The sequence below is a fragment of the Vipera ursinii genome, assembly GCF_947247035.1.
Source record: "Vipera ursinii genome assembly, chromosome: 1".
Classification (NCBI taxonomy): domain Eukaryota; kingdom Metazoa; phylum Chordata; class Lepidosauria; order Squamata; family Viperidae; genus Vipera; species Vipera ursinii.
In genome coordinates, this window is record NC_139512.1 from 27,785,835 (window position 1) to 27,930,013 (window position 144,179).

At 40.5% G+C, this 144,179-nt stretch overlaps 1 protein-coding gene across 1 annotated transcript; it reads left to right on the top strand.

Annotated features, from left to right (window-relative positions):
- The first annotated feature begins 8,514 nt into the window (after positions 1-8,514).
- Positions 8,515-112,821, top strand: PRKCH (protein kinase C eta). The gene is made up of 14 exons (XM_083370223.1): positions 8,515-9,036; positions 34,029-34,092; positions 40,591-40,741; positions 43,599-43,633; positions 44,728-44,816; positions 52,914-53,043; positions 55,030-55,157; positions 58,911-59,054; positions 60,143-60,316; positions 67,014-67,168; positions 89,437-89,575; positions 90,502-90,690; positions 110,616-110,759; positions 112,091-112,821. Exons 1-14 carry the CDS (start codon positions 8,677-8,679, stop codon positions 112,235-112,237), a joined length of 2,049 nt encoding a protein of 682 aa, XP_083226349.1. The 5' UTR covers positions 8,515-8,676; the 3' UTR covers positions 112,238-112,821.
- The last annotated feature ends 31,358 nt before the right edge of the window (positions 112,822-144,179 follow it).

Sequence of the window (144,179 nt, forward strand, 5' to 3'; positions counted from 1 at the left end):
CCGTTCTCCCGCCGCGTGGTCAGACCCAAGTCCGGCCTGAACCATGGTTGATTGGCCACCCCCCAAGGCCAGACAACCCTTATCACCCACCCCCCTCCCTAACCCTATAAAAAATCTAGATAAAAAAGTGATCAGAGGCCTACTGTTAACTTTATATTGACGGCCCCTGCCCCTGCCCGGCCATCTCTCAGGGTCCCAAAACTCGGGCCCGTCATCGAGGTTGAAGGTGTCTAAAGAGGCGGGTCGCACCCAGGAGAGGGGGGCTCCCCTGAGGGCACACAAATCCGTGCTAGTATATTTCCGCATAAGTCTAGCAAGTCCAGGAAAGGCGTCCCATTAGTGGGAGGATCGAAGCATAAAGACAGGTATCTTGGTCCCCACCCAACTTCACTGCCACTCAGTTGGGTGCCCCCAGAGACAGGCCACCCCCCGCCCTCTCACGACGGGTTGCAACTCTGTTCCTGGAGGTGGGCCAGATATCCTCTGGGTAGGCAACCCCATAGAGCTCTCACCTCCATGGGGTCGCAGATGGAAAAAGTCAAGCCACTCTCCCACCGTGGCCGATACCCAGTTATGTCCGAAAATCCAAGGGGAGAGGGGGAAGGTAGGCAGATAAGATGATAAGTATATATGTCCATATGTCCGAGACAAAAAGGGCAAGCAGGCCAGGGTAGTGAAGATGGTCCAAATTGCGAACATCGCTGCAAAAGCAGTCCAAAGGCGGTGGGGGAACCACGTCATCCTAGTACCATTATGATGATCCGCAGTCATCTTCTCCGCCACTGAATGGACTGAAGACGCCGTCGCCGCCAAGATGACTAACAGTCGCCCTTTCCACCGTCGAAACGGCCTGAGGGCGACAGTGCCGCTAAAGAGCAGCCCAAGGCGAAATAGGGCAACGTGGAAATCCCACCGCTGGCGAGAGGGCCAAAAGCCGAGAAAGCTCGAAGTCAGTCGCCGGCAAACAGGCACACAGACCAAGAAACGCTGGTGTAGCCGTAAGCAGTCCAAAAGCAGGCCCCAGAAATGTCTCATCAGCTGTTGGGCCGCTAAAAACAGCCAGAACATACCATCTTCGCCGTCGCCGCCGAACACGTATTGCCGCCGCTGCTGCCGAGCGCAGGCCGCCGTCGGCGCCAGGCGCGTCCCAGACACCACCGCAACCAGCGCCGGGGACACCGCCCACGCCATTGCCGCCATTGCCGCCATCACCATCATTGCCGCCATTACCGCCTTCGTCATCACCCGAAATCGCCGCCGCCCGAGCAGATTCACCGGCGTCCACCCCGACAACCGGGGCCAGTCCGGGAACGCCTAGGCGGCCCAAAAGGCCCGAGGAGCAGGAAAAAAAACGCCGGCGTCAGCCCCGAGCAGCCGCAGACAAACCAATATATACCCTCGTCTTTGTTATTTGGCAAAAAACAGTTATCTCATTTCTTTAAGCTGACCGAGAACTGATTTAGACCGAAATCATTTACACCCCAGCTGTCTTCTGAGTGATGCCTTGCTAAACTGTTAGGTTTCACCTCCTATGATCTCCAGCCATCTGGATGGGGGTGGGGAAGTTGAAATCTACTTAGTAACACTGCCATATTTGAAGGGGCCCTGAGCAAGATGTCATGTTAGAATATCTGGCTGCTAATCATCAAAAGTGCCTGAGTGCTCCTTCTTCCCAGAGGACATTTTCTTCCCCACTCCTCCTGTTTCTGCCCAAACCACCCTACCTCACTGCCCATGCCTCCTTTCTCTCCCTCTTGCTATCACCAGCTGATAAACATGGAAAGAAATGCGACAGAAATGGCTTGTTGGCTGAAGCCATCATACCTAGTTTAAGGGCATTGCCAAAATTGTAATGGAATGTGTGGATGACCTTGGGGGATGAGGGAAAAAGATGCTGTCTAGAAAACAATCAGACAAGACAGGGAGGAGCTCCTGGTGGCTTAGTAGTCAGAGAAGGAAACTTAGAAAAGATCGGGATGTTAAAAGTGGCAGTTGGAGAATTGTGCCTTCAGACTTGCAAGATTCTCTTAATGTATCTTTACAATTAAGTAGGTTTCCTGTCTGGTTTACCTGGGAGAACTGACAATAATTTTGCAATGAGCTGGCCCATTTAGCCTCTTTATTGTCCTTAGAGCTGAAATGCATGCTATTTATTTCTTTAGTTTGAACAATTTCATGCCACTTCATTTTAAACATTCCATAACAGGGTACAATAAAATATATGATCAAAGCCCAATTAAAGCCCAGTAAAATAAAATAGGTATCCTAGGACCCAGATTGTTGGAGGCAATATGCTGATTCTGTAAACCGCTTAGAGAGGGATGTAAAGGACTGTGAACCGGCTTATAAGTCTAAGTGCTACTGATATTGCTATGGCTTAAAATGACAAGTGCACAGTTGCAGACTAGGAATCTCTCTGTTCACTGCCCCATTGTTTTACTGCCAGAACCATATTGGAGGGTACAAATGGTAACATTGCTCTGTACTCATAAATGCAACTCTGGACATGTTTTCCTGCCGTGGTTATAAAATCATATTTCCCACTTCTATTTTGGCTTGGGTGCTCCTGTTGTTTTGGCTGCTATGCTTACGTTCCTCCTTGCAGGCTAACTCTGGTGTTTATTGGTTACATCACCAAGTCAAGAATGCCTCCTGTTCTCCTCAATGGGGTCATTAATGACTATGGTCTCTACTGCCACTCCTTGCCCTCTTCTGATGGTTACTGATCAACCTGAGCATGGGCTCAGGGTTTCAATGTCAGCTGAAGTGAAGATGATGCAAGTCAGTTTGAAGCACTAAAAAGGAGCTTGGGAAATGGATAGCAGCATCCATGTGTGGTATCTGGGATGCGGGTGGGTGGGAAGGCCAGCACAACCTCAACCCCAACTCTGCGCCTTTTGTACTTGCTCCATTGTTGTATGCTTGTACAGAGGATTGGGTCTTGGATCATACTGCCCTGGACAGTGCTGGGAACAAAAATGCTCTTGTGGGAGCAGCCATAGATGAATCAGCTACTACTGATTTGAATGGATGTCGTCTAATAGACTTAAATCAGGTGTCCATAGTCTTGGTAGGTGATTTGGGTATACTCCACAAAATGGCTTCCATGGACAGCATAGCAAATTATTAAGCACTATTCTCAGAAGTCAAATTAGAGATGTTAGACTCTGCTGCTCCTTCTAATGCCTCCCACATGATCTCCAAAGTTTAATTTAATTAAATTATATTTGTTCTGGGCAGAGAGACACATTGTGATACTATTGCCATTTTTGTTTTCTAAGAATCTTCTAAGCCCTACTTGAAAGTTTGAAATATTCTTGGAAAGAAATATGATGCAAGAGACTGGCACTTTTTTCTCCAGGATGCTTCTATCTATCTATCTATCTATCTATCTATCTATCTATCTATCTATCTATCTATCTATCTATCTATCATCATTATTCACATTTGAAAAGATTAACAAATATTAGGCAAATAAAATCAAATGAGCAATAAAGCCTATTGAGCATTACATTAAGAATCCAATGTCTAGAATCTACCTCTCCAAAATATGCACACACTCATACATACACATTCTCTCTCTCCCTCCCTTCCCTCCCTCCCTCCCTCTCTCTCTCTCTCTCACACACACACACACAAGTTTTCATCAAATTGAAAAGGTAAGTTATCTCTATTTTTTTCTGAAAAAAACTTCAGCAAATTAAGAATAACTGAATGTAATTAACACAGTTCATTAAATATAACAGCTAGCATGTTTATTAATAGAAAAAAGCAAATGATAGCCTTTATAATGTGACTTTTTGTCTGTTATTTGCATAACTGATTAATACTGTAAGAAAGCTTCAGTGCTGTTGTAAAATGATAGATTGAACATTATAAAATCACATTTAATAATGAATTCCAATGCAATGTTTGTGGGAGTAAAAAGCTAGGTTTCATCTATCTCTTTTGAAGTGCTGGCTTTGTATGTGTAGGAAAGGTTTCCCTTTTTATTTTAAAGAGAGAAAAGATTCAGTTATGTCTACACTGCAAAATCCCACAGGCAGAGACTTGCTTAACGCTGCTTCAGCAAGAAGAGGTGGATTTGGTACTGTAGCTGTGTTGACTGAAGGATTATGGGAATTGAAGTTTGAAAGCCCCAGGCCTAGGAATTCCACTGTTGTTGTTTTTGGTAATGTGAAAACTCCTTCAGCATGATTGCTTTTAACTGTTTTCAACTGCTCAATGGATAAAATATATTGTTTAGTCTTGTTTTAATTATGTACATTACCTAGAGTCACATGCACATGAAATGGGCAGCTATATAAATCCAACAAACAAACAAACAAACAAACAAACAAACAAACAAACAAACAGTTTTCCCTATTGTTCGTTTTCATTTAAACTTCAGGACTGAGTCTATGACTTAGGCCCAAAGTAGTACCATTTGAGATTATCCACAGTCTTGGGAAAGGATTGGATACAGAAAGGATAATGGCAGAGCAACTTTCTTGCAAAACAATCCCATTGAGGGTTGAATATGTTCTGCTTGAGGATGGGGAAAGAATAAAAAATAAGAGTTTAGGGAAGAAAGAATAGATGGTCCTAAAAAAGTCACATCTGCTTATCTGAAACGCTGAACAGAAGACTTTGGCTGGAACTACCACTGCAGCTATTGAACATTTTGTGAAATTGAAGAAGTCAAGATTAAAAATAAAGTTACTGTACTGTAAAACCATAATTCGGTAAAACAGGAACTAACTTGACTGAGTTTTACTATAGCCATTGACTATTTATGTCTCATGTGCTTTCTGTTTCCTCCTACAGCTGTTTCTCTCATTATTGTATTCTTAGGAACTCACGATATCCTGGGAATTTCTATTTGTTCACAAGCTATGGTTTCTTCCAGGAAAAGATGGGAATTAGATCAGTTGCAGCATGTGCCTGAACCTGATTTTTAAAAACAAAATCCCACATTACATTTTAACGTTTAACCGTAATCTGTTATCCTCATTTTCCCCACCTATTTTTTCAAAGGCACACTCTAATTGATTGGCGGTCTTCTGCAAAACACTTTAAACCAAGCTCTGAAAGTTTCCTTGAACAGACTCATAGTGCAATGAAATTCTTTCCATCTTTTTCAGAAGCACTACAGGACATTGGTTGAGTAGAGGAATTATGAAAGATGGAACTGTTTACTTTGAATATTTATGTTTTATTTGTATTTCCCCTACTTGTTTACTAAAAGTTATGAATCTAGCCTATGAAAATTAAAAATTCCTGTATGTAATGGGTGGAATCCAAGAATGGTTTTCACCTTCCAGCAGGCAGGATTGGGCCAAGAGTCAGTCCTTTCCTCCTGTCTTCAGAATGTGCTCTGGAAGTTTGGGAGACCACCCACAGCAGGGTTTGAAGGCTCCTGAGGATTGCTGCAAGGCAGAGGAGAGGGGGAAAATGTCCTGTAAGCAGGAAACCTGCTTCTGCAATGTGATATTTCACCCATGTAGTAAGAAAGAAACTTAATGATTACAGCTGAAGGCTCATTAAAGTCAAATATTGTAATCATCACTACCTTTGTAAAACCAATAAAAAGGGTTGTCTGGGGATCTTTTTATGGAAAAGTTATTGCCACTAATGGAGAACATCCAGTGTTACTTTGGCTGATTGTCTTCATATACTAAAAGACATGATAAACTGTACAAATGGTCCATGGGCCTAGTATTTGCAGACAATTAGCTAATACACTATTGGTCAAATTGGGCCAATTGTCTAGCCTGAGAAGTAACTTGGAACCATAATATCAACCTAATATCTTCTATCCATATTATATGATAATTCCGTTTGCTTTTGGCATTATAGGAATTGTGGCCTAATTGTGGAAGGTTAATGTTGGAATGTGAAATTATACAATAAGGACATTCACTTTTGGAGCCAGCCAAAACTTTTGAACTGTCTTCATGGATAGTCACATGAACATTGTATTACAGCAATCCAGTCTTGAAAAGATTAGGTAATTCATTGGATATATTGGTTGGGTATATTGGGAGCGGTATTTCAGAAACAAATGGCTATAATTTTCCAATTCTATATTAGAAGAATATTCAGATTGTGGAACCGTAATACTTTGGTTAATTTTTCCTTTTTTTATTCACTAACTTAGTAATAACAAAGGAAAAACAGCTTGCTTCTTTTCACAGAGACATTTCATTACTAGACTATGAAGCATCATCAGTGGATGGGGGCGGAGTGATGGTGGAGCTTTTTTTACTAATTCATAACTGATAATTTTATTCTTGTTTTCTTCATAGCTTTTTGGGTGGGGCGTTGTTTCTTCTGTGATTGTTCTAATATCTGGTGATAATTTCTGCTTATCTGGTTGTAGGTTAATAGCTGTATGATGAGGAAGAATGTTTGTCTAAGCTCACATAACTCATCAAAGCTGGTAGGCCAAGCTACAATACATAAAAACAGCCAGCTGACTCTACTCCCCCATGCACTAACAATGCTATCTAGACTGGTAATAAATATCTTCAGGAAGAGAAACAAGCTAAGAGAATGCTAAGGACCCAACAACTCAGTCTTAAGCTATACATATTCTCACTATGGCAGGGGAAAAGGAAACTTCTAAAAATCCTAAAGAAATTGTTAAATTAGGTTAAATTATACTGATCATAACAGAGGATTTTCTCCTAATGCAAATAATAGATTCAAGGAATAGGGGTTTTTTCCCCTCAAAGTCCAATAATGGAGGAAAGGATGAAACCACCCTTTCCAATCTGTTGATCTTGTTAATTATCAGCCTTCCCCAGTAGTTTCTATTCCATTTTTTTTTTGGAAATGTACCTGTAGACTTTGTAAGTCAGCAGCTTATATGCTACAGCAAACTAGTTCTCAAAGTAGCTGTTTTACCCCCCAAATTTTGACTGTCTGATGGGAAAGGTGGTCTGGGAGGCAAATGAGTTAGCCATGTATTGGCTCGATTATGACGATTATCAAGTTTTGTTGACCATCAAGTTTTGTTGACTCTTGGCCACCACATAAGTAGATGGCTGCTGCTTGCAATACTTTTAGTTTTGGCTTGGATATTATGTGATCGCAACTTGATATGTGTGACCATAACTACCATGGCTTGTTCAGCAAACCATGGCTTAGCATAGTGTGAACTCTGTCAGTGAAGTAGACCTCATTCCAAAGCAGTAGTATCTCTGCTCATTAACTTGGAGTTAAAATTTTAAGAGACATGAATATGCTGTCCCTCCATATCGTACCAATAGTGTAAAAAATTGTCTAGAAAACAGTGAAAGATACAATTGAAATACTTTTCTTTGAAAGGTAGAACAAAAACAAGAGTCAACTCCACGTGGGTTGAGCTTCAAAATAGATCAGAGAAATCCTATCATCCTGTCTTTGTGGCCACTCCTGTCCTCTGACTAGATACTAATTTGTTTGGGCTGGACCTGAGGATGGTAAGAAGTGGATTTTCCAGCTGAGGTTCTCCAAAGAAGGAAATTGCCTGTAGAGATTAAAATGTGACTTTGGGAGTCGCCTTTTGGGGGAAATCTGAAGGTAAAACTCGGCGGATGGGGCTGCCCAGTGAAGATCTGAGACCAGAAAAAAACATTTAAAAATTGTGGAGTCCGAGTTTGGTGGTTTGCTTGCAGACCTTTCATTATCTGACTAGGTAAATGTCTGATGTTGTTACCTAGTCGGCTAATAAAACGTCGGCAAGTAGACCACCAAGTTCAGAGAGCACCAAGGACTCCTTATTTGCAATCTTGAGCTACAGATCTTCTCTTCTATTGGGGACATTTAAAAAAGGAGGGTTTGTGCTGCGGATTCAAGATTGAGGAGCGCCTTCAAAGAGGAGCGCTGGGCGGCGGCGGCCCACGGCTGTCTCCGCGGCTCGGAGCAAGTCTCTGCAGGACGGCTGGGAAGTCCCGCCTCTTGACCCTCCCCTTCTTCAGCCTCATCCCTCAGGTATCTCCCTCCTTTAATAACTATTTGCCTCTTTTTCTCAGCCGAAGCTGCTCTGAAACAGCCAGGAACGGAAGCAGGCAGGCAGGCAGGCAGGCAGAGCCAGAGGACCTGAACCGCAGGCGGCTGTGTGGGTGAACGGGCACTTCGGAGGAGCTGCGCCGACAGGAAAAGCCACCCTGCCGCTTTCTTTGAGGCAGTTTCTTCCTGGGCTGGAGGAGCGAGCGAGAGGAACGAGGCGGGAGGAAACCGAAGCCCCCGAGCCGGAGAGAAGGAGAGGCTTTTCGGTTGCTCGAGGGAGGGCCGGCAGCCACTTCGGGGCCTGGCGGGAGTTGAGGCGGTTCTGAAAGAATGGCTTGCTCCCCACCGTCTCTCCTTTGTGTTCTGGATCCCTGATCCCAGCAGCTCTCGCCAGAGGCGAAGAAAGCAGCGAGTGAAGTGATTCAGCAGCTTGGCCCGTTTCCTTCCCGGCTCCGAAGGCAGAAAGGAACTGAGTTGGGCTGTGTGTGTGTGTGTGTGTGTGTGTGTTTGTGTGTGTGTGTGTGTGTGTGTGTGTGTGTGTGTGAACGCACCAACATGGCCCGGAGACCGGGGGCCCTGGGCTGCCCCGACCCCTGAGGACTATAGTGTCCCAAGTCAGCTGGGACTCGGGAGTGCCCCAAGCTGAAGTTTCCTATTTGAGAGGGAAGAAGCCGCCTCGTCTCAGCTTAGCCGGGTCCTGCCATGTCCGGAGGGATGAAGTTTAATGGGTACATGAAGGTGCGCATTGGGGAGGCTGTGGGGCTCCAGCCCACCCGCTGGTCACTCCGGCATTCACTGTTCAAAAAGGGATACCAAGTGCTGGACCCTTACATCACAGTGAGTGTGGATCAGGTACGAGTGGGACAAACCAGCACCAAGCAGAAGACTAACAAACCTACTTACAATGAGGAGTTTTCTGCTCCTGTCACCGATGGGCGCCAGCTGGAGTTGGCAGTCTTCCATGGCACTCCGATTGGCTACGATGACTTTGTGGCCAATTGCACCGTGCCCTTCCACGATCTGCTTCATGGCACAGGGTCTTCTGACAGCTTTGAAGGATGGGTAAGTAGCTGACTCTCTTTGGGAACAGGAACTCCCATGGAGTGTTCACCTGGGCTGGTGTGCAGCATAAATATGGGTGTTGCATCCTCTTGGTCTGCCTGTGCAGATTGTGTGATTTGGGAGATGAATCAAAGTTATTCTGCAAGGCCGGAGGACATACCAAGCCCTCATCTTTGGGGAACCTAAAACTTTATTATTGGGATCCATGATTTATCATTCTATTTCTTCTTTTTAATAATATGAATGTTACCGGAAGTGCATCTAGTCCAGTATGCTTATCTGGATTTGGAGAAGTTCATAAGCATAGGATGATTAATAAGATAGCCCTTTCCTATTTATCATCTGGCATGTGATTTTCAAAGTGTATCTGGCTAATAACTGCAGATATACTTATTATTTACGTAATTGATTTATTTAATCCTGTTTGCCACCTGGAATCTCCATATGTGAGATGGGTGGCCATATAAATTTAATTAATTCTTATTGACAAAATAAATGAAAATGCATACATTTATGTAAAAAGGAAATATAGAAAAATATAAACATGACTCTATAAGAGGAAAAAATGTGAATCCTCTCAGAATGCATTATTCTAAAAATTATTAGATAATTATCATTTTCTGTAAAATTATTTTACAGAATCAAATTCTGTTGATCTCTAACAAATTTGATATCTATAAGTTTAGAAACTTCTTCTGTTTTCCAAGATTGCACTATAGGTAGTTGTGTTTATTTCTTATTTTTCAAGGCCATTTGGAAATTATAGCAATAAATTACATAATCTAATTATGTGTTCCAAGAAACATTTATTACTCTTGCTCTTAATCCTGCTAATTTCTTGAAGATAATATTTTGCTCAGCATTGGCCCACAGCATTAGTTCTTCAGTTTCTTCATAGGCCAGTGTATGGCTGATCTTGAAATATGAAATATAGTGTATTTTTATTTTCAACTTTTTTAGAGACAGGTGTCAAGTCTCTGCAAGACTGTTGAACTGGACTATGCTATCCACCATGAAATAAATCCAATATTTTTGACTTCTAAGCAGATTTCATGCTTTTCCCTCCTCTCCCTTGCCCATACCTCATTAAGCAAAATAGTTATTTAAAATGGTAAGTTGCATGTCCAAAGAGGTGAGGTAGTATGTTTGTGTATTACAACTACAGATGCTTATGTTTGTGTATTGCAACTACAGATGCATTGCCTACTGATTCTGCCACTAATAGGAAATGTAGGAAAGAGACTAGAAACCTCTTTCCTTGGGAAAGTTGTCTTTCCTTGGAAACCTTGGGAAGTTGTCTAGCAATTAAAATCTTGTGAGGGAAAAGACACTCATCAGCCATTCTCTAAAAACAAAGCATAGTGCAATTTGTCATGCAAGAACCATTGAGATCTATTAAGCAGTGGAACAGTCTGTTTCCTGAAATCATAGGTCCTTCATCACTGGAGGGTTTTGGGGCAGTATTTTGTCTGGGGTACTAGGAGGATTTTTTTTTCATAAGTCAGGGGGTTGGACTAGAAGTCCTGTAATTTTGACTTAGCCATGAAAGCCAGCTGGATGACTTTGGGCCAGTCACTCTCTCTCAGCCAAATCCACCTCACAGACTTGATGCTGTAGAGAAAATAGGAGAAGAAAGGTGTGTTGGATAGGTTCGCCACCTTTAGTTGTTTATAAAAGTAATAAATATGGAAAATAAATAATAAAATAAGATCACTTCTAATCTAGATTCCAGGATTGAGCCTACTATAGAAATTTCCTCTTCCGTCCCTCTTTCCTTTTGTCACATTGATTGTATGAGGCTTGTACACCCAGAGTTGGAAACCTACAACCCTCAGACCTATTTCATAAGTCCATGGCAAACCATTGTGATTCTGGCAAAAATGGGTCAGCTGGGCTAGGAGAATGAGAGAAAAACAATGGCCATGCCCATTTTTGGCATTGGGGAATGTGATCCTTCAAAATCAGTCTTCTGCTCCAACTTTAAATAAAGATGGTGCCTGTGATCTGATCACAGCCAAGTCAAGGGAGATTTGCTTCCTCCATTCAAAGGGAAATATTTCTAAATCAGAAATGGGCAACCACTCTGTGGACCCCAAAGGCCTATTATGGGTGCATAGTTTTCTCCTCTTTTTTGCTCCGTTGCTCAAATATGCGGCTGCTAAAGTCAGCTAAGCCTGAGAATGAACTATATATTACAGGAAGATTCTGAAATCGATCATAGATTCCCCCTTACAGAGGGAATCCATTACCATAATGGCTATGGAAAACTTTGCTAGTTGTCTGTAAATTCTAATAAGCAATAACATGTGTTATTTACACATGTGTAAATGTGTATTGTCTCTCTTATTTATTCCTATGTCATAGTTCCCAACTATGTGGCAGTACCCAGGTGACCAAGTTAAGCATCCACTCACTAGTTAGTACATGGATGGACACCATTAGAAAATCCTGGGGCTGTGAACTAGACTGGGGAAAAAATCCAAAAAGCTAAAAGGTAAGTCAGGTCCATTCAGGTTGCTAACTTGTTGGACCTGTTCATGAAGTCCCTTTTGTCTTCATGATTAGTAGAGGAAAGATTCAGGCTAAACATTAGGAGGAGTTGGATGAAGTTAAGTGGTGAAACTGTCCATATAGTGGTGAATTCCTTCTTGCTGGAGTTTTTCAAATAGGATCTGGATAGCCACCTGTCAGTTAGAGGTTAGTTAGAGTATTCCTGCATTGAATAGGGAATGGACTAGATGACCTAAAAGTCTCTTGCAACCTCTACATTCTATAATAATTATTTCAGGATTAATTACCTCTGTTCAGCATCCTTATGTTACTTACACTGTGGATAATTCTTTATTCCAGTTCATGAGTCCTTGCCATTTAATGTAACACTTGTCACAACTCTTGTGGAATCCGTTCTCCAGTCTCAGTGCTAATTCTGACTCTCCCATCTTTCTTCCAGTGCATGTACCCACATACATACACCTACAGACACACAAATTCCCCACCAATGGCAGAAGTGGTCTTAATTCAGCCTCAGATGAATGTACAAACTCTATATTTTACTGTTGAAATTAATACCCATGATATAAATGGGATAAATGAATCATACTGCAACTATGGCCATGAATGCCAAGGTGGGTAGGGAATAATAGGGAAATTATTGATCAGTTCAGGATTTATTTATTTATTTTATTTTAATCCCATTTATATCCCGCCCTTCTCCGAAGACTCAGGGCGGCTTACAAGCTTAGCAGTAGCCTTCATTCTATGTATATGCCTGCTTATTAGGGCTTTCACACACACCCCAAGCGGCATTATTACAAAGTCAGCTTAATTGCCCCCAACAATCTGGGTCCTCATTTTACCTACCTCGGGAGGATGGAAGGCTGAGTCAACCTTGAGCCTGGTGGGATGCGAACCTGCACTAATTGCAGGCAGCTGGTGTTACTTAAGGAGGCATTAGCCCACTGCTCCACCAAGGATGTACAAAATGGAGGGCTTCGTCACACAGCACACAGTTAATCCTTGCAATTTGCCACTATTAATAGTAATCTTAAATGCCTTTCCAAAGATAGGTATCCTGGTCTACAATGATCGTAGTTTCCAACCACCTGGCTTGAGGTCAAAGAATTTATAATCCAAGATGTCTACATAAAATCCTAACTTGGAAAAGGCTGGGTTAGTTGTTTTGTCAGATGAACAAGTTTATCAAACAGCATCAAACCTAAGGAGAATCCTTTATGTCTGCATGCTAAGGCAGGAATGCTAGACTTAAACATCAGAGGTAGGGTGCTGGAGAAGTTGATCTTCATACGTACAAATATATTTCTTGGTTCTGAGTTTAAGTAAAATAACAACCACAAATATTTTTTTACAAACTATAATAATTATGCTTAAAAGACCCCAAAATTAAAACAGAGTAGTTCTCATGTACATGTTATTTATTTGAAGTATTCCTCATATTGTAAATTTTGTTTTCTGATGAAAGAGTAAGATTTTGGGAATGATCCCACACTGTACACATTAAAAAAAAATAAGCTTGATGAAGGTCCCCCAGGACAAGCTTTCCACAATTCCAAATTCGAGCCCTTCTTTTTTTTGCTTTCCCTCCTACAAGTTGCCTGTTGGTTGTACAGTATCTATCTGGCAGTAAAACTTTGTTTAATTTATATGCCACCCATCTCACTATCCCAAGTGACTCTGTGTGGCGTAAAGACTAGCTCATATATTGCTCCCTCAGTTAGGTTGTCCTACAGACATTTATACTTCTGGTGCAAAGCAGGGAGATCAGGACTGTGTTTACACAGTGAAAAATATTCGAAGTCCTGTGAGATCAGGTAGAACGGTCAATCCAAAGCAGAGAGGAGAGAGAAGACGTTACTGTACCTGAGTGGGGAAAAGAAGTGGATGTATCATCTCTTCAATAGCTTTAGGTAAAGGTAAAGGTTCCCCCGCACATACGTGCTAGTCATTTCCGACTCTAGGGGCCGGTGCTCATCTCCGTTTCAAAGCCGAAGAGCCAGCGCTTGTCCGAGGACGTCTCCATGGTCATGTGGCCGGCATGACTAGACGCCAAAGGCGCATGGAACGCTGTTACCTTCCCACCGTAGTGGTCCCTATTTTTCTACTTGCATTTTTACGTGCTTTTGAACTGCTAGGTTGGCAGAAGCTGGGACGAGTAACAGGCGCTCACTCTGTTACGCGGCACTCGGGATTCGACCCGCCAAACTGCCGACCTTCTGATCGACAAGCTCAGCGTCCCAACCCACTGAGCCACCGCTTCAATAGCTTTTGTAAATAGCTAACATTACTGTCAGAAATTGAGGTGTTTGGGGAAAAGAAGAGAGCTTTGCTTGGGATTAGATTATCTCTTAAATCATTGGTAAATGCTTTAGGCAGAAATTGCATGAACATACAGTTTATTTTTTCTAAGCTCAAACTCATTATTCTTTATTATCTCTATAGGATAAAACTTCAACCTTTTATGATATAGCAGGTTGTACATGAAGCTACTTCTTTCTTTCAAATCACTTGGGATCATAATTTTTTCCTGATAAATTCTTTGAATATTGTAACAGATCAGTACTATCTTGCATCTTTTGGATTTTTTATTTAGTTTAACTAATTTGTGAACTGTCATATGTTGTCAATTGTACAGCTCTATCCTTTAGATCCTACAGCACCTCATTATTAAAAAGTGATTTTATATACTTATAAGATCTTGTGAGATGGGAGTATGCAGACAAAAAAGGTCTTTTTGAGGATCTTCGCAGCTCCATCCAATTAAGACATTCTTGGTCTTTCTCTTCTCTACTTACTTTGCCTTCATATATTTATTTTGCAGTTTCATCTTCATTTATTCTTTCTGTTTGACTAAACTATCTAGATGTAGTTCTTTCATACACATGTCTCTTTGGTATTCAATTCACATTAATTGAGCATTCACTAATTCTCTCTTGTTTTATCACACATCCTATCTCTTCTTTATTATACTACAACACAAAATCCTAATGTTTTATATTGTACTTTTATATTTCTTCTGACATACCCAACTCTTGCTTCCATATAACAAGGAGGGTGGAAGCTCCTTCTTGGATGGTTATTTTGGCTTCTTTCAACAAGCATTCATTTCTTACAGCAGATCACTTATTATCTTTCCACAAGTGTTTGCATATTATAAAATTTCTCCAGTTTTTAGTAAACTTTCTATCAAGGTATAGAAACTTTCTCTGTTTCTTTTTTACTTTTTATGTATAATTTTCAATTGTTGACTCCATTCTCTATATCAATTATAACCAACTAGGACAAGGGTGCTTACATTTTATTCAAATCATTTCTACTTTCAGCCAACATAAAAGTACATGTACATTCACATTCTGAATCAGCACATTTTCCGTATCACCAGAAGTGTTCTGTATAGATTCTTCCATAAAAACGTTAAAACAACCAACTGGACATCATATCTCCTTGACTTACTCCGTGCTTAGTGTTAAACAATTTGCTAAGCATTTTCCATTTCTTTCCAAGTATCCTTTTCTTTCCCTTTTATTGTATTCAACAATACTAATGGGTCATTAGGTTGTGCATATTTGGGCTAAAGAACACCGATAAACAATCGGTCATGAAAGACCTCAACTGGAATGGATATCAGGGGCTTCTCTTAGTTTCTTTTCCATTTCTTCACACAATCAGATGGCCTGAGGGTGAGATATTTAAAAGTTCACCTTCTGTAATTTACCTTGGTCACATTCAGGAAATTATTTTTTACCTATTTTGATACACAGCTTCCATTTGGTTAAGGTTCTAGGGGTAGATGTTCTTGAGATTCTCTTCAAATCTCAATTAGGCTTTTCCTAGTCTGGTGCCCTCCAGTTGGGCTGAGACCATATTTGCTAAAAATCCAGCTGGTATCACCAAGGCATGCCAAGTAGTAATAATTTGACCTTATTGTCAGAGAATAAGATAAATACACTTAATAAATTGTTAGGCCTTGTTTCCTTGTTTCCTCGTCCCAAAAGTACCTTTGGAACAGATTGAAGGTTTCTTCAGTCCTACTTCAGCAGTCCAATAATTTGTTCTATCTTCTTCAACCTTTAGGTATTCTAGACTGCAGGATTGGGGGTGGGCACCTAGTTTTCTGAGCTAAAGGCCATGTTTGGCCTTTGAATGCAATGGCAGAGGCTGCCTTCCAAAAATAGTAAATGTGGCCAACCAAAAAGATGTGGTTTAATTTAATTTAATTTAATTAAAGCTAGGTATAATCCACACAAAGAGCCTTGGTGGAGCAGTGGGCTAATGCCTCCTTAAGTAACACCAGCTGCCTGCAATTAGTGCAGGTTCGAGTCCCACCAGGCTCAAGGTTGACTCAGCCTTCCATCCTTCCAAGGTAGGTAAAATGAGGACCCAGATTGTTGGGGGCAATTAAGCTGACTTTGTAATAATGCCGCTTGGGGGGTGTATGAAAGCCCTAATAAGCAGGCATATACATAGAATGAAGGCTACTGCTAAGCTTGTAAGCCGCCCTGAGTCTTCGGAGAAGGGCGGGATATAAATGGGATTAAAATAATAAATAAATAAATAAATAACTTACCAGCCATATGCTTCCTCATTTTTCTCTTCTAATATAGAAACATCTTTTGGTGCTTTTGGAAGAGTCACAGCCAAAACTTTGAATTCTTATCATTTTGATCATTGTCTATACTGCCTATGGTTGATATAAATTGTAGCCTGAAAAGGTTGGGGGTACCAGATTGTAGGAATCCATAGCATTACACAGTTCACTTTTTTTTGTGTGTGCCACTATAATGCTTTAAATTTTATATCAGTATTGTCTGTTTGTTTCTTTGCCTTTTCTACCTATGTGATATTGTCAAGCTGCCCTGTAGATATCAGATTTTTAGGAAAGTGGAATATAGATCTTATATACAAACATACATGTCTATGGGCACAGCTAATGACTTATCTTATTTATCAAGATAATATATTTATCTTGCAGTTATGTTCTGTTAAACATAAGCATTAGCCATACTGAGATGATGTTGAAAACTTTTAGAATATTTCAAGACAACCATAACCAGCCCTTAAATCCCGTGGGGACTGAAAAGCACAGCATAAAATTTGAAGTTAATTAATTGAGAAAGAAGTTTGTTGAGGTTTGTTGATTCTAAGCAGCTTCAGAAGCTGGGGCCTTTCGTTTCTTGAACTGTGCAGTAACTGTTTCCACAGGAACTCAACCCAGCACCCATGTCGCTCACTGATAAAGCCACAATGTAGAGATGTGTGGTGTGGGTGTTTAGAATTTCACAAGTTTCTGAATTCTTTCCATCTCTCAGTTCTTTCATTTTCTGGTTTTCTCATTAGCTTATTACACTTATAATTGCTTGAATCAGAGGTAGCCTAAAGCCTTCCTTAACAATCTTTGTCTTAACCCTTGCCTTCCTACACAGTGGTATCTTGTTTATAATTTCCCTCAGTCCGGGCTGTGGAGAAGCAGCCTTAGAAAATATGAAATATATAAATAACTTATTGGTTTTAATTTTAATTTATTGACTGCCTAACTCCCAAACAACTTTGGGCAGCTTATAATAAAAACTAACAGCAAAAATGAAGAAGACTAGAAGAACAAAATACATAAACCCCCCTGGAGACATCAAACCCCCCAAAAAGCAAAACAAAACAGAAAGGGATCTCCCTAATCACCCTGCCTCCAAGGCCTGGGAAAACAACAAAAGGGTCGGAGAGATCATTCCAGAGGGCAGAAATTGGGACAGAATAGGCATACTTCCCGTGTTCCACTTTTTTCATTGATGGGACTGAAATGCCATAGAATTCTTCATTTATATTATTCTTGGAATCTTTGTAATAACTCTGTACAGTGCTTTTTTTGTAAAAGAAAAAGGTGCCGGAACTCACACATGTCATACAACCCGCCTTGCCTACCCTACAAGGTTCCATCCAAAAAAGGTGCCGGAACTCCGTTCTGAGCGTTCAATGAGAAAAAAAGCCCTGACTCTGTATGATATTCCAACTATTTATTTCAAAGGAAGAAAGGGATATGTCTACGTTGTGTAGCTTGTGCAAAATTATTTGTTTTAGTGAAATTAAAATTGGGACTGGGAATTTCTAGCTCATTATTGTTACCTGCTCCAACTCTGTGTAGTACTGTTCCAAGTTTATTTTTGTTGGACATATGAAATAAGGGGTGCATATCTAGACAAATCTCCTTGCTGTATACCATATGCATATTCAGTATACTGTATTTGCAGACACTTGTTCAATTGAAATAAGTATGATTCTATGGAAAAAAAAGATGGGTTGAACAAATGTGATGGATTAAGTAATATGAACCAGTTTCACATTCTTCCTTTTAAACTCAGTCCTCCCACACAGAGTTTACACACTGCACATAGTGTCTTTTGTTTGATTTTGGTTTAGAATGTTGCATGAACTCAATCACTATGATTTATATACTACAATTCATGACTTAGCATGTTGCATAAATCCAGTCACTAGTGTTTTATGAAAAGTTATGGGCAAACATGTACAGTAAATCTATTTAATAAATAAATAAGTAAATAAATAATCACAGTTAAATAACCTATGACTTAGTATGATGTGTTATCCCAATCACAAGCTTCCTCTTCTGGTTGTGGAAGCACCATTGGGGATGGTGAGTATCACCCGTGGGAATCAAAGGAAATAATATAAGGAACACTTTTTTGTTGTGAAGCAAGAGGTACCATGTGGCCTTGACACAGGATATACTTCTGATAGAAACTGGGCAACAGACAATTCTGATTTGTGGCAGAAAAAGTCAATTCTTAGTTGCATAAAATGTTAAAAGGCTGCCTTAGGACAGCAGATGTTGGAATGTAGCAGGAAAATATTAGAGATGATTTAAGTTATGTGGTTGTCCTGCAACCTTTAAGCTAGCCTATTGTTCTCAGGTGTGGGACAAGGTGTTGCCTTATCAGCAAGACTAAGATACTTTAATCTGCTAGCATCAGTGGAAGCAGGTGCCCTCCTGTCCTTGGCCTCAGGTTGCAAATAGTCTTGGGTTGGCCGGGGCACAAAGCTGCTTTTTCTCCTTGAGAGAGCAACCAGTTCAAGCATGTCTGCAGAGCCTGAAATGAGTTCTGTAACAACAGACAATATAAAGTGTTCCCTTGCTTCAAACCATTGAAAAACACAAATATTCCTACTCTCCATCTGGTGAAATATTGCTTGGGATTTCAAATAAGGGTAAAGGTTCCCCCGCACATGCGTGCTAGTCGTTTCCGACTCTAGGGGCCGGTGAGCTGAAGAGCCAGCACTAGTCCGAGGACGTCTCCGTGGTCATGTGGCCAGCATGACTAGACGCCAAAGGCGCACAAAACACTGTTACCTTCCCACCGGAGTGGTCCCTATTTTTCTACTTGCATTTTTTACGTGCTTTCGAACTGCTAGGTTGGCAGAAACTGGGACGAGTAACGTGCTCACTCTGTTATGCGGCACTCGGGATTTGACCCGCCAAACTGCTGACCTTCTGATCGACAAGCTCAGCGTCCTAACCCACTGAGCCACCGTGTCCCTTGGGATTTCAAATAAATAACCATAAATAACCAGCAAGTTTGTAGAAGAGTCTTGTAGAAGGGAACTTAGACAGCTCTCTGGAATTGTAAAATTCCATATTGTTTTTAGGCAAGTATGTGTAACATATTTTGCTGGATTATTGAGAAATTAATTAAAATTTTAATTTGATTACATCCCAGTCTTCTTAGGGCAGCATATGACCTTTTTTCCATTTCTCCTCAGAACAGTTTTATGAGCTAGGTCAGGCTCAGGAAGATTTAGTGGCCTAAGTTTACACTGGGAGCTACATAGCTGAATGAAGAATTGAATACTTCTCTTTTGTGATTATCTAACAGCCAACTATTAATAATATTGATGTTCTGTTCAAATATGAGGCATATAAATTGATGGTTTGCTCCATTCCAAAAAGTTATGGAAGAAGTTAAAAACTGTAATGGAAAATCATCTGAAATGAATACTGTATTATGGAGTCCCTAGTGTTCTCTGAGCTTGTTGGCTTGCAGATATTTCATTACCCAATAGCTAACATCATCGGTGCAATATTGTACTGCAATGATAATATGAAACAATTTTGTGTTACTAAAGTATTTTTACAACTTAAATAACTCCATTTTACAATCTCTTATAATGGGATGGATTACTGTGCCTAATGCCTGTAAATAATTTCAGGAAGAGAAATTATATATTTCTTATATTCTAGTTGGAGATATAATAACACTTGCCCACAACTTTTTTTTGATTTGTGTTTTGGCTGGATGAAATCTGCACTAAATAGAACTGTATTTTTTTTATAATGAGGAAGATATACCTGTATCTGCAATAGGTTGCAAAGTTCACATATGCAGGGAGGTTGCAAAATTTAGGACAGACAGAGCAAAATGTTTTACACTGTTCACACAGTGGGCCTTGGTTTTTTTCTGCAACTGAAGTTAAAAACAGATCTCTCATTTCTACAAATCAACAGAGCGCAATTTGATACAAAATTTGCTCTTTTTTCTTCATTAATGGCATTGCAGTGATGTGTCCAGGATCAATGTGTATTTTAGTGTATCTCAAAGAAGGGGCAGCAAATCCCCTGAGTATCTGCTTATCAAGAATGCAGTTTATGATCTGTACCTTCTCAGCTTGAAAGGATGGAAGCTAACCTATTTCTTCACCCTATTCTTTTGGCTCAAGAAGATTAAGTAGTCGATCTCTAAGAATTCCATGTTCTTCTCTTGCAAGTGCAGGGTCTGCTTTTTTCAGAATGACCAAGTGTCAATCTGTTGGCTGCAACAGGAATAGACCAACTGGCTTGTTGGTGGGCCAAAAGAGAGTGACTGGGATGGAGTCACCCAGCTGGCTTTCATTGGAGTAAGGTGGGACTAGAACTCAGTCTCCTGGTTTCTAGCCTGATAGCATTTTTTTCCTTCCTGACACATTTATCCTATTCTCTCTGACCAAATAAGTCTGTTTTGCCATTTCCACTGATTCTGATCATTTTACAGTCCATTTCTCCATTGTGGAAATTTCAATACTTTTCCTCTTGTGCATATAATAATCTTGCTGCTGTTATGGGTGACAAGTCAGGATCAAGGAGATTCCTAAAATGTGCTTGGAAGAGCTATAGGTGTAGGTCGAGATACTGGGCATTTGTCCATGTGATTGCTAGGGATTGGGCTTGATTCAATGGCATGTAATTAATTCTCTCCATGCAAAAAAATCAAAATGAACATGGATTGGAGTAGATGACCTTTAAGGTTAAGATACTCACCAACTATGATTTGAACAAGTACATTCCTCTCTCTTTTTCCTTATGAGGTGCTCTAAACTTATTAGCAGAAGAGCCCAAGATGTGTGATGTGGCACCAAGGAATGTGAACACACCCTACAATTACTCAGGTGTCATGTTGTGGTACGAACTGCATTTTAGAGACGGTGTAATTGTGCTACAGGACAATGAAATGATTACAAGGAAGGGTGCTTCCACTCTACTAATTAAGGCATTTTTACACTGGTTATTTTTTTCCTGTGTAAAAGAAAGAGGCAAACTCTCAAAAAACTTCTAAAAGTGCAAGGCATTTTTATTGTTTTTCATGTTTTTAATTTACGTGCAGTACTTGATTTTTTCACTTCTATTAATTCTTAATATTCATAGTATTCTCAGTGTGACTTACATTGCCAAAGGATTCTAGCTCATAGGTAAAATATTTGCATTTATGCTGAAGACTTTCTATTTCCTCCATGGCATCTCTTGGTAGAGATGGGAAAGATTCCAATCTGTACCTTCTGTAAGTATAGAGCTATGTTTTCCATCCTGGTGTATTTGAATGCAACTCCTACTGACTGTGCTGATTAGGAATCTGGGAGTTGTAGTTCAACACATTTGGAAAGGTATGAGAATGGGGAAGACTGCTTAATAGTAAATGAAAATGAAAACAAAAATGAAAAAGGAGACACTCTTGGGAAAATGCATTCAAACATTCAGTTTGAGGAAGTTAATTAAGGGCTTCTCAAGTCAAGACCTCCCCAGCAGTTCACAAAACTCACACCAGTTTTTGTTTCATGCTTTGACTGGGCAAACCTGAAGCAGGAAGGGTGGTACTGTAAGGTTGGAGAAAACCTGTGTTATACAGATTGAAATATTATTGGAAGCGTATATGTATTTCTTGCCCAGCCAAGCCCTGCTGAAACCATTAGTTTATTCAGGAGGTTATTGCAAAAATTCACTTATCATTCTATCTGATTGCAGTTCTCAATCCTGAATTAATCTGTACTGTGTTTGACCACTTCAGGAGAAGACTCACAGTATTTGATTCCCTTTTCTGTAGCAAAAGTTCTCTGCTCATACTAAAATATTTTTATATTTAAAGGGAGTTTTTAAGTAACACAAAGGTAGTAATCTCATTTCAATTTTGTTTCTGGAACTAAAACAACAACAATCCATTCTTTTCCAGGGTAGTCTTGCTATCAAATACTCATTCTGCAGGACATTCTTCTGACTTTATTACTGTGAAGCATTTATTACAAATCTTGTGGAGCAAAATAGATTTGCTACCTGAGGCCAGTATTCCTCTACCTTGACAACTTTAAGATGTGTGCACTTCAACTTCCAAGATGCTAGCAAGGGAATTCTTGCCAAAGTTGAGAAACACTTGGTTGGATATTTTCAGTTTCATGTTACCTTTTCATTTGATCTTCTCTAGGCTCAACAGATCCAGTTCTTTCCTAGTTACCTTGTAGAACATATTCTCCAAACCTCACAATATCTTCAGTGCTACTAGTATCTCTGGAGCTTTCCATTTTATTGATAACAAACTACTGTATTGTCCCTAGAAATGGGTAAGTCCTCCCAAGGAAAATTCACCAAAGCGTAATTAAATTTTCTTTATCATTTAGGGGTACCTGTATTAATGTAGAATTGCATTAAAGTTTCAACTACTGCATTACACTGTGAATGACACTCAGCTTACTTTCTCTCTCCCCCCCTCTATTCTTTTTATTTATGCTGCTATCAAGACAAAGTCTTCCATCTTGTTTTTGTTTCTGATATTTCCTAACTAAATGTACTGCTCTCTGTTCATTTCATTAAAATTATTGTTCCAAGATCCTCTTGAATTTCTTTCTGCCTAGTTTAATAGGGAAGTTCAGTTTTGCATAGAGTAGAACATTTAGCTAAAACTCTTACCCCTAACATGCTATACTTTTATTTGCATAGAATTTTATTTTTTGCCTAGAGGAGAACTAATTTATAACTCTTCTTCCTGATTTATTAAAGTTCTGTGTGTAGGGATTTAAAGGAAGGGGAGCATTCAGTCATAGAATACAACCATAGTTAGCTTCATAGATGATGGAGATACAGAGCATTTATTTATTTATCATATGTAAAATCCACTTGCTGTTGCATGGGAGAATATAAAAATATAAAAGGTGGAAGAAGTGTGGAAATTCACAGTACATTTGCCTCTAGTGCTGTCACTGAAGTCAGTGGCTGCTGAATTAGATCTCTTAATAAAAAGCTTTGTAACATTTTGCTCTGAGCTCCTTTGGAATAGGCTTCAAGGGGCTGATCAAACAGGTTTATCAAGTGGTGCAGGCAATTTATGTGAATACTGTAGATGTTGTTGTAGGGTGAAACTCTCCACAAAAGCTGGACAGATTTCTTGAGTAACAGTCTCAGAAAAAACAAAGTATGTGGGGAAGGACAGGGGGGAAGGCAGTGCGTGGCTTCATTATGTTCAGGGCTGGAAAAGAAATTTTGATTACTGATTGTAAGTACAGAAGCATTTTAAGTGATATGGATGTCAGCTGAATCTGTTTTTTTAAGCATTAAAGGCTTTTTTTCCTTATCTTTATAACATCAACAACATTCCCATTTGTCTTATTACTTACTAATTGGTTTTATTTTTCTAGATTTTGAATTTTAGTACAAATTTTGTATGTATGTATATCTATATATTTATACACATACACAATTATGTTCTTTCCATGGCCCTTGGAGCTGTGGGAATATGGTGCCATTAAAGAAGGCTACGTTCACTAATGAGTCTTGGCAGCTCGTTTTTCTACCACTTGCAAAATTCTTCTTTGAGAAGTTCTGATTTTGGTCACTGACATAAAACAGATTGAAAATTTATACTGTAGAAAATGGAATCTATGTTTGTTCCTGAAAATGAAATGGCATCTCCCTTTCTCTTAGAGAAAAGCTGATGAGGAAGTCCTCCTCCCTTATTTTATACCTGTTGGATAACTTCAATAAATCAATCAGACTTCCCAATTTCCACGTGAGATTTCATATCCTGTCATCACCAGCCAGCATGTTCATGATGGCTTACATAGCCTTGCTTCTTGAAGATGATGGAAGTTGTAGGTTGTAGTCAGTGGCGGGATTCAGCTGATTCGCACCTCTTCGGCAGAAACGGTAGCTAATTTTTTGTTGCCCAGGCCCAGAATGGACTTCCAGAAGTGGCATTCACACAGAGAACCATTTGTTCACATATTTGAATCCCACCACTGGTTGTAGTCCATCATATCTATAGGGTACCAGGTTGGGAAAGGACATATTTCATTCACTTAACATGGTAACTACACATATATTTTGGCTTAATCAGATATATTTCAGGCTTGTGTGCCTCTCTGTACACACAAATATAAACACCATAGTGGATCTTGTCCATCATTCTGTTCCCACAGTGGCCAATCAGATGCCTCTAGCAGCCTTGAAAATGATTACTAAGGAAATGGCACCCACTTCAGCACACTCAGATAGCAGATTACTAATTTTTGTAAAATTATCTTCTGTTTGATTTATTTTGTTTTGAAACAATATAACCATCTAATATAGAAACCTAGTGCAGAAGAGACAGTTTAAACCATTGGCCCTAACTGATTGCTCAGTGAGGGATCTAGTGCATTTCTAAAAAAAATATCTATCCAACCACTATTTGAACATATCTAGGTAAGGGTAGGGATCCCTTCATAATTGATCCTTTTGATTTTAACAAGTTTTTTTTTCTAACTTTCAGTTAACATCTGTCTTCCTGCTACTTGAATCTATTGTTTCATGTCCTGTATTTAACGATCACAGAGAAGAGGTCATGGGCTTCCATGAGACACTTCCGTGCTTTCCTTCTCAATCATCTATTCTCAAAACATTACGTTTTCTCTACTGCTCTGTGTAGGATTTAACTTCCAGGTCTTTGATCATTCCTGCTCTTGTTCTTCACACTGACTCCGGATGTCTGGACTTTCTTAAAACGTGTTCATGTCCAAGCTTGAGTGGAACTATTTCTTCCTGTTGTCTGGAAACAGTGCTACTCTTGATATATCCCAAATCTTACATTTGTCTTTTTAGCCACCACACCATGCTGCAAACTAAGAGCTTTGTCACAAAGATGCCTTAATAATCATTTTTCTGCTGTGTTCCTGCACCACTGTCTTGATTTTTATATTATATGGACTGCTTAAATACTCTTTAATAGTATTTCCATTAAGTATTTCCATTTCCAACAGCACCTTAACAAGTGCAAAGTGTATTAGGCTCTGTCATCCATTATCTCTGATGTGGAGAGCTAACTCATTGTAATTATTAAAGGTGCTAGGTTAGAAGCTGCGAGACCATGAGTTCCAATCCTAACAGAGGTTGGCTGGGTGACTTTGGGCTTGTTAGATTCTCTCAGCCCTAGAGAAAATATAACAGCAGATCACTACTGAAAACATTACTAAGAAAGTTGCATGAGCTTGTCCATGTAATCATGAGAGTCAAGGCTGACCTGAAGGCACAAGAAACAATGTAACAACAACAAAAAAACCATTTTTGACATGTCTAGGAATGACTGGGAAGAGAACATATACACAGAGTAGGAGTTGGCATTGGAGATATGGTAGTACCCCAGCTTCCCAAATATACAGAATGTGTGTGTGAGAGAGAAGTTCCTGGAGGATCCAGCACAACTCTGAGAGCTGGAGGAATAAACCTCTAGTCCTGGTGACTGACTCAGACTGGATCCTGCAACATTATCCTGAAACACGTATATTTGCTTTGATTGCAACGTATTTACTTGTTCATCTTTCTTTCTTTCTTTTTGTGTAAAGGAAGCTAGGGGATGGACCTTTGGGGGTATCAAGGGATGTGTCTGGGGACACATTATTATCTGTGAACACTCCACCACTACTCTTGTATTAGCAGATATGTCTGATATGATTAACTTTGACATTTGCATGTCAAATCTGTGGCCTTTTGTGCCTTTTTCCAGAATAGTAATTTCTTCAATGATTAAATACACCAGTTAAAAGCCAGTTAGCCCCCAAAGAACAGGTGTCTGACCAAATTGAAAGAACCTGTTAATCACGCATTTGACGTTGTACGTAATAGAAACTCTGAATTAGTCATCAGCAGCAGAGGATTTCCAATATACATAAATACATGCATGCAACACTTCTTGCTAAAAAGTGGACAGATACTGGTATTTGTACAAAGGATCCACTGAAGTGGAAGATCAAGTACAACCAGTTGGTGTGAGACAATTAAACTTGGCATTTTTCCATTAAAATATTTCTTATACTGATGAAGATGAGAGGAACAAATGAAATGCTAGCAGGTAAACCTTAATTAATGTGGAAAAAAGAAAAGAAAGAAAGAAAGAAAGAAAGAAAGAAAGAAAGAAAGAAAGAAAGAAAGAAAGAAAGAAAAAAGAAAGAGAAAAGAAAGAAAGAGAAAAGAAAGAAACAAAGAAAGAAAGAAAGAAAGAAAGAAAGAAAGAAAGAAAGAAAGAAAGAAAGAAAGAAAGAAAGAAAAGAAAAGATCCTGTAATATGATGTTTGGGTTGAGTCACATCTTACATTAGTCAGTGCACCTCATGTTTATGGGCTATGGTTATGTAGCTCCTTAGTTAATTGCCTAGTTAATTTCTATTTTATATCTGAACCATAAGTCAGATTGCTGTAGTACTTTTTCAGACCAGCTAATTTTTATTAAAAGGCATACATTTTCTTGAACTACATGAAAACCTATGCCTTTTAATGAAATTTGTCATATAGGAAACTATGATTATCAGAATCCAAAGGGTTCAGGAAATTAATCCTTTTTATATTTATATTTATTTATTTCAGTAGCATAACTCAGCTTTTGGAATCCAGTTGTCCCTATTAAAGCTCTCATTGAAAATAAAGAGGTATAATTTTAAAATGACTTGATTGATTATATGGAATATATGGCATTCCAGGAGCCTTGTCCAACACTAGTATTCAAAAGCATCAATACTTTTTCTGTGTTGCTTCTTCAAAGACCAGCAATCACTTCCATAGTGTCTCACAGGGAATATCATTTCTTGCATGACTCTGATCTCTATAGGTAGAGATATACCACAGTATCTGAATATCTTTTCTAAAAATGTTTAGAAATCTAAATTACTCTAGTTTAATTTAAACATATTTATTTAATGTAATCAATTTATAAAATGCCTCAATCACTGTAGCAGCTCTAGGCAGCCTTTTACAAATGACAGCAACAAAGAAAATATTCAGTACTAAGCTTAGCATCTTGCATTTGGGAAATAACCAGCATAAAAACAAACAATCGGTCTCAAAAAGTGTGGTTACAACTCACCCTGCTGTCCCATGGTTTGCTGAAAGAGCAGGTCTTCTCAAGCTTAGCAGAATTGGGGCCATCTGGATTTGGGGGGGCCCTGCTGTGCCACAGAGAAGACCTCTGCCCAGTGGTGGCATTCAGTCAGTTCGCACCACTTCGGCATAACCGGTAGCTAATTTTTTGTTGCCCAGGCCCAGAATGGACTTCTGGAAGCGACATCCACACAGAGAATCGGTGGTTCACATATTTGAATCCCACTCCTGCCTCTGTCCAAGGCCCACCAAACTAGCTTTGATTTAGTGATGGAAATTTAATGATGGAATGATGAAGTATTCGGGCCCTGCAGAATTACCAATCAGACAAAAGCAATCTGTAAAGAGAAATTGCTGGCCTAATGTAAAAATAATTTCCAACTGATTTCCTTTCCCTCTCTTCAATCTTCATAGACACACAGAACAGCATGCAGAAAAACAGAGAAGTCTGTCAAGGGAAAATCAGTGTAATGATGGTAATGATTTTTTTTCCTATGCACACAAGGCTCTATGGAAAAACAGTGGTTAGGGAGACTGTTTCTGCCTGTTTTTCTCTTAGCTCAGAAATTTAAAAAGGAGAGAGTTTATTCAAAATCTGGACAGTTTTAAGTGCAAACTAAGCCAAGGGCTAAGCAGTTGGTATTTAAGCCAGTTGGAGGGGGACGTTTGTCCTGTGATTGAAAGGGATACTCATTTTCATTATGTACCCAGAATTTTCTTTGTTCACCTACTAACTTCTGATGCTTTCCAGATGTTTTGGGCACCAGATGAAATGACCATTGTGGCAGAGGATAATGAAACAGCATTCATCTGCAAATAAACAATTTGGGAATATTGACTTCAGTTCTCAATCATCTGTGATTTTTTTATTACCTGCCATGTTGACACTCATGATGGCACAGATTGAAACTGGGACATTTTGTATGCTGAGCTGAAACCCTTTGCCCCCCCCCCCTCCTTTGCTTGTCCTTGAAGAGCCATTGCCAGCCATACTGAATCAAATGGACAAATAATATGTTGTAGCATAAGACATGCCCTTATTTTATTTCTCAAGTGCTTAGAGCCTTGCTAGAGCTCCAGCAGTGCCATACCAGTGACTTCATAGTGGCAACTTCTGGATAAAGGAAACCATTGACATGATCTCTGCTGTCTTTTGATGCCACTGTGATGGAGAGAGAATTTCCAGCCTAGCAATGACACCAAGAATCATTGTATCTGCACCAGCTCTGTAATCCAGGTTTGGCACTTCCATCTAAACAGTTCATTTTTCAAATGCACACTGAGCTCCATTTAGACTGCCTATTCCTGCCTGTCTACCACCTACCACCTGCCTCCAGAGTATCAAGTTTAGCATTTGCATGCAAAAAATGTTTTGTTTACTCCCTGGTACCTTTACTTAAAATATTTCCAGAAACTAGACTGTAAAAGCACTGTGCTCACCTAGGAAAGTGATGAAATAGGAAAAATAAATGACATACTCTTTCTCACCCAGTCTTCTGGTTTTTGCCTAAGTTAGGAAGATACATACTCTGAGTTTAAAGAATATAGATCTCCCTAGAGGAGAAATGCTGCATTTTTAAGAGATTGTGGCAAAAGCCACAACCTTTAGCTTCTGAAAAACCCCGCTTTTAGAGAACAAAAAACACCATTATTTCCCTCATGGTAAGTATGGTGTGGCAGGACCTGAAAATAATAATTTATCTGCTTATCTGAAGCAGCTCCAGGTTGCACAAGGCCCAGAAATGTCAGAAAATGCTTTTGTGTGGTCTTGCAGCCTCCAAAAAGAGCAGGAGAGCAAGTCTAGTTTCTGCACACTTTTTAGAGGGCCTTTTGCATGACTTTCAGAGAGTCCAGAGGCCTGGCATGTCATCAAAAATGACATCGCATGTTTGCCATCATTGGGTTAGAAAGATTGGAGTAACTTAAGACCAATAAGCAAACTCATGGAGATTGTCATTTTTCTATAAACTGTAAGATTATTTTTGTCTTGTTTTGCAGTACAGTATTATAGTCACATTACCTGGGTATTATGACTTTTTTATTCCATACTTTGATTGTGTATAATATGTTTTTCTAGCCCATTCTTGATGTGAGATTCTAGACAGCCACTGCCAATCACAGATATAGGGAATGAGGCATTACACATGGCTCAACACCATTTAGTAAGACAGAAACTTCTTTTTGATGCCACTGCCAGCTTCACAGGAGGATTTTCCTTCTCAGGGACTATCAGAGAAGAATGGGAGAAATAACCCAAATAATTATCTGCCCCATCAGTTGATGTATTTGTGTTGTAAAATAAAAATCAATCATCTTACTACAAAAGTACATGAAATGTCGCTTTAGGTTTGACCCTCAAAATGGATAATATTTGATGAGATGAGCAAAAGGTATATGCCGGCCTTCTCCACTCTGGTGTTTCTGATGAATCTTTGCCTGCAGGCTGGTAATATTTTGACAAAATACTTTAGAGGACTGCATCCATTTAATCTGAATAATTACATTAGTACTTATTAGCCCCATGTTGCAGATGGAGATTTGAGGCTTAGGGGTGGAGAAAGACCGTATTCTGACTTCATAATAGAAGTGATACATGAACCAGGAAATTTACTAATTTATAAACAATCTCTGAACTGCTGAATTAAATGCAAAAGTCTGGTGATTACATGGACATACCAGTTTTTTTTCTTGTCAATAATACAAAATTGATTTGCTATTGCTTTTTCTGAGATGTTTTTTCACTTCTAATGTAGTCTGCAAACTTGGGATTTTCTCCTGCCCAAATAATAGCCAAGTGTGACACCACATAACTTGGGCAGCTAAATGCTTTTAGTAGCTGGAATATAGCATTGGGGAGCCAAGTATTTATTTTTTGTTATTTATTTATTAGATTTTTATCCTGCCTTTATTACTTTATTACTTTTATAAGTAACTCAAGGTGGCATATATAGCTGATATTCTCTCCTTGTTTTTCTACACAGCAACAGCTTTGTGAAGTGGGCTGGCTTTCATACTTAAGGCAGGACTAGAACTCACAGTCTCCTGGTTTTTGGCCAGCACATTCACTACTATACCAAACTGGCATTCAAAATGAACTTTGGACTCTACTAACACAAGTATTAGGATCTGTGATTGTTTAGTACATCATGTGGTTTGCCTCCCCTCATTTTTGTGTGACAGATTAATAGAAGAAAAAGAAATGGAAGAGCAGCCAATGTGAATTGCGTCAAATTTATGCACAAGCAGTATACACCTATGTTCCTTGATTGGGCAAGTAGCCCATGTATTGGCTCTGGACCAAGTGGGCCAGTGGGACTGCATATGATTTGGGGAGCACGTTTCAGGATTACTTATATAATATGTTGGATATTGGATTCCCACATCTAAGATTAATACCTTTTGCTAATTCTGCTTATAAATTTACTCTTTAGATTGCGTGATGCATCTTGGGATAATAGGATAATCTGCTATGCTACTTTATCTGTGTATAAGTGTCTTTTGGAAATCCAATATTAGGAAGTTATCCAAGTTATTTTTTTTTTGGTTTGACATTTGTACATTCTTTTTAATTATGATATAGAGCTGCTTGCATTTATATATATCCAGTTTAACATCTTTTTCCATATCATTCTTGTAGCTTGTCAGTTTTCTAATCCATTTTCATATCAGACTCATTCTTGTCTGGTAAAACTTGTTCCTCTTCCAAAACATCTTTTAAAATCAGTCCAATTATAATGGTAGACACTTTTAAGGTTAATTTCTGGATCCATATTTCACAAGCATGCTACAGTATGTCTAGTGTTTGCTCCATTCTGTGTTAGTAAATCAAATATATGCATTCTTCTCCTTTAATTGGAATCTTCAGTGTTTTCTGATTCTTTCTAGTATCCAACATTCAAATTCTCATCCTGTTTTCTTTTAAGAATTCCAAAACAAGAGCATTTTCCCATGGGAAGGATTGTTATTAATTTCAAAACCTTATTTCAAATCCATCAGGACCCTTAGTTTATTTATAACTTCCCAAAATCAATGTTATTTACTGTTTATTCTTAAAAAATGTTTTAAAAATATTCTTACTTATCTTTAAATTTTCTTTTTTCTAAGGATTAAAGGAATCTCCTGGTGCACATTGTTTGAAAGGTTTTTAATAGTTGAAAGCAGTTAAGAAGCAATATCCAAAACTGATTAGGAAATGAAGCTTGGCAGAACTTTGTGTCCATAAGGCTACACCGAAGCTAGGAACTTGGTGGGAATTCCTTGACTCCAAGGCACCTCCATTCCTGCAGCCTACTCACAAGAAGCAGCTGTTGGGATCTCTCCTTTACCTTGGCCAACCAGAAATCTCTGTCTAGCTGTGAGTCTTGTCTCAATGTCATCTTTACTCCTTCAGAGAAACCATGAATTTTCACTGGAAATCCCCATTCCCTCATTTCTTGCATGGTTTGTAACATCAGAGACATTGCCTCATTGCTTTCTATGAGAAAGGAGAAAAATGCATTCATCTGAGAAAAAGGTTTCTGTAGTGGTTTATCTTGAGATTTTACAGGGCTTAAAACAGGAATTTACTTAGTAATTTAAGTACTATTGAATTTTACAGGGATTATTTTGTAGTCAAGCTTTTCACTGCTCTGGTGGCGTATTTAGAACTCATCATTTTACTCATTTGTTATCTGGGTGCTGGTGGTAGTAATTGTTTCCGTAAGTCTGACATCAAACCATACTTTGAAACTTGAGGATTCATAAGTGGTTCTACTGTGCATATCTCTCCATACTAAACTGACTTTGCAAATTGTGTTGACTGTTCCTTCCCCTTTTACAATGGCTTATCAGAATGCTTATTTTGGATCTGGTTGCAAGTTCAGCCACGAGGAATGGCTGTTGGAAATCATTGAGTCACCTTTCCAGAGAACCCTATTTTCAGACTGTTTAAATTGTTGCCAATGTTACACGTGGTGTGTTAGATTTATATTTACATTTAGCTGTCACATTTTTTTTATCAAGAATAAGAGGAAGCTTTTTATAGAAGGCATGTGATGGGATGACTTGAACTTCAGCAGACATTTTTGGAATTGCTATAAATGGAATGACAAACAAAACTCCCAATTCTGCAATCTTTGAATAAAGAGTTGTTAAAAAACATGATCTTTTTTGGGGGGAAAAGGGCTGATTTTCTTTAACAGAAATATAATTACTTTGGGTTGTCTTTTTATCTAAACTGCAAAATAGTGGGGACACACACACACACACACACACACAAATATCAAACTGTTTTTGACATAAGTACAAAGATTCTGACACAGTCCAGGTAGTCTTTCACTTGGGATCACAATGGAGCCTGGAATCTCCCATCATAAATCATTGTGTAACTGGACCTGCTTTTACAACCATTCTCTATCAGTACATTCCTACTATCATTTTATTTTGCCAGTTTTGGATTTGTAATGATTGGGGAGCGGGTCAGGAAGGAATGAGAAGTTTTAAAATGAGTGAGTGTGGCTTCCTTCTTGGAAGCCTTTATTCAAGCTGTAATTACCTGAACATGCTTATATATCAGTATTATATATGATAAAATAACCTTCCTCCCCTATACATCATTTGGTTTGTTTTTTAGGGACTAAATGCTAGGAATCCATTAGAAAATGCATTAATTTTTACATACTCCAGAGGAAACTTCCTCAGCATAATGTTCCCCTAGATACTGACATTACAATTCTCACAATCTATATACGGGAAGCATTCTGTGTAGAAAGATGGCTTAGAATATGGTATAGGGAACATGGAATCTTCTACATGTACGATCCAGCAAGTATGGTCTCTGATTACCGTATTTATTCTGAAAATTGTAATCCAAAATATCTTTGCTGTAGAGAATGCTTTAGGATCTCAACCTTTTGAGGAGTAGATACATCTTGATTCAAGATGTAAATTTGTATGGACTTAAACAGTGCACTGTTCTTTTCTTTGAAATATTGTGTGTGAATCTGAATTTGGCAATCAAGATGCCAAATGCAAACATACCCAATTGTAGATTGATTGACATCTGGGTTTAGTGTTTATTTTTTGTTTGCTTGTTTGGGGGAATGGTTATTGATTAATTTGTATATTATTTATATTTACTGTGGTATATACAGTATATTTATTGGCTAGCCTCCAAGAGTTTTCGTAGCTTACCAATCAAATACAGAATTTTTTTTAGGTCCAGGTATGAGGGCTTAAGACTTTGCCATCCATTCAAAAGAGATGCTTCACGAATGCTCATATAAGTGAACCCCCATCTGGTGTACTAAAACTCACTTCAAAGTTTCTATAATGTTTTTGACACTGCAAAGACAGCCCTTTTACTGAGATCACCAACAAAACAAAATATTCGTGGATGCACATGCAGACAAGTAGGGACAGTTTTCCCAAGAAGGAGTGCTTTGCTTGTGCATGGGTAAATTCAAATGCTTTCCACAGCATTTACAGTTAACGTAGGTCTTTTCTGAATAGGTATCCATAGGGTTTGGGGATCAAATATTGAAATGATCACAATGTTGTGATGCAGTCTCCACCACTTTTGAACATGCATTGTGATAAGGGAGGTGCTTATATTGCAACATCACATTTGTTTCATTGCTTGGATGAACCTGCCTCATTGGACAAATGCCTCTACTTTTTGTGGTGAAATCCTGAACACAGATCCAACTCTAATTCCTGGCATCCACACTTGGTCTTATCTTCCAGGTCAATGTCAATTTGTTACTAATGGGGATACACCTAATATGGCCTTTCCCCTCCCCAAAGCACATTTGACATTTTCTCCCTCTCTCTTCTCTTCTCTTCTCTTACAGGTGGACCTGGAACCTGAAGGGAAAATATTTCTAGCAATAACCCTCTCAGGCAGCTTCACCGAAGGTAAGAGGAATACTGCACCTTTTCTCTCTAGTCTAGTAATTGTTATTACCAATACTTCCACACACCATAGCATGTCATTAAGCTCCAATTGCAACAGATGTAAAAGTTGAATAAACAGAAGAATGTCATAATTGCCAAATTATGTATGCTTTGTTGGAATGGAGGAAAACTTGCATTGGACATCTTCAGAAATCCTTAAGTTGGGTTCAGAACACTGATCCTTATCTTCACAATAGGATAGCTGAGAAACGGTGGTTGGTTAAGACCTCTAAGCAGATTTGTAATTCATAGGAAGATCTGAACTAGGGACTTGGTGGCTCACATATCTAACTGTCCATTTCCTTCTTAGTTGGGCTTTTTGAAACTTCCCAGACAAACCACAGGATATAGTTAATTTAAAATAATTTACTGCACCCTAGACTGAAACCATAGCAACATTTTTTTTACTGCCAAAATAAGCTTGCCCTACTGCCTTATACCCTCTTCAGTGCTGCTTTCTTCTACCTTCTCCAGAACTTAACAAACACATTGTATTGCATTTCTCATGGTTAATGTGAAATTGCCATTAGTTAGTGATATATTTGACATTTCTCCATAGGGAAACTCTCTAGCTTCCAATGTGTCTCCCTCACTAACCTCCTTGGTACAGGCCATCTAGAAAGCAAGGAAGACATCCTTCTTCTGGAAGAACTTTTGTGATTGAAGGTCATCTTGCAACAGGGGTTGGATGAACTTTGATGGGAGTTTTAGTTATAGTGATTTTTTGAACTGTTATGGGTTGTTCTACCACAGATGTGGTATAATCAGGGCTTTTTTTGTCATAAAACACTCAGAACGGATTTCCGGCACCTTTTTTGAATGGAACCTTGTAGGGTAGGCAAGGTGGGTTGTGTGACATGTGTGAGTTCCGGCACCTTTTTCTTTTACAAAAAAAGCACTGGGTATAATCAATAATTAGTGTGGACCTGCTTTTTTGCAGGTCCATAATATCCTTGATGATGTCAGTTTGTACTCTTTGCCATACACTGCAGCCTTTTTATTCATAATTATGCCTACATCTTACTTCCTTGTGGGTAATTCATCAATGCCACTCCAAAAAGTTCAGGCTACCTTCTTTTAGACTTCTCCTTTCCTTTTCTCTTAATTTCACAGATGCATGAGATATCTTATGAGATTTCTTCCTTTCATTTGTTAATTCACTCTTCCATTTGCCATCACTAGAAAGGTCATTGATTGATTTCCTTCACCAATCATAGCTTCGATAAATGGAGGCTTTCTCATGAGGCATTTCATTTATTTACTTACTCCTACTGTTTGTATCCATCTCCTTTCTTACTCTATAGATAGAGAAGCTATAGATTAGGCTACCAGTCTTACCTTAAAGCCCAGATTTTCCTCAAGCACACTTATGATATTCTATGTAAGCCTCAATCTCTACCTTGTAATATCCTGCAGTTCATTTTCTACCAACTTGGAGATTTATGCATTTACAGACACACTCAGTATACATTGCTCTACATCTCCATTTCTTATGGAAAGAATTATTAAAAGGAGAGCTCCAAATAATTTTTATTTCCCCCCCCCCATGTTTCTATAGCAGATCCTGAACAGGAAGGGACAAACTTTACAAAAGAAAGGAAGTAGGCAGGATGATGTGCTTGTGGACAGGCTGAGTGTAATTATTTTTTTAAAAAAACCTTAGAGATAGTGTTTCTATAAAAAAAGTGCTATAATTTAAAGAGGGGATTGAATTTTTAATTTAATTTTTCCCAAACCATGAATTTTCCATATGAATCCAAACTGGAGAAAAGCATTTCTACTTCCATTCTTCAGTGTGTGGGAGAGCGCAGGAGAGGAAGAAGATATAAAGTAAACAATGTGTAACCAGAGAAACTTGTATTACAATCTTATTTCCATAACAAAATCTCACTACAGTATGCAACTGTGCTAGCCTGGGATGGGTTTTCTTTGGCACTGGATTCGTTGGGGAGAATCCAGGATGTTGCAGGAGAAGAAAATTAGTGACTCAGGAGGGGAGCAGCAGTTTTGTAAAGGCACAGGAGTAGGCAGTCCTGTTTTCAGTTCAGTATAAGCCCAACCTTTCACCGTGTTTGTTGAAGAAAGCTGTTGGGTTGCTGGTTGAAAATGAAGCTTTGTGTACGCCATTCAGTTCAATTCAATGAGGACTGAAGTGTGTATAAAGAGACTGAGGACTGAAGGCTGCTGAGTCATCTCAACCTTCAGCAAGGTTTTGGTATCAGGCAGCTGCATCTGGGAACAGAAGCTGGTTGTCAGTCTAAGCCTGGGATGAACTTGAAACCTGGAATGAATCAAGTTACAAAGGAGGGATGCACAAACCACATGCTCTCTGCAAACAAATGCTGCTAATTGCAATGTTTATTATGTCGAAAGGAGAAAATTACTAAAAATGTGTAAGAAATAACACAGGAGGAGAAGAGTTCAGACCCACATTTGAAAATGCATAATGCAGGGCTCTTGGTCTTTTATTTAGAAGCAAAAATGTTTGTTTGTGTGGTTATTCCAGGAAGGTGCTGCAAAGGAAAAGCAGCCTCTGCAGAAAGAGCTGTGTTGCTTTGGGGTGGGGTGCTGTTACAAGAAAAACAAACTGGCATCCTGATCACCTTGTACATTTTGCAAAGTTAGGAGTTTTGTAATGAAATGTGGAATGCTAGACATGATTTATTCCTGCTGTCCTTTGACCTGCCATGGATATGGAAGAAACAAAAGTCTCTAGTTTACTCACTTATGAAAATGGGAAATTCTTTACACGGAAAACCAGTGTGTGGTGTAGTTGGTTCACATGGTGTGGTAGGATGGAGGGTTTGTTGTCACTGTGTGTTGGGGGGAGAGAGCACGGGGGGAGGCTCAGCTAATCTCAATGTACACATGTTGTACTTTGACAATAAAGGTTTATTATTATTATTATTATTATTATTATTATCATTATCATTATTTATTATTATTATTATTATTGTTGTTGTTGTTATTATTATTATTATTATTATTATTATTATTATTATTATTATTATTATTATTATTATTATTATTATAGAATAGAATGGCCACTTCCACATTGCTGAAAAGAAGAAAAAGGGGAATATAGTTTGCATGAAATTTTCCTGTACAAATTTTATATATGGGCACCAAATGAGAAATCATTATTATTATCGAACAGAAATGCAGACATCTTGCCCTAGTAGAGGAAAGACTGCAAGCCAGGGTTGTCATCTTCAGTTTCCTTCTGTAGATGGGCAACCAAAATTCAGACTTGTACCTGTCAGCTTTTCAAATAAAGAATTAACACTTTAAAAGTAGAATCAGGTTGGATCTAAGTGACCGTGCTTTAACCAGTAGCTTCTGCTTGCTCTATACTTCTGCTTGCTCTATAAATTCACCTATGAAACAATAAATTCATAGCAAGCACTTCAGTGTGGAAAACCGAAGGCTGAAGCTGGAGACATCAGCTTGTCCTTGTTCTTGAATCTGGATGGCTTGGCCTCAACAGGGATCTTTCTTGGCTAATTTAGGGTGCTGCTTGTAAATACAAAATTGGAGGTGTACAAGTTCTTGCAGACTTCCCAAACACATCCACAAATCTCATGTCAGTCCTTCCAGGTAAGCCAGATCAAGAAGAAGAGATTGTAGGTCAAATGAGCAGAATTTTGAAAGCCTGTTCCAAATTTCTCACTGCTCTATTTCAGGGCTTTTCAACCAGTGGTACGGGTACCACCTGTGATACATTGGCACCTAGCAGGTGGTACGCGACCATCCTAGAAAAGTGGTAGTGAGGTATGTGAATGAGCTGAACCGGTGGTAGCACCGCAGAAGACTGAGCGAGAGACGGCTGGAGCTGCAGGGCTGTCAGGGCTCAGCGAAAGCACCAGGATCAGTGCCAGGCTCCAGCCGCAGCTCGGCCCTGATCCTGGCACTTCTGCTGAGCCCAGAAGAATGTTGCAGCATCTCCAAGGCCTTGTGATTTACATTCAGATGCTTGGCAACTGATTCATATTTATGATGGTCACAGTGTCCCAGGGTCATGTGAAGTGACCAAAACCTGCTGCAACCACCCAGCAGAGTGGGGGGGATAAAAACCAAACACCCCACCCCACCCCACCGCCAATCTTCAACAGAAATGCTCACAACAATGAAAACCTCGGACAGGAGGAAGAACACCTCTGGGCGGGCAGGCAGGTGTCTTGCTTGGCTGTGGCTTGGGGGGCACTTTTTTCAGTGCCATTTTAACTTCAGTCACTAAGTGAACTGTTGTAAGCCGAGGATTACCTGTGCTTCATCACTTTTTTCCTTTTTTGGGGGGGGGGTCATCACGTTTTTGACACCTTGCTAGGCGACTGGTGGTACTCGGATGTTGCCATATCCTAAAAGTGGTACAATGGGTGAAAAAGTTGAAAAGCCCTGTTTAATTTTATACCAAAGAAAATGAAGGTGGGACTATTTTGAGTTGCTCTTTCATACATCTTTCACTGAACTGTGTAATTTCTTCTCCAAGTCCTTCATAATGGTTCTCTCCCCCCCCCCACTTAACAGGTTTCTTGTTCCCTCCCAAAAACTCCACTCCAAATTCCTTTACAGGAAGGACATTATAGTCAATAAGACCAGTGGCTGCTCTTCATGTCCTTCACCATGCATGGTCTGCAGCGATTCTGCTCCTGTTGAAAATTATGCCTGTTCATAGTCCCAGTCTTGATCTTACAAAATATAATAGAGACATATCAGAGTCTTTTTCAGTCGGGGGAGTGGCTCTGGACCTTCCACAAGGTGGTGGTCAATGTGATGTATAGTTTAGAATTTTGAATGATGAGATGAATCCAGACTTTTCATTCAAGATAGCAAAATGAATCAGATAAAATATAGTGGCAGATTGTTTCAGTATTTGAGGTTTCCAATCCTTACTAGGCTGTTATTTTCAATGGACAAAGACAATGGAGCAAAAAAAAAATATATCAAGATAGGATATATCAAGGACAAAGAGGATGGAGGTGGTAAAGGGTTCAAGTGAACGATATGCCCCCAAGCAACTCAATGTCTTGGAAAGGTTCTGGCGCACCCAATGCCAGTTTAAGTTCATCACCACCTCACTGTTCCTAGGGTTGTCTCTTTCGTGGTGTTGTTGCATGTGATTTGGAGAGAGAGAGAGAGAGATAACATTTCTCTTTCCTTCTAAAGAAAACTGGTTTACAAATTAATTCACTGGACCGAAAGCCTTGAAGCCATGTCCAGCATATAAACCATGTGACTTGTAAAAGTAGGAAATATGCACCATGTGGATGTTAAAATAGCTGGTTTGAAGAACTGGAAGAAATTAATGCTAATTTTTTTAAAGGGAAAAAAGACTAATCATTCAGTTCAGGAATACTTTTTTTTAATGTTATTCCAGGAACTGTGGTTGAGTTTATTTAATCAATAACAACATTAACATAAATTCAAGTTTTTTTAAAAAAAATAAATCAAGGTAAACCTTAATAAATATAATGTACTATGAAATGTTTTGCATTTTTGGGATATATTTCAATACTCAAAATACTTCATAAGGAATAAAGATTGGACTTGCTACTTCCTGAATTAAGGAGACCCTGATGTGACTTAAAGCAGGGCTTTTCAATCTTTTCACCCATTGTATCACTTTTAGGATATGGCAACATCCACGTACCACCAGTCGCCTAGCAAGGTGTCAAAAACTTGATGACCAAAAAATAAATAAAAAATAAATATGAATCAGTTGCCAAGCATCTGAATGTAAATCACAAGACCCTGGAGATGCTGCAACATTCCAGCTGATCGGCACTTCTTCTGGGCTGAAAAGTGCCAGGATCAGCGCCAAGCTCCAGCTGGAGCCTGGCGCTGATCCTGGCACTTCCTCTGAGCCCTGATAGCCCTGCAGCTGCAACCATCTCTCGCTCAGGCTTGTGCATTCTGCCACTGGTTCAGCTCATTCCCCTCTCCTGCTACCACTTTTCTAGGATGGTCGCGTACCACCTGCCAGGGGCCAATGTACCACAGGTGCTACCCGTACCACTGGTTGAAAAGCCCTGACTTAAAGGAAAGGACTGTCAATTGTCATCTAAGGCATTTTAGCACCAAAAGAGTAAAACTGGTTCATGTGCCTACACTCAGATCAAGTTCTGCATTTTGACGTATGAAACTGAGACTTCAAACAGGAGATGGAAACCAAAGGAAAAGAATACTAAAAATAAGATTGGCTAGAAGAAGCCCACGCAGTCTGGTAGGAGCCCTGCTTTAAGGTTTGCCCTGCTTTAAGGTCTCCCAGATTAACTGGGAGAATGAAGTGATAACTAAAGGAAACAGGATATTGCAAAGTAATGGGGAAAGCTAAAGATAAATTGTTTTGGGATAAACATGGGTGGAAAATTAAACGAAAGCAGCAATAGAGAAGTCATAACATTTGAATGATAGGTAGCAATTTATTCACTTGTTTAACCACTCTCTTTGGGTGCCCAGGAACACTCCAGAGGGACAGGATCTTTAAAAACTTCACACGGAAACGCCAACGGGCCATGCGCAGGAGAGTTCATCAAGTCAACGGGCACAAGTTTATGGCAACTTATTTGCGGCAACCAACGTACTGCTCACACTGTCGGGAATTTATCTGGTATGCTTGAAATGAAAACAGGCTTGAATGGGAGCTTTCATCCAGGAAGTTGCTTCCATATTTCCCTCCCCTTTTGCTAAGTATAAAGTTCCCTTCAGGTTGAGCTCAACTCCTTGTGATTTAATGAATGCATCCATGTGGTTTCCTGGCCAGAGTTCAGAAGGGATTTACAATTGCCTCCTTCCAGAATGTGTGTTTAACCCCAGCTTAGTTTTACAGCCCTGGTATTCTCTGGAATTCTCCCCTCCAGGTACTAGCCAGGCCTGACCCTGCTTAATTTCTAAGCTAAATATTTAAAGCCAGGTGCTGCCACCTGCTGAATTCAGTGCCAGCAGACTAATCCCTAAACAAGTCAAGAACAGGTTACCTGAAACAATTATTCTTCAGATTAAAAAAAAAAGAGGTTGCATCAGGAGCAGTTACTGACTTAAGATCTGATACTTTCCCTGAAAACCACTTTAATAAAAACTATGCACACTATCAAATCTGCAGGGGAAGAGTTGGAGGTACTTTCCTGTACAGGTGGGAGATAGTGGAATCAATGTAGATATTGTAGAAGTGTGATCTGAAGTTTAGGCTTCAGCATCAGTTTTAGCTTTCATTTTAACACGTGCAAATTATTATGATTAAGATGGTTGATGCAGTGGAACAGCCTGCCTTCAGAAGTTGTGGGTGCTCCATCACTGGAGGTTTGTAAGAAGAGACTGGACAGCCATTTGTCTGAAATGGTATAGAGCAGGGGTAGGCAACCTCGGCTCTTTTATGACTCATGGACTTCAACTCCCAGAATTCCTGAGTCAGCTATGCTGATTCAGGAATTCTGGGAGTTGAAGTCCATGAATCATAAAAGAGCCGAGGTTGTCTACCCCTAGTATAGAGTCTCCCGCTTGAGCAGGGGGTGTACTGGAAGATCTCCACTTCCCTTCCAACTCTGTTATTCTGTTATGTTCACATCATCTGGTTTTATTACAACCGTTGATTATTAATTATATATTATATAATATGTATAAAATAATTTTGGTTCGAGCAAACTAGTGAAACCACCAATTTCACAACTAATAACTGTCTAGAATTAGGACTCAGGCATGGAGAGTTGGGACTATAACTCCCCCCTCTCTTTTCTCCATGGCAATCTCAATCCTAGATTGAGCCCTTGCCTCTCTGTTTGCATTGGTGAAAAAGCTTCCATTGGATTTCATGGATTTTATCTATTCAGTTGACTAGACCTGATTGGCAAAAGAGGAGAAGAGTCGTTAAAGCCCTCTACCATGTTATGTTCCCAAGATGCTTCCAATGCATATGCCAACAAAATGTTTATTTCCATCAAATGTTAATAATGTATACTGCTTATTGGATGATATTTGCAATATCCTAAAGTGTTCTACTCAGGACAGTTTTGTGAAATGCTCTCACTTTTTCAACACAAGACAATGAGTGCATGCTTTCATAATTATATTTCCATTATTCATTAGCTGAAAAAAGAAAAATGAATTGCAAAATTGGAGTGGGTTGAAACATTTTGGGCGCCAGTCAGCCAGTAGAGTGTAGGGACATGTATTACAATTTATATAAATGGGTTCATAGAAATTGATCCTTAAAATGTTAATAATGTAAACTGCTTAGTGTAGGGACATTTATTACAACTTATTTAAATATGTTCATAAAGTTTGATCCTCAAAATAAAACAACATTGTGGCTATAAGCCAAAGCTCATCTATTTCTAAGTAAGCTATATCAAACCTAACAGGATTTTTATCTCAATTCTTGTGGAAAGGATGGGATTGATAGGTTATGACGATGCACATGTTCCTGAGATTTGTGGTGTTTACTTCCTACTAAGAGGTTGCACTGAATTTTGTATATGTCTAAATTTATTTCTTAAAGTTTTGATTATAAATTTTAGTCGGAATTCATTCTGAGTTTTATCAATATTTATCATCATCTACATTTGGATTTTATGTATTCTTAAATTTATTTACAAAATGTTTATAGTAACCTAATCAATTGACTTGGCATTTAACAATGAAAGCAAAATAAACAACCCATAAATGAAAACTCATCACCTCTAATTGGTCTTAGGTGAAGCAAATGGTTGTGTGGTGTCCATCAGTTCAAATGACCTTTAGAGAATGGCAAGAATGAAGGAGCATGTTCTACCTTATGGGGGCAACTTACAGAGATCCATTCTAGTTCACATCCCTTTCAGCTCTCATCAATGTTCAAAACAGGAAGGCATTTTGGGCAAGGCAGTTCTTGATGAAACCCAGTGTTGTGCCATATTGGGCTTCATAAGTGATACCTAACACTTTAAACTGGGTGCAACATTGCAAAATAAGTTCTATCCCGAAATGGCAGATTCCACCCACCAGCAATTTGGCTACTGCATTCTGTGAGAACTGTAGCTTCTGAGTTATTTTTAAAGGCAGTCTCACCTAGTCCATGGCAGTAGTCAAGACAGGGTGGTAAAAGGCTTGCAGCTCAAGGTGGAGACATATTTTGCACATCAGTTAAACCTGGTCAAAGTATCCCTGAGCCACAGCTTCCACCTGTTCTTCCAACAGTAACTATAAATCCTAGGCAAGCCCCAGTGACACACCTGCTGTGTTAAGGGGAGGAAGATTCCACCACTAGTACTAAAGTTTCTAGAGTGCTTGAATGTTTCTGGATGAACAATAGCTTTGTCTTCTTAGGGTTTAAGCTGAGTTTACCTCTCCCGATATTGTTGATACGATATACATTTGAACTTTGCAGCTGCATCTTAACCTTTGTTTTGTTCTTGTGTCAGATTACCTGACCTACTTTTGAAGTGTTTGATCTCATCCTGAGTCATATGTTGCCTCTGCTTTATCTTCAACAGGGGAGTATTTGGAAAGCAAGGATACCAATGCCAAGGTACAGTGACTCATTGTTAAGGTTACATCGTGCATTACACATTTGTCATTTTCTCCTTTTTATACAATCTGCTTGCAGTGAATGGGAGAATTTTTTTTGGATCACTAAATGTTTGAAACATTTATCTGCCTTTTAAACATTTCTCTGCCTGAAGGGTTAGTTTCCAGTCCTGACCTCTTTTTATTGTCCTTCTTTGCCTCAGGTTGTCTGAATCTCTCTTAAAGTATACTGGCTAGCCCTACATAAACTATTGAAAGTGGAGTTCAACCTATGAAGAATAGGGTAGATTTCTTCATGATGTGGAAATTGATTGCCTGCTGATGCAGTCTAAAATTGCAGTTGACTTTTGTAGCCATCTTATGTTGCTGACTCCTACTTAGCTTATGATAAAGTACAATTCCAACATCTTTTTCACAATTTTATGAAACCAAGTCTTGCCCAATCCATTATTTCTCTTTCCTGGGTAAAGATCTCTGTTAATTACATTTGGTTGTTATTATCCTATTTCTCTATTAAAATATTTTTAAATTTTCTTTCAATCTTCTAGATTATGCTGTGTGTCTGTTTATATGTGTCTCTGAGTATGTGTCTTGAAGCCAATGTTGACGCCTGCTGACTACCTGGACTAGTCCCTGCAATTTTCTTGGCAAATTTTTCAGAAGTAGTTTGCCATTGCCTTCTTCCTAGGGCTGAAAGTGCAAGGTGGCCCAAAGTAATCCAACTGGATTCCATGTCTAAAGCAAGACTAGAATTTTCAAACTCCAGGTTTCTAGACTCTTGCCTTAATTACACAAAGCTGGCTTTCTCAAGATGAACTATTCCTTCTAATTTTGAAACATCTGCAAATTTGATAAGCTTTCCTTATCCGGTTAATTAAAATGTTGAAAATTCCCAGTCCTAGTTTGAACCAAGGTTGAAGAAGAGCTCTTGATGAGTGCTTTTGAAGGGAGTTTTCCAGCCACGTGGGAGTCTACCTAGGAAAAATGTTGACCTAACACAGAGGCAATAAAAATTCTGGTCCATTTAAGAGCAAATCATACTTTTCTGTATTAGTTTCCAATAGCTTTATTTGTTTTCTTTTTCTTTTTTTCCAGTTTGCACATGTGTTGTGCACAAGCGTTGTCACCATCTCATAGTTACAGCTTGCACATGCCAGAATAATAAAAAGAAGGTGGATATGAAGGTAAAGTCACAGATACACATTTGGATTTTTGCATGTTGTTAATTATGGGAGTGGCTATGAATTACTATTACTAAAGACAGATCAAGAGGATAACACATACAGGAGTCAAAACCAAACTCGGCAGCATCTGACTAATTAAATATATTATCAACTGCAGCATTATGACATAATCTATTATTCCTTAGATAATAGGGTTTATTTGATTAATTTTGAAGTAGGTACAATCCTCTCTTGACATGCTACTTAACTCTGTTGGTTTGGGAAAAGTTTATGTGGCAATGCAAAGACTTAGTAAAGGCATCAGCCAATCAGTGCTAATAAAGATAATATCAAATGTATTTATTTAACAAATTTATATGGCCATTCATTGCACATAATGTAATGGGTGGTGTACAGTCATAGCAACAATTAAAACAAGGTAACCAAGTGCAGAGAAAGAGAATGTTCTGCTATTCTATTTTATTTATAGCTTTGATTGGTTATGATTGCCAACCTAGCAGTTCGAAAGCACATAAAAATGCAAATAGAAAAATAGGGACCACTACGGTGGGAAGGTAACAGTGGTCCGTGCGCCTTCGGCGTCTAGTCATGCCGGCCACATGACCACGGAGACGTCCTCGGACAAACGCTGGCTCTTCAGCTTTGAAACGGAGATGAGCACCGGTGTTGTGACTCAGGGTCAGCCTGTGGGTCCGACAGCCGGCTCCGATGTATCGGAAGACTCAGATGTGGGGGAGGAGGGAAACGAACCGGCTGATGATGATTTGGAGACTTTGCAGAGTCCTCAGCCGGGAACCTCTGCTCAGCTGTGTGAGCCCGAGAGTGCGGAGGATGATGACCCACAGCTGGCCCTGTTCAAGGACGCCCGACGCAGGAGGCAGTCGAGCAGGGACAAACAAAGAAAGGCTATGGGACTCCTCGGGAGGAGGCACAGGGAGACCACGCCCTGAGCTCTCTATAAAAGGAGTGTTTGGGGAGGGGCTGGTTGCTGAAAGCAACTCTTTTGCTTGAGAAGATAAGCTCTTGTGTGTTTACTATTAAATCTTGGCAGAAGCCTTTTAGCCTTGGACGCTTTCCAGTCTCTTCTTTTGATTAGGGGTGCGAGAAGAGGGCTGGTTCAGAACAGTTTGCTTTCAGCCACCCACCCCTTAATACTACGATGGAGCAGCTTCTTGCCGAGAATGCCCAGCTCAACCAGCAACTCGCCTTGCTGGCCACTCAGGTGGCACAACTGCAGGCTCAGGTACATGCTGCCCCCCCACCCAGGAGGAAATGTCAGATAGCTATGCCGGATAAATTTGCTGCTAAACCAGAACTGTTTCCTGCCTTCCTGGGACAATGCCAGCTTTATATCAGCGTGAGAGCAGCTGATTTCCCCACTGACCGAGATAAGGTGGGATTCGTGTTGAGCCTTCTGTCGGGAGATGCAGCTCGTTGGGGCACGCCTCTGTTGGCACAGCCTAGCCCTTTGTTGGATAACTTTGGGGGGTTTTGTGACCATATGCGCCTCATGTACGAGGACCCGATTAAGGCGCAGACTGCTACCCGACGCCTGAAAGCTTTGAGGCAGGGTCAGCGCCCTCTACAGGCCTATATCAGCGATTTCCGGCTGCTTAGCCAGGATTCCGCCTGGAATGAGGCTGCGCTCGTGGATGCCTTTCAGGATGGCTTGTCAGAGGAGATGTTGGATGAGCTGGCCCGCGTGGACATTCCCTCAGACCTGAATGGGCTGATCCATCTTTGTCTGCGGATCGATGCCCGGCTGCAGCAGCGTAAGAGTCGCCGTGCCACCCCACAGACCCCTGCCGCCCCTGTTGTGCGTGAGCCCCCAGTCCAGAGGGAGGAGCCAATGGAGCTGGGTGCCGCCAGGTCCCATCTATCGGTGACGGAAATGGACAGACGACGATCGGAGGGGTTGTGTTTTTACTGTGGGGACCCTGGACATTTGGCTGCTTCTTGCCCGAAGAAGCGTCAGCGGGCGTCAGTGACCAAGCCTGCCCCGAGAAAGTCCCCTGCTTTGCTATCGGGAAACGGCCCGAGCCCGATCTAGACGGTGTGAAAGATCGGGCGACCCACAACGATCACGCCGAGCGACGCCGTTCCGACGGTGCCTGTGAACCTCCACGGCATTTGATTTTGGAGGCACGACTGATCCTCCCTGGCAAGCCAGAGGGGATTCCGGTCCATGCCTTAATTGACTCTGGGGCTACCACTAACTTTATGGATTCGGCCTTTGTGGCCAAATGGGCTGTTCCCCAGTGTCCAGTGGATCCGCCCATGCTTGTGGAGACCATCGATGGTCGAGTGCTCCTGTCCGGGCCTATCACGGCCGCCACGCAACCCGTGCGTATGGCCATCAGTACCCATGTGGAGGCCATTCAGTTCTACGTCACTTCGGATCTGCACTTCCCCGTGGTCTTGGGACTGGCGTGGCTCCGGGCGCATGATCCACAGATCTATTGGTCTCAGAACTTGGTCACCTTCCCAAGTTTGCAGTGCGTGGACCACACCCACCATATCTGTGCCGGCCAGGTGGAGGGTTCCCCAGGGGTTTCCTTGCCTCCCGAACTGTCCGACTTTGCTGACGTGTTCAGCGAGTCAGAGGCGGACCAATTACCCCCGCACAGGCCCTACGACTGCTCCATTGACCTAGTCCCTGATGCGCCTCTCCCAGTGGGGCGTTTGTACTCCATGTCGGAGCCCGAGTTGGCTGCATTGCGGGACTTCCTGACAAAGAACTTGGCTCGTGGTTTCATCCGGCCCTCGTCCTCGCCAGTGTCTGCGCCCGTGCTCTTCGTCAAAAAGAAGTCGGGCGAGTTACGGCTTTGCTGTGACTACCGGAAACTCAACGCTATCACGGTGCGTAACCGCTACCCGCTGCCCCTCATCCCCGAGCTCTTGGACCGACTCCGGGAGGCTAAGATCTTCACGAAACTGGACCTGCGTGGAGCTTACAACCTCGTCAGGGTTCGGCCGGGTGATGAGTGGAAGACGGCGTTTGGTACTCGCTATGGACATTTCGAGTACACGGTGATGCCGTTTGGCCTGACCAACGCCCCCGCTGTGTTTCAGCATTTTATGAATGACATCTTTCGGGATCTGTTGGACCAGTTTGTTGTGATTTACCTGGACGACATCCTGATTTACTCCCCGTCGCGTGAAGCGCATCATCAGCATCTCCGTCAGGTCCTGCAGCGCCTCCGGAAACATCGGCTGTTTGCCAAGTTGGAGAAGTGCCAGTTCTACCAGGTGACCATTGATTTCTTGGGTCACCGCATTTCTCCTGAGGGCATCGCCATGGAACCGAGTAAAGTTGAGTCGTTGCAGAGTTGGCAACCCCCGCGTCGCGTGAAGGATATTCAGCGACTTCTTGGATTTGCCAACTACTATCGGACATTCATCCCTGGCTTTGCTGCCTTGACAGCCCCCCTCACCCGGCTCCTGCAGAAGAAGACTCGGTTCCAGTGGAACGCCCCCGAACAACAGGCGTTCCAAGCTTTGAAGGACGCCTTCATGAAGCCCATCTTGAAGCATCCTGACCCGCAACGGCCGTTTGTCGTGGAGGCGGACGCCTCCGACATTGCCATTGGGGCCGTGTTGCTCCAGGCAGCGACGCCCAACGGTACCCTTTTCCCTTGCGCGTATCACTCTCGGAAATTGAATCCCTCGGAGCGCAACTATACCATCTGGGAGAAGGAGCTGCTGGCCATCAAGGCGGCGTTCGAGGCTTGGAGGCATCATCTGGAGGGGGCGCGGCATCAAATCGAGGTCCGGACGGACCACAAGAATCTGGAAAGCCTGCAGACCGCTCGGAATTTGAACCAACGCCAGATCCGGTGGTCCCTCTTCTTTGCGAGGTTTGACTTCCGGGTGCGGTACATACCAAGCGGGCACAACCAGAGAGCGGATGCTCTGTCCAGGAAGCCCGAGTACACCCGAGTGGAAGACAAGCTTCCGCCCAGGACCGTGATCCCCGTCGAGTCTTTTGCTGCGGTGCGGGAGCCGGTGGATATACGGGCTCGGATCCGGGAGGCGCAGCAGCAGGAGGCGTGGGTGGCTCAGCGGAAGGAAGAGGTGGGGCCAGATTCGCCTTGGTCGGTCACGGATGGACTCCTGTATTATCGTGACCGGCTCTATGTTCCAGGAGGGCCACTCAGGGGACTCGTCCTCAGCCAATGTCATGATAACCTGGCTGCGGGGCATTTTGGCCTGTTCAAGATTCTGAACCTGGTCTCCCGTACATTCTGGTGGCCCCGAGTCCGACACGATGTCCAGTCTTATGTCACCTCCTGCGTCCCATGCAGGCAGGCCAAGTCAGCGACAGGGGCCCCGCCTGGTTTACTGCAGCCTTTGCCAACGCCCAAGAGACCCTGGGGGGCTGTGTCCATGGACTTTCTGACGGATCTACCCCCATCCTCCGGCTTCACGACAGTGTTTGTGGTGGTGGACATGTTGACCAAGATGGCGCACTTCATCCCCTGTCGCGGCTTACCGTCAGCTCGCGCCACTAGTCGCATGTTCATCCAACAGGTGTTCCGGCTGCACGGCCTTCCCGATAGAGTCGTCTCCGATAGGGGGGCCCAGTTTACAGCCCGCTTCTGGCAGGAGTTGATGCGGGCGTTGGACATTAAGGTTTGCCTCTCGTCCGCGCATCATCCTCAGACCGACGGGGGTACCGAGAAGGTCATCGGCATCTTAGAGCAGTATCTGCGCTGCTACGTTAACCTGCAGCAGGACAATTGGGTGGACTATTTGGCCATAGCCGAGTTTGCCTTTAACAACTCGCAGCACACCTCCACGCAGATGACACCGTTCTTGGCCAATGTGGGTTATCACCCTCGGTTTTTCCCCCTTTCTCCCGTGGACTCACCGGAGCCGGCAGCGAACGAATTCATGGCGGAGTTACAGGCGATCCATCGGTTGGTGCGACGGCAGCTGGAGAAGGCCAAGGCCGACTACAAGAGGTTCGCCGATCGGTCGAGAAGGGATACGCCTCCACTATCGGTGGGGGATCGGGTCTGGCTGTCCACCAGGAACCTACCATCCACTCGGCCGGCGAGGAAGCTGGACCACCGTTACCTTGGACCGTTCCCAGTCGAGGCCGTCATCAACCCGGTCGCCTATCGTTTAACTCTGCCACATTCCCTGCGCGTGCACCCCGTCTTCCATCGGTCCTTGTTGGTCCCCGAACAACCGGCTTGTCCACTTCGCCAAGCGGAACCTCCCCCATCAGGACCTCGTGATGGCGACAGCACCCCCGAGTACGAGGTCGCCAGCATCAGGGATTCCCGCTGGCTGAAAGGTCGCTTCCAGTACCTGATCGAGTGGAAAGAGTACGGGCCGGAGGACTTCACATGGGAAGACGCGACCGCCGTTCATGCCCCTGCGTTGGTGACTGCGTTTCACGAACAGTTCCCATCCCGACCGCATCCGGATCGGCAGACCCGGGGGAAGGGCCCTGCGGTGCGGGATAGTGTTGTGACTCAGGGTCAGCCTGTGGGTCCGACAGCCGGCTCCGATGTATCGGAGGACTCAGATGTGGGGGAGGAGGGAAACGAACCGGCTGATGATGATTTGGAGACTTTGCAGAGTCCTCAGCCGGGAACCTCTGCTCAGCTGTGTGAGCCCGAGAGTGCGGAGGATGATGACCCACAGCTGGCCCTGTTCAAGGACGCCCGACGCAGGAGGCAGTCGAGCAGGGACAAACAAAGAAAGGCTATGGGACTCCTCGGGAGGAGGCACAGGGAGACCACGCCCTGAGCTCTCTATAAAAGGAGTGTTTGGGGAGGGGCTGGTTGCTGAAAGCAACTCTTTTGCTTGAGAAGATAAGCTCTTGTGTGTTTACTATTAAATCTTGGCAGAAGCCTTTTAGCCTTGGACGCTTTCCAGTCTCTTCTTTTGATTAGGGGTGCGAGAAGAGGGCTGGTTCAGAACAACCGGCCCCTAGAGTCGGAAACGACTAGCACGCATGTGCTGGGGAACCTTTACCTTTTATGATTGGTTAATTTAATTCAGTGTTAGATGAAAATATTCGCCGTGATTGGTTTTTAGATTTTATACTTGAAATTTGCTTAAGTCCAAGACGTTCCCTGTTTGTTTTTAAATGCCATTTCTGTTTTGCAAAGAAGTAAGCAATCTTTACATTTTGTGAGTGCACTATGTTCTAGTATGTGACCTCTTCATCTTGAAATAGAATAGATGGTCTAACAAGTTACTATGCCAATATGGCTGCTCTCCTCATGCACTAAAAATAGTGGGAGATGACTTGGCCAGGAAGAACCTCAGACAATGAATACCTTTGAGCACCAAACTGAGCACAGTTTCATTCATCCTGATGCATTTTTAGGGAAACAGGTTACCAATCATAAGCCTGGTAGATAGCTATTTGATCACTATACCAAAATTTCAAAGAGCTCTCATATTTGTACATTGTAATGCCCTGCAAACAGAAATTCCAGAAAGACTCATATAATCAATGTCTTTATTATTTTAAATCAGAAGCCGCTGAAAATGTCCCACATCCATTTTTGTCAATCTTATCAAGATCAACAGCACAAATTTAGCACACCATCATTAACTTGATCTCCAGACTATAATGACTTTTTAAAATCTCATTTATCCTTTAGCTGATCAAAGTGATACACTGCCTTATAATGTCACCAACTTTTGTTTAATAGCCAGCAAGATTTATTGACAAAATTTTGACTTGATTAAATCTGCTCCAAGTTCATTAATAACAATGACTATTCGACCTATATTTATTATGCTCTCTTACTACTAAGCACTGATAGCCTCAGCATTCAAAGAGGTTTGTCTGAACTAAGAAAATATAACCCATGCTGTCAAATGCTCAATTTATCTTTTTTGTTTCATTTTGTTTTATTTATTTTATCTTTTAATCTTGTATTACTTCTATGTCTTATATTATGCACTTGGACTTTAGTTCTGTATCAGGTTTAGTTAGACATCAGGGTTGTACCAAAGTGTTACAACTTTTGTGCTACTTTTATGTATAGCAGTTCAGCTGAAGCATTATATCTGATGTGGAATTATGTCATGGTATTTGCAAAACAATTGTTTATTTTACCATCTGGATGAATTTAGGATTCATGTTCAAAAGGACACATGGATGTTTTCTTGATCATTGTATCATTTGAGAAGAGAGATGGGAAAGATTAGGACTGAATGTTTCTCAGGTTAAGGATTCCTTCATGTGGAAACTAGATCAAGAAGAATCTAGCTTGAATACCCTGAAATATTGGTTTTCTGAATGTGGGGAGTTTGGATGTAAAAGTAATTTAATTGACTCTGAACTGTTTGACAGCCCAGCATAAAATTGCCCTTATTTTAGAGTAGCTGTTAAGTTACCTGAAACTTGTGCTGACATCAATTAAAAGTCTGAACGCTAATCAGATGGTGATTTTTACTGTTTGGATGGGGAGAGCATCTGGGTTTATTCTGTTTTGGGCGAGCCATTTTTCAGCCTCAAAATCAAGCTAGATATGATTTGATTTCTTTTGTGAGAAGAGATGGCAGATCCTGTTTTTTTCTTTAACAAGTAACCATAACTGGCATGTTTGGGACCAGTTGAATCAAAGACACAAATTGTGACTGGTGGTGGGGGAAGGACTTTAACTTTGGGGTCCTTGGTGCTCTCTCTGTTTTCTTGCAGATATTTCATTACCCAAATAGGTAACATCATTGATAATGAAATGTAATGCAAGAAAACAACCAAGCTTGGAGAGCACTAAGGACTGCACAGTTCAATACTGAATTACAAATATTCTCTTTTTTGGAACTTTAACTTCTCGTCCTAACTGGTATTCCTAACTGATATTCATTCCTTCTGCCCAAATTATTTGCCGTGAGGAGAAAACTCATGAGACCAACTTTATGCCATAGAAACATTAAAAAAAAACTCCTAGGCCAACTCACCCTGGCTCTCTCTTTTCTTCCTTTACTTATCAAATGGGGGCAATAACATTCTGCATCTGCCTTGCTTGAAGAACTGCAAATTGAAAAATAAGGATTTGGTCAACCGTTATTATTTTATCACTTATTACCAACTTGTTTCTTTCACTGCTTTTTCTTCCTCAGATTTCTGAGCAGAGGTTTGGAATCAATATCCCACACAAGTTCAGAATCCACAATTACAAAGTGCCGACCTTTTGTGATCACTGTGGTTCTCTCCTCTGGGGAATCTTGCGACAAGGGCTTCAGTGTAAAAGTAAGTGGAAAGTCTGCATATCTCTGGGGAATTTGTTTAGTTTTCCTGTCCTGAATTGTGGGGGGGGGGGCATACTTTCCAAAGATAACTACAACAGAATAACAAACTTGGAAGGTGTTCTGTACCAGCCTGCTACCGGCCCTGAAGGCAGGGACAACCCCTTTTACAAGAAGGCAAGAGGCTGGAATTACGCCTGCCAAATTTATTGCTACAAAAACAAATGGAACAAGACAAACCAAGAAACAGGAGCTTTAAGAAACAGGAACTATCCAAGCGGTTGCCTTCAGCAAACCAGCCCTCCCACACATTCCCCTTATATAGAGTTCAGGGCGTGGCTTCTCTCTGCCTCCTTCCGAGGAGCCCCATTGCCTTCCTCTGTTTACTCCTAATTGACTGCCTCCTGCGTCAGGCGTCCTTGAACAGGGCCAGCTGTGGGTCATCTTCATCCACGCTGTCAGGCTCACACAGCTGGGTCTCCGTGGTGACCAAGTGGGAGGGGCCTGGCTGAGGGGTCTCATCAGCAAGATCTTCAACCCCCTCAGCAAGGTCTTCAACACCCCCCTCCTCCTCTGAGTCGTCCGACCCAACTGCCAAACCCACAAGCTGACCCTGAATCACAACAGAAGGGACCTTGGAGGCCTTTTAGTTCAACCCCCTACTCAGGCAGGAAACCCTATACCATTTCAGACAAATGGTTGTCCAAGCTCTTCTTAAAAACTTCCAGTGTAGGAAATTTCTCCTTAGTACTTGGTTGTTTCTCTCCTTGATTAGTTTCCATCCATTGCTTCTTGTCCTGCCTTCAGGTGCTCTGGAAAATAGCTTGGCTCCCTCTTCTTTGTGGCAGCCCCTGAGATATTGAAACACTGCTATTTGGCAGAGCAGTCAGAAAGTGACAGTACTGAAGGCAGGACAATACTAAAGACAGAAACAAACTAGAACCAAGGAGGAATTTCCCAGAAGTTAGAACAATTAATCAGTGGAACAACTTTCCTCCAGAAGTTGTGGATGGTCCAATATTGGAGATTTTAAAGAAGAGATTGGACAACCATTGTCTGAAATGGTATGGAGTTCCTATTTGAGCAGGGGGTTGGACTAGAAAAAAGTCCCTTCCAATTCTTTTATTCTGAAGTTGAGAGTGCTGGGATATCAGGATATCTGGGTAGAGCTAGGTTTTCCCCCACTGGTATATAAATGAAAACTTGTACACTGTTTGCCTTTTATTTTAATTTCTTCTCCCAGCACAGGAAATCACATCTGACGTTTTTCAGCAATATGCTGCCTAATTTTACTGCTAAATTCCTGGGGCTCTAGGGACTGCTGAAATGCCTTTGCTCTAAAAGAATAAAGGATAGAAATGGCAAGGAAAGGGACTTTGATTTTCTTTATTTCCATATTGTGTTCAATTAAGGTAGATATTGATTTGCATGTTAAATGTGAACTGAGGGTTTTAAATTATGTACAAACTAAGTATTATAAATAAGTATGATGATTGAGAATCTTCATAGACATGAAGTTCAGATATGGAACAAATTCAGGGGAAGTGATGGGGTCTCTTTTCATGGAACTAGGAGTCTTCAAACTTAGCAACTTTAAAATTTGTGGATTTTAACTTCCAGAATTTCTCAGCCAGCCATCCTTCATGTCCACAAGTCTTAAAGTTTGGAGACCCCTGAGCTGGATGAATAGCAGCTGAGGTATATTGTACTCAACTCTTGTGCTGCAGATTCACTATTAAACAGGGAAGGTAAAATGATATTCATCAAACTGGTGTGTAGCGAGCATCCTATATTTTGTTTAATATTCATTAAATAAAGCACAACTGCTTGGATTCATGTGATATGATTGAACACTCTGCAGAAACCTTGATTTGTGATTCAAATGGAAGGAATAAGGATTGGATTTCTCTCATGCATTCCCATGCTGTCTTTAGGAAAGAAACACCATTTACTTCTTGTTCCAATGTCCATGTTTGTTTTCACTTTTCAGTGTGTAAAATAAATGTACATATTCGGTGTGAATCCAATGTAGCCCCAAACTGTGGGGTGAATGCAGCAGAACTAGCCAAGACGTTGGCATGTATGGGACTGCAGCCTGGAAATATCTCTCCAAATGGGGTAAGGACTTTGTTTTATTTTTTATTTTTATTTTTTATTTTAATTCCATTTATATCCTGCTGCTGGCGTCGACTCCCCTCCGCCCTGTGCGTTCCCACAGAGAGGGCCTCCTCCGGGTGCCTCCGATCAGAGAATGCCGGCTGGTGGCCCCCAGGGGGAGGGCCTTCTCTGTGGGCACCCCGGCTTTGTGGAATCAACTGCCGGTTGAGCTCCGGATGGCACCGGATCTCCGCTCCTTCCGGTGCGGGTTAAAGACCCATTTATTTGAACAAGCTGGCCTGGCCTGATGGGGAGTTAACTTAGGGTTTTAATATTTGTATATTTTTACTGTTTTACTTGGGTAATAATTTAATTTTTTCTTAACTTTTGTATTTTTGTATTTTTATTTATGCCCTGTTCACCGCCCTGAGTCCTTCGGGAGAAGGGCGGTATAAAAATTTAATAAACTATAAACTAACTATAAACTATCCCGCCCTTCTCCGAAGACTCAGGGCGGCTTACAAGCTTAGCAGTAGCCTTCATTCTATGTATATGCCTGCTTATTAGGGCTTTCATACACCCCCCAAGCGGCATTATTACAAAGTCAGCTTAATTGCCCCCAACAATCTGGGTCCTCATTTTACCTACCTCGGAAGGATGGAAGGCTGAGTCAACCTTGAGCCTGGTGGGACTTGAACCTGCACTAATTGCAGGCAGCTGGTGTTACTTAAGGAGGCATTAGCCCACTGCTCCACCAAGGCTTTTCCCTCCTCTTCTTCTCCACAGTGAATTGGATTTAAAAAATCCTTTGTACATATGTTACTTTGGATATGCACTGCAGGATAGATCAGAATCATGACTGTTCATGCATACCCAGCATGTTATTCCCTTTCAGGGTAAGCAACAGAAAGGAATACAAAATAGTAGCCTTATTCCTTTCCCCATCTTTAGTAAACATTGTATCAAGGTACAGGGTACACATTCATTTACTTGCTTTAGGTTTTGACCTGTTGTATAATTAGAAATTATTGATTTCATGTATTTACCAAATGTTCCAACTTGGTCTTTCAGTCTTTAATTTTCAGTTTGATACAGGGAGTGCAGAATTATTAGGCAAGTTGTATTTTTGAGGATTAATTTTATTATTGAACAACAACCATGTTCTCAATGAACCCAAAAAACTCATTAATATCAAAGCTGAATATTTTTGGAAGTAGTTTTTAGCTTGTTTTTAGTTATAGCTATTTTAGGGGGATATCTGTGTGTGCAGGTGACTATTACTGTGCATAATTATTAGGCAACTTAACAAAAAACAAATATATACCCATTTCAATTATTTATTTTTACCAGTGAAACCAATATAACATCTCAACATTCACAAATATACATTTCTGACATTCAAAAACATAACAAAAACAAATCAGTGACCAATATAGCCACCTTTCTTTGCAAGGACACTCAAAAGCCTGCCATCCATGGATTCTGTCAGTGTTTTGATCTGTTCACCATCAACATTGCGTGCAGCAGCAACCACAGCCTCCCAGACACTGTTCAGAGAGGTGTACTGTTTTCCCTCCTTGTAAATCTCACATTTGATGATGGACCACAGGTTCTCAATGGGGTTCAGATCAGGTGAACAAGGAGGCCATGTCATTAGATTTCCTTCTTTTATACCCTTTCTTGCCAGCCACGCTGTGGAGTACTTGGACGCGTGTGATGGAGCATTGTCCTGCATGAAAATCATGTTTTTCTTGAAGGATGCAGACTTCTTCCTGTACCACTGCTTGAAGAAGGTGTCTTCCAGAAACTGGCAGTAGGACTGGGAGTTGAGCTTGACTCCATCCTCAACCCGAAAAGGCCCCACAAGCTCATCTTTGATGATTCCAGCCCAAACCAGTACTCCACCTCCACCTTGCTGGCGTCTGAGTCGGACTGGAGCTCTCTGCCCTTTACCAATCCAGCCACGGGCCCATCCATCTGGCCCATCAAGACTCACTCTCATTTCATCAGTCCATAAAACCTTAGAAAAATCAGTCTTGAGATATTTCTTGGCCCAGTCTTGACGTTTCAGCTTGTGTGTCTTGTTCAGTGGTGGTCGTCTTTCAGCCTTTCTTACCTTGGCCATGTCTCTGAGTATTGCACACCTTGTGCTTTTGGGCACTCCAGTGATGTTGCAGCTCTGAAATATGGCCAAACTGGTGGCAAGTGGCATCTTGGCAGCTGCACGCTTGACTTTTCTCAGTTCATGGGCAGTTATTTTGCGCCTTGGTTTCTCCACACGCTTCTTGCGACCCTGTTGACTATTTTGAATGAAACGCTTGATTGTTCGATGATCACGCTTCAGAAGCTTTGCAATTTTAAGAGTGCTGCATCCCTCTGCAAGATATCTCACTATTTTTGACTTTTCTGAGCCTGTCAAGTCCTTCTTTTGACCCATTTTGCCAAAGGAAAGGAAGTTGCCTAATAATTATGCACACCTGATACAGGGTGTTGATGTCATTAGACCACACCCCTTCTCATTACAGAGATGCACATCACCTAATATGCTTAATTGGTAGTAGGCTTTCGAGCCTATACAGCTTGGAGTAAGACAACATGCATAAAGAGGATGATGTGGTCAAAATACTCATTTGCCTAATAATTCTGCACTCCCTGTACATTTGTGCATAATTCTGGGAATCATTCAGGTTTTCAGCCAAGAACAAGTCATCATCTACATACAAATCCACATACGTTTACGTCCTTGAGCAGTATGTTACCATAATTTTAATTTAATTTAATAATATTTCTATACCGCCCTTCTCCCTGAGGACTCAGGGCGGTTCACAGGGCAAGAGTAAAATACAAAATACAAATATTAAAAAGAAATTAAATGATTGCCCAATTTTAAAACAATTGATATACAATTATAAAACCCCAAAGATAAAATTAAGAATACAAAAAATAAAAAACCCCACCAATCCCCATCAGGCTAGGCTGGCTTGTACAAACAAAAACGTCTTGAGATCGCGACGAAAGGAGCGAAGATCGGGCGCCATCCGGAGCTCTACCGGTAACTGATTCCACAGCTCCGGAGCGCCCACAGAGAAGGATCTCCCCCTGGGGGCCACCAATCGACATTCTCTGATCGGTGGCACCCTGAGGAGGCCCTCTCTGTGGGAACGCACAGGGCGCAGGGAGCTTGATGCCGGCAGCAGATGTTCCCTGAGGTACTCCATAAGCATTCCTTATACATTTATTCATAAATTCATTACACCTTAAAGGTGATATCAAGCACCCTTGTCTTTACTAATTATTCATTATTGAGCTAAGCATTCACTGAGCTTTCAATTAATTTTCATGCATGGTTTATTTCCATCATATACCACTCCTATTGTATTTAGCAATCAACCTTCAACTCCATACTTGTATCATATGTTCTGTAATTCAAGTCAATTCAGTTTATTTCACACTTGCTTTAGATCAACAAACATACAATACATTTTCCATTCATATCTGGGCTTCCCCCCCCCTTAAAGAATAGTTCTACTCTCTAAAGCGGAACTGGGTGAACTAGAAATTTTGGACTACAATCCCCATTAGGTCAAGCCAATTTATTTATGAGGTTTGATGTCCAAAACGTCCAGTTCATGCCATGTTCAAAGTGTTATTCCTCCCCCCCCCAGACAGGTTCCCCCCCCCCAAAAAAAATTGAGTTTCTGAACTTGAAAGGCACTGAGAAAATTTGGGGTGCTGTCTTGCAAAAAGCAACTCATGGCTATTTAATGTTTACAGAAATTAGTCTCAAGATCAACCCTGAGACGTCAGAAAAAAGACAGCACAAAGGATGGCAATGGGATGGTTGAAGTCTCAGCCAGTAGGCTTAAAATTGAAGATCTAATATTCATCAGAGTGCTGGGAAAGGGCAGTTTTGGAAAGGTAAGTGTTTCTGTTGAGATTTGAAGTCTCCATACTGGTGTTACCTTTGGTTATTTGAAATGAATCTGCATTAAAGGAAGGTTTAGTTGGACCAGGCTGCATTCATGTTTTGTGGTAATCTCTGACTGTAGTTTGATTTTTGTCTTAAAAAGTAATAGCTTCTAAATTATTTCTTATAACACAAGCACAAAATTTTAATCTTGGCAGGATTTTTGTTTTGAACCATGACACCTGCTTAGCTCTCCCACCTTTATAAGAAATAGCATTAAGGGTATAACATTCATTAAGAGACCCTGTATCATGTCCCTTTAAATTGTAAAGATGTTTTCTGTTATTAAAACTTCAGTAAACGTTAAATCAAAATGAAGTTTTCTTTCATTCTTGTGTTTTACATTGTTTTCACTAAGTTTTCAGTGGAGTCTTAGGCCTCAACTGTTCTTCATATGCAACTACTAACAGGTCATTATTTAAAAGCTGTTGTGGTCCTCAAACCAAATAAAGGTGCATATCCCTTGTTTATAGCTTAGCATCCTGTGTGGACTCAGCCAATGTGTTTTTTTAGTCAGAGAGCCCCATCTAATGTCATGTGACTTACAGGTAGTCCTTGAGTTATGATGGTAATGGAGCCTGCTCATAATCCGTGACAATTGTAAATCGGGTCCCCCCATGTGATTGACCTAATTTTATGACCTTTTTGTGACAGTTGTTAAGTGAATCACTGCAGTCATTAAATGAACCAATGGTTTGCTGTGGGTGTGGTTTGAATTAAATGCTGGTTTTCAGCAAAACCACTGTAAAGCAGTCATGTGGCTGTGGGACTCTGCAAACAGCAACCAATGTGGCCCGGTTGTGGAGTGCTTGAAATGCAGTCCCATTACTGTGGGAGTCCCCAACTGCTAGCATTGTCATAACTTCAAGCGGTTGCTAAGCAACCAGTCGTAAGTTGAGTACTACTTAGTTTCTGAACAAGTACACCTAGGTTTGACCCGTTGGCAGGAAACAGCATGTCTTGCTGTTTCTGAGATACTTCCATAATTATTTGTTTTCTTTTGCTTTGAATTAAAAATCCTGCTTTGTGGCAAACTTAGGTAATGCTGGCTAAAACAAAAGAGACAGGATATCTTTATGCCATCAAAGTGCTGAAGAAAGATGTAATTCTGCAAGATGATGATGTGGAGTGTACTCTGACAGAAAAGCGGATCCTGACTTTAGCAAGAAACCATCCTTTCCTCACTCAGCTTTTCTGCTGTTTTCAGACCGCTGTAAGTATTCCTTACAACTTCAGGAGGGGTGAAGGCTTACCAGTTATGAATCGTTGCAGCAATTCTTTTTTTTTTAACCTTCTTCATGGTTTTATGTAGAAAGAAGAAAATCACGAGCTCACAAATCAAAAAGACATTGAATTCTCATTGACCTGAATAAGGAGTCTTGCATTCCCTCCTTTCCACACTGAAAACATCAGCATGATCAAAAAATAAAAATACTTTTTGAAAAAAAGACTTACATAAGACTTTGTGTAAGCAGTGATCCTGCAGTTTTTCTAGAATCAAAATGAAATTACAAACTGAAGAGTCCCTAGAGACCAACTAGTTCTTATGTGATACAAAAATGTGGAGCTGGAGTATCTGCCAGACGTACCCAGATTTTGAATAAAATACAAATAGAATAGAATAGAGCTGGAAGGGACCTTGGAGGTCTTCTAGTCCAGCCCCCTGCTCAAGCAGGAGAACCTATACCATTTCAGACAGTGACTGTCTAGTCCAGGGGTCAGCAACCTGAAACAGTGAAAGAGCCACTCGGAACCGGTTCCCTCACAAAAGGAAAAACTGGGAGCCGCAAAAAAATGTGCGTGCATGCGCGTACATGCACACATGCGCAGAACAGGGTTTGACTGAAGAGTGGAGCCAAGGCAAAATATGCACCTACCCTGCATATTTGAATTGATTTGTTGAAATTTTTTAGTCCCACTTTTTTTGGGGGGACTGCACATGGCAGAGGACTGGGAGCCGCAGGAGATGGTTGAAAGAGCCGCATGCGGCTCCAGAGCCGCGGGATGCAGACCTGTGGTCTAGTCTCCTTAAAAACCTCCAGTGATGGGGCACCCACTATTTGTGAAGACAAGCTGTTCCATTGGTTAATTGTCCTCACTGATGGGAAGTTTCTCCTTAATTCCTGATTGTTTCTCTTTTTGGTCAGTTACCATCCATTGTTTCTTGTCCCGTCCTCTGGTGCTTTAGGGAATAATTTGACCCCCTGTTCTTTGTGGCAGCCCCTCAAATACTGCAATACTGTTATCATGTCACCCCTGTTTCTTCTTCTTTTTATGAAGCCATTCTTCATATGTTTCAGTCTCCAGGCCTTTGATCTTTCATTCCAACTTTTTAAAAATTGTTTCCTTTCTGATAAACGTTTCTTCCTTGAAATCAAAATGTTATCCAACCCATCTGAGCTGAGGTTGCTTTACTTAGGAGAAGGGGAAATATGTTTGCATCTGCATTTCCTTCCACTGTTCATGTAGTGGGAGTATTTATATATGCCACGTTGAATTATACAAAATAGAAAAGTGATGATGATAATGATGATGATTGTAATGTGTCTATGTCTACTCTGACATCATCATTACAAAGAATATTATTCATATTTTCAGAGGACCTGCTGATCCTGCATTGTGGTACTTGCCATCAATTATAAGGAATATGCAGACACTGAACAAACTGATCAGTCCTTACTCACCAGCATACAATGTTAGCTTCTTTGTTGAGACAAGTCCTATTGACAGCATATCCATGCTGTTTTCTTAGAAACAATACAATAACTGTCTGTTGCATAAAGGATAGTTTTTGACTTCCCAGTCTAGTCTATAGGTCTGGGATATCTTGATGGTTTCCCATCCAAGCACCAACCAGGTCTCACCTGCTTAGCTTTTTTGATATCAGCTAATGTTGGCTAGGTTTTGTCATTTTCTATAGAATTTAAAAGAATATTTGTATATGTGTCTATTCAAGTGGGAATCATTTTGGTTTCCTGAGACACAAAGGTCAATGCCCTCAAGACAGCTTTCTTTGAACTAAGGGATTAGAAAGACTAATTTCATAATTAAACAACCAATCTGGAATTTGTTAGGTCATTTAATTGCACAGAGGCAATTCTTGCTTAAAGGCTACTTGTTCAGCAACGATTCAAAGTTATGACAATGCTGTACCAGGAGACTTACAACAGGTCCTCATAGTGGCAGTCGGCACAATGTCCCCATGGTCATCTGATCTCTGTTTGGGCACTTTGCACCACAATTGCTCAGTTGTGGCAATTATGATGTTGCAGTGTCCCAATATCACATGGTCACCATTTGCAACCTTCGTAGCTGACTTCTGGCAAGCAAAATCAAGGGGAAGTTAGCAGAAGGTCACAAATAGTGATCTTATAACTGCATGACACTTTGGCTGTGTAGGATTTGCCTAATGACAGCAACTAGGACTGCTGTAACTGCCGTCGTAAGTCAGTGCCATAACATGATGCCCTGCTTTATAACTGTGTCACTTGGCAACGGAATTCCCAGTCCTAATTAGCATTGAGAATTGCCTATATCTCCTGGATTAAGCACAAAACAAGACCTCTTATCACACGTGTTATTAACCTGTTTATATAAGCTTGTTGGTGTTGCATCTAGCCAGCTGCTATGTTGTTAATGTTGCCACTTTACAGAGAATTTTTTCTGCCCCCTCAACTTTTACTGTTCTTTCCTTTTCCTTTGCTCTTCCCATAAAGCAGTGTACATAGGATATTCCTTCCTTGAGATTAAACTCCATGAATCTGATCCACAAAATATGTACAATGTAAAAAAGGTTTTGGTTTGTCTTTAAATTACCACTCAAATCTTGTGGCTTAAGTGAGGGTGACCACTAGGTGGCAGTACCTGCATGTGAAAAAGCACAGTTTGTCATCACATGGCCTTTTTAATGGAGAAAGAGATTACAGTAGTTGCAAAGAGTCAGTGGTAACTCTTTAATTCGGTTTCACTACTTTTCATGTTCCTGCCAAAGCACCATGATGTCCTTGTCTTGCCACCGCCCAAGCCTAGGAAGTTGGCACAATGTGTTCTAATGATGACATTTCCTCTAGACTTGTTTTTAATTCCTCTGCCCTTGTCATACGTATATATTAAATCTGCATATCATTAGTTCTAGAAAATTGGCAGCATAAGCTCTTTGTCTAATCTTGCTTTTGGGCCAATTATCAGAAAAAAAGGATTCCAAGATACCTGTTTTAACTGTTTCAACATTATTATGGTGTTATGCTCATCATACTCAAAGTCCATAAATATGTAGATATCTGTATAAATATGGACAAGAAATAATGGAAACTAATCAAGGATAGAAGCAACTAGAAGTAAGGAGAAAATTCCTGACAGTGAGAACAATTAATCAGTGGAACAGCCTGCCTCCAGAAATTGTGGATGCTCCAACACTGGACATTTTTAAGAAGAGATCGGACAAGGATTTGTCTGAAATGGTTTAGGGTTTCCTGCCTGAGCAGAGGGTTGGACTTGAAAATCTCAAAGGTCCCTTCCAACCCTGATATTGTTATTCCGTAATATTTTTTTTAAAAAAAGATTATATAGGTGTGCAGATAGCAAATGATAAATAAATTTAGCTCATTAACCAAATTTTGTAAAGTATCATAGAATCATAGAGTTAGAACAATCCTCAGAGGTCATCCAGTCTTCTTTCCTCTTCCAGTACAGCTTCTTTTACAAATCACTACGTACATAGTCTTTGTTTGAAGAGCTCTAGTGAAGGAGAAGTCACCATTTTATGTTCTAGCTTGTTCCACTGGTTAATAATTCATTTTGTCAAGACATCCCTCATAATGTCTTTATAGTTTCAACTCATTGTTTCTTGTCCTACTCTGTGGAATAACAGAGAATAGTCTTCTGTGTGAACATATGTAAAGCGATTTCTCCTTAGTATTACTTCTATAGCCTAAATATATCCAGATCCTTTATCAGATCCTCATAGAACTTGGTTTCCAGATTCCTCACCTTGCTTATCCTCCTTTGAATTCAATCAAATTTGACACTGTCCTGTCTGAATTGTGGTTCCCAGAGTTGGATATAGATGGGGCTCACCAGGTCAGTGTAGAATTACTTGGATTTCCTTAGATATTTGTATCAAAATATATATTATCAACTCTTCAGCCATTTAAAGTCTTAAAGACTAGCATCAACAAACTGAATTGTGTCTGGAGAACAATTGGCAACCGATTCAGGTCCTTCAAAAAAGAGAAGAGTTACTCCTAGAACTCATGTTCTGGTTAACATAGTTACCACTCATTAATTGAAAAAAAATGTTTTTTTCAACATATTAAAAAATCAATGAAAGGATTAGTCCACTAATAGGAGAAAATGGCAAGAAAGTGATGGGCAGCAGAAGAAAGTGGAAATGCTTAATTCATTCTTTACATCTGTCTTCATGGGAAAGGGAAAAATAGCTCAGCCTACCAAAAGCAGAGCTGTAGAAGACAGACTAGGAACAGAAGTCAAAATAGGAAAGAAAATGGTAAGACAACACCTGTTAACCCTAGATGAGTTCAAAGCACCAGGGTCAGATGGATTATATTCCAGAATTCTGAAAGAATTGGCAGACGTGTTCTCGCAGCCACTGAACTGTATCTTTCAAAGATCCTGGAGCACTGGGGAACTACCAGAGGACTGGGAAAGAGCTGATGTGGTTCCCATCTTTTTTTAAAAAAATGGATCCAGGAAACTACAGACCAAATCTGTATGACATCAATACCTGGGAAGGTGCTGGAAAATATAATCAAGCAACTGATCTGCAAACATCTAGAAGCAAGCAAAGCTATTACTAAAAGTCAACATGAGTTCTTCAAAAGCAGATCATGCCAGATAAATATTATTGCATTCCTTGATCAAGTGACTAAATTAGTGAATCAGCAAAATGCTGTGGATATTGTACAATATACTTGGACTTTAGTAAGACATTTGACCACAAGTTTAACCACAACCTCTTTCTTGTTAAGATAAAAAAATGTGAGATAGACAGATTGATTCAAAATCAACTAACAAACCTCATTCAACATGTAGTCCTCAATGGAACTACATCTACCTGGAGGGGGAGAGGTATCCCAAGATTTTGTCTTGGGCCCAGTGCTTTTCAACATCTTCAAAAGCTTTAGATTTAATTGAGAGGATAGAAGGGGAACTCATAAAATTTTCAGACAACACCGAGTTGGGGCAATAGTCAACACTTTAGAAGATAAACTCAAGATCCAGAAAGATCTTGGCAGACATTTCCTGGTCTAGTTCCCAAGATCACACACAAACCAAGCTTTTGATTTTCTTTGGAAATATTAATTACGGTAAGTAAAATAACTCAGTTTGGAGGAAATATCTGGACATTTTTCCACAAATCCATGCCAAGCTTAAGAGATACTTTCTTTTTCCTGAAGTCAAGATGCAGAGTGTCCAAGGCAATATTTTAAGGGAGAAAATCTTACAAGCAAATTTTCCTTTTTTCTAGATGTATTGATTAATTCAGTGGCACTTAAAATCAGGTACTTCTGTCTATCTCAGGAGTGCAGAAAATATAATTCACTTGCCTTCTTTTTGTAGACCATAGAATTCCTCCTCTCCGTCAACCAGGCTTGTCTCTTTAGGGGCCTTCAGACAAAGATAAATTTAAGCAAATTTTAAGGGAAGAAATGGGTACCTAAGTCTTGCTACCCAAATGAGATTCCTTTGTATTTTGGCTTCACTCACCAATGGATTGTACCCACTGAAATTTTGTAAAGTGGTTTCTGTGAGTCTTTTGCTGATAAAGTGTATGTATCTCTGCTTACCTAGTAGTCAATTTCCTCTAAACTAAATACATCTTCTCTTTTAATTTATACTGAAGACATAACCAGGTAGAGCTGCAACTGAACACAAATAATCCGGTCTGCTTCCTATAATTAACGGAATTAGACCTGGACAATGGTCAAATGTCAGCTTTAGGTCCTGCCAAGTCATCAAAGATACATTTTTGGGAAAATGTAGCAAATTGCTACAAGAATTAGAAGTTTTCTCATTAGAACAGGCATAACTGACAAATATTTTTATAGTTGGACCATGTCACATGGTCGGTTCCAGGCAGTAAAGGATCAAATGACATTTTGTAGGGCTGAATAACCTTTGTCATCTATATAATCTGTGCTTGATCTCAGTATAAGTACTTCATTCCACTGTAGAACAAATTGCCTGGCTTCTTTGCCACTACTTAGTCATATCTACACATTGATTGTGTAACTCTTATGGCCAGACAAACTCATTGACTCAACTTTAACAGTTAAGGGATATCTCTTCTTTTCTTGCATTTACCAACAACCAGTATGAAAGTGGGAAGTGCATTTATTTTGTATGTAGACACCATTGTTATTATTAAAATAGAAATATAAAACAATTCACTTTACAGAGGGGACTACCTCACCACTGGTATGCTTGCTTAGTCTTCTGACCAAATGCTACCAGTTGACTAGCAGGTTGAGAACCACCATTTGTTCTACTTTCTTTAAACCAGACTTGCATTTGATAGCTATTCAAATAAAACCCTCTTTCAAATTAGAGGTCAGACCTCCAGTGGCATTTCAAACAAAGAATTATTTTCAATAAAACAGGACACCTGACCTCTCTTTGTCAATACAAGTTCTGAGTGCATGGCAGGAAGTCTGAACTGGGGTTGCAAGGAGAGCAAACCCAGATTTCCAATGTCCAATTAAAGGATTGAATTAGGTTGGTCAAATACTAGGTAGTTTGGTCTATGAAGGTAAAATTCTAAATATTTTGCTGTTTTTGCTGCTCTTTCCATTCTAAGGGATTTTTTTAAAAAAAATAGATTTGGGGAGAGAAAAAGAAATACAATTAATATCTTTCCACTGATGATGGTATCTGGTATTGCTTTTGATCAGGATCGCCTCTTCTTTGTTATGGAGTTTGTGAATGGAGGGGATTTGATGTTCCATATTCAGAAATCCCGTCGCTTTGATGAAGTCCGAGCCAGATTCTATGCTGCAGAAATCATTTCAGCTCTCATGTTCCTTCACGAGAGTGGCATCATTTACAGGTCAGCAAAAAGAATTTTTGATTTGTTGTTTTGTTGTTAGGTTCAATCAAGAGTTGCTTTTTGTTGGAGAGGATTCTTAGTGGTGATTAAAATACCTGCTGGAGCTGATAAATGAGATGGCTTCTTTGTATTTATTGTTGCACTGAAAGAGAAAATTTGATGTATTTAATTGAGTGAGGGCATAGCATTTTGTGGAAGATGGGATTTAATTGGGAGCTGCTCAGACATGGGCAGCTACATGAGCAATCAAATCCCAACTTTTTTAGTTGTTCAGATCTGAGTTGGGAGAAGATTCAGGAGGTCTGCTTGAATGTCCTCAAATGTTGGTGACTGTTATTTTAAAAATGCTTGTTGTGTAGCAATTTGAAATCTACTTTTTTGGGGAAATGGCATAGTCTGTGAGAAGGGAAATGAGACATGGTGACCACGAGGCGCAACATTTGCTGCATATTTGGAAGCAAAATGTTATGTTTGAGTGGAAGAATTATGCAAAGTATTTCCACTGAATTCTGATCCATGTGCATAATAAAAAAATACTTCTGGAACAGGTTGTCCTGTGTGTTAACTTATGTGACACCTCTCTGGATTCTTAGGCTGCCTTACATGCTAGCAGGCCAAGATGATTTTTGTTTTCATTGTATATTGCAATATCACACAGCATAACTGAAACAACCTTTGAACAATTGTATGTAATAAAGTTGGAGAACTGCTCATTGTTCTCCCTAAATGTAGTAGGTTTTGATTTCAGCATCTAATCTATCCCAGGACTCTGTCAATCAAATGGTTCTAAAACCATGTCAAATGTGCAGATTGAATTGTGTTTGCATAATATGAGTTGACACAATGTCTATTTCTTCTGTTCTGTTTTCTTGCATTCTTCCTTCGCTTTATTATAGAGCTTGACATTCATTGATTTTAGGCTCAATAGTAGTCATAAGTTGAGAACTATCTCTAGTTTACATAAATAATCATGGTTTTGATGTAGAAAACATATAATGAAGGAGAGTGAAGAACCAGTTTTCATGCAGTCAAAATTAATTGAAGATACCCAATAAGACATAAATAAGGAAACAGTGTGTGCCAGCTAAGCCCTTTCTTGGAATTGATTAAATCATCTTTTTGTTGCAAAAGACAAATGCAATCTCTTCTGGGATCCCATATATAACATTTTTGAGAGAGACTTGCATGTTTACTGGGAACCATCACTAAGTTCAAGAAAAGTTTTGGTGAGCTGATTAGTATTGCAACCTGGACATTGTTCTTTAAATCTCTTATTTAAAACAAATGTGCAACTCTTCACAAAGCTAATAACTAATAATGAAGCAAATTGCCAGGAAGCGTGTACAGAAAGACAGATTTATATTTTAATGAACGGAATTTTAAGAAATTTGCATTCAATAAAATGAAATTTCTGGAAAAAAGGTTGTTTTTAGATAGACTATTTTTTCTAAAGGGAAAAAAATACTTGTGACATTGATACTAATAGAGACAGTAGACATGCTTAACGGTCTCCTTAGAACAGGCATGTCTTTGTGTCTGTGGAGATTCTCAGTCATCCAGGTCATAGTTATCCCAAAGATGCTTTTTCACGAGGCAACTGGACTTTGTTGTTTTTCTTTGAAGACAGATAAGCCTCCAGGTAGCTTTAACGACTCTCTAAAAGAACGCAAATGACCAGCTGTCTGTAAGGAATATAAATCTTTTCATTCCCCACCATCCAGTCAGAACTGAAGAAGCTTCTTGGATGAGAAGCGAAACGTCTTCAAAGAAAAAACAAGAAAGTCCAGTTGCCTCGTGAAAAAGCATTTTTGGGTTTTCAAGGAAGATGTCTCCTTATCAATAGTCCTCCAAAACAAAACAAAAAAATCTGGCTGAGTGGCCAAGGGCATGGAATGAAGCTGGAGACTCTCCCAGCCCTGAATTGCTACACATTGTGGAAACTGTAGTGTAGTCAAATCATTTTTATCTGGCATGGAATTAAAAATAAAATAAAATAAATTAATCGGTACATATTATATGACATTCTTTTACATTGTAGAAAAGATGTCAAAGATAAGATACTTTTACTCTAGTCAAACCATTTGTTCCAAGATCAGGCAGAAGATACTCAAAATAATGTATGCATTTATGGGCATTTGAATCATGCTTACTAATCCTTGGATTCTGGATGTGCTCTGAGCTTGGATGTTTTCTGGCAGACATTTCATTACCAGGCTAGGTAATATTATCAGTGCCTGGGAGAGTGGAGTTGCATTACTCATCCTGATAATGAAACCTCTGCCAGAAAACATCAAGATTCCAACTGTTTTGTCTTGAGCTACATATTTTTTATGCTAATGGAAGTGGAATCACTGTTATTTCCAAACTCTATGAACCCCTGAGCCCATCTGGAATTTAGGGAGTATGTGATAGGATGGACATTTTCACAAAATGTTAGGCTGCTAACACCCTTGCTCTCTGTCATTCCCTCTTGTCTCCCAAGAATCTCTTGACTGCCTCATCTTTAATAATCCTTTTCCTGGGCAGGTTGACACAATTCCAAACAAAGCAGAGGGCTGCAGCTAACTAGAAGTAAATAACAAAAGCTAGCTTATTGTTTTGCAGCATGCTAGCTTTTCATTATGTTCTGATATGGAAACTATCAACAGATTTAAGATGCGGAGAATGGAATTTGCTAGGCATGTTGGAAATTCAAGATGCATGCATCGTGTGGGATGGTTTAGTTGCTGTGATGGTAGACAGTGAAGGATAAAGGACTGCAGAAATTACCTTTGAAATCAGTCTGAACTTTATTTTTTACTAAACATTGCCGCAGATCTTTCTTCAACTGTGTATGTGAGAGGTGTAATGTTATAGGTCATATAAGAGAGTTTGGTGTGGGCATCAGACTGGGACTGATTTGTTTTGTATAAAAGGCTATTGTACTGCTGGCAGCGCTCTTAACGTTTTCACTATTAATGTTTCTTGATGATATCACACACAGGTTTGAACATGTCTAAATCAGAGGCTTAGGTAAAAGAAGCACGTATCGTCACGTTTTGGGTGGCATGCAGAAAGCATGGTCGTTTGGTAGTGTAGCAGCAATTTTGGATCCTATGATTTCCTTACCTCTTGATAAATTAGAGATCTGCAGCAAAGAAGTTTATTAAGCACATAATGCAGTTTGAATCTCTTATGTTTTACTGCTCTGAAAATAAAGTCACTCTCAGTATTCCCCCTCCCTTTCTTCCCTGTTTAGACATAATACTTGCATATTTCTTGGCATACATCTATTGAAGGCTTGGCATCCTCTAAGTCAAAGCTATGTATTGTTCACCTTACTTTTTAAAAACTGTTGCTCATCCTTCCTTGTTTGGGCAGGTTCTACACAAAGTTTTAATGGCTCTCTCTGGAAATACATACTTGTTCACCAAAGGGTGACATGGAGAAGATGGTCAGGAATTATTTTGATTGGCATAGAAATAATGGGTATATGTTGCAAGTACAATATTTTGTGTAAATATGAGAAACGTCCTGTTGAGATGATCTGTGCAAACAGTGGAACAGTCTACCTACAGAGATGGTGGCTTCTCCATCTTGTGAAGTTTTTTTTTAAAGAAAAAGCTGGATAGCCACCTCTTAACAGTTTTATTGCTTTTCCTGTTAGTCTTATCTTATTCCATATTTCTGATCCTATGAATGTACCAAGAATTCTTATTATTTTCATGATAAACTTGTGAGCATTGGGTTGAGAAAGCCCATTAATCAAATTCTTTGCATGTACATCAACTTGGGTTCAAGCTAGGCTAATGAGTTGGCAGATACTCTACCAAAGAGACTGGAGAGTTTCTGCTGTCAAGGAAGTTAATACTAGGCTAAATGGATTGTTGGTACAAGGTCTATAGAATTGGTTTGTCTCTCTTAAGTAAGATGCATTTTTATTCCTTCCAGAAAATTGCTTTCTGAATGTGTTAGTTTTACTGCAATGGTAAGCAATTTGCATTAGCTCAATTAGTAGGCTGTGCATTTCAAGAAATACTCTGGAAAACATGACTGTGGCAAAAAACAACTAGAAGAATGGATTGGAGGTATGTAAGTTTCCACTGGAAGGGTTTTTTGCTTTTTGTCCTCTAAGGCCTTATGATCACAGTTCCTGTAAAAATGACTGAAGAATCTTTACCCTGGCTCACATATGAATGTGAGTAAGATTTAGTGGGAAAGTGTCTTTCATGCTGCCAGTTTTATTCCTAAGAGGGTATTTGTTAGCCTTTCATAACCAGGCAGAAGTTACTCCCACATTGATAAACCAGTGGAACAGCTTGCCTTCAGACCTTGTGGGTGCTTCACCACTGGAGATTTTGAAGAAGAGACTGGACAGTCACTTGTCTAGAATGGTATAGGATCTCCTGCTTGAGCAAGGGGCTGGACTAGAAGACCTCCAAGGCCCCTTCCAGCTCTATTCTGATTCTGATAGTAATAGTGGCAGGAAGAGGCATTCCTTTTCTTCCAGCCAGTTTTTCATGGCATGTATCTACATTACATTGAGAGGATGGCTTCTTGGTGATGATGACCACCCTTTTGAGTAGCTGTAAAATGAGATTCGATAAAGTGACAGAGGACAGATCTACTCTTGATTCATAAAATTTGTAGAATGTGTATTTCTTCCAAGTTTGGTATCAACCCTGACTGCTCTTTAGAAGGCCAGATCCTGAAGCTGAAACTCAAATCCTTTGGCCACCTAATGAGAAGGAAGGACTCACTGGAGAAGAGCCTAATGCTGGGAAAGATTGAGGGCAATAGAAGAAGGGGACGACAGAGAATGAGGTGGCTTGATGGAGTCACTGAAGCAGTAGGCGTGAGCTTAAATGGACTCCAGAAGATGGTGGAGAACAGGAAGGCCTGGAGGAACATTGTCCATAGGGTCGTGATGGGTTGGACACGACTTTGCAGCTAACAACAACAATTCCCAGTTGCATAGGGAACACTGTCAGTTGCGAGGAAATAAGGCTGAGAGAGGGATTTTCTGCTTAAAGACTCCCTGGAAGTATCTGGTTGTCTGTGCAAGAAACAAAACGCTGGATTAAAATGGGCTTGGTCTGATCCACCAGGGCTTTCTTATGTTTGTGTCTTTTTATTTTTCATGATATTGTTTCTCTCTTTTAATTTTCAAATAAAACGAAATATATCACGAGAGTGGAATCCTAACAAATAAATAAACCATTAGGTGAGTAGCCGGTGATTGCTACTACTACAGCTGTGTCGGGAGCACTGAAACACTTCCAAGTTGAAAGGATTGAGCGGTGATATTACCGTTGCCCAGGGGACGCCGGTGGTTCCTTTCACGTCCCCATAAAGGTGTCAAACAAAGTGGCGCCCATTTATCTACTCAGGGTCACCTGCTTTTGAACTGCTGGGTTGTCAGCAGCTGGAGTGAGTGACGGGAGCTTACCCCGTCCCGTGGCAGCAACCAGGTCTTGAATGTGAGCCTGCCTATCATCAGCCCAGTGTCCTAACCTTGTGAGCAACTGCACTCCTAGTGATTGCTGAGAACTGAATATCACTGTCAGGCCAGAACTCAGCCATAGAGTACTTATTTAAGGCAATAAAAATACAATGTTCAGGTGCTACTATCTCTGTCTTGAACCACATAGATAGTTATTGAGGACCAGTGTTTCTCAGCCTTCGCAAATTTAAGCTGTGCGGGCTTCCACTCCTAGAATACTCCAGCCAGCATAGGGAATTCTAAACTTCCTGAGCCTGGATGCCTTCAGATATGTAGACTTCAACTTCCACAGTTTTCTTCAATGACCACGTCACTTAGGAAAATCCAGGAGTTAAAAGTCCACACCTCTGGAGGGTGCCCACATTGAAGAATGTTGAAATAGGTAATGCTGCCTGGAAGAATTAGGTTGACAGGGTAAGATACCTTTGTACGGTATGTTCAGTGAAATGAAACTTGGTGTTTGATCTTCTAATGCCCCTTTTCCTGATCCAGCTCCTGCTTCTCTTCTCAGATATTTATAGAAATAAAAATAGAATCATAGAACTGGAAGGGACCTTGGAATTCTTCTAGTCCGACCCCCTGCCCGAGGCAGGAGTCCTCATTCCATCCCAGATAAATGGTTGTCCAGTCTTTTCTTAAAAACCTCCAGCAATGGAACACCCGCAACTCCGGGAGACTTTCTTATCAAATTTTCTGTGAAGTTAACTATAAGGTCAGCTCTGTAGAATATTAGAATATTAGTATATATGTATTTACATGTATTTCATCTCTCCCAACAGCTAACTCTTTTGAGAGCCTTCAAGATGCTGAGTGAAATTTTCAATTAAAGTAGACAATATTGGGTAGGAGGTTTGAGGCAGAAAGGCAAGGCTAAGTTTGGCATCACCTGGCAGAACTCCTAGTAATAGGCATTAATTAAACAATTGTGATAACCAAACCAGAATCCAAAATACCAGTGGAGGTTGCTGAATGTCTAAACATGAAGCCTGTGCTGACAGCAGGATTTATAATTTTAATTACACTTTATAATTAGGGCCTAGGATAGGTATTACAGTAGCTCAGCTGAAGGGCTCAAGCCTATATTTTAGGGCTAGAGTGAAACATCTTTTTTCCAAGTACGTCACAGATTATTTTTCCCCATCTTTATTTCCCCGTTTGTATTCCAAGAAACGCAAGAGTAACATCTGGACAGTCTCCAGAAACTTGTTTCTCCAAAGAATAGGAAGCAGTTTTAATGGGTTAAAAAAAAAGATAACCCCTCTCTCTTTTTTTTAAAAGAGACTTCTGCAATTTAACATGCATGGATTTTTTTTTCTTTTTGGCTGACATGGGATTTTCCTTGTGTAGCCACAGATTGTTTTCTAAGCTGAATGGCCACCTGCAAGTAATTTCAGTGAGTCACTTTTTGGCACTCCTAAAGGGTGATATCACTGCATCTATTTTCTTTAAATGTTTTCCCACATCAAGGCAATATAATTGGGTTTGCACAGGAGGCAAGAAGAAACAGGAACCGAAGGAAAGAGCTTTTGTTAGTGACCTTGCTGAAATCAGCACAACTTGATAATGCTGGAGCTTTGTGCCAGGTTTCTCGTATCAACCCTCATTGCAGATTCATCTAAACATGAGGTGGGGTGGAGAAATGCAGGGGTGTGTCTGTGTGTGTGTCACAGTCTCTATTGCGGTCAGTTAAAGTAGTGGCCCTCAAATATGGCTCTGCATTACTTAGTCTAAGCGTCTAAGTCATCAAGCCTGAAAAAAAAATCACCCATTTTTGCCATGTTTTTTTATGCAAAACTATGCATTTAATATCAAAGCTGAAGGAGATTAACTGGACTTTTCTAGCCTAGTTCTCTGGTAACTCCTGATATGCTTCAGTGGTTCTGAGATAATATCTGTCAGTTCCTTCAGAACTCTGGGATGTAATCCATCTGCTCTAAGTGATTTGAACTTGTCTAGTGTTAAATAGCAGGTTCTTTGGAGCAGGAATGAAGACGAGGTAACTGAGTACAGGAAAACTCATATTTTATTTCGTGCAGAATCTGTACTGGCAAATGGCTGCAACTAGCCGCAATATATAGTCTAGCCCCTAGGCGGCAGCCAATAGGTTTGAAGAAACCATTGCCACCTAGGGATAGCCAATTATAGCGCTGGAGACTTGTAGTCTGGATTGCTGGAGAGCCGTTAGCTGCTCCAGCAACCCACGTGGTATTACTAATGAGCCCAGTACATAACACCCCTCCCCTCTTAGATCAGACAATATTAATACAAATTAGTCTCAATGCAATTATCAAAGACTCATTATCAAACACACTAAAATAAAAGTAATAGAAAAACAACAACCCAATGTTATTAAACAACGTCTGAATGAATAGGCTTTAAAGATAGCACATTTAGACAGTTATAGCACTAGTTTCTGTAGTATAGTGGCAAACAGCAATACAACAATATTATAGCTCTTTATTTTACATCGTAATCAGCGAGAGATAAAGGAGGCTTGTGTGCCCTAGTGGAACGTCTTGGAGTTCCACTCACTTTGTGGTCTACCAGCTTACCCAGTGGGCTGGGTAAACTTGCGTCCCCTTGTGTTACTGAGTCGAGGGGATTAGATGCTCTCTGGCTGGCCTCTCCAGGTTGACCCACCCCAGAGTCAGACTGATCAGCAGAGTAGGTGCAGCGGTTGCTGAAGTTCAGATGGCTTGCTCCTTCAGGGGATCCATGTTGCATTCCAGGACTCCCCACTTCTCCCTCTGGTTCCACCTCAGTTATGACAGAAAAGTTCAGAGAGTCCATGTGAGGGCTGGCTTGGCCGCATGTTTGAGGACCATGGGAGGGACTTATGATGCAGTCCTCACTTAGTGGCCATTCTGGAAACCATTTCCTGAGCTGATCAATATGTCGTCAGACAACTTGCCCTCCCTCCAACCTTACTTCATAAGATAGGGGGCCGGATGCCTTGGTAATTTGACCAGGAACCCACAGATTCCCATGACCATAGTTCCTGGCCCAAACCAAATCACCCATGTGCAGCCCCCTTGGGGATTTTGGTTGAGAGGCTTCTGCTGCCACTCTATCTGGATGCAACCTGTCCAGTTTAGTGATCAATCACCTCCCCGAACGTAGTTCTGCAGGACATTTGCCTGTAGCAGTGCACGGCGTAGAATGATGACAGAGTAGAAAATCTGCCAATCTGTGATGCCAGTCACCTGTGACAATGCGCTTGAGTGATTCCTTCGTTGTTCTCACCATGCGTTCAGCTTGACTATTGGAAGATGGATGAAAAGGTGCAGACATTGCATGTCTGATAAGATTAACTCTAAGGAAGGCCTGAAATTCAGCAGCAGTGAATTGGGCCCCATTGTCTGAAACTAAGACATCTGGCAATCCATGTGTGGCAAAGAGTTTTCTCAGCACCTGGATGGTCCTAGCAGTAGTCATGTTAGGAACTGGAATTACTTCCAGCCATTTGGAGTGGTTATCCACTACTATAAAGAAGAGCTGTCCCTGAAAAGGCCCAGCGTAGTCTATGTGAATCCTAGACCAGGGAGTGTGTATTTCCTCCCACCTGTGAATTGGAGCCTGTGGCATTTCAGGCCTAGATTTAATTTAATTTAATTTAATTTAATTTAATTTAATTTAATTTAATTTAATTTAATTTAATTTAATTTAATTTAATTTAATTTAATAATTTAATTTGTATATCGCCCTTCTCCCGAAGGACTCAGGGCGGTGAACAGGGCAATACATAATAAAAACAAGATAAAAAAATTAAAAAGTAATTAAATAGCAATGCCCGTAAAATAATACACATTAAAAGTTAAGATCGTTAATACACATTAAAAGTTAAGATTTATAAAAACCCAACCCCATCCCATCAGGCCAGGCCGGATTGTTCAAAAAGGAAGGTTTTGAGATCGCGCCAGAAGGAGCGAAGGTCGGGGGCCGTCCGGAGCTCAACCGGCAAGCGGTTCCATAGGTCTGACGCGCCCACAGAGAACGCTCTCCCCCTGGAGGCCACCAATCGACATTCTTTGATCGGAGGCACCCTGAGGAGGCCCTCTCTGTGGGAGCGCACTGGACGGAGGGAAGTTGACGCTGGCCGCAGGTGTTGCCGTAGGTAATCTGGACCCATGCCATGTAGGGCTTTGTAAATCATCACTAACACCTTGAACCTCACCTCACATGCTGGCATGTATAACAACCATGGACTTGACTCTCAATGTTCTTATCAAGGCCAGGCCACCAAAGGTAGCTTCTAGCTAAAGCTTTCATTCTGACAATGCCTGGATGGCCTTCATGTAATGACTGTAAGACCCTGTCTCTTAGGGAAGTGGGATTTATGACTCTGTTTCCCCATAAAATGCACCCCTTGTGGGCAGTTAACTCATGCCTTCTGACAAAATAGTTTTGAAATTCAGAACCTGGGCTTTTATCCAACTAGCCCGTGTATACCCATGACAATACTTTACTAAGTATTTTATCTGTGGCAGTTTCAGCAGCAATGTCCCCTGCATGGAGAGGAAATTCAGGTATGTCCTGTATGGACAGTATTCTAGCAGCTGGAGCCGGATCTGGTTCCATTAGTGGCAGTGGTAGTCTGCTAAGGCCATCAGCATGGCCCATTTCTTTGCCCGGTTTGTGAATCAATTTAAAAGTGTATGCAGATAGAAAAATAGACCATCTCAGCATTCTTGGAGAAAGTATGTGGGGGGTTTGTTTGTGTGTTGGGAAAAGTCCCAAGAGAGGTTTGTGGTCTGTAAAGACCATGAAGTCCCTGCCATATAAATAGTCATGGAATTTTTTTATTCCAGCAACAATGTCTAGGGCCTCTTTGTCAATCTGAGCATAGCTGCACTCAGCAGAGGACAATGTCCTTGAGTAAAATGCTATAGGGACCCATTTTTTTCTACGTTGCTTAAAACTGCCCCCACCCCATATGGAGATGCATCACATGCAAGACATATTGGTTTAGACTCTTTGTAGTGAGTTACAGTGGACTTTTCTGACAATAGTGCTTTTAAGTCCTAGAAACTTTTTTCATGTAAGTTAGTCCATTTCCATGGAGCTTTTTTATCTAGAAGCCTGTGGACGGGCTCTGCTAGTGTGGCCTTATGAGGTAGAAATGTGTGATAGAAGTTTAGGAGGCCCAAGAATGCTTGTAGCTCTGCTTTGGATTTGGGCCTAGGAGCCATTTTAACGGCCTTCACTTTAGAATCAGCAGGGTGAATGCCGTTAGCATCAATTCGGAAACCCAGGAATTCTGTTGAAGGAACCCCAATACTACACTTGCTCTTTTTTAATTTGAGGCCTGCTTCGCGAAGCCTCTGCAAAACAGCCCTGAGCCTACTGGCTAACACTTCTGGGGATTCCCCTGCAATAAGAACATCATCAAAATAAGGGCAGATGCCCTGAATACCCTTAAGTGTATGCTCCATGATTCCTTGGAAAATGCCCAGTGCAACACTGACTCCAAACTGTAAGCGTTTAACTTTGAAAGCCCCCCTGTGAGACACGATTGTCTGAGCCGCAGATGTGGCCTCATCAACCAGCAATTGCTGATAGGCCTGTGCTAAATCAAGTTTAGCAAAAATAGTACCCCCTTGCAAGGAGGCTAAAATGTGGTTGACCAGTAGGACCGGGTAAGCGTGTTGTTTGAGAGCTTTATTTAGTATGCATTTATAGTCAGCGCAAATGCGAATTTCCCCATTGGCTTTAAGTGGAGTGACTATAGGAGTTTCCCACTCCCCACCATCAACGGGCTGTAACACGCCCTGTTCTACAAGCTTATCAATTTCTGAATCAATTTTATGTTTTAAGGCAAAGGGGACCCTGTGAGGCTTAACCCTGATTGGGACTACATTGGGATCTAGCTTAAATGAGATAGGCGGGCCTGTGTATATTCCTAGGGCTGCATCAAAAACATCTGCATAGTCCTCACATACTGAAGCAAGGTTTGCAGTTTGTGTCTGGTTTATGCCAGTAATCTGAATACCTAAGGCATCAAACCAATCGAGTCCAATGAGACTTGTTCTCTGGCCCCCTATTACAATGACATCCAGGTGCCCAAAAAACCCCTTAAATTTTACCGTCAAAGTGGCTTCTTCCTTAACTTTAACTTGAGCATTTTGAAAATCAGTTAGGATTATATCTGAGGGCCTTAGTTTGGCCCAATTGTTACTATGCCTACACACAAAATTTAAAGTGTCTTGAGAAATAATTGAGATTCCAGAGCCAGAGTCCAATTCCATCTTACATGGAACTCCTTGTAGCTCTACCAAGAGCCTGAGTTTGGGTTTGAGGGGGCGTCGAGCCCCGGTGTGGCACACGCTTCTATGGCTTCTGAAAACCCCCACACTAACTGGACCCTGGGCCCCAGTACCTCTCCTAGTCGGTTCTTCCGACAGGTGTTTGGGTGGCCAGTCTCTCTGGCGGGCTCTGCAAACCACTGTGATGTGGCCTGTCCTTCCACAAGCTCTGCATGTGGCTGATCAGAATCTGCAATCAGTGCGAAAATGGTTGCCGCCGCACCCCTTACATCTAGGTAAGAGAACTGCCTTGTAAGTGTTCTCTCGCGCAGGCTGTTGCAGTGTTGCGCGTTGGGTTGCTTTTGGAGTCTGTTGATTTCGGGCTCTTCTTCCTCGGAAGATTCCACAGTGCGTTTGGCGTCCTCAAGGTGGACCGTTTCTTCAAACTTTGTCATTTTGGCAGGCTGTACTGTTTGAATGGCGCCCCCGGCAGCTTCGTTGGCCATCACTTCATCTTGTGCTTCAGAAAACATTAAGTTTGGTCTAGCAAAGTGTCTCTACTGAAGCATTCTGTCCCATAGGCCGCAGACAAGCCGGTCTCGTAGTCGCTCCTCTAAATTTGAAAATTTGCAAAGGCGTGCGGCCTGCCTCAGGCCCGCTATGAACTCTGAAGCTGATTCCCCAGGTTGCTGCACTGTCTGGTCGAACTTGAACCGCCAAGCCATTTCAGACATCTTAAGTTGGAAATGTCTAGTTAGCTTCTTTTTGAGGTCTGTGTAGGAGACTGCTTCAATCGGTGTTGGCGCGAAAAGGTTTTCGGCCAAGTCAAAGGTTGCTGGGCCGCACACACAGTGGCGTAGCGTGGGTTGTCAGCACCCGGGGCAAGGCAACCGGAAGCGGAAATAGAGGGGCGGGCGGGCGGTGACGTCATGGGCTGAAAAGACGCGCCCCGCAGCGGCGTAGACTTTCCAAGAAGAGTCGCGCGCATGCGGGATGCTTCCGGGTCCCTCTCGAGGGCGGCTGGGCGGGGCTCCGACCTGCAAGAGCCGCTGCATTCAAGCTTGCACGTGAGCCCCGCTAAATAAAGCCACGCATGCGCACGAAGCTAGGCCGGCCGGCCAGCGGGTCCGTCTTCGCTCAGCCAAACCTGCCAGGGCGCCTGCGGGGCGCTTGCGGTTGGCCTGAGCCTGGGCAGAGAGTTGGCCACTTCTATTTATTTTATTCAGTTTATGTGGCCGCCCATCTCACCTGCCGGACTCATTTCGCTTTGCAAGAAAGAGCAGCTCGAGAGCGGAGCCAAGCCAACTCTGTGCAGCCCTTGGGGCTCCCTGAGCAGCTCAGTGCAAGCGCGCCCCCCAGATGTTGCGCCCGGTGCGGCTGGCCCCCCCTGCACCCCCCACGCTACGCCACTGCGCACACACAGAGTAGCATTGTGACCTTCAGTCCTTTTTCCACGATCTGATTTGCCCTCAGGTAGTTCTCTACCTGGGACAAATAGGATGGCCATTCCTCCGGGTGCTTCACATCGAATTCTCGAAGTTTTACGACCTTCGGCATTCTTCTTTGCTGGTTCCTGCGTTTCCTTCTGAATCCTGCTTCCAGGCTCAGGGAATGAGTCCACTGAGCACAAGGTCGCTAGCATAGTTTGCTAACGGACCTTGAGAGAGGGAGGGGGAAATGCCTTTTCCCTCCGCCGTGCACTGCCTTTCCCACATAGACTTCAACTCTTTTTTTTCCAGTGAAGCAGGATCCCACCTTCTTCGCCAATGTTAAATAGCAGGTTCTTTGGCACAGGAATGAAGACGAGGTAACTGAGTACAGGGAAACTCATATTTTATTTCGTGCAGAATCTGTACTGGCAAATGGCTGCAACTAGCTGCAATATATAGTCTAGCCCCTAGGCAGCAGCCAATAGGTTTGAAGCAACCATTTCCGCCTAGGGATAGTCAATTATAGCACTGGAGACTTGGAGTCTGGGTTGCTGGAGAGCCATTAGCTGCTCCAGCAACCCATGTGGTATTACTAATGAGCCCAGTACATAACACCTAGGGTAGAGAGGTGTTCTCTTACCATTTTCTTGCTTATTTTAACTTGTATTCCTAGTCTGTCTTTTATGGTTTTACATTTGGTGAGCTAGGCTATTTTTCTCCTTTTGCATGAAAACAGATGCAAAGAATGAATTAAGCAGTTCTGCTTTCTCCCTGCTGACTGTCACTTCCTTGCCATCTTCTCTAACCATTTCCTTGAGTTTTTTCTTTTTTTATATATGTTGAAAGATATATTTTTATATATATATAAAGATATATATTTATTGAATTTGTATACCGCCCTATTCCCGTAGGATTCAGGGCGGTTTACAGGACAGTTAAAACCATGAAATACAAAAATTAAAATCAATTAAAACAATTAATTAAATTCAAGCCCCAAAAGTAAATCTAAAACCCAATTAAAATTAAAAAACCCTCAGTCTGGGCCAAACAGCTGAAAAAGCCAAGTTTTCAGGTCCTGGCGAAATGAGCGAAGGTTGGGGGCAGTCCTAAGTTCCATAGGTAGTTGGTTCCATAGGGCAGGCGCACCCACAGAGAACGCCCTTCCCCTGGGAATAACCCGCCGGCATTCATTAACCGCCTGTAGCCTGAGAAGGCCCTCCCTGTGGGAGCGTACAGGACGATGGGAAGATGATGCCGGCAGCAGGTGTTCCCTTAGATAGTCCGGACCCAAGCCATTTAGGGCTTTATAGGTCATTACCAGCACCTTGAATCTCACCCTGAATATTATTATTATTATTTTTGACATTTGTTGCAGGTCTTAGATCATTCTGAGCCTTAAATTTCCTGACTTCATCTTTGGAGATTACCGGTATATGCTGGTATTCTGCCTTGATTATTTGTCCCTCTTTCCACCTTTTATACTTGTCCTTTTTGTCCTTAAGTTATTCAGTTATTTAGTTATTTGCTTATTGACTTAGTCAACTGATTTATAACATTTGTATCCCTTTTTTCATATTAGTCCATTGGCAGCTGCAGCATTTTCACATGAGGAAGCTGCATGTAGATCCCACAATTCCTGACATAGGCCAAACTAATAGTTGTTTGAAATAAAAATATTTTCTCAAACTTTGGCTGTTATTTAATTAGTCCAAAACACTTCTGCCTTTTTGATTCCCAAACTGTATAATGGGGCCATGCTTCAATGTCATTAGAAGAGATGATGCACAGTAGAATAATTAAATCAGCCTTTTAGAGGTACCGGTATCTATTGTTCAGTGTTTTAGAATGGAGGGGGGAATTATGCTACACTGATTCCTTCTTTTTGTAATATGTAGACAATTATTATATTCTAAGGTAGTTGTAACAATGCATCAGGATTTCCCAAGACTATGGCTGAGAGATGAATTGAATTTCTTGTTGAAGGGCACATCAGGTCGTAATACCTGAATTATTTTCTTAATGGTCCTATGAGCTGGCTGAGAAAATGGATTTATTTAATTTGGAGATATAAATGATCAGTAGTTTCTACCACTAGTTTCAGTGCAGTGAAATGAACAAACATTTAGGAGTCATTAGTCCTTTTGCTCTGGAGTTAATGTCATTTGCATCAATGATTCCAGGAGGAAGGTTTTCTCTCTTTCTCTCTCTCCCTCCCCCTCCACAAATCTTATGAATAGCAGTGCTGTTAGGAATGAATGAGTTACAGGATATTAAGTAGGTTATGAAAATTCCACTGTTTCCATCCAGGGGAATGAAAGAATCTGTTGGACTTCGGTTGTTTGAGCACCGTGAGATTTACCCAGTCAACATGCCATCAACGTTCTGGAAGGAATTTTCATCATACATTCAGTGAAATAGTATTTTCCTTGCAGTTCTGGGAAATCTCATTTTACATGAAAGAACTATTATTCTTTCTTTAAAATGTGACTCCCTTCTAAGGAACATTATTATACAACAACAGACAGATTGATGATTATAACAACATGTGTTATAAAAAAAACTGGAAGAAAAGCACAAAATCTTTGTATCCTGAACAAAATGTCTCCAAAAATATTTGACAAGTCATTTTAACATCCACCATCTTCCCCTTGGCTGAAAAAGAAACTAATTTAAACCTTGATAAACCGCATTTAAAAGAAGTCTACAGTTGCTCGTGGTGCACAGCAATTCTTTAGACCACTTCCTTGCGTGAAGGGTCCTTGGTATTATGAAAAATTAGTTGGAAAGGAAGCCAAGACTGTGTGGCTTTAACAAGCAGCAATTGTACTAATGTCAGTTTGACAATTTCCTTGCCATTTTGATGGCTGTAGGGAACACGGTGGTTCCTCAGTACAAAGAGCAGGGTGTAAAATCAATTCTGGCTACTAGACCAGACTGGTTTTCTTATTGGGAGGTGTGTGACTTACCTCCCTCTTGTTAATCTAGATAACCCAGATCATTCTCCTTTCAGCCAGCCAAGTTTATTACCCCTTTTTACTTATTAAAATTATTAGGGGAAAATATTTTTTCATTGTAGTGGAAGTAATTGATAGCAAACAAAGAGACCCTTTCACTGAATAGTATTTCTTTATTTGCACCCTTTCATTTTTCTCTTGATGCTTTGTGTGTCTCTGCTTGCTGGGAAGTGTCACAGGAGGCCCTCAGTGGAAAGGGTAGCTTCCCCCAGGAACAGATTTGTTCTGTGATATATTCTTGCCCATCTTTATATTTCATCCTGAAAAGATGAATGAATCTAATAATGTAATATAGTATAAACATATCAATTTTAGAATTTCTCCCAAGGTAGGCAGTGAATTTCAGTTTAATCTGTATATTTGGTTAGGGACCATACTGTAGCAGCAGAGAACCTGTTTTTAACACTCAGTATGGCTAGATACATAGGTGGAATCTCTAGTTAAATAAAAGAGTTATGATGAACCTGTGATGTTGAAAATTCTTGACTTGAAAAATCAATGAAACTTCATTGGTCTCTAATTACAGAGATATCTAAGAAGATCTTTTTGAGTAGAATCTGAGTAGAACGTAGGAGAGACTATACGAGAATTCTGTGTTCAACGTTACCCATTGCATCTTGTTATAACGTACTATGTTTTGGCAATACCTTAAACAGAACCTTTTATAGAAGTTGTATACACATTTCATGGCATGTGTATCTTGCCATGCAAATTTTCCTCCTTATTCTTTCCATAATACTCTGGCAGCAGGTTAAATTTATATAGATTAATTTTACTGTAGAAATAATCTTGCTTCCTAGATATTCACTATTTACAAAGCACACATTCATTCCTAATTTGTTCAGTATGTCACAATATTTGCAGCAAAAATTCAATAGCTGCATTTTCTTTGCTATTCCGATAAATGGAACTGCCTTGGAAAATTAAGCTACCAGCATTCTGTCCAGTAATACTAAACAGCTATTTTTTTTTTAGTTTTTTCCCCCAGATGATTCAGGCTGACTAGATTCCTTGGGACCACTTAGCAATTTTTTCCAGTGACCTGGAATTTAGAATATTTGGTGTATCCAAAATTAGCTCTCAAATTACCAACGAACAAACCTCTTCCTTTTGATGAGAATAGGACACAGAACCAGCAAAGCCAATCCTATTTAATTCAGCTCCCTAGACTTAAGCCCTCAGTGCCTATGGTTTTCAAAGAAGACAGATTGCCATTCTGTCCCCTGGTTCTGTCACAGATTCCAGATACCTGAGAAAAACAGAGTTATGCAAAAGGGATGACCACTGCTGATTTCTCTTTCGTAACACAGTATCCTGGACTGGATGGTCACTATCTGAATCCAAAAAGCATCCAATCAATTCAGATTAAAAGAATAATATCAAAAATCTGTATTGGAGTTCTTATATATAATCCTATGTCAAACTTCCAATAATGGCCAATCAATGGATGTCTTTAAGTGGGGAATAGCCATCTTTCAACTATTGGCTTTCAGCAATATATTATCTCTGAATCTGTAGGTTCCACATTAGTTGTTACTAATAAACAGCAAGAAATGATGTCTATGACATTGTCCCATCCTTATTTAAGGCATTAGAGACCACTGACCTGTTTAGTTCACACTGTCTATATTGGGGATCAATGGCCACTCTTGGGAATTGCACCATGAGTGTAACAAATCCAGTGTCCCAAATGAATCAGGATATCTCTTACCTCTGATGCTACTTTTGCTTTCAGGCACCCTTTTTTTTTCAACCCCCCCCCCCGCCACTGTATGATGAAGGAAAGAAAAGAATACCCATAATACAGGCCTAAACTGATTTCTTGCAATGTACGTGCTGCTAATTCTTAGTCTCTGTTGATTGACAGCAGTGTTCCAGAGTTTAGTTGGGCAGGGATTGAATTGGATTTCCAAGTCCTAATTTGAGAACTGAGCTAGAGTTTCCATCAATTTCTTTGGCTATTTCTGGAATTCCAGTATTTCAAGAGGCAAATAATTGTTTAATTGGGCTTTTTCTTTTGTCTCTTTGAGTCAGTTTTTGACTTCTGGTGATTGCCTGGACTAGTTTTTCTTGGCAAGGTTTTTCCAAAAGTGGTTTGCTATTACCTCCTCTTTTCCAGAAAGAGAGAGTAGTGACTGGCCCAAGGTCTCTCAGCTGACTTTAAGGTAGGACTAGAACTCACCCTCTCCCAGTTTCTAGCCTGGTGCTGTAACCACTATACTAAAATGGCTCTCAGTGGGGCTTAATCAGACAGAGACAGTGGATTAGGAAGCATCTGAGCCATGACTGTTTATTGAACAAGGTGAGCCTAGTCTAATCTAACAAAGCGTTTCTTGTGTCCTTTTGGTTAAGAGTCCTTAGACCTAAAAGCTCTTAGACTTGATCTCTTTAATTGTTTTGTCCATCATGGAACTGCTGAGCAAATGGAAAGATATGCCTTCTTTGTGATTTAGCAGTACATCATAATGTTACATGAGTCTAATGTAAACATTTGTTCAGATGAATTCCTATCTTAGCCAAGAATAAGTAAAAACCACACTACTGAAGGTTTATAGAAATCAAATCATGCCTTCCAGATTACAGATGGTTTCAATATGACTGCTGTATTCAGCGGCCATAAAATAACTCTTAAATGGTTTCTAGTTTCTAAAAATATATAGAAACATATAAAAAACAAATAGAAAAAGTTTCTGTAAAACTTTTTATGTTTATGTTTTCCACATTTCATATTAGTTTTATATCTTTGTACATGTACATCTTAATAAAAATTATTATTAAAAAGGAAGTATGGGACAGAGATATAAGACAAGATGAGATAATTGCTGGAGTGAAGATTAAAAGAGAAACTTTAAAATCATGAGGATTTTCTGATTTCTTGGTGATATTTTTAGAAGATCCTCTGGAAGGATCTTGCCTTCAGAATCATGGGTGCTCCATCACTAGATATTTTTAAGAAGAGACTAGACAGGCACTTGTTTGAAATGGCATAGGTTCTGCTGCTTGAGCAGGGGGCTGGACTAGAAGACCTCCAAGGTCCCTTCCAGCTCTACTCTACTCTACTCTACTCTACTCTACTCTACTCTGCTCTGCTCTGCTCTGCTCTGCTCTAGTCTACTCTGTAGAAATACTAATGGAGAAACTGTCAAGACTTTGGGATATTAGCTGGATTTAAAATTAAATAAAAGAAGGATGTTCACAAAGAATATGAACATCGAAAAGCAAATGGACAAAATTGTCTTAATATTGACAAAAACTTAAATACTTTGGTATTACAATGACTAACGAATTATATACTATAACAGAATAATTATGTTAAGACGTGGAATGAAATTAAAAAGGACATGTAAATATGGGAGAAATTACAATTATCAATACTAGAGAGAATTTATGTGGTAAAAATGTTTTGCCAAGATGATGTTTTTGTTTCAAACAATAACTATTCTGATAACTGATGTACTATTTAACCTGCAGTCCCCAACCTTTCTAGCTCCATGGACCAGTGGCGGTGAGGTGGGGGGAGATGGATGGTTTCATGCATGTGCGCACCACTTGTTCAAATGCAGCTTCGGACCGTGGGCTGAGGACCCCTGATTTAAACAATGGCAGAAAGACATATCTCAGTTTGTATAGAAAGGGGTAAAACAAAGAGTTGACTATAAAATACTTCAAGATGCAAAGGAGGGAAAATATTGGGATTTATCTAATTTAAAATTGGATTGACGCCCTGCTGCTTAATGTGTATGAATGTTGGGTTTGCTGAGAAATAAAAGAATTTTAAAATTAGAAGAATACTTATGATCTGAGGTTTAGATGACATGGTTTTCTATGGTATGATAAAGTTAAGCTCAATGTAGATTTTAAGTACATTATAATAGAAGTGCCTTATTGAGAATATGGAACAGATAAAAAGCCCAGATTGTGCCTGCAAATGCCTTTAGACAGGAACATGGGGGAAAAAAGATGAAATCAAGACAACAAGCGATTGTAGAGACATTTAATTTTAATTTAATTTAATTTTAAGAGAAAGATTTAAAATACATAATCAGACACTTGAAATTAAGCAGCAGAAAACAGAATTTGAAGTTGAACTATGGAGAAATAATGAACATGTAATTGTAAAATGTATAAACTTTAACTATAAATGGAAGAAGAACAAAGTGGGCACAACTTTGTCCAATAAAACTTTGGACACAATATAATAATGGAACAATGAGAAAACATCCGGTTAAAACGATTGAGATTTACATGATGTTACAATATTACAATGTTACTAAAGAAGAATTTTTATAAAATAATATACCGCCGGGAATATAACTCTAGAAAAATTATTTAGAACTTCAAATTTATGCTGAAAAAGGGGGCACCATGAAAGGTCATTTTATCATGTCTATAGGCCTTCTGACAAATTTATACACCGCTATCTTATGTTTCCCTTGAGGTCAACTGGTTCTTCGTTATTTCTCTCCAAAAATATTCATTTCTTTTTTCTTATTACTTTAATATTAACTTTTTTCCTTTATTATTCTGACATCCTTTCTGTAATGTTCTTGTTTCTATCTAACAATGTCTTATCTTAACATCACTTTTTATTTTGAGCTTTCCTGTTTATCTTTTGATTCCAACTCAGTATTACTTATATTTTTCTGTTTATCATGATACATTTCCTTTTTGAAAATTCTTTCTTTCAGTGTTTAAGATAAAATTTTCTTTCCAATATACCACTGAGGATTTAGAGAAATCAGCAAGCGTGTCCTATTGCTGTCATTATGTTATCTTTATTTACTTTTAATTTTCTAATATTGTACTGATTATGAAGCTCAGGAGAAAGCTTTGTTTAAATAATTTAGGGGAGAGAGAAATCAGCCAGAATCATCTATCAGTGTTCTATCAAGCTTGTTAGTTTCCTATTCCAGTGAATACCTACTATATGCAGATGATACCACTCTAATGGCAGAAAGTGAAGAGGAACTAAAGAGCCTCTTGTTGCGGGTAAAGAAGGAGAGTGCAAAAGCTGGCTTGAAACTTAACATTAAGAAAACCAAGATCTGACCCTCTCAATTCCGGGCAAATAGATGGGGAAGAAATGGAGGTAATGACAGATTTTATTTTCCTGGGCTCCAAGATTACCGCAGATGGGGACTGTTGCCAAGAAATTGAAAGGGATGCTTGCTCCTGGGGAGGAAATGACAAATCTAGACAGCACACCAAAAAGCAGAGACATCATCCTGCCAGCAAAAGTGCATATAGTCAAGGCTATGGTTTTCCCAGTTGCAATGTATGGCTGTGAAAGTTGGACCATAAGAAAGGCTGAGCGCTAAAGAATTGAGGCCTTTGAATTATGGTGCTGGAGAAGACTCCTGCAAGTCCCTTGGACTGCAAGGCGATCAAACCAGTCAGTCCTAGAGGAGATCAACCCTGACTGCTCTTTAGAAGGCCAGATCCTGAAGTTGAAACTCAAATACTTTGGCCACCTAATGAGAAGGAAGGACTCACTGGAGAAGAGCCTAATGCTGGGTAAGATTGAGGGCAAGAGAAGAAGGGGATGACAGAGAATGAGGTGGTTGGATGGAGTCACTGAAGCAGTAGGCGTAAGCTTAAATGGACTCCAGAAGATGGTAGAGGACAGGAAGGCCTGGAGGAACATTGTCCATGGGATTGTGATGGGTCAGACACGACTTCGCAACTAACAACATCAACAATTTTAGTGAATGCTAGGATAGTGGAGTAGGGATTCTACTCTTTCTGATCATGGGTTATTCAGATTTGGATGGGTTTGATAGTCTACATGGCCCTCTAACTACATGACTCTATGCTGTAATGTATTCAAGTTTGGTATATTTATCTACTGTACTTTTACTTAGAATGCTGAGATTGTTGGTTTTTCTATATTGGCAGTAATTTCCATTTTCTGTTGAACTTCCATAACGTTCATGTAACTTCAGCACATAGGAACATATTTATACAGTAACATCATGTTTGAAAACTTTTCATGAACTAAGCAGCTGTGATCATGTTGATCTTGGATTTGTTGATTCATTTTAGTTTGTTTCTGCCTCAGTTTACCACTGACAAACTGATGTAATATCAATAACTCTTACAGAGATCTGAAACTGGATAATGTGCTACTGGATCATGAGGGCCACTGCAAGCTGGCAGATTTTGGAATGTGCAAAGAAGGAATCCATGATGGGATCACCACCGCAACATTCTGTGGAACCCCTGACTATATTGCTCCAGAGGTACAAGAATGGTTCCCTTTTTCTTTTAATGGATTTTAAAACCCAAATTTCCATCATGTTAATGGAGTTTGAACAAATTTTGTTGTAAAATCTACTTGGTTAGGGTGGTAAAATAAAATATTCAACATAAGCAAATAGCTACATAATCTGTACACTTATCATCTACTTGGTGCTTAAAATTGCTGTGTAAAGCATTTGGATATGTTTTCATGGACTTATATGTCCATGCTTATATGTCTTATATATAAGTAGTAGAGATGATGTATTCATGGGAGTACTCATGTACTTCTGAATACATAGCCCATATATGGCTGGCTTATGATGATGTATCATAAAGGAATTGTTTTTCACATTTATAAGCGGGAATAAATCTCTTTGGGTATTGGAACAAACACAGTAATAATCCAGTGCATCCAGTGTGATTTCCCACTAGATATGACATATATGTATATTAGCACATTAAGCATATATAATATCATTTTATGTCTGGATATCTCAAATCATACACTGGGTTAGTATGATTTCAGATTTTGGAATAGGTTTTCTGATCCTTATAATGTGTCTCTCTCATTTGGCCCACACATTCATATACTTCTTGATTTCCTTATATCTGATGTCACATGAATTGACTTCCCTGAAAATTAAATGATATAAAAGTTCTATCTGTGAAAATTAGAGTTGTGATGACTCCTTTCTACTATATGTCATTGCTTGATGCTGCATTTATCAAATGAAGACTAAGCAACTGTAAATAAAATATTTTGTAACCTTGAGGTAAAATTATCCCTAAATCAATATGAAATGTTTATCTATTGTATTTGACACATACAAGTCATAAGGTAGCAAAGCAGTTATCAGGTGAAGAATAGTAAAGACTCAGAAGAGTTGGGAGCATTAATGATTTCTACCTCTTTCTTTAATTGCAGATTTTGCAGGAGATGCTTTATGGTCCTGATGTTGACTGGTGGGCGATGGGGGTGCTCCTCTATGAGATGCTCTGTGGTCATGCTCCATTTGAAGCTGAAAATGAGGATGACCTCTTTGAAGCTATCCTCAATGATGAAATTGCCTACCCATCATGGCTCCAGGAAGATGCAGTGACAATCTTGAAAGCTGTATGTATATCCTTATTTTTATTTTTGTTTGAAGTAGTTTCGTCTGCTTAATGTGCTTTGTTAGACCGACATGAAAACACTGAGGTCAGCTTAAATTTTAAGACAATACACAAACTTATACAAGCTAAAACAGTGTAGTAGAAATACAAAAATAAATTAATTCCTGGTATCATTATAGAATAGGGACACGGTGGCTCAGTGGGTTAGGACACTGAGCTTGTCGATCAGAAGATGGGCAGTTTGGCGGGTCGAATCCCGAGTGCCGCGTAGCAGAGTGAGCTCCTGTTACTCGTCCCAGCTTCTGCCCACCTAGCAGTTCGAAAGCATGTAAAAATGCAAGTAGAAAAATAGGGACCACTACGGTGGGAAGGTAACAGCGTTCCGTGCGCCTTTGGCGTCTAGTCATGTCGGCCACATGACCACGGAGATGTCCTCGGACAAGCGCTGGCTCTTCGGCTTTGAAACGGAGATGAGCACTGGCCCCTAGAGTCGGAAACGACTAGCATGCATGTGCGGGGGAACCTTTACCTTTACCTTATCATTATAGAATATCCATATAGTGTTGTTGGCCACAATAAGAAAACAATTTGCTGTCGTTTTTTTTTTATTTTCCAGTCTATTTCACGGCCCTGGAATTTCCTGGTAAGCTCCATCTAAGTTTAACTAGTCCCACCCATTGCTTAGTCTTAGCTGGGCAAAAGCAGAGAGTGCTGGGGCCAGTTTCCATTTCTGAAGAAATATATTCTGTAGAATGGCAGCAATAGAGGCGAACAAAGGTCCTGTTCTAAATGTCCCTGAAATGACAGGTCATTTTAAAAAAGGTTTCTCCAGATGGTTTTTTGTCCTGATAGGTTTATAATCCCCTGCCTCCCTTCTTCTATGACTCCTTATTGTAGCCTGTTGACTCAAAGTGCTACCAAGAGGAGTCATATTTCATTTTATAGATATGAACTTGGGAAAACAAGAGCAAATTGTTTCCTTATTGTGGCCAACAACACTATATGGATATTTTATAGTTCTCTTTGCTTCTCCCTATTTAACAAAATGTGAAACACATTTTGTTAAGAGAGAATAACTGTTCCATGGGCACAGCTAGTCATGTGGGGAATGACTTGGGCTAAATTTCATCTAGGATTTCTCTAGTATAATTATAATTGTGTAACTGAACCACACTACTACCCTTCTTTATCTTTATGGCTGCTCTGACTTTAAGGATATGCTTTGTACACCAAAAATGTTGTGTGCCAACCTCCAAAAGGAAAATAATATACATAATAAAATGATGAAAATTTCATAGAACCAGTGAAATCTAATCATATATTTCATGAGATCTTGGTATTCTCTTAGGAGATCTCAGTAATCTGAAAAGAATGGTACCCAGGGTTTATTTAGGAGCTACGAACTGCTTCTTTAAGACAATGTCAAATTATGTTAAAGCTGGAAAAGTCAAATGCAAATCATGTAGTGCCATGAATATTATCTCATGAAAAATGAGAACTAAACCAAAAACAAGACAGGACAAGATAGGTGATGTCTATAAAGTTATGTTCTTTGGAGGTGGCCTCTGAGGCAAAATAATAATTTTCTCTTTAGAACCACATAACTTTCTCAAGATCCTTTGAATGGAAAGGAGGACCGGGAGGAAAACAGTAGTGATGACAAGGGGATGTTCATTTGGGATCTAAAAAAAATTCTTCTTTTGCTTTTCCCCACCAATGACTTATTTTAACGAACAAATTTGTAATGGGTTTACAAGGCCAATAATGCAGTAGGGTAGAGTAGGGTGTGGCTGAAAGACGTTGAATTAATTTTGCATTCCTTACAGCAACCTTTTGACTCCATTGTTCCGGGATAGGGTGAGGACTAGAAATAATGCTCTATTGCAGGGAAGAACAACCTTTTGATGCCAAAGGCTATACATAACAACTGAGATGAAAAAGAGGGTTTCTTGGTGTTCTCTGAACTTGGTTTTTTCTTGCAAACTAGGAGTATGGCAGGTAGGGCAGTTATGCAAACCAGATGGGACCATGTCACACACACACACACACACAGAGAGACAGGCTTGTTTTAGGCTTGTTTTAGGTTCTTTCTTTCTGTCTTTCTTCCTCTTTTTTAACTATTTGAATCCTATTTTAGGGCTTATACATTTTTGCACATCTTCCATTTGAAACAATGGCTGTAAATGAGCCAACTTGCAAGTTCAGTTGGGAGCTTTGAGGGTCACAGAAAGTTGACTTTAAGACAAAATGAGGTCCTGGAGCCTCATTTGACCCATCTTGTTCTTTTTGGAGAATAACTTTACAAGATTTAGGATTGGGGAGGTACAGGGGAAGGTTTTCCTTTTATCTCCTCAGTAGTTACAATGTGTTTTAACTTGTTTTCAATCTTGAAATTATGGTTTCTCGTTTAAGACTGCATGTTTACCAAAACTTCCTTTTGAAACTACTGTAAAAATTCTGAAGCAGAGTTAGTCTTTTTGATTTGCAGAAGAGATGCACAAGTAGCAGATTTTACCAAATTACTCATCTTTGTTCTGTTTCAAAGAACCCAACGATTTGGAAAATTGAGTGAGGTGTCAGTCAGGCTGAATAATCATCATAGGTGGACTTAAAATTACGGTAGTTGGGTCTAACTTATGTTAAGGGCATATACTATGCTCAAAATCAATATCCTGCTAAATTATAGTTTAGTATTTACAAAATAAATTTCATTCTGGAACAAAATATCTTTACACTGTTTTCTGAAATGACATATAAATTTTGCTCTATTGTGAAAGTGTTATTTATATAATCAGCCAGATGTTTAGACTGGATTTGGTATTTTTATCTGTCTATCAAGTCCTTTCCAAGGACTTGGGATAGGCAGATGATGTTGTCTGATGATGTTAAAGGTATCCACGTAGGGTGTAAGCTATTCCAAGTTAAAGCTGCCTTTCATGATTGATGGTAATGTTGTTAATGCTGATGGCATTCAAGCAATGTTCCAGATGTTTTGGAATTTCACCCAAGGCACCGAGTAATTATTATTATTAATATTTGTTAATAGCTTATTTAAATGCCTAGTAGTCCTCATCTGTTCTAATCAATTGAGTTATGAAATAATGTAAATCAATTAAACATTAAATTAAAACAAAATTAGTATTATAAATCTACCTCACCTGTCACTGCCACCCTAATGTTTTGTCTTCTCAAGCCATTTTGGAATGCGCTTGTTCTGCTTTCTCAAAGTTGCCATTTTTTTTGCCTCTTAACACGTTTGTGCTGTCATTTTTATTTAAGCTTCTGGGAATAAGTTGAGTTGAATTCAATGAGACTTATTTTTGAGCAGACCCTCATGGAGGTTATGTTTGCAGACAAATATTTGCAGCATTTTTAGCCTAATTAGCAATGCCCATGCAGAAAGGTAACACAGTGGCCTTTGGAAACTAATAAGGATTTTCCTCAACAGAAATGTATTTATGAGAATACTCCAGTAGTTTATATCATCAGAATTTCCAGTCATTCACAGGGGTCAATACATATACAGTGTTTCTGGAAATGTTCTTGCTATGAAATTTATTGTTTTGAGTTAGGAAATTTCTGGAGAACTCAGCCTGCCAGTTTCAGGATTATGAATCTAGCACTCCCACAACAGCCACCCAACCAAAAGAGATCTCCTTCACCTCCCATTTCAGCCTAGTTCTAAAGCTATGCTAGATCTCTTCAAATTCAATGACCCATAGGTATCTCAAAAATACCTTTTTACGAGGCAACTGGACTTTCTTATTTTCCTTTGAAGACGTTTCACTTCTAATCCAAGAAGCTTCTTCAGCTCTGACTGGATGGTAGGGAATGGAAGGATTTATACTCGTTGCAGACATCTGGGCATTTGCATTCTTTTAGAGAGTCGTTGATGCCACCTGGAAGTTTCTAGAAGCCTGGCACTCTGACAAATCAGCCATCAATAGGCACATAAACATTAACCACATCTATAGACTATGAAAAGAGACAATCAACCAGCCCCAAAGAGAAAAAGACTCCAGCATCTCTCCACCAGTAATCAGCACTCAGATCAGTATACAATAGCTCCAAGGTCAACTTCAGACCAACAATCAAGTAACCAATACCCCAATCAAGAAACTGCCAAAGAGCCATTAGTAAAGAGCCCAATCAAAAAATTCCTAAGACAACCCACACCCTCACAGACAGGCAAGACACCAGAATATAAACTGGCAGCAAACAGCACTCCTTACTAGCACTGGTGATGTTACCTACAAGAAAACAAGAAAACGACTGCAAGAAAACAAGCAAGCTCAGAGACAACCCACAGGTTTATCTCTGTTGTCAGGATCACCTGAGTAGTGCAAATGTTGACCCATAGGCCAACAGAAGAATGTCCCTCTCCCTGATCCATCCATCATGCTCCGTGATATGATAGTCCAATTATAAGCAGCATGCTCTAAATCGGGGTTAAGGAGTTCATGGCCCTCTAAATTGGGCTGAATTATAATTGTCAGAATTATAATTTTGCTGGGAATTGTACTTTCATAATATTGGGATCTCATCCCAGATGGTGATTCATATTGCCATTTCAAAATGGGAAAAGATGCATCAGAGAAGAAAAAAGTTCACTTGGTTTGTATTTCACATCTACTCAGTTCATTTTTAATGAACATTTTATGCAAGATAGGATCCAATCCAGCTAGGTGGCCTTTACACCTGTAATCTAGAGATGTTACAGGTATAAGCAATGCAAAAATTGCGGCTCTCATTGTGCCGAAGGATAGAGTAAAAGCTTTGACTTTGCCACATGGAGAATGGAGCTGGGGAGGGTCAATAAAGTAAGGATAGTGACCATGTTCAAAGACCCAGGCCTTTTTTAAAAAAACACTTTTGGACTGTTCTGATTATCATCATGCTTGTTGTAAGGCTGGTTTCATGCATGATTAAACTTGCTGTCTGTGCTTTAAATTATATTCATAGTGGTGGCATTTACAATCTCGGGATTCTTAATTGCATTTTCTCTCTGGCTGTAGTGATATTGCATGGTGGCAGTGCCCTCTTGACTTTTTTTACCTCTACCACAAATGCCCTGGTTTACCACCATTGAGAATTTTATTTTGGGATGTACCCTGCCTTCTAAGAACTCAGAGATTTCCCATCTGTTTTAAACATTTGCAGCTGTAAGGGCTTTAAATACCAAAATGAAACCCACCTGGTTTCCAGATTTCTCTAGTCTCTGAAACACTCACTCAGTGGCCTCATTGACCTAGTTTCCCAGATACATTGAAATAATTATTAAAGATCTTGTGTTTTATTCCTAATGAGAAGGAAGGACTCACTGGAGAAGAGCCTAATGCTGGGAAAGGTTGAGGGCAAGAGAAGAAGGGGACGACAGAGAATGAGGTGGATGGATGGATGGAGTCACTGAAGCAGTAGGCGTGAGCCTAAATGGACTCCAGAAGATTTATTTATTTATTTATTTATTTATTTATTTATTTATTTATTTATTTATTTATTTTATTACATTTATATACCACCTTTTCCCGAAGGACTCAGGGCGGTTTACAGGGTGATTAAAAAACCAAGATACAAAAGTTAAAAACAAATTTAAAAAAAATATATTTGTCCCTGCATAAATAAAACCCCTGTTAAAATTAAGATTGATTCTCAGCCTGGGCCAGAGAGCTCGAAGAGCCAGGTCTTCAGGTCCCGGCGGAATGAACGGAGGTTGGGGGCAGTCCTCAGCTCCACTGGCAGCTGGTTCCAAAGGGCAGGTGCCCCCACTGAGAAGGCCCTATCCCTGGGTGTCATCCGCTGGCAATCTCTTACCGGTGGCACCCTGAGAAGACCCTCCCTGTGGGAGCGCACTGGACGAAGGGAACTTGATGCCAGCAGCAGGTGTTCCCTGAGATATCCCGGACCCAAGCCATTTAGGGCTTTATAGGTCATCACCAGCAGATGGTAGAGGACAGGAAGGCCTGGAGGAACGTTGTCCATGGGGTTGCGATGGGTCGGACACGACTTCGCAACTAACAACAAAAATGTTTTATTTAAAAAGTCTTCCCAATACACTACTGCTAAGCTTGTAAGCCGCCCTGAGTCTTCGGAGAAGGGCGGGATATAAATGGAATTAAAATAAATAAATAAAATAAATAAATTCTTCTTCCATTCTCATGCAAACTGTGGCTGAAATCCAGGATTTCCCCAATGATAAAAATACCAGTAGTCCTTGACTTACAACAGTTCATTTAGTTACTGTTCAGTTACAATGTCACTGAAAAAGGTGACTTATGACCATTTTTCACACTTATGACTATTGCAGCTTCCCCGTGGTCACATAATCAAAATTCAGACACTTGGCAACTGACTCATATTTCTGACAGTTGCAGCATCCTAGGGTCAAGTGAACACCTTTCGTGACCTTCTGACAAGCAAAGTCAATGGGGAGGCCAGATTCACTTAATAACCGTGTTACTAACTTAACAACTGCAGTGATTCACTTAACAAATGTGGCAAGAAAGGTTATAAAAAGGGGCAAAGCTCACTTAACAAATGTCTCACTTAGCCACAGAAATTTTGGCCTTAATTATGATTGTAAGTTGAGGACTGCAACATACTACAATTTTCTTTGGATTATAACTGGTGCCTATAATTAATTATTTAATGAATACAACTAGGAACTGGCTAGATAATTAAAGATTTTTTATTATGCCTTTCAATAACCTTCCAGAGTAATGTAAAATAATTTAAAGCTATCATCACCAACAATGGCCAGCAATAAAGCTGTGGAAATAGCAACAGAGACAATTAAAAAACAATTGCTTCTCGAAGTTCATACATTCATTTTCATAATAGGACTGAGCCAAAAGCTGTATCAGACATTTTTCATGAAATGAGACTGGGCACGGAAAGAAATTTTCCAATCTGTGTCACTACCGCAGCTTCTAAAAGAGGTTGTGAAACTGGGGAAAGCCTTCAACTCATCCCTAAATAAAACGAGTCCTTCAGTTCCCAGAACCAGTCATGCTATCTTGGGTGCCTTTCCAACTTCCAGGGCACCAGGCTGGAGAAGGTGTGGAAGTATACTATCATTTGCTGAAGGGGAGGAATCATAGGATATGAATCTAATGTGAATCTAATGAATCTGAAATGATTTTTGCTACCAGAGTCCTCATTTGAAACTCTCATAAACTGACACAATTCTCCCACAACATCACCAACTCTGGTAGTAAGTACTAAGGGGAGCAATGTGCTGTTTCCATCTTTCAGCCTTTTTCCCCATTTTCTAGCATATGAACACTGAAGAACTATGTTTCCTTCTTTCTTATGTTTTACTCGGCCACTAGTTTTAATTATAACCTTTGCTTTGTTTAAATAACTATTCTTTTTTAAGAGAAAATAGTTTTTGGGTAAAAAAAAACAACCCTCTCGTTTCTTGTTTTTAGTGCTAATTTAGTTCTTATTAGGTTCTTCTTTTTAGTTTAGCTAAAGAGCCCTTTAAGTCTTTTGGATGAACAAGGTTGCTGGATTCTTCATCCCTTTTTTATTTATTTTATTTGTTTAAATTTATTATCAGCCTTCTATGCCACCCATCTCGTTAAGGTGACTCTATTTAGAAGGGCAATTAGATTAAAATTAATTTTCTTGTCTTATTCCTTACTTCAGTGTTTTTGCTTTGAGCAGTTTATGGATGTCATTACTCACAGAAAGGTGTTACTTTTTTAAAAAAAAAACCCTTTTAACCTATAAGCCAATGTTATTTCCAATGCCATAGCCTTAGCTTATTTAAAATTGTCTTTATGATTTATTTCATGGTAATGGCAAATTCCATTTAAAGAGCTTATTTTAAGAACAAGAACAATTTTAGATTTCATAAAAGGACAAGTATCATTGTTGCAGTAAAAATGCAAAAAGTCTACTCAATTCAAAATTCCTTTGATTCATGTTGGGTCTTTAGTTATAATTTAAATTATCCTAAAAATACAAACATTGTAATAGTGTTGAATGTTATAGTGTTAAAGAGTTAAATATCAGAATTTTTTTCAGGTTAGATTCTGTTATTTAGAGTTTTCTTTCTTCTGTTTTCAATTTACTTTACTCAGCCAGCAATAAAAACTTGTGTTTGTTTGTAATATCAAAGGAGTAAGAATCATAACAGTATGACAGTAACCAGAAGGATTGGGTGTAATAAACCAGTGCCATAAATTAAATCATCTCATCCTTGCAGGCATAGTAATGTTGACCCGGAATTAGGGGACAGTATAGGAAATATCAATTGTGAATGTGCAGATGGCCCTACTGTCTTCGGGCTCTTGCAAAGTCCTGGATGCAGGGTCATGAAAGGCCAGCAAGGAAAACACCCAATGTCCTAACCCACCCGAGAACATACAATATATTTAGGGAAACACCCAAAAGGGAACATATTTGTTACTTCTGCTCTCTTATCTACAGTATGCCAGACTTACTGGGTGAAAATCTTTATCGTATGCATGTCAGCTTTGCTGGATGGCTTGCTTATGTAACAAGAAAGAATAAATACAAGGATTTCTTGTCTTTCGGGGCTGCTCTCATTTAGAGGAGCCCGTCTTTTGTTCAGCTGAATAAAAATGTAAAGCGTAAAGGCAACTTCTAGTTTCCTGTATTTTTTTTACCAGCAAAACCTCAGAACGTGCATATCATTTTTGGCGAGCCAGGCAGGAGAGGTGGTTGGTTGGTCCTAGGGAGGCTCAGTAAAGGGGAAGGTACCGAGCGCACTCTGGGATTTCCTGGAGGTGCCCCCCCCTTTGTGCTTGGATTCATCACACTCGTCTTCGCTCTTCTTCACCACCTTCTGACACTGAAGACCAAGTTACTTGGACTGTGGCTCCTGGTGCTGAGGAAGACCTTGGGCTGAAGCTTCTGTTTTGGGGGCCAATGCTGATCTGTATGCTGGGATGTTTTGGTCCTTGTGATAGCTGTGCCCACTGGGCTTCTACATAGGCGATTTCCTCTCACCGGCTTCCTGCTTACTTACACCGCAGGCGTCGCTTCTCTCTCTCTTGGCTGACATCTGGTTTTTTTCTTTGGGTTATTCATCCTTTCTTTTTTTGGTACTCTGTCTTATTTTTCTTTTTCTACTCCATGGTCTCTTTTGCGGGGGGAATTATGGGCGGTGGTCAGGTTCAATTATGGGAGGTGGTCCCCAATTTCCCAGTCCCTCTTTGGGACTTGGGGCTCCAACACCAATATACTAGATATGCAAACATGGGTTAAGCTTTTGAATGTAACAGATTGGTGAATTTGCGCACTTATATCCCCCACTGGTATACATGGATTGGCCATGGAAACTACACCCTTGGAAGCCTTCATGTTCAGCATGGCTAATGCAACAAGGGGCTGGACTCTTTCTGTGTTTGGGCAGGAAAGTTCTTCCAGAGATAAGTTAGGGATCTATACACCTTGCACAGTCACACGGGAGGTCAGTACTGGCATGTGGGATGGTTGGCCTAGATGTCATCAGACCTCTGGCCTTGACTACAAGATGGTCCCCTCTGCTCTTTGTAGTTCGTTCGCAGCAATGGGACTCATGACATATATGTCTGGTGTTAGAGCTTATATGCCTAAGGGGTTGGAAGGCAAACCAGGCATTTATCTTGCTAACACCCGGACTGGTGGTTCCTTTGTGGTTGGTTTGCCTGTAAGTCTTTGCCAGCTTACTGATCTGGTACGTGTACCATAGGGATTATCTTTCCCTCTGTTCATATTATCCAACATAAGGATACCATTCATCTCATGGAGGAAGGAAGATTTCTACTGATACTGTATAGGGATGGTTTAGGGAATTATTCTTGGTACTCTTTGTAGTATTCCTTGTTCTTGTATCCTGTTGTGTCATTCACTGCTTGCCCCTGTTCACCTCTGCCTGTCCTCAACAATGTGGCCCGCATACTGTGGAAGCCTATCCCGTGTTCATACTTTTGCGCACTGCTCTAAGTATGAAAAGGGGGGATTATGTTGACCCGGAATTAGGGGACAGTATAGGAAATATCAATTGTGATGTACAGATGGCCCTACTGTCTTTGGGCTCTTGCAAAGTCCTGGATGCAGGGACATGAAAGGCCAGCAAGGAAAACCCAATGTCCTAACCCACCCAAGAACATACAATATCTTTAGGGAAACACCCAAAAGGGAACATATTTGTTACTTCTGCTCTCTTATCTATAGTATGCCAGACTTACTGGGTGAAAATCTTTATCGTATGCATGTCAGCTTTGCTGGATGGCTTGCTTATGTAACAAGAAAGAATAAATACAAGGATTTCTTGTCTTTTGGGGCTGCTCTCTTTTAGAGGAGCCCGTTTTTTGTTCAGCTGAATAAAAACGTAAAGCTTGAAGGCAACTTCTGGTTTCCTGTATTTTTTACCAGGAAAACCTCAGAACCTGCATATCAATAACTAAACCTTTTCTCTTCTTTTTCTGGGTCGCTATTTGATACAAAGGATACTTTTTTTTTATAAAAAGGCCCTGAACATCAAACACCTGTTTTTCAGAAATATTAAAACAGGAAGAAATGTTTGTGATTAAGCTTTGCCTCTTTCTATCTAATCAATTCAGAATCATTTCATTTCCTCCCTTTCTAAGAATTCTGAAACCTTTGGGGGATGTCTAATTGGTAGCTTTTACATGAGTCAGTGCCTGGGCATTATGGTAAGAGTTTAATTAAACACGATTAATTAATTAATATGCTTGTTGTCAGGTTACCTAAAACACATATTCATAAGGCTCTGTGTGAGTATTGCTTAGTACAAATACATAACATTGGACTGTATTGATTATAACCATACAAGTCAATGGTTGGGAAACATCTTTGTTTTTCAAAGCTGGTTTCGTTTATGATCAAAACTGGTGATCATCTTTTAAAATACAGTACATTTCCTGTGCTTACTTGAAAGCACTTACAATACATAGATGGTTAGTTGTATTTTCCTTTTGGCTGCACAAGAATCTGGAGTATTAGGGGAGATAAGCCCCTGAACAGCTGAACTGGCTCAGGACAAGGTCAAACAAACCACAGTGGTTAGTCAGCTCCAGAGGCAGTTACACCATTGAGACAAGATAGACATCGCGGCAGAAAAGGCTAAGTAGCAGGCAGAAAAAGCTTAAAAGTTTATACTTTCATCTTAGAGACAAAATCAGCAAATGAAGCAGGTTTTTCTGGCACTTGCTGGACCAGGTTTGTCTTGCAGTCATCAATAATGCCTAGCAGACTTGTACTGCAGACTAAAAGGCAGGCTTAGATCACAGGGCTGAGAACCTGTGGGCTGGCAAAAAGTGCTGGTGGTGAGATTCTAATTATCAGGCGCTTTTGAGAGTTATGTGACAAAGCAGCACTCCCAACTGTCCTTCAGCAATCAAACTATTATTATCAAGAGGTTGTAATTATGTAATACCTTAATATATATCCTCAATGTTTATGTGGATGTGGAACTTCGTTTTCAACACAGTTGTTTTTCTGAAACTTAGAAGCCGTTTAAAAGAGAATGAATGTCATTACTTTGGATCACTTTCTGGACAAACTCACCTTGATTAAGTTCAGGACATAATTTTGCTTCAGGGCTCTCAGGTGGCCATGTGCCCTTTTTTAAAAAAAAATAATGAACAGTTCTGCCCTTGGAAGGACTTCTCTTTGTAGAAGATAATCTCCTGGAAGTTCTGTCCTGTTCAGATATTAACACCAAGAAGCATCTGAATAAAGAAAAACAGGGACCTGAAATTTCCTACCATAGTTGGTACCCATTTCATACACTGAGCAGGAGGCACCCAGCAATTCCAATCACAGACTTTTCCACTGTAACATGCTTGCTATTATTTTAGATTTATAATTATAATTTTTAAATATCTATCTGCAAACACACACACACAGTATGATTGTTGTACAGATTTGTGTTCTTTTGGTTTTTGGGTTTCTATGGGAGCAGAGTGTCAAATATCTTTTTTAATGGTATGAGTTAGGTACTGTTTTAAGAGCAGGGACTAACCAATCCTTCTCTGATGAGTAAGCTCTGTAAGGAAATTGGTTTCTTCTGAGAATTAAGAGCTACGTAGAAACTGCACAGATGGTTAAATGGAATGACACCAGTGATGACGAAAGGAGATGTGATCAAGAAATGGATAGTTTTACTGAGAAATCCTTCAAAAGTAGTGGTTTGTTTATTCAAAACATCCTATTGAATGAAGGCTGAGTACATCACCCTTATATTCAGTTCCAGTTCAGACTATGAATGATGCTTCGAGACCAATTATTTCTTTTTATTTCAAATGGAACTATGAACCCAGATTATATAGAGTTGCCTCAGTTGAAGCCATTTGGAACAGACAAAATGGTTCTATGATGTACCTGTTCTCTGTTCTCTGTCACGTCTCCCTGCCTTCTTCTTTTTCTTTTCTTCCTCTCACCCCCCCCTCCCCGAATCTTTATCACATCTTTGATGCAAAATTTCTGGCTCTAGATATTTACATTTTCAGTCTTGTGTTCTTTTGAATCAAGAGTTAAAGCCTTTCAATAATGTATAAAAATAATATAATAATATAAACTGCAAAGTCGCGTGGTCGCACAGAGAGACGGACACTTGAGCTGGGTAGTATTTCTTTTATTCGGATCAGGAATGAATCTGGGACAAAGGAGTTTGCCTGGTGTTTCTTATACCTGCCCAGGTGAATGATGGCCAATAGAATTGAACCTGGGCTTCCCGCCAGTGCATGTGGCCAATAGGTTTAAACCCTGGCTTCCCTCCAGAGCTGACCATGCCGGGGCTGTCAAACTTGCTCCATCCGGCTTTTCCCGCCTCAGCGGTTATTGCCTGGAGCTGACCAGCCCCCTGCTGCGCTGGCATTTCCTGTGTATGCTAGCAGCATACACTACACCCCTTCCCCCATAGTGAGGACTTTTCCTCTGTCATACCATCTCCAACTATATACACATATTTACAAAACATGGTTACAATGGATACACTTGTTGATCTGTTGCCCCCTTATGATCGTACATAGTCAGCGAGGTAGCTTGGCGCTTTGTGTGGCCTACTTGACCTTCTTGGTACCTGATCTTCCGGAGGTATGGTGGCGTGGCTATTCATTCCTTCCTGAAGCTCCTGTTGAAGAAGGTTGTTGTGTGTCTGTGTGTGTGATTTGCTGATTCCTGGTGACTGCCTGGTTTCTCTATCAGACTCCTGCCTGTACAGGGGTTGCCATTGCTCCCCCCCAACCATCCTCCTTGGTGAATGTGTTTGTATTGGCTTTTGTGTTGGATCTTCCTCCTCACCCCCCAGCGTGTCCTCTGCCCCCCTTTCAGGAGTCCTTTTCCTCAGTTGATCCAGATGCCTTTTCCACAGGAGTCCCCCCTCCACCCTTACTCTGTAGGAAAGGGGCCCTGTTTGCTCTATAATTTCTCCTGGCACCCATGGATAACCCGTACTGTAGTTCCTGGCCCAAATGAGGTCCCCTGAGGTAAAATGTGTCTTGATGTTGGGGTTCCCCGTGTCTGCGGCTACTCTGTCTGGATGGAGCCTGTCTAACGTTGTAATGAGGCGTCTCCCCCATCTGAGTTCCGCTGGGCTTTTGCCTGTGGCAGTGCAAGGTGTTGCGTGTTGGTGAAGGAGGAATGTGGCTAGTCTTTGCTTCCAATCTCCCTGTACTATGCGCTTGAGTGCATCTTTTGTTGTTCTCATGAATCGTTCTGCCAATCCATTACTGGCAGGGTGGAAGGGGGCCGAGGTGACGTGTCTAATCCCCAAGGTCCTCAGGAACACCTGGAAATCCGAGGAAGTAAATTGTGTTCCATTATCTGACACGATTACATCAGGCAACCCATGTGTAGCGAATATCCCCCTCAATGCTTGAATGGTCCCTGCTGATGTCATGCTGCTTGCAGGTACTACCTCAAGCCATTTTGAATGACTATCCACAACTACCAGAAATGTGTGACCTTGGAATGGGCCGGCGTAGTCTATGTGCACCCTGGACCAGGGTGAGTGTGTTTCCTCCCACTTATGGACTGGTGCGTGTGGTTGTTCTGGCCGTGTCCTCTGGCATGTGTAGCAGCCCGCTACCTGTGCTTCTATTTCCTTGTCCAACCCTGGCCACCACAGGTAACTCCTTGCTAGAGCCTTCATTCTTACTATCCCTGGGTGTCCTTCATGTAGTGATTGGAGAACTCTTTCCCTGAGCCTTGTGGGAATTATGACTCTGTTTCCCCACAAAAGGCACCCTTTGTGTGTGGACAGTTCAAACCTTCTTGAGAAGTAAGCAGTGAACTCTTGCCCAGGTGATTTGTCTTGCCACCCACTACTCACCCACGAATGAACTCTGCTCAGAACCTTGTCTTTTGGTGTCTCTGTGGCTATGTCCTTCGCGTTGAGGGGGCATTCTGGCAGTTCTTGGATTGCCAGGATTTGGGCAGCCGGTGCTGGGTCCGGCTCCTTGTCCATTAGGGGCAGTCTGCTGAGACCATCAGCATGCCCCATCTCCTTCCCTGGTCTGTGTATCAATTTACAAGAATATACAGAGAGAAATATTGACCATCTTAGCATTCTAGGTGACAAAATCTGTGGTGTTTGTTTCTCAGTTGTGAATAGTCCTAATAAAGGTTTATGGTCTGTGAAGATTATGAAATCTCTGCCATACAGGTAATCATGAAATTTCTTTACTCCAGCAACCACTGCCAGTGCCTCCTTGTCTATCTGGGTGTAGTTCCGCTCTGCAGCTGACAGGGTTCTGGAGTAGTAGGCGATGGGAGCCTGAGTTCCATCCACCTTGAGATGGCTGAGCACTGCTCCAATCCCATAAGGGGATGCATCGCACGCAATACAGATTGGCTGATCCTCCCTGAAATGGGTGACAGTGGCATCGCTTGCTAACATGTTTTTTAGTGTTTGGAATGCTTTTGCATGTTTGTCAGTCCATTCCCAAGGCGCTTGCTTGTCAAGTAGCCTATGTAGGGGTTCTGCAATTGAGGCTTTGTGAGGCAGGAATGTGTGGTAGAAATTGAGGAGCCCCAAGAATGCCTGCAATTCAGGCTTGTTTTTGGGAGCAGGGGCTTCTTTGATTGCCCTCACCTTTGATGCAGATGGGTGGATGCCTTGAGCATCTATCCTGAACCCCAGGAATTCTGTTTCTGGGACCCCAATCCTGCACTTCTCTCTTTTGAGTTTGAGACCTGCCCCCCTGAACCTCTCAAGGACCGTCCTTAAACGGGTCGCCAGCACGTCCGGGGAGCTGGCTGTGATCAGGACGTCATCAAAATAAGGGCAAACCCCTGGTATTCCTTTAAGCGTCCTTTCCATCACCTCCTGAAATATCCCCGGCGCTACGCTAACCCCAAACTGCAACCGGTCTACCCGGAACGCTCCCTTGTGAGTGATGATCGTTTGTGCTCTAGCAGCCCCTGGGTCTACCGGCAATTGCTGATAAGCTTGGGCGAGGTCCAATTTAGCGAACACCGACCCGCCTTGTAGGGACGCTAAGATGCTGCTGACTGCAGGGACTGGATAGGAATGGGCACTTAAAGCTCGGTTTATCGTCCCTTTATAATCAGCGCAGATACGAATTTCCCCATTTGCTTTAATTGGCGTTACGATGGGAGTCTCCCAATCTGCTCCATCCACTGGTGTTAACACTCCCTGGTCTACCAGCTTATCCAATTCCCGCTCTATCTTTTGCTTTAATGCGAATGGAACACGCCTCGCCTTCATCCTTATGGGTTGTACCTGGGGATCTAATCTAAATGAGATTGGGGGACCCGTGTACTTTCCCAACTGCCCATCGAACACGTCCGCGAATTCCTCGCAGACTGCTTCTAGGGACAAATGGCTCCGTGTTTGATTAATCCCTGTGATTTTGATGCCCAAGGCGTTAAACCACCCTAACCCCACAAGGCTAGTCCGCTGGCCCTCGACGACCAACACACTTAATTTACCCTTGAATCCCTTGTACTGCACCCACAACAACGCCTCCCCCCGGATTTTGATCGGTGAATTTTGAAAGTCAGTGAGGGTCAGTCTGGATGTTCTCAAGGGAACCCGTTGACCGCTCCGCTTGCAAATGTCTAAAAACGTTCTGGCGGAGATGATGGATACGGCTGACCCTGAGTCCAGCTCCATCAAGCAGGGGACCCCTTGCAGCTTCACCCTCAGTTTTATTTTTTGGGCTAGCGCCGCAGGAGCCCCTGTTTTGAAAACGCCCGGCCGTCTCGATGTGTGACTCACAGTCAGACCCAACGACTGCTTCCCAGTACCTGTGGCATACTGGAACTCAGCTTCCACCTCGTGTAGGCTGTCCCGCTGCTTGCCTCTGCAGACCGCCGCGATGTGCCCCGTTTTTCCGCACGACCGACACTTCGCTGACTTGAAACGGCAGGTAGACCGGGGGTGTTGTCCTCCACAGCTTGCACAGTGGGTAGACCGGGAGCCGCTCGCGCCACAGCCAGAGCACTGGGTAGACCAGGGCTGTCCGTAACCGCTGTTCTGGGTAGACCGGGAGTTGCAGCCACAATGCTGGGTAGACCGGGGGCGATTCGCGCTGTGATCATGAGGCTGGGTAAACTGGGGTCCGCTCGCTCCACATCTGCACTCCTGGTCTCTCTCGCCTGCCGTGGTTGGTCTTGGTTCTTTTCTGTTGTCTCGGTCGGGGTTGAAGGATCGCTGAGGTCGGTTGATGGCATCCACCTCCAGCTCTTCCCCGTCTGCGTCGGTGCCTCTTCTCACCTGGTGGATGGATCCGCCCTCCCTCGTCTCGGGCTCCTCGGCTGCATCCCAGGCTAGGAGTTCGTCTTGGACATCCCTCAGGGTCAGTTTCTGCTTAGCAAAGAGTTTCTGGCGCAGCTTCCTGTCCCTCACCCCGCAAACGAGCCGATCCCGCAGCCTAATTTCTAGATTTTCGAAATTGCAGAGGCGAGCTGCCAGCCTCAGAGCTGCCATATACTGTTTGGCAGACTCACCTGGTCGCTGATCCCGTTTTTCAAAACGATACCGCCAGGCGATCTCGGACGTCTCGGGCTTGAAATGTTCAGACAGTTTCGCCAGCAATTCGTTGTAGCCGACGGAGTGGATGTCATCGGGTGCGCAGAGGCCGACCGCCAGCTGGTAGGTTTCTGTGCCGCAGCTGCAGAGCAGTACCGCCGCTCTCTGCCGGTCCTCCTTCACCCCGTTCGCCCTCAGGTAGCATTCTACCTGCCCCACGAAGGCTTCCCACTCCTCAGGGCGGCCGCTATTGAAAAGGGGATACTGACCCAGTTGTGTCATCTGGTCGTCTCGGTTGTCCTGCATCTGGATCTGGGGCTGCCGATTGGATTCTGTCCGTGGCTAGCGTTGTCCGGTGCAGGATCCCATCCTCGTCGCCAGTGCAAAGTCGCGTGGTCGCACAGAGAGACGGACACTTGAGCTGGGTAGTATTTCTTTTATTCGGATCAGGAATGAATCTGGGACAAAGGAGTTTGCCTGGTGTTTCTTATACCTGCCCAGGTGAATGATGGCCAATAGAATTGAACCTGGGCTTCCCGCCAGTGCATGTGGCCAATAGGTTTAAACCCTGGCTTCCCTCCAAAGCTGACCATGCCGGGGCTGTCAAACTTGCTCCATCCGGCTTTTCCCGCCTCAGCGGTTATCGCCTGGAGCTGACCAGCCCCCTGCTGCGCTGGCATTTCCTGTGTATGCTAGCAGCATACACTACATAAACAGAGTGGTGTGGTGGCCTAGCGGTGAAGATACTCACCTCCCACTTGAAAGGTTCAATCCTAAGCAGCAGAAGTTGTTTCTCTCCCAGGCACAAAAAAATTAAAAATCTGTTCTGAACTCTGTGTGGCATCAGGAAGGGCATCCAGCCAGTAAATGCTCAGCTCCATTCAGTCGCCCCGACTCTGCCCCAAATCAAGGAATTACATGGTCATAAAAAAGAGTTAATATAATAATATAAACATAATATTATTATTTTTTAGAATTGTGGAATATTTGTTATTTTATATGCTTTTTAAAAATTGTATACCACCCAGAGTCATGACTTGGGAAATGGGAGGCCATATAAATATGATAGATAGAAAGATAGACAGGTAGATAAATGCTAATTAGTTGGTACATCCTTTAAAAATGAGGCAGTATTTTTCAAGTTAAAGGCCCATATATATTTAATTTTTTGATTAGGAAGCTCCATGAAAATTGTAATGGAGGTAACTGTATATAGTTTGATCTGTACACGACATTCTCACACCTGCAGTGGCTCCCTTATTCCCTACCATGGAGAAAAATATTCTGGGTTCATCCTTTGAAATAATGGGTGTCAAGCAGATTTTCATGAGCTTCAGAAAACATTGGTTCAACTGATTACAATTAAATGAGTTTCTTAAGGTAGCTGCAACTTTTTTTCCAGATTTGCATAGAGTCTGAAAAAGCTTATGAATAGCAGAGGAGTAATGTATTTATGCAAGACACAAAGTACTTTTTCCAATCATTTTCAAAGTGTGCATAGGTCTATAAGATACTGGAGAAACCAAACTTTTGGATAGCTTCCAAAAATGTTGGAAATATAGGCCACTGCTTATTAAAGAGCTTCATTTGGTACCACAAAGCACATTAAGAGCTCCAGTGTTTACAATAAGCAGTAGAACAGTGTTAGGGGATTTAGGATTAAACCATCTTTATCACTTTTGTTCTTTGCATATATTAATGATTTAACATGCCAATATTATGTCTTCATTTGTACCATATACTCAATATGGTTATTGAATTAACTCATTTTTTTGAGTTTACATTACAGGTAGTCCTCGACTTACGACCGTTCATTTAGCAACTGTTCAAAGTTACAGTAAGTGCTGAAAAAAGTGACTTACAACTAGTCCTTGTGCTCACAGTCATTGCAGCCTCTCTTTGGTCATGTGATAAGAATTCAGATGCTTGGCAACTGGCTTGTATTTACGATGGGTACAGTGTCCTGAGGTTAAGTGATCCCTTTTTGCCACCAGCTGGCTTCCAACATGCAAAGTCAATGGGGGAAGCCAGATTTGCTTAACGACTGTGGCAAAAAAAGCTTGTAAAACTGGGTGTGAGTCAGTTAACGACCACATCACTTAGCAACGGAAGTTCTGGTTCTAATTATGGTCATAAGTCAAGGACTACCTGTATACAATGAATCATAAAACATAAACACAATCTAGCTAAGTTTGCATTGCGTGCTAACACAAAGCAAACTATGGTTAAAACTAGTCAAGATTTTTGCATTATAAAATGCAGCCCCTGGGTCTTTAATGGACCTTGATCATTGTGTTGTGCAAATAGAAACAAATATAACTCTGAACATGGTACTGTAGCTCCTAGGAGGAAGTCATTTCGTTTTATTTCAGATTTCAGTAACCTTTCATCAGCTTTCAGAACAAATTATTATCACAATGTGCTTTAATAATAGCTTTGATCTGCATATGAGATAGGCCAATGCAGGTAGTCTTCAACTTACAACAGTTTCATTTAGTCACTGTACAAAGTTACAGCGGCATTGAAAAATGTGACTTATGACCGTTTTTCACAGTTACGACCTTTGCAGCATCCCCCATGATCATGTGATCAAAATTCACATGCTTGGCAATTGGTTCATATTTATGACCGAAGGCTGCAAAAGGTGATCACAAAGATCATGTGATCACCTTTTGCAGCCTACTGACAAGCAAAGTCAATGGGGAAGCCAGATTCACTTAGCATCCGGATTAACACCTTATCAATTGCAGTGATTCACTCAGCAACGGTGGCAAGAAAGACGGTAAAATGGGGCAAAACTCACTTAACAAATGTTTCACTTAACAACAGAAATCTTGCTCTCAGCTGTGGCCATAAATTGAGGACTACCTGAATTCAGATATTGGGTCAATATTAATGAAATATTGCATGGCTGAGAGTTAATCTCTCTCCTTTCTGCCTCCTTTTTTTAATAGTTCATGACAAAGAATCCTAAAATGCGACTAGGCAGCAGTGCCTTGGGTGGAGAGAAAGCAATTCTCCTGCATCCATACTTTAAGGCACTGGATTGGGACCTGCTAAACCAGCGCCAGATTGAGCCACCTTTCCGACCTCGAATCGTAAGTGTTTAAAACTGTGAGTTGTGTGTGTATATTAGTCCATGCAAGGACAGATCACATCCGGTAAAAGAATACATGCATTATATGCAAAATGTCAGAGGTTCAATCGGGGTCCAGCCAATGTAGTAGAGAAATGGACTAGTACCTACTTGATCCTGGCCATTTCTTTTTCTTTCTTTCTTTTTTTTAATGAATATGGGCATTGCCCAAGTTGTGCTTATGTGCTTTGGCTGGGATGCTGCCCACTTTCAGAACTCATATTGGCTGCTTCCAACGTGAGAAATACCAGGTTTGCATTTGTTTGCATGACCAGCAGAATTTAACCAAAGGAAGAAATGTTTGTTTTATTTATTTGTTAGTTGTCAAAGTCAGGTCAGGTCACAAGGGGTCCAGGCGCATCTGGCACATCATTATCATCATTATTGTCAGGGCTTTTTTTTCTCATAGAACGCTCAGAACGGAGTTCCGGCACCTTTTTTGGATGGAACCTTGTAGGGTAGGCAAGGCAGGTTGTATGACATGTGTGAGTTCTGGCACCTTTTTCTTTTACAAAAAAAGCACTGATTATTGTCATCAGTTAGAAGTGACCTTGGAGGTCTTCTAGCCTAACTCCCTCTTAAGCAGGAGACCCTGTGCCATTTCAGACAAATGGATGTCCAGTCTCTTCTTTAAAACCTCCAATGGTGGAGCACGCACAACTTCTGAAGGCAGGCTGTTCCACAGCTGTTAGGAAATTTATCCTTGGCTCTAAGTTGCTTCTCTCCTTAGTTAGTTTTCATCCATTACTTCTTGTCTTGCCTTCTGGTGCTTTGGAAAATAAGTTGACCTCCTCTTTTTTGTAGCAGCCACTCAAATATTGGAATACTGCTATCATGTCACCCCTCATCCTTTTTTTTCACTAGACTAGACATACCCAGTTCCTGCAACTGTTCTTTAGAGTTAAATTTATATTTTGTCTTTCTGCCCAAACTTCAAGGCAGCCTACATAGCAGTTCCTTCTCCAATTTTCTTTTGTGACAACAACAAGGTTGTGAGGTAGATTGGGCTATGAGAGAGTAATTGGCCCAAAGGCCCTCAGCAAAATTTGTAGGTGAGGGATCTGGTTTTTCCTGATCCTAGACCAATATTTTAAACACTGCATCAGTTCAGAACATATTCCATAGAATATACTGTCAGCAAGAAGAACTCTTCACATTTGTGTATCGGGTCACATTTCCTGACTCCAGTGGGGAGATAAGAAGCTATTATCTATAGCTCAGACTACAGACTTTGGCCAACATAGTATCCTCCAAGTAATGTCATCTAATATTTATTTTGTTTTCATTTTCCAGAAATCAAAAGAAGATGTGAGTAACTTTGATCCTGAGTTTTTAAAGGAAGAGCCGATCTTGACTCCCATTGAAGAAGGAATGCTATCCATGATCAACCAAGAGGAATTTAGAAACTTTTCTTATTCAGATCCAGAATTAGAGTCTTAGCTTCATGTTGACTGGGCTCTCTATTCAGCAACAAAGAAGGATTGGAATATGGGATTGCCTAGTCATTTTTTTCAACTGGACCATCCTACAGGCAGACTTATACTATGCATCAGAGTAAAAGAGGGGAAAAATGAAAGTGAGGAGCTCAGCAGGAACAAATATTTCTTCCAGTAAATGAGTGATGCACAAAAGACAAATGGGTAGAGCTTGTTAGCTCTGAACGGCTACTGAAGTAATTCTGCAGTAACTGTGGGGAATTTCTGGAAGAACAAAATCAACTCTGAGCCAAAACTACCTTTTTGCAGCACTGATTTCCCATGAAATAACTTGGCTGAACTACCTTCCACAATCAAGGAAGCAAAAAGAGAATAGGGCTGACTGATTTGAACTGTATTAGGGAAAGGTTATGTGTGCTACTACTTTGCTTAGAGGTTGTAGGTTCAGGTTTCCTCAAATCTGAGTGAGTACACATCTGTTAGAAATATTTTGGATGTCCATTTACAAATATATGTAATTATACACATTGACAGGAAATAAAAGAAAAGAGGGCGGGAGGGTTGGAGAGAAGGAAGGAAGGAAGGAAGGAAGGAGGAAGGAAGGGAGGAAGGAAGGGAGGAAGGAAGGAAGGAGGAAGGAAGGGAGGAAGGAAGGAAGGAAGGAGGGAGGGAGGGAGGGAGGAAGGAAGGAGGGAAGGAAGGAGGGAGGGAGGAAGGAAGGAGGGAGGGAGGGAGGGAGGAGGAAGAAAGGAAGGAAGGAAGGAAGGAAGGAAGGAAGGAAGGAAGGAAGGAAGGAATTCTGCATTGAATTCTACTGAGGATGTTTGATGATACTGTATGTATGGGATTTGGTGGGATGCTCCACCGTGCCCATCTTTATCATTATCCACTAGATACTGGCAATCAGGTAAAAAGGGGAACACTATGATATACTCTCATGCTATGGATATGTGTCCATGTGAAGGAACAGGAGAATCAATCCACCTGCTACCTCTGCATTAGAATGTGGAAAATACTGTCTGCAGATTTGTAAAATATCGAGGTTTTGTAAAATTTGGCTAATTTAGTTTTTAGGGTTTTCTTCTTTTTATGACTTTTATTCTCCTCTCTTGAATTGGAAGAACAACGTACAACTGATTCTGTTTTTTTTTATCCAAAGACCACTTTACTTTGGATTCCCTTTACAAACTGATGGCATTTCTGAGCTGCTCATTTTTTAAAATATGGAAATTTAAAAATGTAGCAGTTAAATTATTTGTCCACCTGTATGAAGGACAATACACTGAAGCTATTTGTAACTTAATTCACATACTAAACCTGAATTAAGAGAATCCACACAATATTTGACATATTGTGATCATGTGATCTCTTTGCCTCAATAGTAACATGGAGCTGAGAGTTTCATGCTCAAGTCAGGGAATTTAATCTGTTGTTATTGTTGCTATCTATTATCATTTTCAAAGCATGTAATAATGTATGCAAGTATCCTGGTATTACCAGATTCGGCTTTATACCTCTTCAAGCGTATCAATCCACACTTTAATTAAACCAGATGTCAACTTTATTTATAAATCAATTTGAACTACAAAGTAATACAATGAATTCATCAAAATATTGAAAAGATGAGTGGAAGTTTGAAGCTTGGTAAAATACAAGAAATAATATAGAACAGGGTTCCCAAATTTCTGCAGAAGACAAACATATGGTAACATTTAGCATGTAGCAAGATGATACTACTGAAATCCTCAAATCGGATTATATTTAAAGGTATCCAAAATTACTCTTAGAGTGTCAGGCAACCCTTGCCACCCCCCAACCAAATCATAAGGACCAATCTTGGGAAATAAAATAATAGGGTTATATCCAATTTTAATTGAAAATACTTTGTCTTGACAATGAGATTCTCCATTACTTTCCTACTTCCAACAATACATATCTCATGTCTGCCCTGAACATTACTGAAATGGGAAGCATGAAATCACCTAAAATGAATGATATGAGGGGATTGCTTCATTCTGTCTAATATTAGGACTCTCCTTAAATGGACTTGCACGTTGTTCAGTAAGTTATTTCTTTATAAATTGTCACCTATGATGATCTGTTGTTGGTGACCGCTGTACCTAAATCAATATAGCAGCGATTTCCCAAGGGCTAGCTTATGAAAATGTACAGCTAAAGTGTAAACTTTAGTTCATTTTTTATACTTGGTCAACTTATAATGGTGAGATGAGAGCTCCCTTATTTCCTCAGATATCTGACTGATTACAGGTCTATGATAACTGCCCCCACTTGGCTGATTTAATTTACAAGAACAACTGTTTCCTGGAATGCACCAATTTAGGCTACAGGAGGAGGATGTAGAGACTTCCTGCATAATAGGGTGTGTGTAGGGGGGAAATCTAATAGCTGGCATTTTTGAGAGAAGACTAAATTACAGTAAACCTTCAGCTTAATGCAGACATGTCAAAATCGTGATGTCACGTGACATCGCACAATGTATCGGGACAGTTTTGCCATTGCTGCCAATGGGGTGGGCGTGGATAATGCATCTGGCCTGCGGGCCAGGAGTTTGACACCCCTGGCATAATGGATTGTAAAGAAATGGGCCACCTTCAAAAAATTGTTTTGCTCATCTTGAGAAGCACATATTTGAACAAAATGAAAGAGGGTTATTAATATTTAACACATGTTGACACTCAGTATGGCAAATTCAAATGGACAAGAATACAGTTTGGATTAACTAATTGCCCTGCAGCCTTCTCCGGGTTCATGAATTAATTTTTTTCTGGTGCTTTGAACAAATAAGTAGAGGTGTACTTGGATGACAAAATGATTTTCCCCCCCTCAAAGTCCCATCTCATAAATATCTTAGAGCACCTCCCAAACATTTTACTAAGTTGAAAATGTGATTGTGTGATCTTCCCCAATTGGATTATTTGGGTTACAGATGGAATACAAATGGTTTCCTCAGAAATAAGGTCCATCCTTTCATTTCAGACATCTAGAAATGCGAAGGATGTCCAAATCTTTCTGGTCTGTGCAATATCTATAGAATTAGCCCCAATTTTGCTGAATACACAAGACCACTTTCTCAACTTCTAAAGAAAGGACATAAATTTAAACTATCTACTGAACAGCAATTTATCAGGACTGAAAAAAAAATCTTACGGTATTTCCCCAAGCCACTGTTCAAACATCTGGATCCTTCTTGTCCCTTTATTGTGCAAATGGATGACTCAGGCTATTTTAGGGTTGATCTTCAAGCTTCAGCAAAGGGAGGACAGGATTTCTTGCCTTGTGTATTTTATTCCAGATTTTTATACCAGATTCCAGGTAAAAGGAATTTGTGGCATTTTCAAGAGAACTGCTTGAGATAAAAGCAGCATTCCATTAATGGAGATATTTGTTGGAAAGAGCATCTACCCAGTGTAAACACTCAAGTGCACATAGATCTCAAAAATTTAGAGCACTTCCAAAAAACACAGGGGCGCATACCCTGTCAGATTGGATCAATGCAATTTTTCTTTAATTTCAGTGTTTTGTATGATCTATATTCCAGGATCACAGAAGAAGCTACCAGATGCACTATCATGTAAACTTGATTCTGAACAACTTTGTCCCTCTTCTAATTCTTCCAGAAAGGTTGGGGCAAAGAAGGATAGGTTTAGATTACAACAATAGGATCCATATGTCAGGACTCAGATGTGCGACCTCCAGGGCAACTTAAAGACTGATTTGTCCCCTTTTTCTATAACTGACAGACAGTTGTTTCATAATGGCATTTTTTATGTTCTCCTTGGTATAATGGAAGAAATATTGCAACTTTGCTAAGACAATAGAAATGCTGGACAAGAGGAAGTATTTAAAACTGCCATGGGTATTGACAGAGTTCTGGCAGTCAAAGATAAAAGCAGAAGTCAAGGTCCATATTTCATGCTGCCATATTTGTCATTGGGTCACGGTAGCCTGATTAATTTAATTTAGGACCTGCCTCTCCCTCTCTTGGGCCCTGAGACACAGTATCCATGTATTTTTACTACAAATCTTATACAGATAAAGCGTTATAAACCATTTCTGTTATAGTGGATTTGTTTACTAAAATGCTCATTTCATTTTTGGCAAAGGCTTCCCTTTTACTCAGAAAACTGTACAACCCTGTTATTAACACAGGAACTTGGATCATGGCTCTCAACTTACATCCAGGTTTTGTGAGGACCATCTCCGGTTATGTTGGATTAATTTGTTATTGTGTCATTAGCTGGGCACTATTGGGTAACTGCAGGACATGAAACAATCATCTCTGTCTGTTATCCCCAGAACAATTGGATTAAACTGTTGCCTTTTGCAGACTTTGTCTATAACTCAATTCATTCCTCCGTAGATATGTCTCCTTTTCAGGCAGTTTATGGCTATCTGTATTTTGTTTGCACAATCAACCTTCTTGATTGATGTCAAACTTGTGGCCCGTGAGCCACTTCTGGATCATGCAGGCCATGCCCACCCTGATGCCACAAAGGCAAAAAACTCCTGATACATCGCCATATGGCCTGAGATGTGATTGGGCTTGACTATATAGTTATATAGCAATAGCAGTGGTGGGATTCAGCCGGTTTGCACCACTTCAGCAGAACCGGTAGCCAATTTTTTGTTGCCCAGGCCAGAATAGACTTCCGCAAGCAGCATCCACACAGAGAGCCGATTGTTCACATATTTGAATCCCACCACTGAGCAATAGCACTTAGCAATACCACTTAAACTTTTATACTGCTCCATAGTGCTTTACAGCACTGTCTGAGTGATTTACAAATGAAGCATATTGCCCCCCAAAATTTGGGTCCTCATTCTACCAACTTTGGGAGGATGGAAGGCTAATTCAACCTTGAGCCAAGCAGGATTGAACTCCAAGATCTGGGCAGAGTTAGCCTGCAATACTGCATTGTAACCACTGCACCACTACAGCTCCATCCTTAAATGCATCCAATCAATCAGAATAGAGCGGGAACGGAGGAGGCCTTCTAGTTCAACCCCTGCTCAAGCAGGAGATCCTATACCATTTCCAATAGGTTTTTTCTTAAAAACCTCCAGTGATGAAGCACCTACAGCTTCTGAAAGCAAGGTGTTCCACTGTTAGGAAGTTTCTCCTTAATTCCAAGTTGCTTTTCTCCTTGATTAGTTTCCACCCACTGTTTCTTGTCTTGCCTTCTGCTGCTTTGGAGAATAGGTTGAGCCCCCTCTTTTTTGTGTGGCATCCCCTCAAATACTGGGATACTGCTATCATGTCACCTCTTTTCTTTTCTCTAGACTGGCCATACCCAATTCTTCAAGCGTTCTTCATATGTTTTTGTCTCCGGGCCCTTAATCATTTTAGTTGCTCTTCTTTGCACTTTTTCCAAGTCTCAACAATCTTTTTTGTAATGTGGTGACCCAAACTGGATGCAGCATTTCAGGTGTGGTCTTATTAAAGATTTATAAAGTGGTATTAATGCTTCAAAACCAAGATCATGGCATCCGGCCCTCTCATTTCCTGGCAAATAGATGGGGAAGAAATGGAGGTAGTGACAGATTTTATTTCCTGGGTTCCAAGATCACCGCAGACGGGGACTGCAGCCAAGAAATTAAAAGACGCTTGCTCCTCGGGCGGAAAGCAATGGCCAATGTAGACAGCACACTAAAAAGCAGAGACATCACCCTGCCAACTAAAGTGCATATAGTCAAGGCTATTGTCTTCCCGTTTGCAATTTATGGCTGTGAAAGTTGGACCATAAGAAAAGCCGAGCGCCAAAGAATTGAGGCCTTTGAACTATGGTGCTGGAGAAGACTCCTGCGAGTCCCTTGGACTGCAAGGCGATCAAACCGGTCAGTCCTAGAGAAGATCAACCCTGACTGCTCTTTAGAAGGCCAGAATACTAATGAGAAGGAAGGACTCACTGGAGAAGAGCCTAATGCTGGAAAAGGTTGAGGACAAGAGAAGAAGGGGAGGACAGAGAATGAGGTGGCTGGATGGAGTCACTGAAGCAGTAGGTGTGAGCTTAAAAGGACTCCAGAAGATGGTAGAGGACAGGAAGGCCTGGAGGAACGTTGTCCATGGGGTCGCGATGGGTCGGACACGACTTTGCAACTAACAACAACAACAACAACATTAATACTTCATGTGATTTTAATTCTATGCCTCTGTTTATATAACCACAGATTGTATTAGCTTTTTTGGCTGCTGCCATCATAAGTTATTGCATAATTAGTGATCAGATATTACTTCCGCCGTCTGAGGTTATGGATTATACAGCAGCATGCAAAAACTTTTTTTGTTGTATTGAGAGCTGTTCCTTATTTCCTTGGCCTGTCCATCCTGATTGAGTAAATTTGCTGTTGGCTGTGAAGCAAGTGCTCTCATGGCTGTTGCTTTTGGGGTACTTGTTCACGGGACTTGGCCTAAGCATTATAGCTATGCTAATACTTGCTCAATCAACAGGGCGACAGAACTGCCCATTTTCTTAACAGCGTACAACTCTCAAAGAAGGCTTCAGTGACCCTTATTCCAAATCACAAGCTCAGAAGAGTCATCAGACCAGCTCTTACTGAATCTTGCCATAAATATTACAACACCATTTCTCACCAAAGAGATTTGCCTGCTGTCGTACACTGTGTGGTTTGAGAGCAGTAAAAGTTGAGTAAACATTGCAGCTAACAATGAGTCAGTGTTTTAAGTTCAGTTCCAGGCAATGCACTTATCTATCATACCCTGAATTTAATCTTTTAAGCTCATAACTATGCCTGCTGGCACTTTTGGTCACTATGAACTAAACTCTACATCCACTTTTATAAATTTTTGGTTCTTTCCTTGCTCCATGCATACTTCCAAGCATTATTATCATGCTTCTTAATGGTCAGGAGTTGTCCCAGAATACTAGCTGAAACAGGGGAAAACCATGCCTGTGAACCATCCAACCCTGTGCTCAGAATTTTCCAACTCTGGCACTCATCATTGCCAGTTATTTTAAATAGATGGGAGCTGTAATCCAACACTTCTAGAACACATTAGCCTAGGTAAGGTTGGTATACATAGATTGAGAAGATCTACTATGTATCCAGAAAGTCAGGGTGTTTTTTTTCTTATTTCATTGCTAGCATACAAATTAACAGAATAACAGATTTGTAAGGGACCTTGAAGGTCTTCTAGTCCAATCCCCTGCCCAAGCAGGAGACCCTACACCATTTCAGACAAATGGCTGCACATTATCTTCTCAAAAGCCTCCAGTGATGGGGCACCCACAAGTTCTGGAGACAAGCTGTTCCACTAATAAATTGTCTTTACTGTCAAGAAATTTCTCCTTATTTCTAAGTTAGTTTTCTCCTTGATTAATTTCTCTCCATTGCTTCTTGTCCTGCTTTCAGCTACTTTAGAGAATAGCTTGATCTCTCTCTTCTTTGTGACAGCCCTTTAGATATTGGAAGACTGCTATCATGTTACCCCTAGTTCTTCTTTTTATTAGACTAAGCATAACCAATTCCTGCAATTGTTCTTCAAATGTTTTAGCCTGCAGTATCTTAATATCACAGGGCCAAAACTGGATGCAATATTCTATGTGTGGTCTTACGGAGGCATTATAAAGCAGTACTAACACTTCACATGATCTTGCTCAGATGTTGCAAAATTAACATGACACCCTATTAGAATTCTGATCCGAAGATGTGGCAGAAGCCAATTAAATTAAGAAGTAAAGCAGGGCAGGATTCAAGAGACAATATAATCCAATAAATTTTGTTGGTACCGAACTAATGGAATTTGTATTATATCAACTATTAATTGCCCTATCTTGCTATTAGAATGAATAAAATAAAATAAATACTTCTCAGAATACCTTAGACATGTCTGCAGTTTAAACTCGTCCTGATAAAGGCAATATCAAAAACAGAAGAGAAGATATTAAAAAGTTAAAACAGTTTCCTGAATAAAAGGTCCATAATAAAAGTTAAGTTCAAAATTTGAGAAAGTTGCATAATACTATTATGGAAGATGAAAAAATCCTCCTCCAAAGATATTAGAAAATAAATCAAGAAAAAGGAAACAAAGAAGTCTTACTTACATGCAATTTAGCAATTTTTCAATTTATTTTCCCAAAAGTAAACCATATTTACGGTTACTAGGGAGACTAGAGAAAAGAAAGTCAATATTATTAAGATCTAAAGGTAAGAAGATCAAAAATAAGAATTAAAATGATCAATATAAAGTTTTGCAAATAAATTTTGTTGTTGTTAGCTGCAAAGTCATGTCCGACCCATCACGACCCCATGGACAACGTTCCTCCAGGCCTCCCTGTCCTCTACCATCTTCTGGAGTCCATTTAAGCTCACGCCTACTGCTTCAGTGACTCCATCCAGCCACCTCATTCTCTGTCGTCCCCTTCTTCTCTTGTCCTCAATCTTTCCCAGCATTAGGCTCTTCTCCAGTGAGTCCTTCCTTTTCATTAGGTGGCCAAAGTATTTGAGTTTCAACTTCAGGATCTGGCCTTCTAAAGAGCAGTCAGGGTTGATCTCCTCCAGGACTGACCGGTTTGATCACCTTGCAGGCCAAGGGACTCGCAGGAGTCTTCTCCAGCACCATAGTTCAAAGGCCTCAATTCTCTGGCGCTCGGCCTTTCTTATGGTCCAACTTTCACTGCCATACATTACAACTGGGAAGACCATAGCCTTGATTATACACACTTCTGTTGACAGGGTGATGTCTCTGCTTTTTAGTGTGCTGTCTAGATTTGCCATGAATTTCCTCCCCAGGAGCAAGCGTCTTTTAATTTCTTGGCTACAGTCCCCATCTGCAGTGATCTTGGAGCCCAGGAAAATAAAATCTGTCACTACCTCCATTAGAGTGGTATCATCTGCATATCTTAGGTTGTTGATATTTCTCCCGGCAATCTTAATTCCAACTTTTGATTCATCTAGCCCTGCCTTTCTCATGATGTGCTCTGGATATAGGTTAAATTGGCAGGGCAACAGTTTACAGCCTTGCTGGACTCCTTTCCCATTTTGAACCAATCAGTGGTTCCGTGTCCAGTTCTCACTGTTGCTTCTTGGCCCACATATAGGTTTTTCAAGAGACAAATAAGATGGTCTGGTACGCCCATCTCTTTAAGAACTTGCCACAGAGCCAACTGTCAGAGCGGGCGGCTGTGTGAACGGAGCTCTCTCCTCGCACAACCTCTCACCCAGTGTTCGCGGGGGCTTTTCGGAGCTTCAGGAGGTCCTGTAGGGACATCCGAAGTTGCAGGCAGCCCGGAGAACCTTCATGAGCGGCAGTTCGTGTTGAAGATCCGGAGAAAGTCTGATGCGAGCGAACCGGGGAGAAGGAGGCCAGTAATGGCCGACATGAAGATCTGACAGAGGGACGGAGCTAGCACGTAAGCAGCGGGACAACGGTAGAGCGGAGCTGACGGAGAGTGTATCCGAATATTAAATAGGAAGCGCTTGTGAAAGAGGTACTGGTTCGAAGTGGGAGCCTCACGGAGAGGGAATAAGCGGCGATAGAAGTCTTGAGGGAGGCGTTTGGCAAAAACAGCAAGGGAAAGAAAGCCGAAGACTATATGACTGTATTCTAGCTGGAAAAAAGCTACAACAAGTCAAAGTCTGAGCTTTGGAGCCTTAGAGACTGAACTCTGGATTGTCGGGCGTGGAAAGCGATCAGCTTGGTCTAGTCTGGTCTATCCTGGTAAATTTTGAATTTGTGAACTTTTGAAACTTTTGAAATTCTACTCTACTTGTCACGGGCGGCCATTTGATATAGCAATTTAGTAACTGGAGGTTTGTTTAGTGGGACACCTACTGGTCTTTGACAGCAGAGGAAGACGGAAAAGGTGCCAATTTCTGCGCCGGAAACGGGGGGGGGGGGAAAGAAGAAGAACGTGACTTTGATTATATTCATACTATAGAATTTTATTATATAAATTGCTTAGTTGGTAATAAGTATCTGGTGGTAACTGTTTTATATATCTTTTGTCATAGAGTTAAAAGGTTTATATAAGACTCAGGGTATTATACATTGATAAAACGCTGTTAAAATTGGGGAAACATGACAAGTATCTCGGGAGCAACTAAGCCTAGCGCTGGCAAAAAGGCAGCAGCACAGGGACAGGGGATGGCCTCAAGTCCCTCCAATCAGAAATCTATAGAGGATATGCTGCAAAGGGAAAGATCTAACTCGAATTCCTTTAAAGATTTACATGCCCTTTTGCAAAACCTACACGAGGCAATGGCCAAAAACCACGAGGAGATGAAGAGAGAAATAGGCCAAATAAGAAACGACACTGGTGAATTAAAGGGGAAAATCCAAGCGATAGATGATAAATTTGAAGGGATTCAACAGCAATTAGTCAAAAATGAACAAAGACTTCAAGATATGGAAGCTAGAATGGAAAAAGAGGAAAAGAGAGTAGATGATTTAAATGAAACACTCCTTCAGGCTAATAAGGAATTAGAAACAACAGTCATTTTTCTGGAAGCAGAAAAGGCTGCTCATTATCTACGCTTCCAGAACGTTCAAGAAAAAAGAGGGGAAGATCTGTTGGTCATGATGGCAGAACTGATGGCAAAGGCACTCGGTGTAGGGAAGGAGGAAATGCTGGCGGAAATTGATGAAACATACAGGGTCCAAACTAATTATGCGAGAAGGCACAACCTCCCAAAAGAAGTACATGTAAGGTTAGTTAAAAAATCAATTCGGGATGAGCTTCTGCATAGATCTAGAGAGGAACCATTAGAATTTCGGGGCCAACCAATCACCATCCTTAAACAGATACCTAAAAGGATGAGGGATCTGAGACGCGGCTATCAATTCTTAACATCCAAACTAATAAGAGAAAATGTAAACTTTAGATGGCTAACTCCAGAGGGTATTCTTGTTATGTGGCAGGATAGAAGGCATAGACTGGACACGATAGAGAAGGCAGAAGATTTTTACAAACGCCACTTCCATAGCCAAGAGGAAGTAGATTTAGAAGATCAAGATGGAAGGGAGGTAAGAGAAAGAGATACAATACGTGTGGCAATGGATGGGAAGATCTTAGCTACAGAGGATAGAAGGAACAAATCCGGTGAGTTAACAGAGAAACATGGAACTAGAGACAAGGAAGAGAGAGAGCCCCGAATCACGAGATCCACAAAAACCAGAAATAAGTAAGATGAAGGGAGGTGAGTGTAGTATTATGTCTGTGAATATTAATGGATTGAATTCGCCAGTGAAAAGGCGGAAATTTTTTAATAGGCTTATTCACCAACAATTGGATATCGTGGCAATACAAGAAGTCCATATAAAGGAACAACAAAAATATTTGTTAGTACAACCAAGAATAGGGAACCTATTCGTTTCCTTAGACCGACACAAGAAAAAGAGAGGAGTGGCACTATATGTAAACCCAAAATTGACTGCAAAACTAATTTATAACGATAAAGAGGGTAGAATACTGATAGTCGAGGTTATAATAAATCACAGGAAGGTCATGATGGTAGAGATATATGCCCCAAACCATAACCAAGAACAATTTTTCAAAACACTTCACAATAAGATATGTAGCATTGATTATGAGGAGATTTGTTTAATAGGAGATTTTAATGCTATCCTAGATATAAATTTGGATTATATGGGAAAGACGCTTAGGAAAAAGAAGAGAAGAACTCTACCGAGATCTTTTCTTAACTTGGCTGAGGAACTAAATATCCAAGATGTCTGGAGGGAAAGAAATCGTAAGGCTAGACAATATACATATTACTCCAACCGACATAACTCATGGTCTAGAATAGACATGGTGTGGATGACGAAAGAAATTAGTTCAGAAATAGATGAGGTACATATAGCGACAGGTACTTGGGCAGATCACAATCCTATTAAACTTATCTGGAAAGGTTCCAAAAAAATATCCAGATGGACGCTTCAAAGAGCAATTTTAAAAGAAGACGAATTCAAATCTAAGATGGAGAGAGAACTAAGTTTTTTCTTTAAGGAAAATAAAGCTATAGACACCTCAGTACAAAACAATTGGGATACAGCTAAGGCTGTGATGAGAGGGGTAGCGAGGGCATATATGGTATATAAAAATAAGGGGAAAAGACAACAACGGGAAAGATTAGAAGAGGAATATAAGAGCTTAGAAGTTACACTCCAACAAGATCCACAAAAAGAGAATATCAAGCAATCTATGGATCTGATTAAACACAAACTTAACATTCTAGACAAAGAGAAATTGGCACAACAATTGAGAAACACGAAACAAAATTTTTTTGAAAATGCAAATAAACCGGGCCGGTGGCTCGCATACAAATTGGGAAAACAAAAGGGGAAAAACTGGATTCACGAACTACGAGATGAGGAAGGGAGAATATTCCACCAGGAGGAAAAAAAAAAATTATAGCCCAGGAATTTTATGAACGTTTATATAAAGAAGATAGCCAGGCAAGTGTGGAGAAAATGGAGGAATATTTTCAAAGAGCCAAACTACCTAAGGTCACAGAAGATACCAGAAATATGTTAAACGAGGAAATTCGACTATCTGAGGTGATAAAAGCTATTAATGCACAAAAGAATAATAAAGCATCGGGACCCGACGGTCTTCCATCAGAGATTTATAAAGAATTACAAAATATCCTAGCTCAACCCCTAGTGGAGGTATTTAACGCAGTATTAGAAGGCGCAAGGACGCCTAAATCTTGGCTAGAGGCAAACATAACCCTTATTCCGAAAGATAACACAGACCATACATTAATCCAAAATTACAGACCCATATCACTTCTTAACTCGGACTACAAGATATTTACATCAATTATAGCGGAACGATTGAAACGATTTCTGAATGATTTCATACACGCAGATCAAAATGGTTTTCTCGCTAAGAGACACACTAAGCACAACATTAGAATAATATTAGATACATTGGAGTACTATGAATTACATAGCGAACAACAGATGGCATTACTTTTCTTAGACGCCCAAAAGGCATTTGACAATGTTAAATGGTCTTTTTTGTGCCAACAGCTTAGCTTTATGAATATGGGTGAAAAATTTATAAATATAATTAGGGCAATTTATGACAATCAGGAAGCAAAAATAATTATTAATGGGGAAGCATCTAGCAAGTTTCAAATTCAAAAGGGAACACGGCAAGGCTGCCCCTTATCACCGTTGCTGTTTATATTGACTCTTGAAGTATTAACGAGAACTATAAGAAACGACCCAAAGATAAAAGGATTAACCATTAAAAAGGAAACCTTTAAATTGCAAGCTTTCGCGGACGATCTAGTTTTTATTATGGAGGATCCATGTCAGACGGGACCAAAGCTATTGGAAGAATTATCTAAATATGGTGAGGTTGCCGGACTGCGAATAAATAGAAATAAGACCAAGATGATTGTTAAAAATATGACCAATAAACAAAAAGGTAATCTGGCCGAAATCACGGATATAGAAATAGTCAAGAAAATAAAATATTTAGGGATTAACATTACGGCTAGATGCACTTCACTCAAAAAGGATAATTATGATAGTGTAGTGAATCAAATAAAAGGTGACCTGGAAAGATGGGGAAACCTAAAACTCTCATTATTGGGAAGAATCGCTGTCATTAAGATGAATATTCTGCCTAAAATCCTGTTTCTGTTTCAGAATATCCCAATTCAACTCGACTCTAAATTTTTTCGAAATTTGGATAAATTATCACTAAATTTTATTTGGCAGGGGAAAAAACCAAGAATTAAATTGAAATATTTACAAGACACGAAGGAAAATGGGGGTTTTGGATTGCCAGACTGGGAATTATATTACCACGCCGCGGCCCTGAGCTGGATTAGAGAATGGGTAATCTTGAGAAATAGAAGACTATTAACTTTAGAGGGTCACGATTTGCAATATGGCTGGCATGCTTTCCTATGGACGGAGAAACAAGGTCTTTTCTCGCATTTTCAAAGACACCGGATCAGGCAAGCGCTACTCAATACTTGGAAAAAAATTAGATCTCACAATTACACCAAAATACCGGTCTGGCTATCCACCCTTGAAGCGATAGTTTACCCAAATCTGTTTGATTTGGGTAACATAATCTCATACAAGGATATTCTGAATGAGGAGGGGGAATTGAAACTTAGGAATGAACTAGAATTACAAGGTATAAAACTCGATTGGTGGGCCTACTTACAAATCCAATCGAGATTTAGGAAGGATAAAAATGAATGGGGGATATATACCTCTGAAACAGCATTGGACAAAATATTATTGGGACCGGACTCTAAACAAATAAGGAATTTTTATAAATTACTTTTGGGATATAAGCTGTTTGAAGAGCAAGTGAAAGACCCCATGTTGATCTGGGCTAACAATTTAGGACATAACATCGACCTAGATACTTGGCAAACAATTTGGGATAGGAATAAAAGGATAACACTGGCCTCATCGTATAAAGAAAATTTATTTAAAATGTTTTACCGATGGCATCTCCCCCCAGCCCGCTTAGCAAAAATGTACACAACAGTATCTCCCAAATGTTGGAAGTGTTCTGAAGAGATAGGCACATACTTCCACACGTGGTGGTCTTGCAGTAAAACACAAAAATTTTGGAGAATGATTTGGATTTGGCTGAAAGAAATATTGAAACAAGATCTGGAGTTTAGTCCAGAACTTTTCTTGTTGGGAATCACGAAAGAGAAATATCCTAAAGATGTGCTATACTTAACGATCCATATTATCACAGCAGCTAGAATATCATTTGCGCAAAAATGGAAAAAGAATGAGATCCCAGGACAAAAAGAGGTTATTAGGAAAATTTGGGATTGCGCTGAAATGGACAGATTAACTTTGGAATTAAAGAATAAAGATCAATCAGACTATTATAGAATTTGGAACAAATTGTATCTTTGGATGGATAAAAAGAAAGGTCTCTATTAGGTTTTACAGACTAGCTCACTGTTTTAAATATTGTGGTATTTCACCGATTTGTAATCTAAGTGTATTTAAGTGTATTTTTGATGTACATATATACATGTATATATATATATATTTAAACATTGTAGACAAAAAGGTTTGTCAGCTCGCTGGTACTGTGTCCAATGTTTTTAAATAATAAATTTAATAAAAAAAAAAAAAAAAGAACTTGCCACAGTTTGTTATGGTCCACACAATCAAAGGCTTTAGCATAGTCAATGAAGCAGAAGTAGATGTTTTTCTGGAACTCCCTAGCTTTCTCCATGAACCAACGTATGTTGGCAATTTGATCTCTAGTTCCTCTGCCTCTTCCAAATCCTGCCTGTACTTCTGGTAGTTCTCGATCCACATACTGCTGGAGTCTAGCTTGTAGGATTTTAAGCATAACTTTACTAGCATGTCGAATGAGTGCAATGGTGCGATAGTTTGAACATTCTTTGGCACTGCCTTTCTTTGGAATTGGAATGTAAACCGATCTTTTCCAATCCTGTGGCCACTGTTGAGTTTTCAAATTTGCTGGCAAATTGAGTGTAGCACTTTTACTGCATCGTCTTTTAGGATTTTGAATAGCTCAGCTGGAATACTGTCACCTCCACTAGCTTTGTTGTTGCTCAGCTTTTCTAAGGCCCACTTCACTTCACATTCTAGGATGTCTGGCTCGAGGTCAGTGACCACCTCATCGTGTTTATCAGGGATGTTAAGCTTGTTCTTGTATAGTTCTTCTGTGTAATTTTGCCACCTCTTCTTAATCTCTTCTGCCTCTGTTAGTTCCCTACCATTTTGGTCTTTTATCATGCCCATTTTTGCATGAAACGTTCCCTTCATCTTTCCAATTTTCTTGACGAGATTTCTGGTCCTCCGTATTCTATTGTTTTCTTCTATTTCTTTGCACTGTTCATTTAAGAAGGCATTCTTATCTCTTCTAGCTATCCTCTGGAATTCTGCATTCAATTGGGTGTATCTTTCTTTTTCTCCCTTGCCTTTCGCTTCCCTCCTGTCCTCAGCTATTTGCAAAGCTTCCTCAGACAGCCATTTTGCTTTCTTGCATTTCTTTTTCTTTGGGATGGTTTTCTTTGCTACCTGTTGTACAATGTTGCAAACCTCTGTCCATAGTTCTTCAGGCACTCTGTCTATCAGATCTAATTCCTTAAATCTATTTGTCACCTCTACTACTCTATTCAACAGGGATATGATTTAATTTAATTCATACCTGAGTGGCCTAGTGCTTTCCCCTACTTTCTTCATTTTAAGCCTAAACTTTGCAAGGAGAAGCTCATGGTCTGAGCCACAGTCAGCTCCTGGTCTTGTTTTTACTGACAGTATAGAGCTTCTCCATCTTTGGCTGCAGAGCATATAGTCAATCTGATTTCTGTGTTGACCGTCTGGTGATGTCCATGTGTAGAGCCATCTCTTGGGTTGTTGGAAAAGAGTGTTTGCTATGACCATCGTATTCTCTTGACAAAATTCTATCAGCCTGTGCCCTGCTTCATTTTGTACTCCAAGGCCAAACTTGCCTGTTATTCCACTTATCTTTTGGCTTCCTACTTTAGCATTCCAATCCCCCATGATGAGGACATCATGTTTTGGTGTTAATTTTATAAGGTGCTGTAGGTCTTCATAGAAATGATCAATTTTGTCCTCTTCAGCACCGGTGGTTGGGGCATAGACTTGGACTACTGTGACATTGAATGGTTTGCCTTGGATTTAATTTAAGATTAACTTAAATTTAATTTAAGATTATTTTTCACAGTGGTTCTTATAAATACAAATGAAGCAGCAATAAACATGCTTCCACATATCTCTATACACCTTCATGACGAAAAGATGAAGCAACAGCTGGAGCTCAACTTCACATCCATTGAATCACAATATGGAGATGGCCCATGAATCATTTTTTAAATAATGCAATGAACGGTGTAACGTTGTCTCATCTCTAGCCCAAAATGAAGGCAGCTTAAATTTATATTTAGCTATTCCGGTTTTAGAGTGTGGTTTGCACTTTCCTCCTAATACATTTTTTTTGCCATGGATACTATCTTGCATACTTCCTTGACACTGTGATTGATGACATAGTGGTGAGAGCTGCCCAATTTCTACTGGCTACTTTAGACTGTTGTGAGCATGCTCCACTGTTGCAAACTGGGCACTGTCTTGGGCTGCAGGATAAACTGGACAACTGGCTTTCAATCAATCACAATAGAACTGGAAGGGACCTTGGAGGTCTTCTAATCCAGCCCCCTGCTCAAGCAGGAGTCCCTATATCATTTCAGACAAATGGCTGTCCAGTCTCTTCTTAAAAACCTTGAGTGATGGAGCACCCACAATTTCTGAAAGCAAGCTGTTCCACTGGTTAATTGTCCTCACAAATACAAAATCTTCCTGTTTCTCAATTCCAGGTTGCTTCTCTCCTTGATTAGTTTCCATGCATTGTTTCTTGTTTTGCCTTCTGGTGCTTTGGAAAATAACTTGACCTCCTCCAGAGGTCAAGTGCTGGCGACTGATCATCACTTTTGAAATCACAGATTAGACATTACATGGGCTTCTTCCATATACAGATTTAGTACTCTGATGAAACAATACTTAAGCTGTTTTTTTAAAATATGAGTATAATGTTGAAAAGCTGTATTTTAAAAAACAGGATAGTGTTATTCTAAGTTGCTCAGAAAGCTGTTTTAAACCAGGAAAGGAAACAGAGTTTGACCATCTGCATATTGCTGGCTGTCACCCAAATAAGTGCATTATACATTTTCATAAAATCATTAAATGTAAGCTTGGAAGTGATCTTGGAAATCCTTTAGTCAAAACTTGTCCACTGCAGGAACCCACCATGCTAGGATCCCTGATAGCTGACCATCCAGACTTTGTTTAAACACTTCCACTAAGAAGAACTCACTGTCTGTATTCCATAGTTGAACAGCTTTTACCATAAGGAGTTATTTTTTAAGATGACCAACTGACATCTGCATTTTTCAGCTCAACCCTATTGTCCCTTGTCTTATATTCTGGAGAATATTCTGAGGATGACTGCTCTTTCTTCCACATAACAGTCCTTCTATGGTACTTCTATGTCTCCTGAAGTTTTCTCTTCTCCAGAATAAACACAGCCTGTGCTTATAGCCAGTCTTTATACATTTTTCCTTTAAAGCCCCATATCATGTTTATGGTTCTGTTCTGGACACACTTTAATTTATCAATGTCTTTCCTAAAACGTGGCTTCCAGAATGGAATAAAATATTCCAGCTGTGATCTAAGCATCAGAAAATAGAGAAGTGAATGTTTGGTATTGTAGCCTAGAATTACAATATCCCTCCCCCCTTATTTTGGCAGCTGCATCACTATTGGCTCTTGTGCTGTTGGCAATCCACTAAGACCTCCAGAACATTTTCAAATGTATTGATGCACAAAATGTTCCCCCATCTTTCATCCAGCCTTTGATTGTTTGTCTTTCAAAATATAGGAATATAGGGAATTATAATGAATCTTGAGACTTCCCTCTAGGAAGTTTGCTATTCTCCCTAAGTTTGTAATCCATGAATTCAATAATATTTTCTAGATCTTCAACCATGTCAATTTTCTGCTGCTTCTGTTGACAATGAATTTTGCATACCGTATGTTTGACTGTTTTTAATGGGGTGGGGAACAGCAGCAACATTTTGCATACCCCAATAAGCTTTTTCCATAAGCAAGTCAGAATTGGAGTATGATCATCCGGTATTAGCACTGCCACTCATTTGCAGCAAATCATAGTTACAGTGCACTGCAGAATAAGCAGAGTGTTGCAGGTACTCATGTACATTGCTGTCAGTGACATATCACCAGGAACAGAAGAGGGATGCTAGGTGAATCGAGAGGAAGTACCTCTGATATCACTCCTCAGAGTCCCTCCTCTGTGATCTGTCAGTCAGACTATTTTTTTGGACACAAATCTAACCCTCTTTCAAAAAACACTCAACTCATGTTTAAAAAGCAAGTCTATTGTATAGGACAGGGGTAGGCAACCTCGGCTCTTTTATGACTCATGGACTTCAACTCCCAGAATTCCTGAGTCAGGAATTCTGGGAGTTGAAGTCCATGAGTCATAAAAGAGCCGAGGTTGCCTACCCCTGGTATAGGCCGTTACAGAGCTGACCTGTTTGTTTTGTGAAGTAGGACTCTTCAGAAAGGGACTCCTCTTCCTAACATTCCTTTATAAATTAGTGGTTAATTGGCAGGCATTTCAGCAGAGCTGTAATCTGCTAAATATAGTTGTAAAAATATACAGAAGACTAAAAAGCTATCATGGCAATCTAAGGAGAGTCTAGTAAGAGTTAAAAAGGAGTGGTTTAGTCACCTATGCTTGAACTACTAGTGTCATTTGAAGGATATGATGTAAAACTGTAATCTCCAAACCACAAGTTGCCTTGGGGCAGTCCCTTAATCAACAGTGAAATTTCAGGAAGATTGTCTGGAAATTGTGGTTGAAAGCATGAATTCTGAAGGTTAAGCATTGGAGCCAGATTCTGTGCTATATTTTTTTGGAAAGACTGCACTTTCTCTTCTTGCGTGGGAGATTGACCTCTAGGGAGAATGCCAGAACTGTAGTCAGAAGAAAACTGAGAAAGCCAGAATGCCATAGGTCATGCACCACCACCACCCAGGGCCCCCTCCTCCCCGTGATTCTAATTTGTAATTGGAGATGATAATTTTGTGGCTGCATTCATACAATATGCTGAGCCTGTTTATTTATTTCAATATATTTGATTTGATGAATATTCTGCCTTTCCAGTAATTGAAGCACCCAAGCTGACTAAGCACCAATAAAATATAAAGCATCAAACATACAGACAGACACAGAGACACTTCAAAGAAATAATTCAAAATCAAATATTAACAATTAAAGGCCAGGTGAAGCAGATGGATCTTGAGGACTCTTAAAGGCAAGAAATAAGTGTGGAACACAGTGTCTCTTTGTACAGGTGTTTCTCCACTTTGGACACTTGAAAATGTGTGGACCAACTACATGGCCGACTGGAAACTTCTGGGAATTGAGGTCCACACATCTTCAAGTGGCCAAGGTTGAGAAACATTACTTTGTACTGTACCTTCCTTAGCCTGGGAAATGTCCTCTCCCACTTGCCAAAGAAGTAAGCCTCTGTGACAACAGGGACAACTTCAGAAGGCCCTCTTCTGCAGATCTTAATGCCTGTGCAGGCTCATAATGACAGATGGGAAGGTGCTCTGCTCTAAGCCATTTTAGGTTTTAACACCAGCATCTTAATTACAGTCAGGACAGAATTTTCAAGGTTTCAATATACAGTATTTCACCATGAGATACCTGCATCTTGTATTGATAAGCCGACCGATATGTAAGTTGGTATACTGTGCACTATTTTGAACCTACGGTCAATTCAGCAATTAGGGTGAGTAGACATTTGGAATCATGCCAGGTAGTCTGACTCATTTAACATTTGCCCCCTGTCTGCCTCCACGTTTCAGCAAAAAAAGGTGTGCCTTTTTTTTTAATCTTGGTGACTGCTTTCTTTCCCACAGAACTACTATAGGACTTTCAGAAATAAAGATGATTGCTAGATGGCTTCAAAATCTCTCTGTTGGCATCTAAAGGGATATTGGCAGCCCTATATAGTAGCTCTACTCCTAGTATCCTGTAGGATCTGACTGAGAGATAATAAGAATACAGCAAACCTTCAGCCAGCTGCTCACAACCTAGAAAGGTGTATTCTCACATTCTCATGTTTCAGATTTATTAAATGGAAACACAAATTGGGTTACGGAATCCTGAAAATCACATACCGGTATGTGTCATGTAGCTCCCACTTTAAGTTACATATGACTATGTTAAGGTGGGGTCTCTTTGATCCTCTTTTTAATTACCTCTTGATGCAGAGAAGGAAGTAGTCGAAGGAAACCAAACCAATGCGCCCTCAAGCTATTTTTTTCTCTTGACAGCTGCCAATGCAAATTTTTAGAGTTTACTTTCTCACTTTATGCCAGGGTTACATCCCACAAAAGCCTCATGTAAAACAAGACACTGAACTAATTGAAAAAAGGGGGTTGTGGAATTGGTGTAAAATTTTAAAATCAAATGCATTGACAAATGTGCTCATAATTTTTAGAGAATTATTCCTACACATTATGTTACTCATACCTGGTTTTTTCCCCCAGTGCTGTGTTCTACATACTGGGAAAATGTGTTCTCCATCTTTTCCACAGCTGAATATATAATGCATGTGGTTATCATCGCAGACAAAGAGGTGAATCACAGCACCACAATTTTGGTTCACATTATCATGTTGCACACAAGAGATTCACTCAGGTTGAAAGCTTGGCCTGGGGCTGAAGATGCTTCACTAGCTTCAGCGCAGCGTAATATGTCCAACTTTGTTTCTAGAGTTGGAGAGGCTTTTTTTCCTTTTTTCTTTTGGATAAGAGGATTGAACAAGATGTTAATGGCCATTTTAACCCCAGAGTAACATTAGTAACTATTGCAGGAACACAAGTAAGTGGAAGACAGGATGCACAGCTAGAGCACATGATGATTAAGGTGTGAGTGAGGACAGAAAGCGGGTTTGGATGGGTGGGTAAATGTTCAAGCAATTTTGGCAGGAAGAAGTCTTGGTATGTTTCCGGACCACAGGCACAAATGGATGATGCTAGCATAAATTGCAAATTTTCCACATAAAGCAAAATTTTAATTGAAAATGATTGTGTGGTAGCTAATTTGCATAAAGCGAGGTAGCCTAGGCTCCTAGGGTAGCTGATGTTGCTAATAAGAAAGCCAAAAATCCTACGTGTGTATGTATGCAGGCATGTATATATGTATGTATATGTTGAAGAAACCATTCAATATCACAGTAGTCCAAGTCTATGCCCCAACCACCAGTGCTGAAGAGGATGAAATTGACCAGTTCTATGAAGCCCTACAGCACCTTATAGAACTAACACCAAAAAATGATGTCCTCATCATCACGGGGGATTGGAATGCTAAAGTAGGAAGCCAAAAGATAACCGGAATAACAGGCAAGTTTGGCCTTGGAGTACAAAATGAAGCAGGGCACAGGCTGATAGAATTTTGTCAAGAGAATACGATGGTCATAGCAAACACTCTTTTCCAACAACCCAAGAGACGGTTCTACACATGGACATCACCAGACGGTCAACACAGAAATGAGATTGACTATGTGCTCTGCAGCCAAAGATGGAGAAGCTCTATACAGTCAGTGAAAACAAGAGCAGGAGCTGACTGTGGCTCAGACCATGAGCTTCTCGTTGCAAAGTTTAGGCTTAAACTGAAGAAAGTAGGGGAAAGCACTAGGCCACTCAGGTATGAATTAAATCATATCCCTGTTGAATGTACAGTAGAGGTGACAAATAGATTTAAGGAATTAGATCTGATAGACAGAGTGCCTGAAGAACTATGGACAGAGGTTTGCAACATTGTACAACAGGTAGCAACCAAAACCATCCCAAAGAAAAAGAAATGCAAGAAAGCAAAATGGCTGTCTGAGGAAGCTTTGCAAATAGCTGAGGAAAGGAGGGAAGCGAAAGGCAAGGGAGAAAAAGAAAGATACGCCCAATTGAATGCAGAATTCCAGAGAATAGCTAGAAGAGATAAGAATGCCTTCTTAAATGAACAGTGCAAAGAAATAGAAGAAAACAATAGAATAGGAAGGACCAGCGATCTTTTCAAGAAAATTGGAGAGATGAAGGGAATGTTTCATGCAAAAATGGGCATGATTAAGGACCAAAACGGCAGGGACCTAACAGAGGCGGAAGAGATTAAGAAGAGGTGGCAAAATTACACAGAAGAACTATACAAGAATGAGCTTAATGTCCCTGATAATCAAATGAGGTGGTCACTGACCTCGAGCCAGACATCCTAGAATGTGAAGTGAAGTGGGCCTTAGAAAAGTTCAGCAACAACAAAGCTAGTGGAGGTGACAGTATCCCAGCTGAGCTATTCAAAATCTTAAAAGACGATGCAGTAAAAGTGCTACACTCAATTTGCCAGCAAATTTGGAAAACTCAACAGTGGCCACAGGATTGGAAAAGATCAGTTTACATTCCAATTCCAAAGAAAGGCAGTGCCAAACAATGTTCAAACTATCGCACCATTGCACTCATTCCACATGCTAGTAAAGTTATGCTTAAAATCCTACAAGCTAGACTCCAGCAGTATGTGGATCGAGAACTACCAGAAGTACAGGCAGGATTTGGAAGAGGCAGAGGAACTAGAGATCAAATTGCCAACATACATTGGATCATGGAGAAAGCTAGAGAGTTCCAGAAAATCATCTACTTCTGCTTCATTGATTATGCTAAATCCTTTGATTGTGTGGATCATAACAAACTGTGGCAAGTTCTTAAAGAGATGGGCGTACCAGACCATCTTATTTGTCTCTTGAGAAACCTATATGCGGGCCAAGAAGCAACAGTGAGCCAAGCTATTCTCCAAAGCACCTGAAAGCAGGACAAGAAGCAATGGATGGAAACTAGTCAAGGAGAGAAGCAACCTAGAACTAAGGAGAAACTTCCTGACAGTTAAAACAATTAATCAGTGGAATAACCTGCCTCCAGAAGCTGTGAATGCTCCAACACTGGAAGTTTTTAAAAAGAGACTGGACAACCATTTGTCTGAGCAGGGGGTTGGACTAGATGACCTCCAAGATCCCTTCCAACTCTATTATTGTTGTTGTTGTTGTTGTTGTTGATCATTGCACAGTCAGCCAGATGTTCAGTCTGGATTTGGCATGACTCAAGATAGTCATTCTTCATCAAGCTCTGGCAGGGTCTTGGTATTGTTATAATGAATGAAATCAGTTTTACAATCCTGAAATCTTTCCGTGCTTGCTGGATGGGCAGATGTTACTGGGGGAGAAATATGAATAACAAGTGCTGCGAGTTTAAAGAGAATTATTTACATTTTAATTTAGATTTTGAGAACTTCACAAACAGAAACATCTGTGTAAGCTTGAGGCCTCATGGACAGAGCATGTGAAGAGAAACTGCAAATAGTGGTCTATTATGTTTCTAGGGTGGTTATTGGGCAACAGGTCAGTAATCCGCAAATCATAACAAACTGAGAAAACATTTGAGAAATGTTGCAATGATAGCACATTCTTGCAGCTTAACCCAATCGCATATTGTTTTTGTGGACCAAGAGGAATTATACCTCTGGAGAATTAGGCCAGAAATGGTTGGCCTCAGCTCTATTTTTATGTTCCTAGAGCTTTTCCAAGATGAAGCTGCCAAAATCTGACTGAAAATCACCAACTTTGGATAGCATGATTTTTGCCATTAGGACAGTAGAGGAAGCAAAAATTAGGATATATCTGTTAGGGATGGCAGATTTAGTTATTTAATTATCAGGTATTTTTTTACATTTCTTGCAGTAGGTCAAGGCAGCATATACAACCCTCTCTCCACAATAATCTGATGAAATAAGTTGGCTGCAGAAATAGTGACTGGTCCAAAGTTTCTATCTCTCTCTGAACTTGGATTAATTTTCCCACTTCACAGAAAAAGATTAAAAAGAGTCAGGGCATCAATCTATCATGGTAGGCACATTTACAAATGCAAGCTAGATACGATAAAGATGTTAAACTGTATGGATTTTACAAGGAACAAACTGTTTGATAAGATGTGGTTAACTTTGGATGAGAAACTAATTAAGAAAATGTATAATTTTCTATAATTCTGAAAATGGAGAGCAAACAAAGAAACAATGATAAGAGGGGCAAAAAATTTGGGATATAATATAGAGTTAGAAAAATGGTAAAATTTATGGGAAAGAAATTACAAACTGACAATGTCAACTTCCTACAAAGAAAATTTATATAAAATGTTCTATAGATGGCACTGCCACCAGCAAGATTAGCAAAAATGTTTTAAAATATGTCAGATAGATGTTGGAAATGTAAACATAAGTCAGGCATGTATTATCATGTTTGGTGGACATGTGACAAAGTAAAGAATTATTGGAAAAAAAGATACATACCTGGCTAGAAAAGATGTTGGGACAATATGTAGATTTTAAATCTGAACTTTTTTAAATTAGGAATAATGCCAGAAAAGACTAACAAACAAAGCTTATATTTGATTTTGCATTTCACAACAGTGGCAAGAATTATATTTGCGCAATACTGGAAAAATGAAGGATTACCATCAGATGAAGAAATAATAAAAAAGGCAAACTATAGCTCAAACAATCAGTCAATCAAATAAATAATATGGCTAGCTTTTTGATGCTTTCACTATTTTACTGTTATGTTTCTTGTGCCTTTGGAGATAGAATTAATTTTAAAATGCTGATCACCATTTGTCCACTTCTGTTCTTGTAAACTACCTAATCCGCTATTCACTTTATGGTATTTAGATTCTCCTAGAAGATGGGACTGGAGTTGAAGGCTTCTGGTCCATTATTCCTTTCAGCCATTAGCTTAATTGCTTAGTTATTTTCAAGCTGTTTCCCACACACACAATCAAGAAGTTTCCATCCTTTAATTTAATCCCTTTACTTTATTCTGCCTCCTATCTACAAAGATGGCGAGTACCAAAACCTAACCTTTGCTCTGGTTCACAATTGCTTGATGTGTAAGTACCTCTGAATATGGGTATAATATTCTCAGTGCTCATTTTATCTGTTTCTCCATAAAGTTAATTTCCATTTCACAAACAGATAACACAACACAGATATATATGGTATATTGAAATCCACTCTCCCACACTCATTCCTTGTTTTGCTTGTTTTGGTAAATGCAATTAAATAAAAAGTCCAGATGTATACAACAAAAAACGTATTAATATACTAATCAGTGTATTTTAAACTGAAATGCAGACATATCAAGTATTACATTTCAGTTAATTAGTTGAAAGAGAATAGCATGGTGTACATTTCAGTTTCACTATTCTGACTAATTTCACATCTCCACTTGAACTCTTCTCATAATGTGTGTTTTGTGTGTATATGGAGAAAGAGGGAGAAGAGAGAGGAGTGGGGAATATATAATATAAACACCTCCACACCTTTTCTGCTAGCGTGCTGACTTTTAAAAATTTAACAAAAGAGTCTCTGATATTTTGCAACAGTTAGAAGTGCTTTATAGGATGTAAAGTACCCTTTCTGAAGCCATTGATAATTCAAACTGTCATAAAACAAACAGTCATAACTCAAGGACTTATGTTGTGTAGCTGGTTCTTTGCAGGCATTGAGCGAGATGGAAGGTTCAAAACAGCAACAGGCTTTATTGAAGGTCAGAACACAACAGAAGCAACAAGGGAGCTGCTGCACAACTATTTATGTGGTTGGCTGATAGGCTGCGACCAATAAGTTTGAAGCTGAGGTTTCCCGCCCAAAGAACTACTTAGCCGACTGGAGACAACCAGTCTGGGCCGGCTAGCAACTGTTACAAGCATACACGTGAACTAGCACTTAGCAGTTGAATTCAAGCAATTAGCAAGCAGTGCAATATAAGCAAACACTTACACATATAATAAAGGCCAATACATTATACCCCTTCCCCCTGGATGGAACACACATTCATTTGGTTACAAAATCTTGAAGATATTTTGGGGTGTCTTCGGGCTTGTAGCAATTGCTCTCTACATTTATTATTATTAATTATTATTATTATTATTATTATTATTATTATTATTATTATTATTATTATTATTATTATTATTTAAACTTGTATACCACCCTATTCCCATAGGACTCAGGGCGGTTTACAGGGAAAAATTAAAAATACATAACATACAAAGTTAAAATCGATTAAAACTAAGATTAAAATAAGTCCCTGAATTTAAATTAAAACCCCATTAATAAATAATTAAAACCCCTCAGTCTGGACCAGACAGCTCAAAAAACCAGGTTTTCAAGTCCCTGCAAAATGAGCGAAGGTCGGGGGCAGTCCTAAGCTCCGTGGGAAGTTGGTTCCAAAGGGCTGGCGCGCCAACAGAGAACACCCTTCCCCTGGGAATAACCCGCCGGCGTTCCTTGACCGGCGGTACCCTAAGAAGGCCCTCCCTGTGGGAGCGCACGGGACGATGGGAAGTTGATGCCGGCAGCAGGTGTTCCCTTAGGTACTCCGGACCCAAGCCATTTAGAGCTTTATAGGTCATTACCAGCACCTTGAATCTCACCCAGAGGGCAACCAGAAGCCAATGCAGCTCACGGAGAAGAGGTGTTACATGGGAGTATTTAGAATCATAATATATACAAATTATATGCCTTCTGAAGTGGTCAAAAGAGGGAAAGGAATATACATACTAATGATGCAGTCTACTGTTTATTTCTACTTGCAAAGATTATGTGGGGAATGCAGAAATAACAGCAGAAAGTTCTGCCTCAGATACTAAAATGTTTTGACTTGTTTCTGCTTGTTTTTCCTTTCCACTTTAACTCCAGATGTCCCTTTTAAATTCAGTTAGAAAATTGTTTAGTTTGGCCCTTGTTGTAACTTGCAATTCAAGTTTCCCAGAACATCATCTGACCGTTCCTATCCATGAATCAAGTACAATCAAGTCTGTGCCAATTGCTTCATTTTTGCATGGTGAAGGCAATACTTATGGAAAAAAAAATAGCTGCTGGGAAAGATGATGCAAGTTGCAATTGCTTCCCCTGCTGCATTTCACTTAGGTGGAAGAAGAATGGCAGTGTATCTGAAAAGACCGAATAGATCAATGTTTTTTTCATTCACAGCAGTAAAATACAATCCAAAGAGATTGATATTTCAAGTTTTTCCACGTATCCATTTACTGCCCTCCGTCTTCCCCACAAAATGTACTGCCCTCCATCTTCCCCACAAAATAAACCACAATGAGAAAATAATGCATGGAGGGAGGGTCTTCAGTAAATGTTTTTATCAGACTCTTAATAAAAGCCTCCTCTCACTGATCACAGAGGCCTGCTGATGCTGCTGTTGGCTGTAAACATGCCTACTTGGGAGCATTTTGTACTTAAAAGTAGTGCATTCTGTACAAAAGCTCATTGGCTTCTGAAGTTTCATCACACATCATCCGTGTTCTGCATGCTTTAGGACTAGGAAGTTGGCTTTGTTTTGTGTTTCTTGGTTCTAAGTTAGAATCACCTGGAATGCAGATTCTTCTTGGGTTCTTGTTGTGGGGTTGGGAGGCCAATAATTACTGAGGGGTGACAATGCACCATAAACTACTGAGAGATCTGTACTGGTGTCAGATGTCCCAACACATGTATGTAATTTGTGTGATGGTATCATTGAACTCATATTGTCAGTTTGGTGACATGGACATCTCTGCTTAGCCTGCTGTGCTTGAGATGCCTCAACAAAACCTTTTGAACTGTTTAAAAAGTTCATTTAGTAAGAAAGGCCTTGCCAGATTAGGAAATGTATGTCCAAGTAGTCACATTTACTCAACATGATTGTTAGTTATTGAATTAATTCAATTCTGGACTTGTATAATACATTGCATCATAAACATAAACTCATCAAGTGAGCTGAGTTTGCATAATATGATATGCTGCACGTAACTTTACCAAGACTTTTTCCCCCTGTTGTGTCCAGTTTTTGGAAACTGCCTGAACAAGCCCCTCATTTTTTTCTTAGCAATTTTTTTTTAGAAATGGTTTGCCATTGACTTCTTCTTTCTAGGGTTAAGAGCTTAAGATTGGCCCAAAGTCACTCCTAAATGACTTTAAGAGTGATCATCCCCCCCCCAAGGTGGGACTAGAACTCATGGACTCCCTGTTTCTAGCCTGGTGCCTTAACCTCTACACCAAACTAGTTCTCTAACTAATTTATTTTATTTCTTTGTTTAATAAATGTATATGGCTACTTGCCCACTGTAATCCTGGGCAGCTTACAAAATATCATAAAAATCATGTTTAATTTTTCTTTAAAAAGGATGAATATTGTTTTACAATGTACCTTTAATATATTCCTCTCCAGTTACTGAATTATTGACACATATATTTGTCCAATTGGCCAGTTGTTTTATTTTTATGATGCTTTATTTGTGAGACATTTGCTGGCTTTCTTTTTGGTTCTAAGATATTTTTTCTTGGTTGCCTTGTGTGTTTTGATGTCAAAGCAGGTTACGACTGATGTAATCAAGCAAACAAACAGCCATTAATAAAGGCTGCAATTCATGATTCTATTTAAAAATCAGTGGCAAGGTTCTTCGTGCTTAAAATGGTTCTGGATTATACCCAATATAAGCAACATTTCTTTCCATGGATAGCCTGTCATTTTTTCTTTTGCTGGGAGCAAAAGATGATGAGAGTGCAAGTATTTACAATGCAAACTGGGTGGAAATGGGAGCGGAAAGAAAACTTGGAGTTGATTTCTGTGGTATTTCACCCTGCAATTAGAGTCTCTTGGCATTGTAGAAAACATCAATGCAACAGGTTTGGTTTTTGTAAAATGGAGACATTAACATAACACTAAATTTTTAAAAAATCTTACCTAGCAAGGTGGAAATCAATATAAAAGCAGATCATTTATAAGATGACAGCCTTATTCATTCTGGGTTTGAAACATTTTTCTGCTTACAGAAAAAATGTTCTAGCACAGAGGTGCCATGGAAATCTCTTCAATTAGTCCTGAATTTCATATGAAAAAGTCACAGGTGATGGATGGAAACTGTAATAAAATATTATAGCATGGGGTATTCCTTCATTACGTTTTTGCCAGATGGCCATACCTTCCTCTATAAAATGTCATTCAGTTCCTCCTACCTCCTTGACTTTCTAATTGTGTGTCCAACTTGTTGGTTTCGCCAAATATTACTGGGTGGAAATATGAATTTGGGCTGGGGAGGAGAAATGTAGCAACCACTGATAAATCTCTGTTGGTTCAAGTTGAAAGCATTATTTATAGATTAAAGGCAGAAGTCAATGAAGGTTTAATTGGATTTTTCTTCCAGACAGCGTTGGGTGGATCTTGCTAAAGCTTAGTTGGCATAATTGTGAAGTGTGCAAATGAAGCTCAGTATCGTGTTCTATTAATCTTCTCCTTGAATGTCCTAGTCTTTGGGATGACACACGCTAAGCTTGCTCATGTGACCGACATACAGTATAACAACAAGTCACGTCCCAGCTGAGCTGGCCTAGCACTGTGACTAAGGTTCTGATTTGCAACTCTTGGCTTCAGAACCTAACCAAGCCTAGATTTGGGCAACTCTGCTTCAGCTTCTCCTTCTTTGGTGGAGCAGTGGGCTAATGCCTCCTTAAGTAACACCAGCTGCCTGCAATTAGTGCAGGTTCGCATCCCACCAGGCTCAAGGTTGACTCAGCCTTCCATCCTTCCGAGGTAGGTAAAATGAGGACCCAGATTGTTGGGGGCAATAAGCTGACTTTGTAATAATGCCGCTTGGGGTGTGTGTGAAAAAGCCCTAATAAGCAGGCATATACATAGAATGAAGGCTACTGCTAAGCTTGTAAGCTGCCCTGAGTCTTTGGAGAAGGGCGGGATATAAATGGAATTAAAATAAAATAAAAAAAAATAAATATGGAGGCATTTACACTAACCCACCTTCAAGGACTGTATGTGATTGCAGGTATTCCTTGACTTACAACAGTTCATTTAGTGACCGTTCAAAGTTTCAATGATGCTGAAAAAAGTGACTTATGACCATTTTTCACACTTATGACCGTTGCAGGATCCCCATGGTCATGTGTTCAAAATTCAGATGCTTGGCAACTGACTCATATTCATGTCGGTTGCAGTGTCCCGGGGTCATGTGATCGTCTTTTGTAAACTTCTGACAAGCAAAGTCAATGGGGAAGCAAGATTCACTTAACAACCCTGTTACTCATTTAACAACTTTGTGATTCTCTTAGCAACTGTGGCAAAGAAAGGTCATAAAATGGGGCAAAACTCACTTAACTATCTCACTTAGCAACAGAAATTTTGGGCTCAATTGTGGTTGTAAGTCGAGGACTACCTGTACAGGATCTGCTTTGGTTCAGATTTAACTGCAACATTTCATGAAACCAAAAAATACTGCCAAAGGCCTGCCCCAATATTAAACTTAAAATTGTCAAAAAGCTACACAGTTGCACACAGTTCTTCTTTTTTGCTTTTATTTTAAAAACCTTTTCTGTCTTACACATAAAAGTAGTGTTTTTAATGTTTGGTAGTCTTGTGGGTTCCTCATGCTTACTGAGAATCTCCTGGGATTTGCAGTGCAGATTTTCAAACTAACCAATTTTTTTTACTCATCCAGGCATATCAGTCAGTTTTATTTATGTAAAGTTATAGAATGAACACATGCTTGAAAGTGACAAGACCATTTATTTGGGACAATGAGGAGGGAGGATCAATCAGTATTTTGGGAAAGTAGATGGAATATACTAGACAAACCTGACCATTAAATTTATCTTAATTGCAGCATCAGTTAAAGCTATTAAGGTGTGAGTATGGGAGGAAGGAAAGGGGAGAGCTGTACCTGTTGAGTTACTGTGTATGCTTATTTCCTGCTCTCTTTCTTACTCTTAAAAATCATGTTAAAGGGGAAAATGGATCTTGATGGTCATCTAGTCTAATCGTTGTTCATTGTAGAAATTGGGAAAATGAGAGAATCCCTTAGAAATGGCTACCCAGCATCTGTTTAAAGTACTCCATGAAAAGATAGCCCAACACCTGAAACAATTGATTCCACTGCTAAACAGCTAAAGGAACTTCTTGTGAGTTTTAGTTTCCACAGAGTTTCTACTTGGAAGTTCTTCTTCTGCTTCCTGGAGAAGCTGATTATAAGTTGGTGCCATTTTATATAGCATTTCTGTACTGGATCTTCAGTTCTCCAGAATTATTGTATCCAGCATGTTTTGTTCTTCCTCATAGAAATGAAGGTTTAGCTGCAACATATCAGGCTTGACATATCAGGATATCAATAATCCAGATGACCACTGAAGGTCCTTTGCTGCCATCCAGATTTTTGCAGATCAGATATTGTTGCCAAGGACACAGAGAACTTTTTTTTTCAAGTGGTAAAACTGCTGTAGAATTTTCCAAGTGTT

Excerpts from the sequence above, each read along its gene's own strand:
- PRKCH (XM_083370223.1), top strand. The coding sequence starts at position 8,677 with ATGTCCGGAGGGATGAAGTTTAATGGGTACATGAAGGTGCGCATTGGG. Across the intron at positions 40,742-43,598 it reads CACTGTCGGGAATTTATCTG|GGGAGTATTTGGAAAGCAAG; the intron begins GTATGCTTGAAA and ends TATCTTCAACAG. Across the intron at positions 53,044-55,029 it reads ACAAGGGCTTCAGTGTAAAA|TGTGTAAAATAAATGTACAT; the intron begins GTAAGTGGAAAG and ends TTCACTTTTCAG.